This window comes from Bufo gargarizans, chromosome 5 (genome assembly GCF_014858855.1).
Source record: "Bufo gargarizans isolate SCDJY-AF-19 chromosome 5, ASM1485885v1, whole genome shotgun sequence".
Lineage (NCBI taxonomy): Eukaryota > Metazoa > Chordata > Amphibia > Anura > Bufonidae > Bufo > Bufo gargarizans.
The window spans coordinates 134,940,576-135,083,792 of record NC_058084.1 but is presented as its reverse complement, the minus strand read 5'-3'; the positions used below and the strand labels follow the sequence as shown (position 1 = coordinate 135,083,792).

At 44.4% G+C, this 143,217-nt stretch overlaps 1 protein-coding gene across 5 annotated transcripts; it reads left to right on the top strand.

Annotated features, from left to right (window-relative positions):
- Nucleotides 1–49,696: 49,696 nt before the first annotated feature.
- Nucleotides 49,697–110,357, top strand: RBBP8 (RB binding protein 8, endonuclease). Of its 5 annotated transcripts, none has more exons than XM_044295236.1 (19): nucleotides 49,697–49,854; nucleotides 64,107–64,307; nucleotides 68,727–68,769; nucleotides 70,315–70,410; nucleotides 70,887–70,999; nucleotides 74,013–74,088; nucleotides 80,816–81,000; nucleotides 85,889–85,990; nucleotides 91,948–92,048; nucleotides 92,250–92,335; nucleotides 93,938–94,676; nucleotides 95,739–95,853; nucleotides 101,953–102,044; nucleotides 102,125–102,227; nucleotides 102,319–102,483; nucleotides 103,467–103,539; nucleotides 105,854–105,950; nucleotides 107,236–107,377; nucleotides 108,591–110,357. In XM_044295236.1, the coding sequence occupies exons 2-19, from the start codon at nucleotides 64,190–64,192 to the stop codon at nucleotides 108,686–108,688; spliced, it is 2,544 nt and encodes an 847-aa protein (XP_044151171.1). In that variant the 5' UTR covers nucleotides 49,697–49,854; nucleotides 64,107–64,189; the 3' UTR covers nucleotides 108,689–110,357. The 5 variants fall into 5 exon arrangements, with proteins under 5 accessions (XP_044151171.1, XP_044151174.1, XP_044151173.1 ...); XM_044295239.1 differs by having other exon boundaries at nucleotides 49,701–49,854; nucleotides 64,110–64,307; XM_044295238.1 differs by lacking the exon at nucleotides 49,697–49,854 and adding an exon at nucleotides 59,157–59,229.
- The last annotated feature ends 32,860 nt before the right edge of the window (nucleotides 110,358–143,217 follow it).

Sequence of the window (143,217 nt, the reverse complement as noted above, 5' to 3'; positions counted from 1 at the left end):
AGAGTTTAAGCATGCATGGGATAGGCATAAGGCCATCCTTCATATAAGATAGGGCCAGGGGCTATCCATAGTATTCAGTATATTGGGCAGACTAGATGGGCCAAATGGTTCTTATTTGCCGACACATTCTATGTTTCTATGTAAGTATCACTTTCTGTCCTTATATAAGATGCAGACCAAGTGGGGTGTGATAAGACCCCTCTGTCTGTTAAGAACCAGATGCATTATAGTAAATGTTATGCAGAGGGTTTATTAGCTGTGCGGTTTGTTTGGGTGAAACATGGTACTAAACATGTATTTCACCTATAAAAATCATGCATCCAATAACTCCATGACATAATTGCAGCAATTCACAGTAAAGGTCGTATGTTTTTTCAGCACTATTACTAGTACATTATTGCTCCAGAATTGTAGCACTATTTTGCCGCAAAATGTATTGTGGACCACGTCCCACTTCCTGCTAAGGCACACCATATTCGCAAGCTAGGCATAATGGATTTTTCTAAAACTAGATGTGCTCAATTGCCCCAAATTTTTTCGCAATTTATGACTATGTACATGTGCCACTGTATCAGTGTTTCCCTCCAAGGGACCCAGTAGAACATCTAGGGCTTGAGCTGTAGAAGGGGAGGAAGAGCATCATGCAGTCACATCTTTTCATGGTCATTAGGTACAGCAAAACGGAAAAAGCATAGGCATCAGATGTCTGTCCAAATTACAATTTAAAATGATAAAAAAAATTCACATTTTCTAAATGTCATATATGGCCATACAACGCGGCAGGTTCAAGCGCAGAAAATGAAATCACAGGGACTAGACACAATTTTTTTTAAAGGGGTTGTATCACTTCAGCAAATGGTATTTATCATGTAGATAAAGTTAATACAAGGCACTTACTAATGTATTGCGATTGTCCATATTGCTTCCTTTGCTGGCTTGATTCATTTTTCCATCACATTATACACTGCTCATTTCCAGGGGTTATGACCACCCTGCAATCCAGTAGTGGTGGTCGTACTTGCAGACTATAGTAAAAAGCATCGGCCTCTCTGCAGGCCGGGAGCAAGCACAGGCACGCATGTGTAGCAGCTCCTTTCCCTGCCACCTTGTATCTTAGCTGCAGCAGTGGCCGTAACCCCTGGATATAAGAAGTGTATAATGTGATGAAAAAATGACTCCAGCAGCAAAGGAGGCAATATGGATAATCACAATACATTAGTAAGTGCCTTGTATTAACTTTCTCTACATGATAAATGCCATTTGCTGAATTGAGAAGACATCTTTAAATGGTGTCAGCCAACCCTTTACAAGTGGTGGCCTATCCTCAGGATAAGGGTACTTTCACACTTGCGTTTTTCCTTTTCTGGCATAGAGTTCCGTCCTAGGGGCTCTATACCGGAAAAGAACTGATCAGCCATATCCCCATGCATTCTGAATGGAGAGTAATCCGTTCAGGATGCATCAGGATGTCTTCAGTTCAGTCTTTTTAACTGATCAGGCAAAAGAGAAAACCGCAGCAAAATGTTAAAAAAAATAAATGCCGGATCTGTTTTTCCAGATGACACCGTAAAGACGGATCCGGCATTTCAATGCATTTGTAAGACGGATCAGGATCCTGATCCGTCTAAGGCCTCTTTCACACTTGCGTTGTCCGGATCCGGCGTGTACTCCACTTGCCGGAATTACACGCCGGATCCAAAAAAACGTAAGTGAACTGAAAACATTTGAAGACGGATCCTGGGGCGCCCTGACGTCACTCTGAAGCGCCCCGGGAGCCGCACGGACGGTAAGTATACTGCTCCCCCGCTCCCCACTACACTTTACCATGGCTGCCAGGACTTTAGCGTCCCGGCAGCCATGGTAACAATTCAGAAAAAGCTAAACGTCGGATCCGGCAATGCGCCGAAACGACATTTAGCTTAAGGCCGGATCCGGATCAATGCCTTTCAATGGCCATTAATTCCGGATCCGGCCTTGCGGCAAGTGTTCAGGGTTTTTGGCCGGAGCAAAAAGCGCAGCATGCTGCGGTATTTTCTTTGGCCGAAAAACGTTCCGGTCCTGAACTGAAGACATCCTGATTAGGGATGAGCGAACTCGAACTGTATAGTTCGGGTTCGTACCGAATTTTGGGGTGTCCGTGACACGGACCCGAACCCGGACATTTTCGTAAAAGTCCGGGTTCGGGTTCGGTGTTCGTCGCTTTCTTGGCGCTTTTGTGACGCTTTCTTGGCGCTTTTTGAAAGGCTGCAAAGCAGCCAATCAACAAGCGTCATACTACTTGCCCCAAGAGGCCATCACAGCCATGCCTACTATTGGCATGGCTGTGATTGGCCAGAGCACCATGTGACCCAGCCTCTATTTAAGCTGGAGTCACATAGCGCCGCCCGTCACTCTGCTCTGATTAGCGTAGGGAGAGGTTGCGGCTGCGACAGTAGGGCGAGATTAGGCAGATTAACTCCTCCAAAGGACTTGATTAACTGATCGATCTGCAGCTGTGGATCATTGAGCTGCTGATCCTCAATTGCTCACTGTTTTTAGGCTGCCCAGACCGTTTGTCAGTCACATTTTTCTGGGGTGATCGGCGGCCATTTTGTGTCTTGTGGTGCGCCAGCACAAGCTGCGACCAAGTGCATTTAACCCTCAATGGTGTGGTTGTTTTTTGGCTAAAGCCTACATCAGGGTGAAGCTGTCACACCAAGTGCATTTAACCAGCAATAGTCTGTTTATTTTTTGGCCATATACTACATCAGGGGCAAGCTGCGCCTGTCACCAAGTGCATTTAACCCTCAATGGTGTGGTTGTTTTTTGGCTAAAGCCTACATCAGGGTGAAGCTGTCACACCAAGTGCATTTAACCAGCAATAGTCTGTTCATTTTTTGGCCATATACTACATCAGGGGCAAGCTGCGCCCGTCACCAAGTGCATTTAACCCTCAGTAGTGTGGTTGGTCAAGCTATCACACCAAGTGCATTTAACCAGCAATAGTCTGTTCATTTTTTGGCCATATACTAAATCAGGGGCAAGCTGCGCCCGTCACCAAGTGCATTTAACCAGCAATAGTCTGTTCATTTTTTGGCCATATACTACATCAGGGGCAAGCTGCGCCCGTCACCAAGTGCATTTAACCCTCAGTAGTGTGGTTGGTCAAGCTATCACACCAAGTGCATTTAACCAGCAATAGTCTGTTCATTTTTTGGCCATATACTACATCAGGGGCAAGCTGCGCCCGTCACCAAGTGCATTTAACCCTCAGTAGTGTGGTTGGTCAAGCTGTGACACCAAGTGCATTTAACCAGCAATAGTCTGTTCATTTTTTGGCCATATACTACATCAGGGGCAAGCTGCGCCCGTCACCAAGTGCATTTAACCCTCAGTAGTGTGGTTGGTCAAGCTGTCACACCAAGTGCATTTAACCAGCAATAGTGTGGTTATTTTTTGGCCATATCCCAGTCTAATTCTGTCATTAAATCCATACCGGTCACCCAGCGCCTAAATACTAGGCCTCAAATTTATATCCCGCTAAATCTCTCGTTACCGCTGTCCTGTTGTGGCTGGGAAAGTTATTTAGTGTCCGTCAAAGCACATTTTTTGTTCTGGGTTGAAATACAATTCCCAATTTAGCAATTTCATAATTTAGTGGTTTCTGCTATATCAGAGCTATTTGAAATCTATCCCTAAAAGGGTATATAATATTCAAGGTGCACATAGGGTCATTCAGAATAACTTCACACACACGCTACTGTGCATTTCCAAGTCCAATTCTGTTAGTAAATCCATACCGGTCACCCAGCGCCTAAATACTAGGCCTCAAATTTATATCCCGCTAAATCTCTCGTTACCGCTGTCCTGTTGTGGCTGGGAAAGTTATTTAGTGTCCGTCAAAGCACATTTTTTGTTCTGGGTTGAAATACAATTCCCAATTTAGCAATTTCATAATTTAGTGGTTTCTGCTATATCAGAGCTATTTGAAATCTATCCCTAAAAGGGTATATAATATTCAAGGTGCACATAGGGTCATTCAGAATAACTTCACACACATGCTACTGTGCATTTCCAAGTCCAATTCTGTTAGTAAATCCATACCGGTCACCCAGCGCCTAAATACTAGGCCTCAAATTTATATCCTGCTAAATCTCTCGTTACCGCTGTCCTGTTGTGGCTGGGAAAGTTATTTAGTGTCTGTCAAAGCACATTTTTTGTTCTGGGTTGAAATACAATTCCCAATTTAGCAATTTCATAATTTAGTGGTTTCTGCTATATCAGAGCTATTTGAAATCTATCCCTAAAAGGGTATATAATATTCAAGGTGCACATAGGGTCATTCAGAATAACTTCACACACACGCTACTGTGCATTTCCCAGTCTAATTCTGTCACTAAATCCATACCGGTCACCCAGCGCCTAAATACTAGGCCTCAAATTTATATCCCGCTAAATCTCTCGTTACCGCTGTCCTGTTGTGGCTGGGAAAGTTATTTAGTGTCCGTCAAAGCACATTTTTTGTTCTGGGTTGAAATACAATTCCCAATTTAGCAATTTCATAATTTAGTGGTTTCTGCTATATCAGAGCTATTTGAAATCTATCCCTAAAAGGGTATATAATATTCAAGGTGCACATAGGGTCATTCAGAATAACTTCACACACACGCTACTGTGCATTTCCAAGTCTAATTCTGTCACTAAATCCATACCGGTCACCCAGCGCCTAAATACTAGGCCTCAAATTTATATCCCGCTGAATTTGAATACAATACATTGGGCCAAATAATATTTTTGTTGTTGTGGTGAACCATAACAATGAGGAAAACATCTAGTAAGGGACGCGGACGTGGACATGGTCGTGGTGGTGTTAGTGGACCCTCTGGTGCTGGGAGAGGACGTGGCCGTTCTGCCACATCCACACGTCCTAGTGTACCAACTACCTCAGGTCCCAGTAGCCGCCAGAATTTACAGCGATATATGGTGGGGCCCAATGCCGTTCTAAGGATGGTAAGGCCTGAGCAGGTACAGGCATTAGTCAATTGGGTGGCCGACAGTGGATCCAGCACGTTCACATTATCTCCCACCCAGTCTTCTGCAGAAAGCGCACAGATGGCGCCTGAAAACCAACCCCATCAGTCTGTCACATCACCCCCATGCATACCAGGGAAACTGTCTCAGCCTCAAGTTATGCAGCAGTCTCTTATGCTGTTTGAAGACTCCGCTGGCAGGGTTTCCCAAGGGCATCCACCTAGCCCTTCCCCAGCGGTGAAAGACATAGAATGCACTGACGCACAACCACTTATGTTTCCTGATGATGAGGACATGGGAATACCACCTCAGCATGTCTCTGATGATGACGAAACACAGGTGCCAACTGCTGCGTCTTTCTGCAGTGTGCAGACTGAACAGGAGGTCAGGGATCAAGACTGGGTGGAAGACGATGCAGGGGACGATGAGGTCCTAGACCCCACATGGAATGAAGGTCGTGCCACTGACTTTCACAGTTCGGAGGAAGAGGCAGTGGTGAGACCGAGCCAACAGCGTAGCAAAAGAGGGAGCAGTGGGCAAAAGCAGAACACCCGCCGCCAAGAGACTCCGCCTGCTACTGACCGCCGCCATCTGGGACCGAGCACCCCAAAGGCAGCTTCAAGGAGTTCCCTGGCATGGCACTTCTTCAAACAATGTGCTGACGACAAGACCCGAGTGGTTTGCACGCTGTGCCATCAGAGCCTGAAGCGAGGCATTAACGTTCTGAACCTGAGCACAACCTGCATGACCAGGCACCTGCATGCAAAGCATGAACTGCAGTGGAGTAAACACCTTAAAACCAAGGAAGTCACTCAGGCTCCCCCTGCTACCTCTTCTGCTGCTGCCGCCTCGGCCTCTTCCTCCGCCTCTGGAGGAACGTTGGCACCTGCCGCCCAGCAAACAGGGGATGTACCACCAACACCACCACCACCACCTCCGTCACCAAGCGTCTCAACCATGTCACACGCCAGCGTTCAGCTCTCCATCTCACAAACATTTGAGAGAAAGCGTAAATTCCCACCTAGCCACCCTCGATCCCTGGCCCTGAATGCCAGCATTTCTAAACTACTGGCCTATGAAATGCTGTCATTTAGGCTGGTGGACACAGACAGCTTCAAACAGCTCATGTCGCTTGCTGTCCCACAGTATGTTGTTCCCAGCCGCCACTACTTCTCCAAGAAAGCCGTGCCTTCCCTGCACAACCAAGTATCCGATAAAATCAAGTGTGCACTGCGCAACGCCATCTGTAGCAAGGTCCACCTAACCACAGATACGTGGACCAGTAAGCACGGCCAGGGACGCTATATCTCCCTAACTGCACACTGGGTAAATGTAGTGGCAGCTGGGCCCCAGGCGGAGAGCTGTTTGGCGCACGTCCTTCCGCCGCCAAGGATCGCAGGGCAACATTCTTTGCCTCCTGTTGCCACCTCCTCCTTCTCGGCTTCCTCCTCCTCTTCTTCCACCTGCTCATCCAGTCAGCCACACACCTTCACCACCAACTTCAGCACAGCCCGGGGTAAACGTCAGCAGGCCATTCTGAAACTCATATGTTTGGGGGACAGGCCCCACACCGCACAGGAGTTGTGGCGGGGTATAGAACAACAGACCAACGAGTGGTTGCTGCCGGTGAGCCTCAAGCCCGGCCTGGTGGTGTGTGATAATGGGCGAAATCTCGTTGCAGCTCTGGGACTAGCCAATTTGACGCACATCCCTTGCTTGGCGCATGCGCTGAATTTGGTGGTGCAGAAGTTCATACACAACTACCCCGACATGTCAGAGCTGCTGCATAAAGTGCGGGCCGTCTGTTCGCGCTTCCGGCGTTCACATCCTGCTGCTGCTCGCCTGTCTGCGCTACAGCGTAACTTCGGCCTTCCCGCTCACCGCCTCATATGCGACGTGCCCACCAGGTGGAACTCCACCTTGCACATGCTGGACAGACTGTGCGAGCAGCAGCAGGCCATAGTGGAGTTTCAGCTGCAGCACGCACGGGTCAGTCGCACTACAGAACAGCACCACGTCACCACCAATGACTGGGCCTCCATGCGAGACCTGTGTGCCCTGTTGCGCTGTTTCGAGTACTCCACCAACATGGCCAGTGGCGATGACACCGTTATCAGCGTTACAATACCACTTCTATGTCTCCTTGAGAAAACACTTAGGGCGATGATGGAAGAGGAGGTGGCCCAGGAGGAGGAGGAGGAGGAGGAAGAGGGGTCATTTTTAGCACTTTCAGGCCAGTCTCTTCGAAGTGACTCAGAGGGAGGTTTTTGGCAACAGCAGAGGCCAGGTACAAATGTGGCCAGCCAGGGCCCACTACTGGAGGACGAGGATGAGGAGGAGGTGGAGGAGGATGAGGATGAAGCATGGTCACAGCGGGGTGGCACCCAACGCAGCTCGGGTCCATCACTGGTGCGTGGCTGGGGGGAAAGGCAGGACGATGACGATACGCCTCCCACAGAGGACAGCTTGTCCTTACCCCTGGGCAGCCTGGCACACATAAGCGACTACATGCTGCAGTGCCTGCGCAACGACAGCAGAGTTGCCCACATTTTAACCTGTGCGGACTACTGGGTTGCCACCCTGCTGGATCCACGCTACAAAGACAATGTGCCCACCTTACTTCCTGCACTGGAGCGTGATAGGAAGATGCGCGAGTACAAGCGCACGTTGGTAGACGCGCTACTGAGAGCATTGCCAAATGTCACAGGGGAACAAGTGGAAGCCCAAGGCCAAGGCAGAGGAGGAGCAAGAGGTCGCCAAGGCAGCTGTGTCAATGCCAGCTCCTTTGAGGGCAGGGTTAGCATGGCAGAGATGTGGAAAACTTTTGTCAACACGCCACAGCTAACTGCACCACCACCTGATATGCAACGTGTTAGCAGGAGGCAACATTTCACTAACATGGTGGAACAGTACATGTGCACACCCCTCCACGTACTGACTGATGGTTCGGCCCCATTCAACTTCTGGGTCTCTAAATTGTCCACGTGGCCAGAGCTAGCCTTTTATGCCTTGGAGGTGCTGGCCTGCCCGGCGGCCAGCGTTTTGTCTGAACGTGTATTCAGCACGGCAGGGGGCGTCATTACAGACAAACGCAGCCGCCTGTCTACAGCCAATGTGGACAAGCTGACGTTCATAAAAATGAACCAGGCATGGATCCCACAGGATCTGTCCGTCCCTTGTCCAGATTAGACATTAACTACCTCCCCTTAACCATATATTATTTGACTCCAGGGCACTTCCTCATTCAATCCTATTTTTATTTTCATTTTACCATTATATTGCGAGGCTACCCAAAGTTGAATGAACCTCTCCTCTGTCTGGGTGCCGGGGCCTAAATATATGCCAATGGACTGTTCCAATGTTGGGTGACGTGAAGCCTGATTCTCTGCTATGACATGCAGAATGATTCTCTGCTGACATGAAGCCAGATCCTCTGTTACGGGACCTCTCTCCTCTGCCTGGGTGCTGGGCCTAAATTTATGAAAATGGACTCTTACAGTGGTGGGTGACGTGAAGCCTGATTCTCTGCTATGATATGAAGACTGATTCTCTGCTGACATGAAGCCAGATTGTCTGTTACGGGACCTCTCTCCTCTGCCTGGGTGCTGGGCCTAAATATATGCCAATGGACTGTTGCAGTGGTGGCTGACGTGAAGCCTCATTCTCTGCTATGACATGCAGACTAATTCTCTGCTGACATGAAGCCAGATTGTCTGCTACGGGACCTCTCTCCTCTGCCTGGGTGCTGGGCCTAAATTTATGACAATGGACTGTTGCAGTGGTGGGTGACGTGAAGCCTGATTCTCTGCTATGACATGCAGACTGATTCTCTACTGACATGAAGCCAGATTGTCTGTTACGGGACCTCTCTCCTCTGCCTGGGTGCTGGGCCTAAATATATGCCAATGGACTGTTGCAGTGGTGGCTGACGTGAAGCCTCATTCTCTGCTATGACATGCAGACTGATTCTCTGCTGACATGAAGTCAGATCCTCTGTTACGGGACCTCTCTCCTCTGCCTGGGTGCTGGGCCTAAATATATGCCAATGGACTGTTGCAGTGGTGGCTGACATGAAGCCTCATTCTCTGCTATGACATGCAGACTAATTCTCTGCTGACATGAAGCCAGATTGTCTGTTACGGGACCTCTCTCCTCTGCCTGGGTGCTGGGCCTAAATATATGCCAATGGACTGTTGCAGTGGTGGCTGACGTGAAGCCTCATTCTCTGCTATGACATGCAGACTAATTCTCTGCTGACATGAAGCCAGATTCTCTGTTACGGGACCTCTCTCCTCTGCCTGGGTTCCGGGGCCTAAATATCTGAGAATGGACTGTTCCAGTGGTGGGTGACGGGAAGCCAGATTCTCTGCTATGACATGCAGACTGATTCTCTGCTGACATGAAGCCAGATTGTCTGTTACGGGACCTCTCTCCTCTGCCTGTGTGCTGGGCCTAAATATATGCCAATGGACTGTTGCAGTGGTGGCTGACGTGAAGCCTCATTCTCTGCTATGACATGCAGACTAATTCTCTGCTGACATGAAGCCAGATTGTCTGTTACGGGACCTCTCTCCTCTGCCTGGGTGCTGGGCCTAAATATATGCCAATGGACTGTTGCAGTGGTGGCTGACGTGAAGCCTGATTCTCTGCTATGACATGAAGACTGATTCTCTGCTGACATGAAGCCAGATTGTCTGTTACGGGACCTCTCTCCTCTGCCTGGGTGCTGGGCCTAAATATATGCCAATGGACTGTTGCAGTGGTGGCTGACGTGAAGCCTCATTCTCTGCTATGACATGCAGACTAATTCTCTGCTGACATGAAGCCAGATTCTCTGTTACGGGACCTCTCTCCTCTGCCTGGGTTCCGGGGCCTAAATATCTGAGAATGGACTGTTCCAGTGGTGGGTGACGGGAAGCCAGATTCTCTGCTATGGGACCTCTCTCCAATTGATTTTGGTTAATTTTTATTTATTTAATTTTTATTTTAATTCATTTCCCTATCCACATTTGTTTGCAGGGGATTTACCTACATGTTGCTGCCTTTTGCAGCCCTCTAGCCCTTTTCCTGGGCTGTTTTACAGCCGTTTTAGTGCCGAAAAGTTCGGGTCCCCATTGACTTCAATGGGGTTCGGGTTCGGGATGAAGTTCGGATCGGGTTCGGATCCCGAACCCGAACATTTCCGGGAAGTTCGGCCGAACTTCTCGAACCCGAACATCCAGGTGTTCGCTCAACTCTAATCCTGATGCATCCTGAACGGATTTCTCTCCATTCAGAATGCATTAGGATAAAACTGATCAGGATTCTTCCGGCATAGAGCCCCGACGACAGGAACTCTATGCCGGAAGAAAAGAACGCAGGTGTGAAAGAGCCCTTACAAATGCCATCAGTTGGCATACGTTTTGCCGGTTTTGCCGGATCCAGCGATAGAACTGCTTGCCGGATCACTCTGCCACAAGTGAAAGTGTCTGATTGGTAGGGGTTCGACTCCCCGCTGATAAGTTTTTCCGCAGTAGCTCAGTTGCCAGAACTCAGTGTTGGAACTTCAATGCATCCTCAGAATAGGCCATCACTTTTAAATGGTTGAACAACCCCCTTATAGGAAAACTTCTGTAAAATGTTTTTATTACCTATTAATGAATTATATTTGACTACGCTGTGTAAAAAAAAAAAAAAATAGATGGATAGCTTTCAGGATACCATTTAATGAAGACAGTCCAGATCATTTTTAAAGGGTTGTGCCATCTTTATAAGTTATTTCCTCTCAACAGGATATGGGCAAAGTATCTGATCAGTGGAGGTCCCATTCTTCATCTGAATGGAGCAGCAGGTCAAGCATCTGTGCTGCTGCATTTGTCCATATTGCCTCCTCTGTGCTGCCAAGAACGGTGCTGTGTATAGGGGATAACTTTTAACTACCCACCCTTATTTATTTCTCCTGCCAGTAGTTTTAATTCTACCGCTGATCATTGTAAATTGTATGAACAGCAAACATAGCACAACTGCAAACACAATGCCAACTAGATAGAAACTCAATATGCTTAAAGGGGTTCTGCAGTTTTTTTTAACTGATGATCTATCCTTTGGATAGATCATCAGCATCTGCTCGGCGGGGGTCCGACACCCGGGACCCCTGCCGATCAGCTATTTGAGAAGGCAGCAGTGCTGGCAGTAGTGACGCGGCCTTCTCGCTGTTTACTGCAGGCCCAGTGACGTCACGACTAGTATCAATGGCCTGGGCGGGGCTAAGCTCTGCTCACTTGAATAGAGCTTAGCCCTGCTCAGACCACTGATACTAGTCGTGACGTCACTGGGCCTGCGATAAACAGCGAGAAGGCCGCGACACTACTGCCAGCGCCGCTGCCTTCTCGAACAGCTGATCGGCAGGAAACCTAGGTGACAGACCCCCGCCGATCAGATGCTGATGATCTATCCAGAGGATAGATCATCAGTTTTAAAAAACTGCAGAACTCCTTTAATGATTATTTCATGTAGGGACTATATTTATTTGGGGAACTATTTAAATATTATTCAATTAAAACGGCATAGGACAGCTTCCTGCTATGATGCATGCTCTCATTAACCTTATTATAACAGCTATTACTACAGGCCTTATGCCGCACCTTCTATTATTAAAGCTCTTTCCCTTATTAGTTTAACTTCTCATTGACCTTCCATTTAGAGATTAAACAATTCAGTGGAGCAATCAAACAAAGGGGCTATTTGTCATTTATGTGTTGGGTCTATGCTTGAAGCCGTTTATTACAAATGTGTATAAAACCTTATGCCTTATGACCCTTCTTTTAGCTTACGTCCAGCTGGCACATTTTCAGGATGGTGGACAAACAAAACCTACTGAAATTTCCAAATATGAAAGGGTATTTGGTGACCTAAAGAATCGGCATAAAATAAAAAATACTTTCACTGCAAACAATAGATGGGCATGTCTGTACAAAGTAAAACACAAATTAGAAAGGAAAGAAAAAGTGAGTGAAATTACTAAAATGTAAAATATTACTGTAACGGATCTCCTGGCATGCCGACTGGGTAGCTCCGTTAATGGATGCTCCTAGTGCTTCCCAAGGACTCCAAGCACTCCACTCGACACCATAACCACCACATGGAACAGGAACAGCTCTTACAAGAGCTAGTAGTTATAGCCAGGGGAGTATAGCAAATCTTCAGCGTATAGCAATCCCCAGTGTCGATCAGTTACCCAAACACCAGCCTCAACATGATGAAGGGTAAAACAGGAACTCTTTATTGAACACACAAATATTGACTTATTTACACATTTTCCAACAAGGGTACCAACCCCGTGGACCTGGTTGGGAACTGAGGACATAACATAGCAGCCAATCCTTTACAGTTTTACAGTTTAAACACAAAAACTATACATTCAACAAACACAATGGCATTGTCTGCGACGCACTCAATAACAGAATAGGCATTGTCTTTGACGCAATCAACAAAATACAATTACCAAAACACAATGGGCTCTGCCTGTGATACAATTACCAAACATAATGGGCTAACTTAATCACTCACAGGCAGAAAACACACATTTTTCCCCAAAACACAAAAAAACACCTCAAAACCCCATATATCCCCATAATTTATACATCCATGGATAGCTCTGATCTGGGTGAACAACATATCCACAAATCACCCAGATCCGAGCAGGGGTTTCTGAATTCCATGGAAGTCACATTTGGCCGACCGCAAGCATGGCTTTCCTGCCCAAAACAGTTCCACAGATTTAGGCTGTGCGACCGGTCTGTCTTCTCCTTCAAAGTTAGTATATCAGTCAAAATCCTGAGGGAAGAGGCTGGCAAACAGGCCGCTCCAAAACCCAGTGGCGAGGTTAGTTTTGCCACAATTACTATAACTTTTAAAGTGCCATTAATTCTAGGGCACTGCATATATCTACTGTGGGGTTTCACCCTGGTAGACAGGATTAGCGGACGCAATATAGAGGCAACAGCAAGTTCTTTGGATCAAGCAGTTCAGTGTTTTATTCACACTTTAGGCAAGTGACAAAACAAGCAGTCATAATCAAGCAAAAAGTCACCTTGTGGTGTTGGTGGTAATTCACACCATGAGGCAATTCTGCCTCAAAGAGTCCTTGACCATAGCAGGACCAACCTGTTTTCAAGCCAAACAGGTAGCAAGCCTTCATCCAGACACAAGGCTCCCAGATCCCAACACAGAGACCTGGCTTCTGAGCCCAGCTGCCTTTTTAAGGACAGCCAGGTGCTATCAAAATCCAGACTGGCACTTAAAATCCGATCTGGTATTCCACCTCACCTGGCTGTAAATCAGCCCAGCAGCACATGCTGGGAGGAAAATACCTGTTTTCCCAGACCAAACCTCTCACTGTGTCACACTACATAACATAAAACAAGTAAAATAAGCATGAACTAAATGAGTGCCAGTCTGGTACAGAGAAAGATAGGACTTGTACAGCCCAGACTACCCCATTATCACATATACTCACTGACAAAAAAATAAAGCGCCAAGAAGGAGTTGTTGGCATTGAATTAAACTTTCTAGGTGTGAACGTAATAATGTAAGTGATTACAATATTAGAGCGAAAAGATACGTTTGTTGGGGAAAACTGTACAGAAGGCGCTAGTGCCCTGTTGGGCCAGCCCTAGCCTCCTTGTGCTAAGCGACTGGTGTGTAATGCCACCTGTGTCTGGATGGTCGACAACAAAACTGTGGGAGCTGCTTGGGCTTGCAGTTGGTTTAAACAATCCTGTCTACTGATTTCTGTCTTTAGCAATGTGTGACCTCATGCAACCACTGCTCCCAAACCCTCCTAACTGCTAGGTCAGAACAGCTAGAATGGAGGCAACATGTCGAAACATTCATCCTGCTTCTCTCATGCATCCCCTCTGAAAGTCTGTCAGCTGGGCAGTAAGTATCACGGATCAGTGGGTGTGAATCCACTGTGCCACTGACTGGCTATACTCTGGAGGGGCATGTCTAAGCAACTACCTGGTTTTCACTAGAGCCTCAGATGGTGAGGATAGACTTGAGCTGTTAGGGTAGTTGCCAGGGGCTACTCCAGAGCAATCCCCGAGTCAGCGGCAGCTGGTCAAGGTGGACCAGGAGATACATGGGTAGGTATCAGAAGTACACGCTTAGTCAGGCAGGCAGGGTCATTACCAGGAGCAACAGTGAGGTACCGAAGGATGAGGCAGAGGCGTAGACAGGGCAGGCGGCACAGGTACAGGTCAGGCAATCTGGGGCGGCAACAGGAGAGACAAGGCAAAGGGATCAGACGATAAGCAGAGTCCAAGAACGAAGTATAAATCAGAAGCACACGAGAATATCAGGATTGGCAAACTCAAGGACCTTGACACTGAGGCATCTGGGAAGAGTGTTGAGGCACTTAAAGGGAACCTGTCACCAGTTTTATGGTGTCCTAACTAAGGGCAGCATAAATAAGTGACTGATTCTCTTCAAAATGCTGGGTCACTTTCTTTAATTGACCCAGTCAATCTGCCAACATCTTGTATTGAAAAGCTCCAGCTGATAATGATGAGTCATGAATATTCATGAGCTCCTGACTCTCCCTGCCCACCTGCTGCTGAGTGACAGTTTGTTTCCATATGAATCAGCAGCAGGTGGGCAGGGGAGTGGCTATAGCTCTGAATTAAATATACGCTGGACTCAATGACATCACGCCGGACTCGAATCAGCTCATTAGCATGTGGAATGCGGCATCTTTGTGTGTATATTATGAGGTAACCATCTGTCACACCAGTAAGTGAATACATCTAAGGTACTTTTTAGTTAATGATTGTATATAATTAGTTAGATTATAATCAAATATCCACATGACAGGTTCCCTTTAAGTACCTGCAGGAGAGCCATGATTGGTCGGCGAGGTCATCTGACCTGACCCACACAGCCCAGGGAGTCATGCGCTCCATCCTCAGAGCAGTGTAACAGGAATAAGCCGAATTTATGCTGTGTCCGGGGCTGAGTGGAAGCTGTGGAGCGGAATCCTCAAAAGCAATACCAGCTACAGAAACGGAGCCTAGGACCACAGTGGTGAAATGGGAAGCACCGACCACAGGTCACCGCTGACCGCGGCGCCCGGGACTGCGGCAATAAGCGGAGGAACATTGGCGTACAGTAGCCGCTGTTACAGTAAGTCGTAGAGGCATGTCTAGCAATCAGTGATCTCTCACCAAGAGGTACACTACCCAAAAGTAGCCTCAAAAAGCCTTTTTTATAGTGCAGTGGGGGAAGTAATTTTACTTCCTCTTGAGGCAACACCCAGTGCCGAATCAGACCACACCTGTAATCATTTACATATCTGCCTGAGACATAACTGCATGCAGAGTTTTGAAGAAATCCAACATTTTATATCTGGGTGCCTTATTTTCTTTGGTAGTGAAGATAAATATGTATGCTCTTTCAATAAGAATTAGAGTGAACACATCTGACTTCAATTACTGTATACCGTATCTCAGCACAATTATAATTTTACAGTGCAGGAGTCCAGGAGATCACGATTATATCACCGAGACCTCCTGCGCCGGGTCTCGCGAGATGACGTGATGACGCGGCGCAGGAGGGCAGGGACACCCAAGCAAAGACTACAGGAGGTGATGAAGAGAGGTGAGTATTATATATTTTTTTTTTATGTAAGTACTGGGGGCACTATGGAGGTGGGCAGAAGAGATACAAAGAAGGCCAGTATATTTAGAAAGAATGGGCACCGTTTTATATTATACAGAGGGGCAATGATATATTATACAGGGGGCCATTATATATTATAGTTATACAGTGGGGCCATAATATATAATAATTATACAGGGGGGCATTATATATTATAGTTATACAGTGGGGCCATAATATATAATAATTATACAGGGGGGCATTATATATTATAGTTATACAGTGGGGCCATAATATATACCGTATTTTTCGCCCTATAGGACGCACCGGCCCATAAGACGCACCTAGGTTTTTGGGGAGGAAAATAATAAAAAAAATATTTTTAACCAAAAGGTGTGCTTTTGGTGGGTTTGGAACTAATGGTGGTCTGTGGGTGGCACTATTACTGGGGATCTGTGAAGGACACTGTTATGGGGGGATCTGTGGATGACGGACACTGTTATGGGGGGATCTGTGGATGACGGACACTGTTATGGGGGGGATCTGTGGATGACGGACACTGTTATGGGGGGATCTGTGGATGACGGACACTGTTATGGGGGGATCTGTGGATGACGGACACTGTTATGGGGGGATCTGTGGATGACGGACACTGTTATGGGGGGATCTGTGGATGACGGACACTGTTATGGGGGATCTGTGGATGACGGACACTGTTATGGGGGGATCTGTGGATGACGGACACTGTTATGGGGGGGATCTGTGGATGACTGACACACTGTTACAGGGGGGGATCTGTGGATGGCACTGTTACAGGGGGGGATCTGTGGATAGCACTGTTACAGGGGGGATCTGTGGATGGCACTGTTACAGGGGGGGATCTGTGGGTGGCTCTGTTACAGTAGGGATCTGTGGGTGGCACTGTTATATATGTGCCATCCACAGACCCCCCACCCCATAACAGTGCCATCCACAGCCCCCCAGCCCATAACAGTGCCATCCACAGCCCCCCAGCCCATAACAGTGCCATCCACAGACCCCCCCCCCTTAACTCTGCCATCCACGGATCAGCTCGATCAACCACCCGCCCCCCCCCCCCGCCGCCGCCGCCGCCGCCCCGCCGCCCCCGCCCCCAGTATACTAATATTAAATGTCTTATTCAATTAAATTGTATTATATATGCCCCCTCACTCCTATATTGCTAATCGAACCTTAAATCCTATTCCTAGGTGCTGTAATGCAGGCCGGGCGGCCGGCGCGTCACTCGCTGACGTCACTTGCCTGCGCCGCCTGCTTCATTCATAAAGTAGGCGGCGCAGGCACGTGACATCAAGGAGTTACGCTGCCGCCCGCCCAGCCTGCATTACAGCACCTAGGAATAGGATTTAAGGTACAATTAGCAATATAGGAGTGAGGGGGCATATACAGTCATGTGAAAAAATTAGGACACCCTTTGAAAGCATGTAGTTTTTTGTAACATTTTTAATAAAAGGTTATTTCATCTCCGTTTCAACAATACAGAGAGATTAAAGTAATCCGACTAAACAAAGAAAACTGAAGAAAAGTCTTTTCAAGATCTTCTGTAAATGTCATTCTACAAAAATGCCTATTCTAACTGAGGAAAAAGATAGGACACCCTTGCCCCTAATAGCGAGTGTTACCTCCTTTGGCTGAAATAACTGCAGTGAGACGGTTCTTGTAGCCATCTACCAGTCTTCGACATCGGTCTGAGGAAATTTTACCCCACTCCTCAATGCAGAACTTTTTCAGCTGTGAGATGTTTGAGGGGTTTCTTGCACGTACAGCCCTTTTCAAGTCACCCCACAGCATCTCAATGGGATTCAAATCTGGACTTTGACTTGGCCATTCCAGGACTCTCCATTTCTTCTTTTTCAGCCAATCTTTGGTTGATTTACTAGTATGTTTTGGGTCATTGTCATGTTGCATGGTCCAGTTCCGCTTCAGCTTTAATTTTCTAACTGATGGTCTCACATGTTCTTCAAGCACCTTCTGATACACAGTAGAATTCATCGTGGATTCTATGATGGTGAGCTGACCAGGTCCTGCTGCAGCAAAGCAGCCCCAAACCATGACACTTCCACCTCCATGCTTCACAGTTGGTATGAGGTTCTTTTCTTGGAATGCTGTGTTTGGTTTACGCCAAACATGTCCTCTGCTGTTGTGTCCAAATAATTCAATTTTGGACTCATCTGTCCAAAGAACATTATTCCAGAAGTCCTGGTCTTTGTCAACTTTATCTCTGGCAAATGTCAGTCTGGCCTCGATGTTTCTCTTGGAAAGCAAAGGTTTCCTCCTTGCACACCTCCCATGCAAGTTAAACTTGTACAGTCTCTTTCTGATTGTAGAGGCATGTACTTCTACATCAACAGTAGCCAGAGCCTGCTGTAGTTCTCGAGATGACACTTTAGGGTTTTTGGAGACCTCTTTTAGCATCTTGCGGTCTGCTCTTGGGGTGAACTTGCTGGGGCGACCAGTCCTGGGCATGTTGGCAGTTGTTTTGAAAGCCCTCCACTTGTAGACTATCTTCCGGACAGTGGAATGGCTGATTTCAAAATCTTTTGAGATCTTTTTAAATCCCTTCCCAGACTCATAGGCTGCTACAATCTTTTTTCTGAAGTCCTCTGACAGCTCTTTTGCTCTCACCATGGTGCTCACTCTCACTTCAACAGTCAGGAGCACACCAAACTAAATGTCTGAGGTTTAAATAGGGCAAGCCTCATTCAACATGCAGAGTAACGATCTACTAATTATGTGCACCTGGTGTGATATACCTGTGTGAGATCTGAGCCAATTTAAGAGGGAATACATGTGAGGGTGTCCTATCTTTTTCCTCAGTTAGAATAGGCATTTTTGTAGAATGACATTTACAGAAGATCTTGAAAAGACTTTTCTTCAGTTTTCTTTGTTTAGTTGGATTACTTTAATCTCTCTGTATTGTTGAAACGGAGATGAAATAACCTTTTATTAAAAATGTTACAAAAAACCACATGCTTTCAAAGGGTGTCCTAATTTTTTCACATGACTGTATAATACAATTTAATTGAATAAGACATTTAATATTAGTATACCGGAGCGGCGGGGCGGGGCTATAGTACATTGATTGCACCGCCCCGCCGCTATTCCCGGCCCCCAGCTCCTCCTCCCAGTCCCTCCCCCGGCCCCAGCTCACGCTACATCGCATCCAGCGATGTAAAATTGTCAGCATTCGCCCCATAAGACGCAGGGGCATTTCCCCCCGATTTTTTTGGGGGGGAAAGTGCGTCTTATGGGGCGAAAAATACGGTAATAATTATACAGGGGGGCCATTATATATATAATAATTATACAGGGGGCCATTATATATAATAATTATACAGGGGGGCCATTATATATTAGAATTATACAGAGACAGAGGGCCCATTATTAATAGCCTCTCTGTATAATTATAATATATAATGGCCCCTATGGATAATATATAATGGCCCCTTTGTATAATTATTATTTATTATGGCCCCTCTGTATAACTATAATATATAATGGCCCCCTGTATAATATATAATGGCCCCTTGTATAATTATTATATATTATGGCCCCTCTGTGTAACTATAATATATAATGCCCCCCCCCCTGTATATTATATATAGTGACCCCCTCTGTAATATTAGGATATGTAATGCCCCCCTCTGTATAATTATTATATATAATGACCCCTCTGTAGTATTAGGATATATAATGGACCATCTGTATAATTACTATATATAATGACCCCCCCTGTATTATTATAATATATAATGGCCCCCTCTGTATTATTAGGATATATAATAGCCCATTATATATCCTAATATTACAGAGGGGCCATTATATATTATACAGAGGGGTCCATTATATATAATAATAACTAATAATAATAATAAAACTCTGCAGAGATGAGACGCGGCTGAAAGAAGGTGTCATGGCGGTCTTATCTCCGAATGAAGACGCTGAGGAAACTCTACATTACAGGAGATGTCACTGGATGGATGAGGTATGTGGTGCTGTATTCTCCTGTATATTTTGAAGTGATGTATGTAATGTCAAAACACATATTTGTTTCACGGTAGGGTTGGGGGGTGGATTGAGAATTTGGCCCATCCTGCCGCATCCTGGCCCCAGACTTCAGGTCACACTGTGCGTGTTCTGAATTCTGGGGCCTTATACCCATCTACTACATCATCTGTACTTAGAGAGTTACCACCATGTTATCTGTGGTGTTACATAGGACTACTACATTATCTGTAAAAGGGGCGTGGCCACAGGTTGGAAGGGGGCGCAAAACATGGCTCACCCCGGATGCTGGCAACCCACGCTACGCCACTGCATATGGTACTAGATCTCGCACATAACCACGTATTGGGGGTCATTTGGGTGTTAGCAAAACACAGGAGCGGGTACTACAAAGATTTTTCTGGCCTGGAGCATACAAGGAAGTGGAAATATACTGCGAGTCCTGCCCAACCTGCCAGATAAGTGCCCCGACCTCACATTTCCAGAGTCCCTTGGTGCCTCTTCCCATCATTGAGGTACCTTTTGAAAGAATTGCCATGGACTTGGTAGGTCCCATTGTTAAGTCAACTAGGGGCACCAATATATCTTGGTTGTGTTGGACCAGGGTACCCCCTTTATGTCGAAGGTCATGAAAGAGTTGTGCAAGTTGTTCAAAATCGCCCAGATACGTAACTCGGTGTACCACCCACAGACAGATGGGTTGGTCGAGAGGTTTAACAAGAAACAGATGTTAAAAAATAGAAAAGGATGGTCGGCACTGGGACTGCCTCCTATCATACCATATGTTCTCTTTTAGGGAGGTGCCTCAGGCTTCTACAGGGTTCTCACCATTTGAGTTACTATATGGCCGTCACCAGAGGGGTTTACTCGATGTAGCTAAAGAAACCTGGGAGGAATGGGAATGATGCCCATTGTTAAAGAACATCTGCAAGGAGCTCAGGAGGCTCAAAACAGAATTTATAACAGGTCTGCCACGGTAAGGGACTTTAATCCCGGAGACAGGGTCCTGATTCTAGTTCCCACTGTAGAAAGTAAGTTTCTGGCAAAGTGGCAGGGTCCCTACGAGGTTGTGGAAAAAGTGGGCAAGGTGAACTATAAGGTGCACCAACCAGGAAGAAGAAGACCCTACCAGATTTACCATGTAAATCTGATCAAGCATTGGATAGATTGGGAGTCATTGGTGGCCGCACAGACCATGTGTAAGGAGGTGTCACCACCAATTCCTCCGGTAAAAATGAGTGAGGCATTGTCAGTACCCCAGAAACAAGAAGTAAAGGAGTTTCTACAGAAAAATAGATGAAGGTTTTCTGACCTACCAGGCCATACCCACCTGATAAAACATTCCGTGAGAACTGAGCCCCACAGTAAGGTGAATCTAAAGCCCTACAGGATACCAGAAGCACGCAGAAAAGTGGTATCCTCTGAGGTCAGGCGCATGCTTGAGTTAGGGGTCATTGAGGAGTCTACCAGTGAGTGGTCAAGCCCTATTGTCTTAATCCCGAAGCCTAATGGGACTTGGAGATTTTGTAATGATTTCCGGTAGCTAAATGAGGTATCAAAATTTGATGCATACCCCATGCCCAGAGTAGATTAACTAATTGAGAGGCTTGGGAAAGCAAGGTACATCACGACCCTTGACCTTACAAAAGGGTATTGGCAGATACCATTATCAGATGATGCAAAAGAAAAGACAGTATTCTCGACTCCAGAGGGGCTGTTCCAGTACACAGTGATGCCGTTCGGGTTACATTGAGCCCCTGCTACTATTAAGAGGTTGATGGACCTGATCTTGAAGCCACATCGTGACTATGCTGCCGCTTACCTTGATGATGTGGTAATTTTTTCATCTGATTGGAGAAGTCACCTCTGGAAGGTACAGGCCGTTATAGACTCCATTAGTGATGCGGGCCTAACCATAAACCCTGAGAAGTGTGCAGTGGGTTTAGAGGAAGCAAAATATCTGGGCTACATTATTGGTAAATGGCTGGTTAAACCCCAGATAAATAAAGTAGAGGCGATACAAGACTGGCCTAGGCCCTTAACAAAGAAACAAGTCAGGGCCTTCCTTGGTATGACAGGGTACTACCGCCGGTTCGGACCGAATTTTGCCTCAATTGCAGCACCATTGACTGACCTAACGAAAGGCCCTAAGTCAGTAATGGTGAAGTGGACCCCAGAGGCAGAAAAGGCCTTTCAAAGCCTAAAGTCCGCTCTCTGTCAACAACAAGTGCTGATTTCCCCGGATTTCAGAAAAGAGTTTCTGGTCCAGACTGATGCGTCTGAGACAGGCTTGGGAGCGGTCTTGTCACAGGTGATAAATGGGGAGGAGCACCCAGTGATGTACCTAAGTAGGAAGTTGACCCCAGCATAAAAATATTATGCCATAGTGGAACGAGAGTGTCTAGCCATTAAATGGGCTCTGGAGTCACTTAAATATTACCTGCTGGGTAGGAAATTTCAGTTGGTAACACAGACATCCCAACCTGCAAAAACTAATTTCAGGGAGGTGCACTTCTCATTTCAGGGAGGTTTTCTTTTTTTTTTTTTTTTTTAACAAACTTTTTATTACATTTTCCAAACATATGCAGAACATAACATATAACAAGGTTACTGTGCTGATGCAGCAGTTGTAACAGTTAAAGGCAAGTATAACATGAACAAAACATATATGGGAACATAGTGAAACATTATATAATGTATGACCAAAAAGAAACAAGAACAGTAACATCTCAAGGTGTAGATTACACCGCACCAGGTCTGGCCATGTGTTATAACAATCTACAAAATCCAGTTACGACACAGGAAGAAATAGCTTTTTAAATTTTTTTTGCAAACTTTCATTGTACTGTGTGGTAGCTTGTTTGGCAGATTTCCGCATTTTGCTGGAAGTCTCAACCTCGTCGCAGTCTGTGTCAATAAATTTGTTAATTTTTCAAGACATCAGATTCACAAGAGTTTTGTGAGACAGCTGACTTCTGAATTCCGTCTTAATGTGACGCACAATGCTGAATGCCTTTTCCACATCACAATTAGAATTTGGAAGCACCAAAAGCAACTTCATCAGCTGGCAGAGCTCTTTAAACCTCAACTGCCCTGTGCTCACAGATTTTACTTTGGACAGCTTCCCCCAGAATTCATCTACTGGTAAACATTTGTAGTTTGGCACCAGTCCCTCAAGATTTCTTGAGGCATAATCCAGGACCTCCAAGTGGAGCTGTTCTCTGGCATCTGCCTTGATCACATTTGGAAATCTCTCTGCCAAAATAAAAATTTGCTCTGGTTTCACCTCATCTTTGTTTTCCATATTAACCACTGACAGATTCTTCAAGACTTGGTTTCCCATTGGGAACGTCTCCAAGATTTTTTTAATGCTCCTGACATAGAATGCTCTGACATCTTTAAAGAACTGCTTTGTCTTATAAGGGGGCATCTCTTGTCCTTCCTCACTTAGCAACTGCATCCTGGCCAGGTACCCAACAAATAGCTCTTCATCTGGAAGGTAAATTTCAGTGTTGCTTACATCAATTTCCCGAATGTTGTTTTCTCTCAATAGCTTCGACTTAATAAATCTGCTTGCCATGTCATGCAAGAGCTCTTATACGCTCTGATTCAACTTGAAGAGGATAGGTGCCTTATTTTGAAATATCAAATTGAATTTGTCAAAGCACTGTGTGACATTATGTAAAAAGCATGCATATAGTTTCATTTGGGGATCTTTCAGCCTTTTCAGAATATTAGATGACTTCAGATTCTCACTTTTTGATTCAAAATATGATAGAAAAGCTGGCCATTGGTGGAGCAGATGGTCCAAACCTTTTCCTAAAGAAAGCCAGCGTGTAGGACAATGCTTTTGTACTCTCTGCTGGGCAACATTGCAGAACTCTTGAAACTGTTTTAGGTCCTCTCTTCTCTTAGAACTTTTCTCAATGTAGTAATAGATGTCAATGAGCAGTTCTTCAGGTGACATTGAAAGCTCCTTAGCCGCAGTTTTGGCACAAATGTTGACCAGGTGACTTGGACAGCCAACACTGTAAATATGAGGGGCCTGTGCTTTCACTCTTGACAATACAGAGTTGTTTTTGCCAATCATAACATTGCAGTTATCGCTGCTAAATCCTACACAATTCGACCATTCAAGGCCTTTGTCATGCATGGATGATGCAATGGAGTTGAATACATTTGCAGCTGTGGCATCATTGCACACTGGCATGTCTACAAATCTCCCTACATATCCTCAGATTACGTGGAGGCGGTCACGTAATTTACGTGACATCCTCACTAAGAGCCATTACGTCCCCTCATCTAAGGGGAGTATTTTTGGCAGTAAAGGTCCCAAATGGGGGTCTTTTTCTTGTGGAGCATGTGCTGCCTGTAGGTTTATGATTTGTTCTACCGCCTTCAGTGACTCTTCTGGTCGAAAAGATTTTAAGATCGTACACTACATTAATTGTAACACTGTGGCTGTGATATACCTCCTCACATGTCCGTGTAACCTCTCTTATGTCGGTATGACAAAGAGAGCTCTGAAGATACGGATCTTGGAACATGTCTGTAAGATCCGAGCAGCGGCAGAAATTCCTGAGAAGGATTGGGAGTCACTGCAGGCGGTTCCACGACATTTCCGCAGGTTTCACGGGTCCGATCCTGGGGGGTTGACGGTGAGGGGTATTGACAGAATCCACCTAGGGTCTAGAGGTGGTAACATTAAAATGGCTCTACTTCGTAGAGAGACCCGGTGGATTGTCAACCTCGATACCGTCACCCCATACGGCCTCAATGAATTCATCAGTTTTTCTTCCTTTCTATGAATATTGCGCGAATTTTATTGCAGGGTATATATTATTGTTTTGTTTTTCTATTATATTGTATTGTTTATAACATTGTTATTTTTCTTTTCGAGATCATGTTATTCATTCCTGTGTGGCACTGATGACGATGGATAGAACTACCTATTAGGATGACATGACCACCACAGGAGAGGACGTCTGTCAAGATCTCCTAGCAACATACTTATACGACACCTATTACCATTTCTGTGGGGCACTATACAGTACCCCAAGCATGAGATCCTTGCTGCGATATGTTCTAATCTTTGGGGAGGCCCTGTCCGACATTGGAATTGTCGTTGACATACGAGTAGGGCTCCGTTCTTCTCTTGTGGGGTCGTGGGGGTTTCGTCAGACCCCGTACACGGCCTTAATGATATCTGCGGTGCCGTCTTGGCTGCCTTGTTCCTCTATTGCCATTGTCTATATTGTTCCGGTCGTTGCCCTTTGCCTTGGCGGAGGGGGGGTGCCTCGGTCGACCCCGCCGGCGGCCTTTTGCCGCCGGTGGTGCCACCCCAGTCACCCCTTCCCGACTTAGGACTTTTTTATGCACCTCTTGTTATTATTTTTGCTGGGTGGTTGGTTGGGTGCGCCCGTGGCGACCCCGCGGGCTACCGGTTGTTGCCCGGGGTGTCGCCCCGCGCGCCCCCACCACCATCACAGCGGGTTCACACTATAGAGTCTCATTTTAGGAATATCAGTGGACGACTGCCTTTTATTGTAATAATTGTCCTATTGCACCTACTGTGCAGATTTATATGTTTATTTGTGGTCTACTTTTATGTTAATTGAGAGATCATACCATTGTGTACATTGGGTGCACTACGGCTCCATTGGTGCTGTTAGTGTACATCACCACTTTCTGACTATGTACACTAATGGCTGTATGTATCTCAGTAACCAAAATAGTTTTATCCGATAAGATTCTTCTCCTTTTTGATACACAGTATTATAGATTAATTGTATGACCACGATATTGGTCACCTATGTGGTCTTATTGTCACGAATTTCTAGTACACAATATGGTTGTTAACATCACTACGATGTATGAATTATAAGGGCAATCTACAGCCCACACCATTATGGTCCTATTTATATGGATCCTTATATGTTTTTTCACCGATACACTATTTTAGTGTATACTAGTATACACGTATAGTTACACTAATGATAACGCTATTAGTTACTATTCCTCGATCTATTTTATGCTTTTTGTTAATGTATTATGTTTTGTATTCTTTGTTACTCATATATAAGTCCTTTCGTGCATGGGGCCTGGTGACGACACGACAGGCGTACTTCCAACTATATTATGGCAATCGCGCGATCAAGCTTCATCCTCTTACCTCTGTGGGAGACACAGATTGCGGTCCATCTGCGTTCCACGGGGGTCGCGGGGCGCGCATGCGCTGGGTGACGCCATCACGATGCGCTCCGATACGTCCGCTATTTTCGCTGCGCATGCGCGGTGTGTAGATGTGGATGCGCAGAGTGATGACGCCGCCTACCATGGAGCCTCCCGCGCCCGTTTGTGTGGTTCTCAGATGCGCCGAATGTAGGTAATTGCGGTTCATTGCCCTTTTCCCCATCATGCCCTATATATACCCTGCTTACACATTGTCTAGTACCTCCTGACGAAGCCGTGAGGTGAAACGCGCGTCGAGGTCCCGCGCCCAGGGTCTGTCATTCAACTTTCACCATGTCTTCAGGTACGGTCTGCATTTAGCTTGACTTAGATTGTGTGTATGGTTCCCCTGTACGTGTCCTTGTTGGGCCCCATGCACTTAGGCGCATACCTATGGTACTATTTATGTATACCTACTGTATTATTCACATCCACCTCCACCCCAGCCCAGTCACTATTCATGATTATATGGGGTTGATGGTGATGCTAACATCATTAGTGTATGCAGCTACGACTCTGGGTTTATTTTCTGTTTGTGGTACTGGGTGTACCATACCCTTAATTGGGTGAACAGCATACGTAATATCTTACTGGTTTCCCAGAGCCCTAGCTTTGCCCTACACTTGACCGTACCTAATTGCGCATAATTTTGCGTATCTTCATGGTGTCTTTTTGTATTGACTCACCCTGTGCTTCTCCGTGTACTGTATTACAACATTCCGTTGTACCCCATTTTTTATATTTTATAATAAATGATATTTTTTGATACAATATTCCACTTGTTTTGTTTTTTGGTTTACTCTGGATGTGGTACAAGTGGTCACTATAGCTGTCTCAATTGACAGAGCTGCCTTGTTGTAGGTTAATAATGTCTACAAATCCAACTGTTACCTTATCCTGTGTTTCATTTTAGTACCTGACTAAAATGGCACATTCCTTCTCACACATGATATCATTGTTTTCGTCAACCAAAATACTATATGGTCTTTTTTCGATCCTAATGAACTTGTACAGTTCCTCTGAACATTCAGGTTCCAGTGCCATGTTCACGATAGCTGCTGTCTTTGTTGATGAACAGGCATAGTTTTTTGCTATTTCTGAATCAGGAAACATTTTCCTAAATAGCTTGCCTGTGTGCTTACACACCTGGAATGACACGTTATGCTCCACAACGAAAGATGTAAAGTATACCTCAGCTCTAGTGACCTTCTCTGTCAGACTTTGGTTTTCTGCTGAAAAGAACTGTGAAATACTTGAGCAGCCTTCCCTGTGCTTAGCTTTCCTAATATGCTAAAGTCCCTAAAAGAAACAAAAGCATAAGGTGTACCCTTTTTATATTGTGTTATGTAATGGACTTTTTGGGGGTATTGAATTTTGTCGCAGTTTCACGGACGCACACAATTTTTAACCTGTGCATTTTGGGTATCTATTTACTCATTATAACCTCATCTTTTATATTTTTATATCTTGTAAAAACAATTGGTATTTTATTGTGTGTTGGGCACTACATTTAACCACCTCCGGACCGCCTAACACAGAAGTGCGGTCCGGAGGTGGCGGCCCTGCGCAGAGTCACGCATATATACGTCATCTCGCGAGGGCCGGGATTTCCTGTGAACGCGCGCACACAGGCGCGCGCGCTCACAGGAACGGAAGGTAAGCGAGTGGATCTCCAGCCTGCCAGCGGCGATCGCTCGCTGGCAGGCTGGAGATCCGAATTTTTTAACCCCTAACAGGTATATTAGACGCTGTTTTCATAACAGCGTCTAATATACCTCCTACCTGGTCCTCTGGTGGTCCCTTTTGTTAGGATCGACCACCAGAGGACTCAGGTAGGTCAGTACAGTCGCACCAAACACCACACTACACTACACCCCCCCCCCGTCACTTATTAACACCTTATAAACCCCTGATCACCCATGATCTCCCCATATAAACTCCCTGATCACCCCCCTGTCATTGATCACCCCCCTGTCAGGCTCCGTTCAGACGTCCGTATGATTTTTACGGATCCACGGATACATGGATCGGATCCGCAAAACGCATACGGACGTCTAAATGGAGCCTTACAGGGGGGTGATCAATGACAGGCGGGTGATCACCCATATACACTCCCTGATCACCCCCTGTCATTGATCACCCCCCTGTAAGGCTCCATTCAGACGTCCGCATGATTTTTACGGATCCATGGATACATGGATCGGATCCGCAAAACACATGCGGACGTCTGAATGGAGCCTTACAGTGGGTGATCAATGACAGGCGGGTGATCACCCATATACACTCCCTGATCACCCCCCTGTCATTGATCACCCCCCTGTAAGGCTCCATTCAGACGTCCGCATGTGTTTTGTGGATCCGATCCATGTATCCATGGATCCGTAAAAAATCATGCGGATGTCTGAATGGAGCCTTACAGGGGGGGTGATCAGTGACAGGGGGGTGATCACCCTGATCACCCCCAGTCATTGATAACCCCCCTGTAAGGCTCCATTCAGATGTCCGCATGTGTTTTGTGGATCCGATCCATGTATCCATGGATCCGTAAAAAATCATGCGGATGTCTGAATGGAGCCTTACAGGGGGGGTGATCAGTGACAGGGGGTGATCACCCATATACACTCCCTGATCACCCTGATCACCCCCTGTCATTGATAACCCCCCTGTAAGGCTCCATTCAGACGTCCGCATGTGTTTTGTAGATCCGATCCATGTATCCATGGATCCGTAAAAAATCATGCGGATGTCTGAATGGAGACTTACAGGGGGGTGATCACCCTGATCACCCCCTGTCATTGATAACCCCCCTGTAAGGCTCCATTCAGACGTCCGCATGTGTTTTGTGGATCCGATCCATGTATCCATGGATCCGTAAAAAATCATGCGGCTGTCTGAATGGAGACTTACAGGGGGGGTGATCAGTGACAGGGGGGTGATCACCCTGATCACCCCCTGTCATTGATAACCCCCCTGTAAGGCTCCATTCAGACGTCCGCATGTGTTTTGTGGATCCGATCCATGTATCCATGGATCCGTAAAAAATCATGCGGATGTCTGAATGGAGCCTTACAGGGGGGGTGATCAGTGACAGGGGGGTGATCACCCTGATCACCCCCTGTCATTGATAACCCCCCTGTAAGGCTCCATTCAGACGTCCGCATGTGTTTTGCGGATCCGATCCATGGATCCGTAAAAATTATACGGACGTCTGAATGGAGCCTTACCAGGGGGGTGATCAATGACAGGGGGGTGATCCGGGAGTCTATATGGGTGATTACCCCCCTGTCATTGATCACCCCCCTGTCATTGATCACCCCCCCCCCCCCCCTGTAAGGCTCCATTCAGACATTTTTTTTTGGCACAAGTTAGCGAAAAAATTTTGTTTGTTTTTGTTTTTTCTTACTAAGTCTCATATTCTACTAACTTGTGTCAAAAAATAAAATCTCACATGAACTCACCATACCCCTCACGGAATCCAAATGCGTAAACATTTTTAGACATTTATATTCCAGACTTCTTCTCACGCTTTAGGGCCCCTAAAAAGCCAGGGCAGTATAAATACCCCACATGTGACCCCATTTCGGAAAGAAGACACCCCAAGGTATTCGCTGAGGGGCATATTGAGTCCATGAAAGATTGAAATTTTTGTCCTAAGTTAACGGAAAGTGAGACTTTGTGAGAAAAAAAACAAAAAAATCAATTTCCGCTAACGTATGCAAAAAATAAAAAATTTCTAGGAACTCGCCAGGCCCCTCATTGAATACCTTGGGGTGTCTTCTTTCCAAAGTGGGGTCACATGTGGGGTATTTATACTGCCCTGGATTTTTAGGGGCCCGAAAGTGTGAGAAGAAGTCTGGGATCCAAATGTCTAAAAATGCCCTCCTAAAAGGAATTTGGGCCCCTTTGCGCATCTAGGCTGCAAAAAAGTGTCACACATCTGGTATCGCCGTACTCAGGAGAAGTTGGGGAATGTGTTTTGGGGTGTCATTTTACATATACCCATGCTGGGTGAGAGAAATATCTTGGTCAAATGCCAACTTTGTATAAAAAAATGGGAAAAGTTGTCTTTTGCCAAGATATTTCTCTCATCCAGCATGGGTATATGTAAAATGACACCCCAAAACACATTCCCCAACTTCTCCTGAGTATGGCGATACCAGATGTGTCACACTTTTTTGCTGCCAAGGTGGGCAAAGGGGCACATATTCCAAAGTGCACCTTTCGGATTTCACAGGCCATTTTTTACAGATTTTGATTGCAAGGTACTTCTTACACATTTGGGCCCCTAAATTGCCAGGGCAGTATAACTACGCCACAAGTGACCCCATTTTGGAAAGAAGACACCCCAAGGTATTTCGTGAGGGGCACGGTGAGTTCCTAGAATTTTTTATTTTTTGTCACAAGTTAGCGGAAAATGATGATTTTTCTTTTTTTCCTTACAAAGTCTCATATTCCACTAACTTGCGACAAAAAATAAAAGATTCTAGGAACTCGCCATGCCCCTCACGGAATACCTTGGGGTGTCTTCTTTCCAAAATGGGGTCACTTGTGGCGTAGTTATACTGCCCTGGCAATTTAGGGGCCCAAATATGTGAGAAGAACTTTGCAATCAAAATGTGTAAAAAATGACCGGTGAAATCCAAAAGGTGCACTTTGGAATATGTGCCCCTTTGCCCACCTTGGCAGCAAAAAAGTGTGACACATCTGGTATCGCCGTACTCAGGAGAAGTTGGGGAATGTGTTTTGGGGTGTCATTTTACATATACCCATGCTGGATGAGAGAAATATCTTGGCAAAAGACAACTTTTCCATTTTTTTATACAAAGTTGGCATTTGACCAAGATATTTTTCTCACCCAGCATGGGTATATGTAAAATGACACCCCAAAACACATTCCCCAACTTCTCCTGAGTACGGCGATACCAGATGTGTCACACTTTTTTGCAGCCTAGGTGGGCAAAGGGGCACATATTCCAAAGTGCACCTTTTGGATTTCACCGGTCATTTTTTACACATTTTGATTGCAAAGTTCTTCTCACACATTTGGGCCCCTAAATTGCCAGGGCAGTATAACTACGCCACAAATGACCCCATTTTGGAAAGAAGACACCCCAAGGTATTCCGTGAGGGGCATGGCGAGTTCCTAGAATTTTTTATTTTTTGTCGCAAGTTAGTGGAATATGAGACTTTGTAAGAAAAAAAATAAAAAATAAAATCATCATCATTTTCCGCTAACTTGTGACAAAAAATAAAAAGTTCTATGAACTCACTATGCCCATCAGCGAATACCTTAGGGTGTCTACTTTCCGAAATGGGGTCATTTGTGGGGGTTTTCTACTGTTTGGGCATTGTAGAACCTCAGGAATCATGACAGGTGCTCAGAAAGTCAGAGCTTTTTCAAAAAGCGGAAATTCAAATTTTTGTACCATAGTTTGTAAATGCTATAACTTTTACCCAAACCATTTTTTTTTTTTGCCCAAACATTTTTTTTTTATCAAAGACATGTAGAACAATAAATTTGGCGAAAAATTTATATATGGATGTCGTTTTTTTTGCAAAATTTTACAGCTGAAAGTGAAAAATGTCATTTTTTTGCAAAAAAATCGTTACATTTTGATTAATAACAAAAAAAGTAAAAATGTCAGCAGCAATAAAATACCACCAAATGAAAGCTCCATTAGTGAGAAGAAAAGGAGGTAAAATTCATTTGGGTGGTAAGTTGCATGACCGAGCGATAAACGGTGAAAGGAGTGTAGTGCCGAAGTGTAAAAAGTGCTCTGGTCATGAAGGGGGTTTCACCTAGCGGGGCTGAAGTGGTTAACTTAAGTGCATTTTTCACAAACGTTTTGGGTTTGATAATACGTTGTGCTAATATCGTGCAACATACAAATTTGCAACTGCCACTATTTTATTCTAAAGGGTCTTGGCTTTCAGAAAATATGCAATGTTTTGGGGTTTGAACTAATTTTCAGGCCTAAAATGGATTATAACATGGGTGCAAAAAAGGAAAAAGAGTCCTTGGTAATTCAGGGGTTAACTGTAAAGTGTCACACATATTAAAGTTACTCACCTCAACATGTCTCTTACAGTCATTTAACCCACCATGGGAAATTGAAAAGTCACTGCTGCAAACAGTGCAGCGAGCTACACGTTCATTATTTTTTACCCCTATTAGACAAGGGTACACTTTAGTGTAGTCAGGGGTGAAGTGCGTTTTGTACTTCTTTTTTTTACTTGCACATGATTCTGCCATGGTGCTGAGTGATCGTCACACACACTCTCTCTCCCTCCCGATTGAGATCCCGCGCGTGCGCACAGGCTCAGATGCGCCATTGCGGACTGCTGGCATCGGCTTCTTCTTGAGTGTGCGCACGCGCCGAGATACTGCTACAGGTGCCGGAAAGGTTTACTGCGAGTAAACCTTTCCGAGATATACTGTTTCACATGCGGGCATCAGGGAGCCGCTATCTAATAGCGGGAGACTCCCTGAAAATCTGGGAGACTTGAGATTCCTGGTAACAGATCACGTTCCTTTAACTTGGATGAAACAAAACAGGGAGAAAAACGCAAAAGTGACCAGGTGATTTCTCTCTGCAAAATTTACATTTCAAGGTTGAACATAGGGAAATTACAGGGAAAAAGCAGATGCTTTGTCCAGGACACACTGCTTGTTGGCTTAAAATATCCAGACCTCCAATCTGGAGAAGATGGGGGGGGGGGGGGGGGGATATGTGGTAAGGTGAACAGAAAAGTGTATGGTAAAGTCCTGGAAGGATCCTCCACTGGGTCAGGTAAATAAAATCCAGAAGGTTAAAATGGTCTCAGCAATGTCTAGGTTGCTGAGACAGTTTTGTTAAGTTTATGGGTTAGATTTTATTGGACTGGCAGAAGGTAGGATTGGTAGAGAGACCTCCCCAGTCCACCCCATTCCGGGACAGGTTTTCCCCTAGCCTGATGGATCCCCAGCTGAAGCCAGCTGGGATCGTCAAGGTGAAATAAATCACAGTCCAGGCTGTCAGTCTGGAGAGAGTGATGCCTGGAGAAAGTCTGGGAAGCTGGCTGCCCTGCTGGCTAGAGAAGCCGAATTCTCTGTGTGAACTGTGTTCAATAGGTGAGTTAGGAACTTCACTGTTTTAGCCAGAGCCCAGACGGGCAGGTGTTTATTTTGCTTTGGTTTATGTTTTGTGGTGGTGGACCTTCACCTTCCCCAGTGAATTATTGCCGGAGTGTGATAAATAAAGCAGCATTTGGACTTTAACCCTGTGGTCTGCAAGAGAATCTGTCATCGCCGCCCAGCCTGAGAGTGTAACCCCTTACAATATATATATAATTATTGCTATTATTATTATTATTTTTATTTTCTTAAGGGGGTTATCCCGTTATCTCAGGATAGGTCATCATCAGAACGGCAGGGGTCTGACACCCGGCACCCCTACCAATAAGCTGTTACGAGGAGGCACTGTGCTCACCGGAGCTCTTCCAAGCACAGCATTGGTTGGTATTGCAGCCCAGCCCCATACACTTCAATGGGGCTGAGCTGCAACTAGGCCATGTGACTTCACATGGCTTAGGAAGAGGCCGATCTGATATTGATGACCAATTTTGAGGATAGGTCATCAATATGTATTACCAGATAATCCCTTTAATTGTGTCCACTTTCTATTATGGTTGTTTTTAAATAGAGGATATATACTGTATTTTTTTGTTCCATAAGATGCCATTTTTCCCCAAAAAACACATGGGGGAAATGGCAGTGCATGTTATGTAGCGAATACTAGTAAATGCTTACATTATGGACCGAAAGTGATGAATACAGCACTCATGCTGCTGGCTGCACTCGCCACTCTGTGAGGGCAGGAAGAGCCGCTGGACCTGCAGAGTGACGACGCTGTCCGGAGCTGGAGAGGTAAGTTATTTATTTTACTGTCTGATCTGAGGTTTGATGGGGGTTGATCTGAGGTCTAATGTGGAATGGGGGTCTGATCCGAGATCTAATGAGGAATATGGTGGCTGTCCTGAGTTCTCATGGGGTTCTGATCTGAGATCTAATGAAGAATGGGTGTTTAATGAGGAATGTGGGTTTGATCTGGGGTTTGATTGTCGAGGGCTGCATTGTGGGCTAGCGGTGGCGTTTTTTTTTTAACTTTTTTATTTTATTTTGTCTGCATTTACTTACTTTATTTTACAAATTGTGCCTCATAAAGTTATAGAAAACCATTGGCTGTATTTTAACATTACATTCTTTTTTTTTTTGTATAGCTGATTTCTCCTGTAACTGGGGCTGACATATTAGCCCCAGTTACACAGAAACACAAAAGGGGGGTCAGCACATCCCAATGCGCAGGTGCACGTCGCAGTGTGGCTGCAAATATACATCTAACAAACACATAGTGCAACAGCACTCTACAAACCAAAGGTAGAGTACAAAAGTATATTACATTGTAAATGCTATGCTAATAACTTAGAGATGCTCAGCAAATACATTTTGTACAAAATAATTTGAGCCCGTCTGCCGCACGCCAAGGCGATCTCTATAAGACGGGTCCTAACACTAAAGCTCACCTGTTGGGTGCCATAACAGCGACCATGAAATCCAGGAAGTGCGGGTCCCACATGCATGCTGGGCCCCTGTTGATCCATATCTTTGTGGATCCAAAAAGGCCTTCATGGAATCCAGGGACTATAAATACCAGCATGCATGCTGAGCTGACTATATACTCATGCTAATTAAAATCAGCCTGTGAGGCAGAAGAGGCTAAGGGAGTGCATGACCCAGCATATAGGAGTCAGCCACTACTCCTATATATGTATTAAGCAATGTATTGCTGCATTTGTGGGAGGGGTGGCTGATTACAAGGCTAATTATACGCACCTGTGGGCCAGGCTGGCTGATTACTAGGCTATTTACAGGCACCTGTGGGCCCAGGCTAACGCTGATTCAGCTGATTTCACCCACCCACCCACACCTTCTTACAGTCACTTCTCATTAGGGTGGCCCCCTTTAGGCTGCCCTACCACAGCAGTTATGGCATAACTCTACTGCTTGTTGTAGATAGGGTTAGATAGGTTAGGTTCACCTTTCTGATAGCCGATCCGACCACAAATAATACTAGAAACACAAAAGGAGGGTCAGCACATCCCAATGCGCAGGTGCACGTCGCAGTGTGGCTGCAAACATACATGTGGGACCTGCACTTCCTGGATTTCATGGTCGCTGTTATGGCACCCAACAGGTGAGCTTTAGTGTTAGGACCCGTCTTAGGCTACTTTCACACTTGCGTTCAGAGCGGATCCGTCTGGTGTCTGCACAGACGGATCCGCTCCTATAATGCAGACGATGGTATCCGTTCAGAACGGATCCGTCTGCATTATAGTTAAGAAAAAATTTCTAAGTGTGAAAGTTGCTCAGACGGATCCGTCCAGACTTTACATTGAAAGTCAATGGGGGACGGATCCGTTTGAAATTGAGCCATATTGTGTCAACTTCAAACGGATCCGTCCCCATTGACTTACATTGTAAGTTTTAACGGATCCGTTTGCCTCCGCACGGCCAGGCGGACACCCGAACGTTCGGGTGTCCGCCTGCTGAGCGGAGCGGAGGACAAACGGTGCCAGACTGGTGCATTCTGAGCGGATCCGCATCCACTCAGAATGCATTAGGGCAGTACGGATGCGTTCGGGGCTGCTTGTGAGAGCCTTCAAACGGAACTTACAAGCGGAGCCCCGAACGCTAGTGTGAAAGTAGCCTAATAGAGATCGCCTTGGCGTGCGGCAGACGGGCTCAAATGATTTTGTACAAAATGTATTTGCTAAGCATCTCTAAGTTATTAGCATAGCATTTACAATGTAATATACTTTTGTACTCTACCTTTGGTTTGTAGAGTGCTGTTGCACTATGTGTTTGTTAGCCCCAGTTACACAGGGAATATAGCCCTTGGGACCTTACTCTAGAACTTATCTGGGTCTGCTAAAACCTAGCAGCACCAGTAGATACAGTACAGACCAAAAGTTTGGACACACCTTCTCATTCAAAGAGTTTTCTTTATTTTCATGACTATGAAAATTGTAGATTCACACTGAAGGCATCAAAACTATGAATTAACACATGTGGAATTATATACATAACAAAAAAGTGTGAAACAACTGAAAATATGTCACCTGAAATGGTCTTCCAACAGTCTTAAAGGAGTTCCCAGAGATGCTTAGCACTTGTTGGCCCTTTTGCCTTCACTCTGCGGTCCAGCTCACCCCAAACCATCTCGATTGGGTTCAGGTCCGGTGACTGTGGAGGCCAGGTCATCTGGCACAGCACCCCATCACTCTCCTTCATGGTCAAATAGCCCTTACACAGCCTGGAGGTGTGTTTAGGGTCATTGTCCTGTTGAAAAATAAATGATGGTCCAACTAAACGCAAACCGGATGGAATAGCATGCCGCTGCAAGATGCTGTGGTAATAAATCCCCAACAGTGTCACCAGCAAAGCACCCCCACACCATCACACCTCCTCCTCCATGCTTCACGGTGGGAACCAGGCATGTAGAGTCCATCCGTTCACCTTTTCTGCGTCGCACAAAGACACGGTGGTTCCCAATTTTTCGGACTGACTGACCTTCATTTCTTCAAGTAATGATGGCCACTCGTTTTTCTTTACTTAGCTGCTTTTTTCTTGCCATAATACAAATTCTAACAGTCTATTCAGTAGGACTATCAGCTGTGTATCCACCTGACTTCTCCACAACACAACTGATGGTCCCAACCCCATTTATAAGGCAAGAAATCCCACTTATTAAACCTGACAGGGCACACCTGTGAAGTGAAAACCATTTCAGGTGACTACTTCTTGAAGCTCATCAAGAGAATGCCAAGAGTGTGCAAAGCAGTAATCAAAGCAAAAGGTGGCTACTTTGAAGAACCTAGAATATGACATATTGTCAGTTGTTTCACACTTTTTTGTTATGTATATAATTCCACATGTGTTAATTCATAGTTTTGATGCCTTCAGTGTGAATCTACATATTTCATAGTCATGAAAATAAAGAAAACTCTTTGAATGAGAAGGTGTGTCCAAACTTTTGGTCTGTACTGTACATGGCACCATCATATGATCCCCAAAACAATAGCAAGAAACATAATCTCCCCTTACTAAACTGTCTACAACGTGCACAGTGAGTGCTGTGCATACAGGGATGGGGACGGCAGGGGCGGTAATAAACTGCTAGGGACAAAAACCTCTTCCACTTGTGTCACGAATTGACGTCAAAGATGGGCACTGAGCAGTAAGAGTTGTCACCAATGAAGCTCTTTATTTCCATCAGATGGTCAGGAAGATAGAACGCTGCAGCTTGTTCTCACAACTGACTACTACCCCCAATCTCAGAGATATCTAGAAACACACCTGTCCTCCCATGTCTGTACTATCACTAGCAGGGGGCAGGTGTTTACTACCCAAGCAGAGAGGAATGCTTTGAGGCATGGCCAGACCACTAAGATCCCTGTAAGAGTGTAGAGTTCCCAAACCTAACATTTCGTGAAGATCACAGAGGTCATCAGCATACCTTGCTGTCACCAGGGATATGTAAAGAGTCAGACCATCATTACAACCCCCAATATCTAATACAATTCCCTAGATCTAATACAGCACACACACTGACTAATAGAAGAAGCACATGGACCAGATATCTACAAGGTAACTTATAGGAACATGACACAACTGTGACAACTTGTTCTGACAGTCAGACACAAAGCATCTTAAAAACTGCTCCAGTACCTGGTTAACCCTTTCAGTTTGTCCATTTGTCTAAGAATGGGACGCAGATGAGAAGGACAGTTTGATCCCTTGTCTCTTACTAAATTTTCTCCAGAATATCAAGACGAACTGGAATCCTGTATCTGAGACAATTGACTTTCATGGTATCCCATGGTATCTCATGTAATTTGAGAATGCTGTCAGCAAACGAGGTAGCTAATCTTTTAGCGTCAGAAAGTTTATTTAACAGAATTAGGTGACACATTTTAGAGAACCTATCACTGACCACCCAGACCACTGTCTTCCCCTAAGAGAGCAGAAGGTCAGTAATGAAATCCATTGAGATGTGGGTCCAAGGTCTCTGTGGAATGGGCAAGGGGCAAAGTAGACCCACAGGACATCTCCTGGGTACCTTGGCCCTTGCGTAAACATCACATGCCGAGACAAAGGCAACCACATCTCATGACCAAGTAGACCACCAGTATGCTCTGGAGACAAGATGTTTATTCCCCGATGACCTGCAAGTACACAGCAATGAGATTCCTCCAAAACCTTAAGACAAATATTTGGAGGAACAAACAATTTATCAGAGGGAAGATTACTGGGAGCCATATCCTGATATCGTATTTCAGAGGCAAAATCAGGATTAACGGCGGCACTGACAATATCTGGAGGAAGAATATTACCAGGTTCAGTACTGATAAAATCACAAGTACCAAAACTACATGATAAAGCATCCACTTTTACATTACCCGACTCGATAAGTAACAATAAAATTAAACCAGGTGAAGAACAAGGCCAAGTGTGCTTGTCTAGGATTCAAGCGCTTACCAGTTTCCAGATATATCAGGTTCTTGTGATACAATGATCTGGTGGTAAGATCCTTCTAAAAAATATCACCATTCCTTATAGGCCCATTTGATAGCCAGCAGTTCCTGATTGCCAATACCATAATCCCTTTCGGCGGAGGAAAATTTTCTTGAGAAAAATGTACATGGCTGAAGATTAGTTAAGGAACATGACCCTTGAGACAGTACTGCACTCACCCTACCTCAGAAGCATCCACCTCAACAATGAATGGTTTAGTGACATCAGGTTGAATAAGTATGAGTGTATGAATGAACCCTTCTTTCAGTGTTTCCAAGGAGGACAGAACATCAGGGGACCAATGGAGAAGATCCGCCTCCTTCCTGGTTAGGTCAGTCAAAGACTTTGCAATAACTGAAAAGTTTGTAATGAATTTTCTATAATAGTTGCAAAACTGAAAAATCGTTGAAGAGCCTTAAGAGAAGTAAGCCTAGCCGAATCAACTACGCGAAGGCCATGCGGAAACTTTGGGATGACAGGATATAACCCAGGAAGCAAACTTCTCTTACACCAAATTCAAATTTACCTAGCTTAGCAAACAGTTTATGGTCCCTCAATTTTTGGAGGACCTTTCTAAAATGTATAATATCAGAAGACCAGTCAGGAGAAAAAAAAACAAAGTATCTTCGAGATACACAACAACAAACTGACCCAGGAACTCTCGGAAAATATAATTTACGAGATTTTGAAACACAGCTGGGGCATTACACAGCTCAAAGGGCTCAGAAGGTATTTAAAATGCCCTTCAGGGGTATTGAACGCCATTTTCCACTCATCCCCCTGTATTCTAATCAAATTGTATCTCTAAGGTCAATTTTTGTGAACCACTGAGCCCCAACAATTTGATTGAACAGATCAGAAATGAGAGGAAGGGGGTACTGGTTTCTGACATCGTTTTTGCTCACAAAGAATCAAGCTCCCACAGGAGATACATACGGTCGAATGTGCCTATTCTTCAGACTATCCTGAATATAATCATTCATAGCTTGCCTTTCAGGCCCAGAAATATTTAAATATTTGACCTTTGGGAAGTTTAGCACCAATCATACTCTCGATGAGAGGGCAAGACTTCAGCGCCTTCTTTAGAAAATACATCCTGAAAGTCCTTAATAAACTCAGGTAGTGGTCCTTCCTCTAGTTCAATACCAGAGAGTTGGATAGATAAGCAATGATTAGAGCACTGAGTCCTCAGAACTCCAATTAAAGACAGGACTATGCGCCTTTAACCAAGGTAATTCCAAGATGACATAAGCAGACAATTTTTTTTTATGATAAATAAAGAACACTTTTCAGAATGAGTAGACCTGATCTTTATAACCAATTCAGGGGTTTTATACTCAATTAAGAGTTCTGGCTAAAGCCTCTTGCACATGACCGCATGCCCTCCAAGATATACGCTCCATGAGCGGGTCATATGTCCCAGGGCGGCATTTATCGTATGCACGGGAGCACACAGCATCATAGATTACAATGATGCTGTGGACGTTGGACCGCCCACGGGGCTATTGTCCTGCACTCATATGATCTTATGAGTCCACAGCATCATTGTAATCTATGATGCTGTGTGCTCCCGTGCGCACGATCAATGCCGCCCTGGGACATATGGCCCGCTCACGGACCATATATCTCGGAGGGCATACGGTCGTGTGCAAGAGGCATAAGGGAGTAGTATCCACCCCAGGAACCAGACGGGTTCAGGTAGTTTACATACCATGAGATCCAAGGCTGACTTAAAATTAACAAAGTTAGCTGCAGCCCCCAAATCCACAAAAGCTAAACCAGAAACAGACCTTGCTTGTGAAGACAGATTAACAGGCAGTAGAACACTATTAGATGGTAAAAGTCGGTCTTCTCTGTAGGAAATCTGTCTGTCACTGAAAACCAGCTTCTGCAGCGGCACAATCTCCATGCAGCTGCAAACTCTGAAAAAATGTTCAGAAACTAACTAAAGTAGTTTACCTCTCTCTTTCTTTTGATATCTTTCCATCCTCTTTTATTTCTCCATTACTGAAAAAAATATCTCTTTATCTGTAGTGTGCTGCTAACTACCGATCTTCTCTAAATGGAACGCTTAGTCATCTCTTCTCCACCCTTTATAATATTGTATCCCTTGCCCTCTAAAGTCTCAAATAATCTCCTGACTGCTAAATGTAATAGCACATATTCTCTACGGATTCTTCTGGGTCTTGCTGAGGCGATTGACACCAACTCCTACTCAGAATACTACAAACTATTGGCCTTAAAGGCTATGGACACCTTCAACATGGAAAAATTATAATTTGTACATATGTTAGTAAAACTTCCACTAAGTTTTAGTTTGCACTCATCACTTCTTCATTCCTTTTCAGACCTCTCCCATTCAGTTTGCAACCTGCTTGTATCTTCAGACTATTCTCATGTGGGTATGTCAATGGGTGTGCCTAGCCTTCCTGCAGCCTGAGACAGTATGCTTGTCCCGTTCTGCCAGACACAATAGAGGATTAAAAAAAACACCAGTTTTTGTGAACAGTGGACAGTTTGTGGACAGTTGGCAGCCATGTTGCTCAGTGCACTTATGACACTGAGAATTACACCCAGTATACAGGACAAGAGAAATGGTACTGTACAGTGTCCGTATATACAGAATAAGGCTACTCTCACACTAGCGTTTCTTTTTTACGGTATTGAGATCAGTCATAGGGTCTCAATACCGGGAAAAAACGCTTCAGTTTTGTCCCCATTCATTGTTAATAGGGACAAAACGCAACTGAACAGAACGGAATGCTCCAAAATGCATTCCGTTCCGTTCTTATATCGGAGAGCATGCTGCAGTTTGCTTTCCGTCCTGGGATGCGGAGCAAGACGAATCCGGAGTTTGGTGTGACATTATGTCCAATTAGCTTTTTTTACTCCCTTTTTTTGTTTTGTTCCAATACACACAAAGGGAATAAACATGTGTATAGCAAAGCAAAGCATGTGTTACTGCAATACTTTTCTGTGAGAAATACTGCATTTTCTTCAAAAATTTCAGGGGTGCCAACATTTACGGCCATGACTGTGTATATATAATCTGTTCAGCACCTCCTGCTCTATAGCAGGCTGCCTGCAGACTGCACTATATTTTGTAGTGACAGGACCTCTTTAATTTGAGTATCTCCTGCAAAACCAGACAAGAAGCACACAGGAAGAACATCCTGTATTACCTATACATAAAAACATTACATTTTTGGAACAGAGATGAAATGCAGTTGGCATCATAACTGAAGATACATGTTCATGCTTGTTGCATAACTGGTAAGGGATTTCCAAACACAATGAATGATGAGGAAAAAATAAAACAAATGCAAATTGTCAGATAACATACAAAAACAAAGCGCACCGACTGCTTGCCATGGAAGAATATAGAATTTCAAAAGGGATTACAGAAGAAGAATATTAAAACCTGTCTCTATTATATGTGTGTGGTTTCCACTGAACTAGTCCCTACACTTACACTTGCCATGTGAGCATATGTTCTCAATAGGGACAGGGGAGTAAGCTGCTACCAGACACCTTTGGTGGTCACTTACCTTGCATGAGAACAAAGTATTGGGCATCTTGAAATCGAACAAGCCTCACCCTTTGTTCCCTCTATATTGGGACAACCTCTCCCACCTATACACATTATATGGTCTTCTGGTCTTACCAAAACCGTCAGGTTCAGCTGACATCTATTTAATGGTGCAATCTGCAGGCAGCAGGTTATAGAGCAGAAGGACCTGAGCAGATTGATAGGTTTGTGAGAAAAGATGTGATAAAACTTATAATTTACCATACTTTTCATCCAATAAAATGCATTGTGCGAATATTAATGATCGCTTGCATTATGGAAGTGCTCATTAGTACAGTAGGACTGGAGAGCAATGAATACAGGGCTCCTTATGCTGGCTCTGTATTAACCGATCCCTGGTCTTCTGCCGGCACCGCAGGCTCTGCTGTGACCTGCGCACAGCCTGAGGACGTGGGCGCACTCTGTGACCTCACACTGTGTGATGTCAATCACAGCACAGCGCGACAGGAAGAGTGTTGGATCTCAGGAGCAGACAAGGTGGTTTTTGATCAGTGGTGTGATTAACCCTGGGGGTCTGATCTGAGGTCTAATTAACATTGGGGGTCTGAGTTGAAGTCTAATTCATATTAGTAGTCTGATCGGAGTCTGATTAAAATATCAACAAGAATTGTAATCACTGGCGCTATTCCGCAATGCAAACTGATAGTGCTGCAGGAAACCCTGATAGGACTTGTATAGCGGAGCAGTAAAGGGAGAATGGTTTCCCTGAAGAAGAGAAGCGTTAGTTCTTGAAACAAGTTGAATTTTTTTCCCCATTTCAGCTCCCGTAGCCGGCAGGGGTACATTTCCATCTGAAATGAAAGAACTAAACTGACTCTGGAGGTCGGATTAACATTGGGGGTGTCATCTGCGGTGTGAAAAAATGTTCTTTCTTATTTTCTTTTTCTAAACCCTAGCTGCATCTAGGTGCGTCTTATAGGGAACAAAATATGGTATACATTTATATCTCTGCTCTTTCTGACTTTAGTTGTACACGAGGGAAGGTTATCAATGATTGACAGCATTCTCTATATATACAGAGATGGCTGTCAGTCACTGAAAACTGTACATGGAGGAAGTCTTAAGCATAGAAAATAAGCAGTTTTACTGAATCTTTTTCCAGAATAGTATACATTAATCTGCTCAGCTCCTCCTGCTCTATAACACTTTCTACAGATTGCATTGCGTTTTGTGGTTATCAGTTTCTCTTTAGAATAGGCAGACAAGCAAACTGACCCTTCCAAAAAGTCCAAAAAGCAGCTTCAAACATTGATGGGAATTTACATTTGTATGGTCCCCGCATTGTATTACTATGGACCCTGTAGAGGTACTATGCTTCATATTTGGTAGAATCAAACTAAAAATTAGAATCTTTTGTGGAAGACTTTTGGACTTTTATCATGAGCTCTGTAATACTAATATTCTGTTTTCTTCTAAATTTTCCTTCCTCTCCATTTTTACCCTTTTATTCAATATTCTTCTTTTAAAGTATGTGCTCATTGTGAGTTTGATTATTAATATAAATGTTGCTGTTATTCTTACTGATCCTTGAATTATAGACAGTGGCCCACATTAACTATTGTGGCTGCACAGGAGTGGACTGGCCATATACCCTAAAGGGAAATTTACCAGCGGACCGATGTCCAGGGGGCCGCCCGGGCTGTCCTCACGGCTGCTGGCCAGATACATAACAATCTGATGCTCCTAGCATTAATTAATGCTAGAAGCATCAGGTACTTATGCACCTTGCCAGCAACCAGGTGTCCTCCTAAATTCAACTGTGTCGCCATCCTCAGTATGGGCGGTATTTTGTGATGCACTGTGGTATTTTGTTTTGATGGGGTAGTATTTTGTGCTGCGCCACGGTATTGCTGGCACTGCCTACTTGTGTTGCTCTGCTTTCTGTTTGGACTCGCCTACAATAAGTCTTTTGTGCTGTCCATACAGAGGTCCTGTCCATAAGATGGCCACTGATGGTGGGTCATGCGACCAGACAAATCACCTCCATGTGATGTCTACCCCATTCAAACACACTGCATCTGCACTAAACTCCCAAGAGAACAAGTACAGATGTTATTGCAGTGTATTTGAATGGAGGAGACATCACATGTTGGTGATTTGTCTGGTCACATGACCCACCATCAGCAGCCATTTTATGGACAGGACCTCTGTGTGAACAGCACAAAAGACTTTGCAAACAAGGGGAAAAACCTTATAAAATATAGAAATGGTGCAGAAGTTCAACAAGGGCTATATTAGTAAGTGACATATAATCATCTAACAAACACATTGGTCTACAACAGGCATGCTCAACCTGCGGCCCTCCAGCTGTTGCAAAACTACTCCCAGCATGCCCGAACATCCTACAGCTATCAGCCTACAGCAGGGCATTGTGGGAGTTGTAGTTTTTCAACAGCTGAAGGGCCGCAGGTTGAGCATGCCTGGTCTACAATAGCGAACTGAAGTGACTTTGTGAAATTATGTAATATGATGCAGCAATGAAACAATGAGCAAAAGATTAAACCCTGAAATTTGTAAGAAAAATGGGAGGATAATAGGATGTTTTGAGCTTTCTTTTGACTTCCTTTTTTTTTTTTTTTTTTTGCATTTGACAAATATTTTCCCACAAAATTCATAACCCATACATCATTTAAGAGGTCTTTTGGTTTAAAAGGGATGGTAATTACTTCAGATGACAGTGCTACTTCAGATATTGTGCCCTGTGGCCTAATGCTAATTATCGTGACTTGCAAGATTGCTTGAAAAGATTCTACAAATCCATTTTTTCTTTCATCGTTGAGCTTTTTAAGCAGGAGAAGAACTGCTGAAACAAGAATAATAAAATCATGTATGAATCTGTAGTATTTTAGCCAAGCTGAAGCAGACAGGGTGTGTTTGCTTAACAGCTTACTCATTCAGGACCAATTAGACAAGCAGTCCCTATGCTGCAACCTGTAAAGCACTGCACAGCAAAGTTAGAACTGGTGGAGACGCAAAAACATTCTGAACTTTACTAAAGAGTATGTTCAGGTAAACCCACTGAAACACGGATGCAGAATCCAGATTATGATTCTTATTTTAATAAGGTATTAAAGGGATTATCTCAAGAAGACAATCCCTTTAAAAAAAGAAAGAAATTGGTCCGGCTTCTCCGACCTTTGGTGTTCGGCTGTTCTCACCAGTGGAAGCTGCATCAGACTATAGATTTCACTTGCAGCAGCTGCAGAAATGTAGTATTGCTTGGTGGCCACTCAAAGGAATGACCTACCAAGTAATTTCATGGACAGGGAGGGTCCTCCAGAGTTGCTCAAGTCCGACGTAATAAACTACCACTTTAATTTCAGTAAGGCCAAATAGGTCATATGGACAGAGTCTGTCTTCATGAGGTGTAAAAGCGGATCCTAGCTTATGCCTGTCAATAACAACTTGGACTTGGCTTCCAGTTCAACATGGGTTGTCTCCTTCTTTCCAGGAACACTGATACCCTTTGGGTCCTATTTACTCATTACACATAATGGTTGAGTACAAAATGTTTATGAATCTTAAAGGGCATCTGTCAGCAGATTTGTACCTATGAAGCTGGCTGACCTGTTGCATGTGCACTTTGCACCTGAATGCATCTGTGTTGGTCCCATGTTGCTATGTGCCGTCATTGCTTAGAAAAATGAGGTTTTAATATATGGAAATGAGCCACTAGGAGCAATGGGGGCGAGCTGAGCCTCTAGGTTTAACTGCTACGCCCTCTTCACTTTACTGACAGGACCAGGCAGGTGTAATGACATGTCAGTCAAAGTGTAGAGGATACCGCAGTTGTAGAGACAGGAGAGCCTCTAGGAGTAATGTCAACGCCTCCATTGCTCCTAGAGGTGCATTTGCATATATATATTTTTTTTTTTTCCAGCAATGCAGGCACGTATGAACATGGGACCAACACAGATACCTTCAGCTGCCAATCGCACATGGAACAGGTCAGCCAGTGTCATAGATACAAACCTGCTGACAGATGCCCTTTAAAGCAACGATCTACCCAAAATGTGACTATATGTGGCTTTACTTTCTCAGAAAATCATTCAGAAATATATAAACTGACGAGTAGCTTTGTCCTTACAATGTTCTTTGCTGTCACAGGGTAGCATTGCAGCTGGAACTGTGCAGCACATCAAGGATCATGCTCTACCAACATTCTACCAGTGTTGGCTGTTTTAACTAAATAAAATTGAAAAACTATGGGAAAATGGAGTTCAAATCCGAACAAGGACAACATCTGCAAGGAGTTTGTATGTTCTCCCCGTGTTTGCGTGGGTTTCCTCCCACACTCCAAAGACATACTGATAGGAAACTTAGATTGTGAGCCCCATTGGGGACAGCCTGCTAATGTCTGTAAAGCGCTGCTGAATATAGGAGCGCTATATAAATGCATAGAATAAATCAAACCGTAATTAAAGTTTCACTCTCGCCAAAGGCTGAAAATCCTGCAGAGTGTATTTCCCAGGCGGATTATGACAACATAGGACCTGAGTCTTGTTTTGCTGAGCAGCCAGCAAGCAGATATACAAGAACCTCAACTGGTAACTGGTGTGTTGTCTGTGAGTCGGACCTCAAGCTCCTGTAATTCGCCCACTGGTCCCTGGTGTTGCCCATATGGCTCAGGTAAATGAGTGTTAGGACCTGAGCTACTTGAGAAACCTTGGCGCAGTGCTTAGGCTCAGACATGTCCTCCACAGTAGGATATGTTGGCTAATCTCTCGATTTTAACATCAGTTTAAAGGTTAGTAAGTATGCAGAGTGCACCTGTCTTTGCTATTATTATCCAAGAACCTCACACTTATCCCGTTTGTTAAAAGGAAAAATGTAGGATAGCGAAAGACAGGGCAAAAAAGAACTTTTTTGAGATTATACAGTACATGCTCTACAAAATGCAACAGAGGATCTTTAAAGGTGTCACTCTCACTGCATTAAAAAGGATATCTACATTACTCTAAATGATATGCCTTCAGATTATGGATTTCTTCCTAACAGTTATTGTGGACCCTACCAGGGGACATGCTGTTTCTGCAACCTGTACATCTAACTGCACCTGGGTTCTACAGGACAGGAGCCTCACTGCTGACTTAAAAATTATATATAACAACAAAAATAATATACAGTAATAAATGTATATTAGATCAGATTTAAGGGGTTACACTCCTTCCTATCCATATCTCACAATTACTGGTTGGATTCTTTGGAAAGACATGAATGATGTGGTCTATAGCTCCATCATAATTATTATTTTTTTTTTTAAATCAATGCACCCATATACTGGTCTTGCATTCTGTTATTGGTATCTGCTATTATAACACAAGAGTGTTTCAGTCAGCTAGGCCAATATTTCTCAACTCCAATCCTCAGGTTGCACCTGCTCGTCATGTTTTCAGGATTTCCTTACTATTGTGCAGGTGATATAATTAGTGTCAATGTAATAGGAACACAGGTATTTATTCTGGTGGATATTCTCAAATCAAGACCGGCAGGTGGGCCCTGAGGACTGGAGTTGAGGAACACTGAGCTAGGCGACCGTGACATCACAAATGTACTTCTCTAAGACAAACTGATGTGACATCATGAGTGTGTTTCAGCTAGGTGAACTGATGTGACATCACATGGAGATTTCAATCTGGTAAACTGCTGTGAATAGAAAAGTGTTTTGGTCAAGTCATTTGATGTGACATCACAAGAGGGTTTTAGTCAGGTAAGCTGCAGTGCATTTGGAAAGTCTTCAAACCCTTTCATTTTTTATCAAATTTTGTTAAGTTGTAGCCTTGTCACCTCTCTTACCAAGACCACTCTCCCCAGATTACTTAGTTTGGTGGGGCAGTCAGCTCTACAAAGAGTCCTGGTTGTTTCAAACTACTTCCATTTAAGAATTAAGATGACCACTGTGATCTTGGAAACTTTCAATGTAGTAGAAATGTTTGCACCCTTCTCCAGATCTGTGCCTCCACACACTCGTGCCTCTGGTCTCTACAGGCAGTTCTTTCCTCCTCATGACTTGGTTTTTGTTCTGATATGCATTGTCAGCTGTGTGACCTTATATAGACAGGGCTGTGTCTTTCCAAATAATGTCCAATCAACTGAATTTACTACAGGTGGACTACAATGAAGGTTTAGAAACATCTCAAAGATGATCAAGAATGATGGGAGGCCTCCAGAGCTACATTTCAAGTTTCATAGCAAAGGGTCTGAATACTTATATCCACATGAAATTTTAGGTTTTCCTTTTTAACAAATTTGCAAACATTTCCAAAATCCTGTTTTCAGTTTCTCTTTAATAGGGATCAAGAGTGAATTTGGAAAACTTTTTCTGAAGACTTTCCGAATGCATTTTATCATGACATCACAAGTCAGTTTTAGTGTGGTGTCTTATGTAAACCACTATGACATCATCACCTTCCAGTACCTTGGACATATTCTATGATGTATGACACTGGATATGTATAGAGTAGCAAATGTTGCTAATTGCCCTCAGTTTAAAAAAGAAAAAAGTGCGCTGCACATTTTTCTTTTTCTTTGGTAGCCCAATATATAGGAAAACGTCATTCACTGTGCTTTCATATACAGTAAAAGGAGGTATGCCAACACATACAAGGCTGATGGAGGTCAAAAGGAATGGGGGCCTATTGATATCTTCAGCGTATGCCCTGGAGGCTTTACCGGTACATATGCTGAATATAAAAAAAGAGATGAGAATACAGCTAGTTTTAGTCAGTTAAGCTACTTAAAGAGCATCTGTCAGCAGTTTTGTACTTATGACACTGGCTGACCTGTTACATGTGCGCTTGGCATTTGTGTTGGTCCCATGTTCGTATGTGCCCGCATTGCTGAGAACAATGGTTTTAATATATGCACATGAGCCTCTATGGGTGTGGCCCTGCTTCTTCTGCAACTGCCGCACCCTTTCCTCTTTAATTGACAGGGCCTGCTGACAGCTGCCCTTTAAAATGTGACATCGCAATGCTCTTTCTGTCAGGTATGCTGCTATGACATCACAAATGTGTTTCAGCCAGGTCCACTACTGTCATATCACAACTGGTTTTAGCCAGGTAATCTCAGAATCGGACATCATATTAGCAGTTGGTAATCAAGGAACCCAAATACTGTTCTTGCACAAGGGTCCTATTGTCTTCTGCCTCTGGACCTTAACTAGATAATAAGATCTTTTTGCTTGGAATCATTTTTACTATAGCCCTATTTCAATCTGCGCCACCACATACATCTGTAAAATGAATCTGTAGGATCTTTCTGTACTTGACACGGATGCTTGCCACTCCCACAGGAGTCTTCTAAATTATTTAGCTGGAGGCTACAACATTTTCTTTCCATTTGTTAGGAGTTGACGAGGGAATGAATCATTCACAGAAGTGGATGGAGCTTAGTGGTGCTGAGCCACAGCATGTTGCCCTAGCCTTTGATGCAGACTGGTTGGACTTGTTTCTGGATGACTGAGGAACTGGTTTGACTAGCTTCTCATGCCAGCAAATTCTGGTATCATTCCATGTTACACAGAATGTAAAAACCTGCCCAGCGAGTTGAATGAAAGGCATATTAGGATATCCTTTGCACATTGTATATATTCGAGGTATATCTTCACACACATTCACACCAGCAGCAGTTGCCCCAGGATGGTCCAGGCTACATCCCACATGGAGTACCTTAGCTAAGAGTGAAGTCACCACTGATACTGATCATTCATTCAACATACTAAAAGAAGCAGGTAGGTGTATGGTTTTCTGTCTCCTTTCTTTTTTTGTTTTTAAGTCACATTTTTCCACTGTCAATGAATGCAGACTTATCCAGAGAGCAATTACGGATGTAGATTACTAGATGTAATCCTGGGACTGAGGTTTAACGCTGTGATCTTCATGGTATTCTTATGTTGCCTTTTAAAATGACAGTTACTACAAATCATAGTTTACATGCAATGTGTGATGACCTTCCGCACTTAAGTTGTGTTTTATGAGGACTGGCGGACGATGCAGCACAACTAGCTAATAGCTAGAACAGCAAATAAGACAGGTCCACAGCTGGGTAACCTATTAACCCCAGGACTCTTGTATTATGCCTGACATGAACTACATAGAACGGAATGAAGACAGGTTTTATCATGCTTGTGTGTCCTGGAACACTCTTCACAATATGCCTATCATGTTTCTAAGTAGTAGATTGTATAGATTTATCGATGGTCAACTTTTGATCACTCTAGAAGCTGCTGTGTGACAATGAAATCAGGTAAAGTAGAGATCTCTTATAGAAGAAGCAAGTACAATACATAGAAGTGAAGAAAGATCTCAAATACTGTACTGAAGTATAAATAAATGGTTACACAAATATCTTACCTTTATTACACAATCTTATGAAATGTAGTCAATAGTCATACATCTCAGCTTTAGTTCATTTTTAATGTACGGTATATCATTTGAATATTTAATACCAGCCCACCCTTTCCATTTTGCTACTGCTTTATATTTTTACCATGAAAAAAATATTACAAAATGCTAAACGTAATGAACGACAGACTAAGGGCTCACACACACACGACAGTATTTTGCGTTCCATATACGGACCGCATTTTGAGTCCGTATACGGTCTGTATTCTGAACCACTCATTTCAATGGTCCGCAAAAGATGCAGACAGCACTCTGTTTTGAGGACAACAATAGGCATCTCTATAATGGGCCTCCTGTTCCGTTCCGCAAATAGCAGAAGGCACACGGGCGGCATCCGCAATTTGCGGACCGCCAAAAACGACACGTTCGTGTGCATGAACCCTAAGTATATGGTACAAAAGACCAAAATGCATGTTAATGAACAAGTACTGCTTTAATGTTATCTCAAAGAACTAAATGAGATCACAATGTAATTGTACAGGTTACTCATTATGATGTCTTAGGCTCCATTCACCCATCCACACTTTGGGTCTGGATCCGTTCCTCAATTATGTGAAACTGGTGCGGACCCATTCATTTTCAATGGGGACGGAAAAGATTTGGACAGCACCCCAAAAACATAGAACATGTCCTATTCTTGTTCGCAGCTGCAGACAAGAATAGGCATTTCCTTTAGGGTGCCGGCCAGGTGTATTGAGGAAAATTTCTTAAAAAATGCTGAGAATCTTACTTAAAGTTGTACAAAGCGTGTTTTAATGTGCAGCAGATGTGAAAATGCATTCTGTACACAAGTAAAAAGTTGAAATGATTTAAGCCTCATTCACAATTCCGTGTCCGTGCTTAAATCCGTGAAAAGGTGGTTAGTGATGCCTCCGTGAAGATGTCCATAATGGATCCGTGTTCTGTCCGTGTGTCATCCGTGTTTCACTGACACTGAACAGCTCAATTTTTTTTTTCAAAGCATCTCTTCCTAACGATCCGTGAAAAACGGATGGCATCTGTGGTTTTCACGGACCCATAGACTATAATGGCCCGTGATGGATCCGTGAACACTGCCAAAATAAAGAATGCATCCGTGCTAAAAAAAAAAAAAAAAAATTACCCACAGACCGTGCTTAAACACTGATATGTCAATACACACATTAAAATGAATGGGGATGTATGCAGTCCGCGGAGAACACGTACAGCACAGTGACGTGTGAATGAGGCTTTATACTGCATTCAGTGCATTTAATGGTATGACCAAAACGTATCTGTACCAGTTTCCACATATTGTCAGGGATGGTTGGAGGATTCGGTCACTAATTCATGTCTTTCCAGTAACTCTAGTGGGTGTACAGTCTTCAGATTATAGAAGTCATATATTCAAAGAAAACTGTTGACACTGGCAAAAATAACTGAAATTTTAGCATTTCAAAACTTAGGGCCACATTGCGTAAATGCAATTTTTCCTCTGGCCTCGCCACTTTTACAAAAAGGGAGCGTGGTGAGGATGGGGAGGCAGCGGCGCCATGTTTATCATCCTCTACGCCAGCCCCAATTCAGGCACACAGACTGGGAAGGACAGTTGCTGCGCCTAATTTATGAAGATGCATGCGCTTCGTCGTAAATCCGGCGCAGCCTCCAGCAGTGTGTCTGATTGTCATAGCCCGGTGTACGCTTCGATAAATCTGCCCAATAGCATGCAACTGTATGCATGTGTTTCATCTTAGGTTGACATCTAAGTGAAGCATCTTTATATAATTTGCAAAATGGGTTAATAATAGTTGCAACATTGCAGTTTTTTTATTTGCATTTCCTTTAAGGCCCCTTGCAGACGAGCGAGTGTCTCGATGCGGACGCAGCGCAGCACACTGTCTGAACTCCCAGTACTGCCGGGGTCACATAGCATTATATTGATTTATGATGCTGTGTAACCCTTACAGTTCTGGAATGTATTAGATGACACTGACATAATGCTGTCACTGTTATCCAATACATTCCAGAACTGTAAGGGTTACATAGCATCATAAATCAAAGGGGCCTAAGAGAAAAGGAAAATGTCAGCTCTTGGTAAAATATATAAAAACATATTCCAACAAAGCAAGCAGGAAGAGCAAAAGTGCACAGAGTTGCTTGGGCCTGCCCTCGGTGCACTTAAATGCTCATTTGCATATGGATTATATGTACTTTCTCTCTATAGTGACACAATGGATCGCAAAGTGAAAGGTATCTTTACATTCAGCTGAGCTAGTCCTACAAGGTAGTGTGCCTGGTTTCACAATGATTTTCCTGGAGACAGACTGCCTTTAAAGGGGTTGTCTCACCTCAAATATTGGTGGCGTATTATTATTATATGCCTTTAATGTCAGATTGGACCCCCCATAGGTGGGACCTGCACCTATGTCTAGAACAGAGCGCCCAAAGTGAAGGAAGACACACCGCGCATGTGCGTTCATCCTTTATTCATTTCTATGGGAGTGCCGAAAATAGCCGAGAGCGCACTGCGCAAGGGCGGCCACTGCTCCACTGGAACTGCCAGAAATAGCCGAGCCCAAGCTCAGCGCTTCACTTTTGGCGCTGCGTTCTAGAGATAGGTGGGGGTCCCAGAGGTGGGACTCGCACCTATCTGACATTGGTGGCATATACTAGCGACAAATACGATGAATTCATACTTCGTGAAAGATTTTTGTTAGCCTGTTGTAGTAAGGGTCCATTCACACGTCCGTAGTGCATCCGGCTGGCACCCCAATAGAAATGCCTATTCTTGTCCGCGCTCTGGAAATGTGGATGCGGAGGCTGACACCTCACTCCAATTAGCTCTTGGAGATGTCATTAGTCTAGGGGTTCACATACTTTTTCCACCTGCACTGTGAATGTTTACATGGTGTGTTCAATAAAAACATGGTAACATTTAATTCTTTGTGTGTTATTAGTTTAAGCAGACTGTGATTGTCTATTGTTGTGACTTAGATGAAGATTAGATCACATTTTATGACCAATTTGTGCAGAAATCCATATCATTCCAAAGGGTTCACATACTTTTTCTTGCAACTGTATGTCCTATCTTTTGCGGTGCGGAGGCACAGACCCAAAAGCACACAGAAGCGCCTCCGCACCGCAAAACAGAGGACATAACTTTTGACGTATATATTGCGGATTGCAGACCTATTCAAGTCAAGTCATTGACCTGGCTTCAGAAACCACCAGCAATCAGCTGCTATCACTGGGGAGGTGGTCTCTGCAGTATTACATGCTGGCCAATCAATTATTGGCTGGTCATCACCTCTTTACTTTCAGCTCTTTAATCCTGCTGATAGAAGGGGGACCTGAGAATGGGGGCCATTTATGACATCTAAAAAACAACGCCATTAAATACAAAACATAACTGTTTCACATTATATTTGGGAGATCTAATCTATCCAATATCTTTTTTAAATAAAAAAATAAATATTTGTCCTTCTAGGAAACGTATCCCCACCTGCTGTTCTATACTTAAATGGAATCTGTCAGCAGTTTTGACCATGCTAAACTGCTGACAGCACTATGTAGGGGCTGGGGGGAGCAGTATATATATACCTTTTGTGGTGCTTTCATTATCATAAGTAGTGGAGATATGAACTTTTATTCTGCCAGATTCTGCTCTTGCAAGTTATTAAATACATGTGTTACAGTTCCTATGTGATGCTGTGCAAAACAACAAAAAAAAAACATGGGGGTGGGGGGCAGATCTTAACTGATGGGACATTGCATTAATGGAGCCTTTACTATCTGTGGTGAGAAAATAATTTTAAAAGGAGTCTGACAGCAGTTTTGACAGTATTAGGTACAGCTGGGGAGAGCAGTACAAGTAAACTTTTTCTTATCAGTAGTAGTATGAATATGAACTTTATTCTGCCAGATTCTGCTCCTGTAAGTTCACAGGAGTTAGAGCTGTTCTGTGAAGTGCTCTCTGCATTGAGCTGCTTAATAAGCCCTCCCCACTGCTTGGAGTGACAGATGTAGCATTCCGCCGATAGACCACCGCAGCTGTCACTCAGAACTGAGGGGAAGTGAAGAAGCTCAATGTAGAGAGCACTTCACAGAACAGCTCTAACTCCTGGGCCCTTACAGGAGCAGAAGCTGGCAGAATAAAAGTTCATATTCATGCTACTACTGATAAGAAAAAGTTTACTTGTACTGCTCTCCCTAGCTGTACCTAAGGCTGGGTTCACACGGGCGTGACAGATTTGTTCAGGATGCGTCCCGGGTGTATTGCGGCAAACCCACGCGATAAGGTACACAATTGTAGTCAGTTTTGACTGCGAATGCGTTCCGTAGTTCAGTCTTAATCGCGCAGGTGCAATGCATTTTGCACGCACGTGATAAAAAACTGAATGTGGTACCCAGACCCGAACTTCTTCACAGAAGTTCGGGTTTGGGTTTAATGTTGTGAAGATTGTATTATTTTCCCTTATAACATGGTTATAAGGGAAAATAATAGCATTCTTAATACAGAATGCTTAATACAAGGTCAATTGAGGGTTAAAAAATGTAAAAAAATTAACCCGCCTCCTCCTCTTGATCGCGTAGTTGCCGATCTCTTCTTACTTCTTTAATCATGAGCTGCCGGCTAAAGGACCTGTGGTGACGTCACATCACATGGTCCATCACCGTGGTGATGGACCATGTGATTGGACCATGTGATGAGCTCAGTGGCGTCACCACAGGTCCTTTGACAGGTCCTGAAGAAAGAACAGGAGACCGGCAGCTACGCGATCAATTGGAGGAGGTGAGTTAATTTTTATTTATTTTTTAACCCTCAATTGACCTTGTACTAAGCATTCTGTATTAAAGAATGCTATTATTTTCCCTTATAACCATGTTATAAGGGAAAATAATTACATCTACACAACACCGAACCCAAACCTGAACTTTAGTGAAGGAGTTCGAGTCTGGGTACCACGTTCAGTTTTTTATCACGCGCGTGCAAAACGCATTGCACCCGCGCAATAAAAACTGAATAACGGAACGCAATCGCAGTCAAAACTGACTGCAATTGGGTACCTACTCGCTCTGGTTTGCCGCAATGCACCCGGGATGCATCCTGAGCCAAAACGCGACACCCGTGTGAACCCAGCCTAAAGGCTCCATTAATGCAATGTCCCATCAGTTAAGATCTGACCTCTGAGCCCCACATCCCATGTTTTTTTTTGCACAGCCTCACATAGCAACTGTAACACAACTTATATTTAATAAGTTAGTGAAAAGCTGGGACTAGCGTTGTATAGATACAGTTTATTATTCCTAAAAGTATGTCATCCCAGTAACTACCCTGCAGTATACATGTATGATGCAGCTTGTATGGCCGCCTATGTCCTTGATTTTTCCCACACTTTTACTGTCTAGGTGTGTTTTGTGCTTTACCTGTACTCAAGATGTCGTTCCAGTTTGTCCAGTAATCTTCATTATGCAGACTAGGTGCTTCCTGCAGCTGACATATAACACTGAGAACTATGTATACCTTCAGATATTTAGAAGAAAGGAGAAGTATTTGTGGTTTCAGGAGAGCTGAAGGTCCTGAATGTCACTTTGGACAATGCCTCTCAGCAAATCCTGTTCACATTTCTATAACTCCGAAGTTGTAACTTAATATTTGAAAAGGGTTCAAATATTCCAAAAATGTATGTTTTCACCGGTGAGAAGGCAAGCGTGTCATTCTATCTGCTTATCTTGAAGTACAGGAGATAGTTCTCTGGTTACAGCAGAAGCCAGTCATGCTGAACAGCAACTCTAACCACACATTAAAGGGGGTTTCCGAGATTTTGAGACTGATGACCTACCCTCAGGATAGGTCATCAGTACCTGATATGTGGGGGTCCGACACTTGGGACCCCAGTGATCAGCTTTTTGAGAAGACACTGGTGTCTCTGTGAGTGTCACGACCTTCTCTCAGCTCGCCAAGCACAGCACCGTACACTGTATAGCGGAAGTGAATGGGGCTGAGGGCGATACCACGACAGCTGCTATACTGTGTAAGGCACTGTGGTTGGTAAGCACCGAGAGGGCCACAGCGCTCATAGGAGAATCGGTGCCTTCCCAAACAGCTGATCGGCAGGGGTCCCGGGTGTCACATAGCCCACCAGATACTGATGACCTATCCTAATGATAGGTCATCAGTATAAAAATCTGGAAAACCCCCTTAGGGTCCATTAACACGTCTGCAAAATGGGTCTGGATCCGTTCCACAACTGATCCAGACCCTTTCATTTTCAATGGGGCCGCAAAAGATCCGTTCCGCATCCGCACTTCTGTTCCGCAAATACACTCACCAAAATAATTATTAGGAACACCATATTAATACGGTGTTGGACCCCTTTTGCCTTCAGAACTGCCTCAATTCTACGTGGCAGATTCAACAAGGTGCTGATAGCATTCTTTAGAAATGTTGGCCCATACTGATAGGATAGCATCTTGCAGTTGATGGAGATTTGAGGGATGCACATCCAGGGCCCTTTCCACCACATCCCAAAGATGCTCTATTGGGTTGAGATCTGGTGACTGTGGGGGCCATTTTAGTACAGTGAACTCATTGTAATGTTCAAGAAACCAATTTGAAATGATTCAAGGGATGGACATGGTCAGAAACAATGTTTAGGTAGACCGCGGCATTTAAACAATGGCCAATTGGCACTAAGGGGCCTAAAGTGTGCCCAGAAAACACCCCCCACACCATTACACCACCAGCCTGCATAGTGGTAACAAGGCATGATGGATACATGTTCTCATTCTGTTTACGCCAAATTCGGACTCTACCATTTGAATGTCTCAACAGAAATCGAGACTCATCAGACCAGGCAACATTTTTCCAGTCTTCAACAGTCCAATTTTGCTGAGCTCGTGCAAATTGTAGCCTCTTTTTCCTATTTGTAGTGGAGATGAGTGGTACCCGGTGGGGTCTTCTGCTGTTGTAGCCCATCCGCCTCAAGGTTGTGCATGTTGTGGCTTCACAAATGCTTTGCTGCATACCTCGGTTGTAACGAGTGGTTATTTCAGTCAACGTTGCTCTTCTATGAGCTTGAATCAGTCGGCCCATTCTCCTCTGACCTCTAGCATCAACAAGGCATTTTCGCCCACAGGACTGCCGCATACTGGATGTTTTTCCCTTTTCACACCGTTCTTTGTAAACGCTAGAAATGGTTGTGCGTGAAAATCCCAGTAACTGAGCAGATTGTGAAATACTCAGACCGGCCCGTCTGGCACCAACAACCATGCCACACTCAAAATTGCTTAAATCACCTTTCTTTCCCATTTTGACATTCAGTTTGGAGTTCAGGAGATTGTCTTGACCAGGACCACAACCCTACAAGCATTGAAGCAACTGCCATGTGATTGGTTGACTAGATAATCGCATTAATGAGAAATAGAACAGGTGTTCCTAATAATTCTTTAGGTGAGTGTAAATAGAACATGTCCTATTCTTGTCCGCAGACACGGACTAGAAAAGGCATTTCTATTTAAAGTGCCGGCCATGTGCGGTCCGCAAAATGCGGAACGCACATGGGTGGTGTCCGTGTTTTGCAGATCCACAATTTGCGGACCGCAAAACACTTGCGGACGTGTGAATAGACCCTTAATGTCAACAGAACCCATGAATTTCAGTGGGACCTGACCAGAAAATATGTCTCTACTTTCCCCCAAAGGCAGATGCTGGGGGGAAAGAATGATCAAGTATGTTGGGTTTCAACATGAGACGCCTGGCAGCATTCAGAACGCAGGCACCAGCGCGAATGTGTATGGGGGACTGGGAGGAACAGTTGTCAGCCGACGAGTATCTAAAGTATGGCCCAGCTTTCAAGTATTTCTTTTAAACAACCTACCCAGTGGGACCTGTGAAGGAAAGCATACCCACCAGTCACCAGAATGCTGCAGAAGGCTTTGTACGCTGTGGTTCCAGAAGACTGATGTTATATACCCTTCCCCACAGTCATCAGTCTATGCAGGACTTTTCTCTCCGATATTTCTGACAATTTCAGTGACAGAAGCCCCGAACGCAGCTTCTGACGCAGACGTGAAAGGAGTATAAGGAACCTAATGGCAGATTTATAGCATTAATACATTATAAATACATCGAATGCCTTGGGACATACACCAGACTTTTTGGTATAAATGTCTGCCACTATAAGTAACACGTTTTTGGGGGAAAAAGGCACATTTTTACAGATTTTTTTTCTTAGCGTTTTTCAAAAACAGACAAACTTCTGAGGCGTTTTTCTTCCTTTTTGGTGCATTTTTAAGGCAGTGGAATGTCTTTTTTCCAAAACACAGTGTGCTATAGGTGCAAAAGGCTAAGGAATCGTGGCTCTAGGTTCACAGTAGTGTTAGGAGATCCGGCAGCCTGCCCCAGTATGAATGCCGGCTGTCAGGCAGACAAAAAGCGCTGCGGCAGCCGCACTCATCCGACAGAAAGTGGACGGACCACCGCGGGATCCTATTATAGTCTATGGGAATCTGCTGGGTAACAATGACACATGAGGGAAGGGAACCCTTAGAAATGTGACAGGAAAGGAATCTGTTGGGAAGAAACCGTGTGAGTCCTGACTGAGGTCACAGGATCCCAGCAGGGAGGCGGGGGCGCGCACGCAGTGACGTAAGAGCGGCGGGTCTCGTGCGCGTTTCCTGAGTTTTGGATTTCCCGCCCGGCGCAGTCAGCTGGAGATGGAGTGCTGCCGTATATGTGTGAGGTACTGGCAGGGGGCTGCTTTATGCTTCCTTCATCTTGAGGAGAGTGTGTGCATAGACTATAGATGGTGGGGTCGTGGTGTTATTACCAGTTACTATATGTGTGACGTCATGTATCCCCTCACAGCCGTGTACAATATGACGTCACGTGACCCCTGCCCCGAGCACTCCTCTTTACACCCTTATGCACACAGGGCGTCCTCAGTTTGACATGTTTGCTCACTGAGAACAGTGCGGTCTTTGGTGCCTTCCTGTACATATAAGGGTGAATGCACACGTTCAGGATCTATGTGCGGGTGTTCACATCAATCGGTGCGGATTTTCCTCTCCCCATTGAAGTGAATGGAGGAAATCCGGTCAGGAAAAATAAATGGACGTGAAATCGGCACTGTAGGTTAAAATCCGAACTGAAAAAAAAAAATCTGCATTGTGTGCATGAGCGTTTCAAGTTCTCATAGAACACAACGTGTATGACCTACAGTGCGGATTTTCCGCTGGCAATCCTGATCGTGTGCATTTAGCCTAAAGCTCTGTACCGTCCTTTCAGCGTCGCCGTGAGTTCCCGCTGGCTTCACTTTATGGGCATCGCTTGTGAAATGTTCTGCCAGTCACATGATGTCTTTACTGTGGGCAACGCAGATGTAAGAGCGTAAACCGAAAGTGACGGGATGTTGTGTCATTCCTTTATTCTTGGGGACAGATGGGTGTTACCAGTTGTGGGGGAGGTGTCCTGCACACTCTGGCAGCACTGATTAGATGGTGTCACTGTGTAGGAACACCCCCCTTCCCCAGCTGGTAACACCCATCTGTACCTATGTCCATAAACCTCCAGCAAGAATAGAAATAAGGCCTCATGCACACGACAGTTTTTTTTCACGATCCGCAAAAACGGGGTCCGTGATCCGTGACCGTTTTTTCGTCCGTGGGTCTTCCTTGATTTTTGGAGGATCCACGGACATGAAAAAAAAGTCGTTTTGGCGTCCGCCTGGCCGTGCGGAGCCAAACGGATCCGTCCTGAATTACAATGCAAGTCAATGGGGACGGATCCGTTTGAAAATTGAGCCACAGTGTGTCATCTTCAAACGGATCCGTCCCCATTGACTTACATTATAAGTCTGGACGAATCCGCTTGCCTCCGCACGGCCAGGCGGACACCCGAACATAACTTGAAGCGTCCCCATCACCATGGGAACGCCTCTACGTTAGAATATACTGTCGGATATGAGCTACATCGTGAAACTCATTTCCGACAGTATATTCTAACACAGAGGCGTTCCCATGGTGATGGGGACGCTTCAGGTTAGAATATACTGAAAAACTGTGTACATGACTGCCCCCTGCTGCCTGGCAGCACCCGATCTCTTACAGGGGGCCGTGATCAGCACAATTAACTCCTCAGGTGCCGCACCTGAAGGGGTTAATTGTACTATCATATCCCCCTGTAAGAGATCAGGGCTGCCAGGCAGCAGGGGGCAGACCCCCCCCCCCCCCCCCCCCAGTTTGAATATCGTTGGTGGCCCCCTCCTCTATAGTAGTAACAACCATTGGTGGCAGTGTGCGGCCTCCCATTCATCCCCCCCCCCCCTATCATTTGTGGCAGCGGAGTTCCGATCGGGTGTCCCAGTTTAATCGCTGGGGCTCCGATCGGTAACCATGGCAACCAGGAAGCTACTGCATCCCTGGTTGCCATGGTTACTTAGCAATAGTACAATTGTAGAAGATTCATACTTACCTGCTTGCTGCTGCGATGTCTGTGACCGGCCGGGAGCTCCACCTACTGGTAAGTGACAGGTCTGTGCGGCGCATTGCTAAAGAACTGTCACTTACCAGTAGGAGGAGCTCCCGGCCGATCACAGACATCGCAGCAGCAAGCAGGCAAGTATGAATCTTGTACTATTGCTAAGTAACCATGGCAACCAGGGCTGCAGTAGCTTCCTGGTTGCCATGGTTACCGATCGGAGCCCCAGCAATTAAACTGGGACTCCGATCGGAACTCCGCTGCCACCAATGATCGGGGGGGGGGGGGGGGGAGATGGGAGGCCGCACACTGCCACCAATGGTTGTTACTACTATAGAGAGAGGGGGGGCCGATGGTGGGCGCACACTGTGCCACCAACGATTTTTAACTATAGAGGGAGGAAGGGGGGGCGATGGTGGGCGCACACTGTGCCACCAACGATTTTTAACTATAGAGGGAGGAAGGGGGGGGGGCGATGGTGGGCGCACACTGTGCCACCAACGATATTCAAACTGGGGAGGGGGGGGTCTGCCCCCTGCTGCCTGGCAGCCCTGATCTCTTACAGGAGAATATGATAGTACAATTAACCCCTTTAGGTGCCGCACCTGAAGGGGTTAATTGTGCTATCATATCCCCCTGTAAGAGATCGGGTGGTGCCAGGCAGCAGGGGGCAGTCTTGTACCAAGTTTGCAGTGTATTCTAACTAGAAGCGTCCCCATCACCATGGGAACGCTTCTGTGTTAGAATATGCTGTCGGAAATGAGTTTTCACGAAGTGAAAACTTAGATCAGAAAAAGCTTTTATGCAGACGGATCTTCGGATCCGTCTGTATGAAAGCAACCTACGGACACGGATGCCAATCTTGTGTTCATCCGTGTTCTTTCACGGACCCATTGACTTGAATGGGTCCGTGAACCGTTGTCCGTCAAAAAAATAGGACAGGTCATATTTTTTGGACGGACAGGATACACGGATCACGGCCTCGGCTGCAAAACGGTGCATTTTCCGATTTTTCCATGGACCCATTGAAAGTCAACGGGTCCGCGAAAAAAAACGGAAAACGGCACAACGGCCACGGATGCACACAACGGTCGTGTGCATGAGGCCTAAGGCACAGCACAGTCATGAGAATGCACACGAACGATACGGATTAGGTCGGGGAAAACTCGCACCATTTCACAAGCAAGTTCAGTTTTTTCGGGCGCGGGTGCAATGCGTTTTTCACATGCGTAATAGAAAAATGAAGGTTTACAAACAACATCTATTCGCAACCATTGGTGAAAAACTCATTCTATCCGCACTTGCTTCCCGATGCAATGCGTTTTTCAGTGAAGCTCAATTTACTTCTATGGGGCTAGGGCTGCGTAAAAAACGCAGAATATAGAACATGCTGCGATTTTCATGCAACGCAGAAGTGATGCCTGAAAACCAACGCTCATGTACACAGACCCATTGAAATGAATAGGTCAGGATTCAGTGCGGGTGCTATGCGTTCACTTCACGCATTGCATCCACGCGGAAAACTTGCTCGTCTGGAAGGGGCCTAAGGCCTCATGCACACGACCATGTCCGTTTTGTGGTCCACAAACCACGGATCCATAAAATACAGATGCCGTCCTTGTGCCATTGACTTTGTTGAGTCCGTGGTTTGCATTTTGCACGGACACATGGATGACTCTGCTTTCCTCATCTGTATGTCCGTTCAGAGTCCTATTCTCTTCTGTATTGTGGACGAGGATAGCCTTTCTATTGATGGGAATGAGAAGAATACGGATTGCTTATGAAAGGAGTCTGTTTTTTTTTCGGATCCGTTGTTTGCAGACTGAAATAGGGACACGGCCGTGTACATAAATCCTTAAAGGGTTTGTCTTGTACTAGAAAAACTCACACTGCCCATGGGTTGTGTCTGTGGGGCAGAGCTGCAAAACCACATACAGCCTGTGGGTAGGTGTGGTTCTGTTTTTGGGGAAAAACAGCAGTTTTTTTCTAAACCTGGACAACCCGATTTTAAAGCGAATTATTACTGATGCTGGTGAAGTATTAATTTATCCATTGATATGGTTTTCCTTCAGTTACTTCTCTAGAAGAAATGAATGTAATAATGCATCCATATGTGACGCAGTGTACATATAGGGATCCTTAGTGCCGGCCTTGTGACGACAGCGGAGTCCGTCTCTAGAGTACAGTGTGGGTATTGTGCAGAAGGGGAGGACAGCAATCATCTCCAGTGCATGGAGAGCGATCTATCAGCTAAAATGGAAGAAGACACCCACCTCTGCTGGAGGAAGGTGGACATGTTTATTAATATCTGTATATATAGAACATGTTTTGGGGTATAAGACCCCTTCATCTTGCAGATCACCTTCTTCCGTTATACATGATTTATGGGTAGTGATAGACATTACAGTCAGCTGTTACTCTCCATAGACTTCAGTGGATGTGGATGGCAGAATCTCGGGTCTCCTCCGTTTTCAGTCTATCTGGGTACACAACATCACTCTTCTCCAGATGGGTGTGCATCCAACTGGTAGAACCCCCACCTATTAGATGTTATATGTGCTATGAATGATCGCTGAAATATCCCCTGGCCGATTTTCTGCCATGATGTTTCTTGTGTATTAATGGACAAGCATGCAGAGTGGATGATATTGTATCTAATCTCATACATGTAGATTTTGTAGTGGAAGTGCAGGAAGAATCACCCTATGTGGTCATATGCTTAAAGGGGTTGTCCACCACTGCCATCTTTTTTACATACCGCTCCCACCCTACTGGGCCCGTGAAGGCTGCTTTTTTCTGGCTCAGTTCTGTGATCATCCAATCCCTGCATGTAAACTTCCAGTATGGATGGGGGTTCACATATACCGTTGCAGCTAATGACTGGCCTCAAGCAGCTTACCACCGCCGGGTCAAGGGCCATTTGGAAACTCGTCACTGCTGAGGCCAGTCATTGACTGCAGTGGCGCAAGTTTACTTGGGGGTGATCCACAGCATTGGAACCGATAGGGAGCAGGTAAGCATGTTTCCAGATCCATCAGAATGGGGGTGTAATGAAAAAAAATAATAGGTCTGTTGGCAACCCTTTTTAGGTTAGGTGTGATTTGAAAAATGTTATTTACTAATGTATTAAAATATCACCAGCAGGTCGTCTGCATTATTTGCAGCAGAGGACAGAGCTATGTGATTGGAACTGTGTAGAAGCAAGTGATCAACACTGTCCTAAGATGAATATTTCAGGAAGCAGTTGTGGAAGTCCAAGCTCCGCTGAGAGTATTGCTCCTGGTGACTTATTTAAGGAACTGTGGACAAAGCTGAAAGACTGTCATGACAAAGAGCTGCAAGGTAACAACATTATTACATTACACTTCCCTCAAAGGGGTTGTCCGAGATAATGGAAACTCCTTTAAATAAGTCCTACTCCCCAGTCATGCTCCAGTCCTCCCCACCGGTGTTTGATTTCCTGGCTGCAGTGGTGACGTCCTATACACACCAGTCAACACTGCAGACAATTACTGGCCTCAGCAGTAACGTCCAATATACTGTTGAGCGCGGTGAACTGGTGTGTACGAGATCTCACAACTGTAGTCAGGAAGCTGACATCAGACTGCATGATCGGAGCCCGACGTTGGAAACAGTAGAGGAGAAAAAGAATGAGACTGTTTACTGCTGCTGTCGCCCCAGTTTTTATTTCTCAGACATCCTCTTTAATACTTTGCTGAAATTTTGAACATGTAGTGTACAGTTAATAAATGGACTGTGTCATCGGACAAAGACTTATTGTTTAAATCACGTTTCTTAAGAAGTTTTGGTGATATTTCTAATTTTCTGTGTTCCTATGTATATTTAAAAATCCTGCCGTTTTCTCATGGGCCACTAGGCCTAATAATGGGCACCTCTTCTTGATCTGAACATTCCTCTCGCTGTGATTCCAGGCAGGACTGCATTGGCACCTTTTCTATGGGTGCACAAAAAAAACAGACAGCAAACCGTGTGTTGTCCGCATGCGTATGTCCACTCCGCTGTCCCGCAAATAGATCCAACATTTCCTATCCGTGTCTGTTTTGCGTACAAGAATAGACATTGTTACAATGGGGTCCGCAAAAAAACGGATGTCACACAGACGTCATCCATATTTTTTGGCTACTGTAAGGCATGTCTCGAAGTGCTGTTAAGAACAGCACAGGCAAGATGGCCGCCCCCATAATCTTGTTCAGGAAATAGAATAACACAATCTAGAATCAGAAAATAATAATAAAAAGTCACTATCTGCTTTTAACTTGCAGAAACAGTATAGGTGCATTACTGAGACCAGTGATTGGGGCTTCACTGAAGTGCTGTCTGTATTGAGCTGCTTTTGGCTGGACAAAAAATGCTCCTTGTAATACTTTTTTGTCCCTCTGAAAGCCGGCATATATACCAGACAGAGCACAGCGCAGATGTGAACCCAGCCTTAGGCTACTTTCACATCAGCGTTTTCCTTTCCGCTATTGTGAGCCGTCATTGGAGGAAAACTCTTCAGTTTTGTCCTCATTCATTGTCAATGGAGACAAAATGGAACTGAGCGTTGTAGCGGTGTTTTTGAGTGCGTCATGGGATTCTGATAAAAACGGACACACAAAAAATGGATCAGAAACCCATTGACTTACAATGGATTTAGCGCCGGATCAGTCTTGTTCATTTGGGATATAATACAACCAGGTCCGTTCTGAACGGATGCAGACGGTTGTATTATCTACTGGATGCGTTTTTCTGAACCCATGATGGATCCAACAAAAACGCAGATGTGAAAGTATTTTTAGCATATTCACATACCATTGGAAAGTTTTAAGCAGGAGGAAAAATGTGTGACCTTGTTCCTCCACTGAGGCCTCATGCAGGTGCACACTTTGCTGCACTCTTGTTTTACATTTTCCCATGACTTTAACAGTATGTGTAACCTAATACTGCATGCATTGACACCTCATTACATTCTGAGTACTGCAGAGCGTATTTAGTTTACGGTACATCTCTACAGTTTGTTTTTCGGATGTGGTCGCCAGTTTCTTTTGGTGCAATGTTAATACTTTATATTAATCATATTATCTAAAATACCATCACTAGAGCCAACCTTGTGCTACTCCTTTCAAATAATTGCTGGTAGTTTTATAAGATCTGTATGTAACCTCTTCTTGACCCAGCCAGTTTCCTTTCTCATAATTTCCTCCATGCTTTCCAAGAGCTATAATCTTTATATTTCTCCTTCGATACAGAGGTCGATACAGAGGTATGAGGGTGTATTTCGCAGAATGAGTTGTACTTTAAAGGTTTACATGTACTCTGCGATTTTTGGCCGCGACACGCCTCGCGCCCAAGTATTGCAGTATAGCAGGGCTGCCATAGGAATGAATGAGGTTGCAGTGTGACTCGCAAGTTTTTCTGAAGTCGTGACACGCGAATCGCAAAAAATCCAGATGTTGCAGCCAAAATCGCCATTTCGATGTACCCTGAATGGCACCATTGAATGTCCAGTTTCAATACATGTAATGTATTGAGAAATGGCTAAATTATTTGTGGGGTGGAATGGGGAAAAAAACACACTTCTCCCATTGCTTTTTGGGGTTTTATTTTTGAGCCCTATACTGTGCAGTAAAAATAACTTCTTTTCCTGGGTCTGTCCGATTTTGTGTTAATACCAAATTTATATAGTTTTTATGTTTTAGTACTTAGTACAGTCCTGATCAAAAGTTTAAGACCACTTGAAAAATGGCAAATCATATTTAGCATGGCTGGATCTTAACAAGGTTCCAAGTAGAGCTTCAACATGCAACAAGAAGAAATGGGAGTGAGACAAAACATTTTTTTTGAGCATTCAATTAATTGAAAATAACGATTAAACTGAAACAGGCTGTTTTTCAGCTGATCAAAAGTTTAGGACCACATGCCTTTAAAAGGCCAAATCTGTGCAAAGATGTGGATTCATTGTCATTTTCTGTCAGGTAGTCACACGTTGTGATGGCAAAGGCAGAAAATCTCTCCCTTTTTGAACGTGGTCGGGTTGTTGAACTGCATAAGCATGGTCTCTCACAGCGCGCCGTCGCTGCTGAGGTGGGACGCAGTAAGACAGTCATTTGGAATTTCTTAAATGATCCTGAGGGTTATGGAACAAAAAAAGTCAAGTGGAAGACCCAAAAAAATTTCATCGGCACTGAGCCTGAGGATCCAATTGGCTGTCTGTCAAGACACTGGACGATCCTCAACCCAAATTAAGGCCCTTACTGGTGCTGACTGCAGCCCCATAACCATCAGAGACTGAAGGGCTTCAAAAACAAAAACGTCTTCAAAGACCTCGTCTCCTTGAACGCCACAGAACTGCTCGTTTGGACTTTGCAAGAGAGCACCAAACATAGGACATTCAAAGGTGGAAGAAAGTTTTATTCTCTGAAGAGAAAAAACGTAACCTTGATGGTCCTGATGGTTTCCAACGTTACTGGCATGACAAGCAGATCCCACCTGAGATGTTTCCTACGCGCCACAGTGGAGGGGGCACCATAATGGTCGGGGTTCCTTCAGTGGAACAATGGAGCTTCAGGAAGTCCAGGGGCCATTTTTCAAGTGGTCTTAAACTTTTGATCAGGACTGTATTAGTATTTTATTGGATTATTTATTTTAATTTTTTTGTATATTTTTATGGCCTTCCCGGACAATTTAACCTTTATACTGATGGCATGGGGGTGTACAGTGGCACGTGTTGTGACTTTAGGTTCGGCATAATGTCATCAAAGGGGTAGGTTTATCAAAACTGTCTTAAAGGGATTTGTCACCTCCAGAAACACCTATTAAAGGGGTTGTCTCGCTTCAGAAAGTGGCATTTATCATGTAGAGAAAGTTATTACAATCCACTTACTAATGTATTGTTATCCATATTGCTTCCATTGCTGGCTGGATTCCTTTTTCCATCACATTATACACTGCTCATTTCCATGGTTACAGACCACCCTGTAATCCAGTAGTGGTGGTTGTGCTTGCACACTATAGGTAAAAGCACCAGCCTATATGCCCTCCCATGGTCACAGCCACAAGAGAGTCTGGTGCATTTTCCTATATTGTGCAAGTACGACCACTACTAATGGATTGCAGGGTGGTCTGTAACCATGGAAACGAGCAGTGTATAATGTGATAGAAAAATGAATCCAGACAGCATAGGAAGCAAAATGGATAATAACAATACATTAGTAAGTGCCTTCTATTAACTTTCTCTACATGATAAATGCCACTTACTGAAGTGAGACAACCCCTTTTAAGAACACCTAGTGCTGACTCCAGATCAGTAATTTGTATTTCGATACTAACCCCTATTCCTTGGAAAGCATAGGGAGGACTTTTCCTGGAGTCCTCTCCATCACATACACAGGAGTCCTCTCGGTGCACTCCATGGCTGGTTTGCTGACACAGAGGGGAATGGAGGTGCATATCAACATTCCCTTGCCGGAGGTGAAAGATCTCTTCTAAAGAAGGCTGTGTTTTTGGTCGCTAGGCAACCAATCACAGCTTTCATTTTTCTAAAGCAAAATATGAAATGAAAGCTGAGCTCTGGTTGCTATGGGCAACAAAGACTGCTTTTCTTTAAGGCGGTCTGGATAAATGAGGCCCGGTGTCTCAGGTTGTTTTTCTTCTCCTTGGCCTGCATGTTTTCTTGCTCACATCCTTGTAATAGTCATCCTGCATCTTGAGTCGCGTTCTTCCTTGCCTCTAACAGTAATTATACTTTTGCTTTTGCTTTAGAGCTTCTAATGAAAATTAACAAGTTGAAGACACAAAGATGTTTGTAAGTCTGAACAGCATGAAATGTTTTTATACGTTTGTAACTTGTCACTTGTTGTGACCCTTTTTATACTCCATCCATAGTATTTTCTTATGTACAATTTACAGGTCCAGATCCACCTCTGAACTGGGCAGTCTTGGCAGGCAACAAGACCACATGGTTTCCTGCTGGACTACAGGTCCCAGCAATCTGCTGTCCTGTGGATCTATTAGCAGCTATTTATTAAGTGCAGATCATATGACTCTCCAGAAGTTTTAAGTAATCAGCAGTATGTCTATCTTGTGATGTGTCCTATAATTAGACTATGGGTACAAACAAAAAGTTGTGTAGACTGGCAAAAAATATTATAATGTAATAAGCCACATTTATATAAATCTAGTGATTTATAAATGGTTTCCTGTGAATAAGTCAGTCCTACTTCTGCAGATGAGTCATTTGTGACTTAATGCATACCACACAAATTCCTGCAGACTCTCGACAAGCACCCCATTGTAGATACAATAGCTGTATATAGGCATTCTTGTTCTCACTGACCCCTACTGAATACCTGAGGTTTAATATTTCAGCGCTGATAACCAGTGCGACAATGAACGCCTTATGTTTTTTCAAGCTTTCCCATTGAATCTAATGATCTCTGAGACTGGGTCACAAGCCACGGTTGCCAACGCAGTTCTTTGCCAAATTGTCACTCACTTTACATGCAGCAACATTCAAATGTATGAGCTGTAATATTTTTTTATTAAAATATGATATGCTATTCATTCTGATAAGTGATTTAAAGTATTGATGCAATCCGTCAGGGGACATATTAGGTCCTCTTTAAACATACCTTCACCTCAGGAGTGCTTAGCTGATATACCGTATATTTGTGTATTGCTTATATTTCCATTCCCCATTACAATTAACAGTATTACTATAGCAGCAGGCGGCGTACTGCGGTTCATTTATCAGGTCTAGAGTAGATTCTCCCATAGCCCACCTTCCTCCTAATCAAATCTAATCTGCTAATAATTTTGGCAAAGTAGATGTAACAGTGGATCTGTACTTCAGAGGGCACCTTTTTATTTCCAAATCAGAGTGATATTGTACCAATATATAGGATTGCCCTTACTGTTGACTTCATATAGCAAGCAAGTTTAATAAAGTGTGTGTGCATTCTGTAGATTATATCGTGTCCTTTTACACAGTCCGACAATCTGGCCAACTCTCAAGGATGAGTTTTTGTGGAAACACTCGTTCCCGATAATTGCCCTGTGTATAAGGTGCCTGCAGATCATCCTGTGTAAAAGGGGATCTGCTGCCCAGAAACAATGAACCTATATGGGACAAGCGGTCGCTGTATCAGTGGCTCGCCCCCTTACACAGGAGACGATTGCGTCATGTAAATGCAGCTGTCATGTCCTTGTTTTGTATGCTCCTGATAATTGCCTGCTAAATCAGTCTGTTTATTTTGTCAGTAGCTCTCATTCCTATCACTTTTTACTTTTCACTCAATAAGAATTATGGTATCATTTGAGAAGTAAAATAAAAATGTTTTTGTCTAAACAGGGATGCTCAGAGACTTGAAGAGTTTTACACTAAAAACCAACAGCTAAGGGAGCAGCAGAAGGCACTTCATGACACTATTAAAGTCCTTGAAGACCGGTAAGGAGTATTGTTTTTTACTAATATTTAGAATGTATTTTATTTTTCTAAAGATATGCACACAGAGGACTTCTTTTTACAAGTTGGTTTAACCCCTTCCCGACCAGCGCCGTAATAGTACGGCGCAGTGGGATGTGACTTGCCGCCCAGCGCCGTACTATTACTGCGTGCTGATCGGGCAGGAGCTGCGCCCGCCCCATCAGCGGCGGGGTCCGGCATTCACTGATAGCCGGACCCCTGATGTATGTGCCAGCATCGGTGAAAACACAGATGCCGACACATTAACCCTTGATGAGCTGCAGTCAGCGCGGAGCAGCCATTGGGTCCCTGCGCTGCTGTGACGGGGACCCCGATGGCAGGGAAGGTAGCCCCAGTCTTAACTGTCTAATTGCCGCAGTCTATGAAAGTGGCATTTCTTAATCTTATATGTGTAGCTTCTGTGCTGATGATATAATTATTTTACCTCTTTGAACCAGGTTACGTGCTGGGCTTTGTGACCGGTGTGCGGTAACAGAGGAGCACATGCGGAAGAAGCAACTGGAATTTGAAAATATCAGACAACAGAACCTGAAACTTATCACAGAACTTAGTAAGAATATGATTTCCTTGTTTGGTATATTATTTTATATAGTGTAATATGCACCCTAAACCCTTCAAGACCCTGCGATTTTTCTGGTTTATTTGCATTTTTGTTTTTTACTCCCTGCCATCCTGGAGCCATAACTTCTAAAAATATTTCCATTCACATAGCTGTATGAGGGCTTTTGAAGTTGGGAAAAAAATTGCAAATGGAGTGCAATTGGAAAAAAATGGCAATTCTGTTTTGAGTTTTGTTTTTCTGTTTCCTATATGGTAAAACTGACCTGTTCCCTTCATTCTCCGGGTCAGTACGATCACAGCCATATCACATTTATATAGTTTATCTTGTATACTAATACCAAAAAATAAAAACTTGAAAAAATGTTTTCTTTTGCATTGCCACACTCTGACCCCCCCCCCCATAAAACTTTTATATATTGCGTTTACATTGCTGTTTGAGGGCTGATTTTTTTGTGGGAAAATTTAGTTTTTATTGATACCATTTTGGAGTGCATATGAATTTTTGATCACTTTTTATTCCATATTTTTTGGGAGGTGAAATAACAAAAATGCGGATTTGCTATTTAGATTTTTTTTTTCCTGTTACTGCGTAGCTCAGAGGAGCTGTGTCAGGGCTCAGCTTCTGGGCAGGTGCCATGTTTAAAGACCCAACTTGTGCCATACCTGTACAGCAGAGATCAAAAAGGGGTTAAAGCTAGGGATCGACCGATATTGATTTTTTAGGGCCGATACCGATAATTTGTGAACTTTCAGGCCGATAGCCGATAATTTATACCGATATTCTGGGAATTTTCATTTTTGAAAAAAAAAAAAAAAATTCCCACAAATCTGCTGAAAATTAATGTTTATTGTTAATGTGTGTTTTTTTTGTAAATCTTTCTTTTTCATTTATATTTAATATTTTGGTGTTTTTATTATTTTTTTTGTAACTTTTTTTTTTAAACTAACTTTTAGCCCCCTTAGGGACTAGAACCCTTGTCCTATTCACCCTGATAGAGATCTATCAGGGTGAATAGGAGCTCACACTGTCCCTGCTGCTCTGTGCTTTGTGCACACAGCAGCATGGAGCTTATCATGGCAGCCAGGGCTTCAATAGCGTCCTGGCTGCCATGGTAACCGATCGGAGCCCCAGCATTACACTGCTGGGGCTCCGATCGGAGGAGCAAGGGAGAGGGAATCCTGTGGGGGGGGCGCACTGCGACTGGGGTGGGGGGGCCCTATGCGCCACCACTGGGGGGGGGGCGCACTGCGCCACCAATGTCTGATACTGGGGGGCTTGGCGGGGCGCACTGCGCCACCAATGTCTGATACTGGGGGGCTTGGGTGGGCGCACTGTGCCACCAATGAAGCTTAATCCCACATTTATTCATATGCAGGAGGCGGGAGCTGGCTGCAGGATCACATAGCCGGCTCCCGACCTCTATGAGCAGTAGCTGTGATCCGCGGCACCTGAGGAGTTAACTACCGCAGATCGCAGCTACAGCTCATAGAGGCCGGGAGCCGGCAATGTGATCCTGCAGCTCCCGCCTCCTGTATATGAATGAATGATAGATTAATCTTCATTGGTGGAGCAGTGGCCATAGCTCCTCCCCTCCTCCTGTCCCCTGTCCTTACATTGGCGGCAGCAGCAGCACAGGGGGAGGAGACACTGCTCCTTCTCCCCTGTGCTGCTAAGGGGAACACGGAGAGCGCTGTCAGCAGCGCGATCTGTGTTCCCCATACACTATCGGAATATCGGCAAAATAGATGCCGATAGTGTTCAAAATCCTGAATATCGGCCGATAATATCGGTAAATCCGATAATCGGTCGATCCCTAGTTAAAGCTACAGGATGCATTTTACAGGTTAAGGCCGAATGCACACGGTCGTGTTCCGCGGCCGAAAGCAGTCCGTGGTATGCCGGGCTGGATTCCTGTTCAGAGCAGGAGCGCACGGCGTCATTGGTTGCTATGACCCTGTGCGCTTCATGCCGCCGCTGTACTACAGTAATGCACTCATATAGTGTATTACTGTAGTACAGCGGCGGCATGAAGCGCACAGAGTCATAGCAACCAATGACGCCATGCGCTCCTGCTCTGAACAGGAATCCAGCACTGCATACCGTGGAACACGGCCGTGTGCATTCGGCCTAGTGTGTGTTGTGTTGTTGTGTGTGTTTTTTTTTTTTTTTTTTTTAAAGGCTGAGTTGCATAAAAAAGGTCATACTCTCCTCTGCCGATTTGCCTCCATCTTCAGTTCCTACTCTCAATGTTCTCGCTGTTGACACACCGGAAATGCTTCTTAGTACCTGTCAACGACCAGGGAATGCCCACTGAGTTAGGCACTGGTTGCAGTGGTGACCTTCCACAGCCATTGATTTGGCATCTCCTGTCTGTCCAGTCTAACTTTATTTCATAGGGATTTGCAAGAATCCACAGAACTTATACCTGCCATTTTACCAATATGCTGTAAAGCCACACCAGTGATATCCGCATGGGAGAAAAGGGCATTAAGTGCAGTACGTCACTTTCCAGGAGTAAGACTAGGTCTACACGACGACATTTGTCGCGCGACATTTTGTTTCACTAATGTTGCGCAACAATTTTTAATTTTTATAATGGCAGTCTATGGTGTCGCGCTGCGACTGCGACGCGACAGTCGCATAAAATTCCATCTTGAATGGATTTTCTGCGACTGTCGCGTTGCAGTCGCAGCATGTCGCATGTTGCAGTGCAACACCATAGACTGCCATTATAAAAATTGTCACGCGACATTGGTGCAACAAAATGTCGCGCGACAAATGTCGTCGTGTAGACCTAGCCTAAAACAAAATAAAGATGGCTTTTGAACTACGATATTATTGTAATATTTTAAATAATATACTGTCCTCATCTGTCAGATTGGAAGTGATTTTTATTGCGGTTCAGGATGCCTTCTCTCCTTAACTAATGTTTATAAGCGTCCATGCAATGACTGAATAATCCAGATTGTGCTGCAACATGTTCTTTAATGTCTTGCTACAGTGGATGAGAAGAACACACTGCAGGATGAGAACAAGAGGCTTTCCGAGCAACTTAAGCACTTGCAGAAGGCGGCTCAGTGAGTATTCCGGTCAAGTGTTACACTTCAGGCATACATACAGAACCTTGTTTTCTAGAGATTGTATCAGATCAGATATAATGTTATCCAAACTCCTCAATTCAAATTTTTTATAATCTTCACTGCCAAAGGAAAATTTCACACATTTGACATCCACAAATGAAATTTGAATGATAAAAAAAAAAAATCATTATTTACGCCACACAATTAGCACTTTATTATCTTAGGGGCCTTTATGTAACTTTGCATTAATTCTGAGATTGGGTTCACACCTTTTATCATTCTACTGCTCTGCTCCATTAAAGGGAACCTGTCACTGGGATTTTGTGTATAGAGCTGAGGACATGGGTTGCTAGATGGCCGCTAAGCACATCCGCAATACCCAGTCCCCATAGCTCTGTGTGCTTTTATTGTGTAAAAAAACCGATTTGATACATATGCAAATTACCCTGAGATGAGTCCAGCGTGAAGGAGCCCAGCACCGCCCTGCATCCTCAGAATCTCCTCCTTGCTCCCCGACGTCAGAAAGCCAGAGCGCCGTAATCTCGTGATACGCAAGCTAGCTCATTTTAGTTTTTTCACTCCCTGCCTTTCCAGGACCATAACATTTTTTTTCTGTTCATATAGCCATATGAGGGCTTGGTTTTACGGGTCAAGTTGCACTTTCTAATTCCACCATTTAATATTGCATACAATATAGTGGGGAGCTGGAAAAAATGGCGGAGGGAGCGGAAGAAACGCAATTCCGCAACAGTTTTATGCGTTTTGCTATTGCGGTGCTCCCTATACGGTAAAACTGAACTGTTATTTTCATTCTCCAGGTCAGTACAAGGACGACAATACCACATATGTATAGACTTTTTGTGTTTTAATACTGAAAAAAACAACAACTTTTTTTGTAGTTATGTATACAGAGTTTTTTTGAGGGCTCATTTTTTGCAGGGTGATCTATCCTTTCTTGTGCATGGCATTGGGGGACACAGCACCATGGGTATATGCGGAGGCTGACACTAGAAACAAAAAAAATGTTGGCTCCACCCAGGTGGGCTATACCCCTCTGCCAGAGCCAAAAGAACTTAGTCTAGTTCTAGTGTCCGTAGGAGGCAGAAATGACCTGCTATTCTTTTTTCGCAGTCATCCTGCTAATTTTTTTTCTTCTTTTTTTTTTTTTTTTCTCTACAGGTGGCAGGGGTGGCCCCATCGTGCTCCACCTTAGTTGCCCCCCTGCGGGCGCGTACTCAGGTACCCGGCAACCACCCAGTCCCCACGTGACCTGCTTCCGCAGTGGAATTCCGGCGCACCCACGGCTTCCGTGTTGAGTCCGGCCGAGGGGGTGGTCATGCTGCGCCTGAAGACGTCAGAGGGTGAGTATGGCGCTCTCCCTACTCCCTTCCCCTCTCCTTATTTCCTGTGGCCTGGCCCTTTGTTAGGCACTGCATGGTCCTGGAGCCTCTGTTCAAGCTCTCCGGGGGTCATCTTTGGGCAGGGACTCCTGCATGGGGGCGCGTTTTTTCATGGCGCCTGGCCCTTTAAGACGGCCGTTTTTATTTTCAGCCTTCTCCTGCTCCTCCTACCTGGCCTTTCCGGGCTCCCCGCAAATCGGCTCTGTGTCCCCTCTTCTGCTGCTGCCGCCGGACATCACCGCGATCGCAGACGCCCGCCTCCAGCAGGGTTTTTTGTTCACTCTGGGCCCCGGCTTTGTTCCGGCCTATCAACACTCCCCGGTTAGGTCTGAGTCGGGCGAAATTTCTTCTTCAGCCGCTTCCACCGCTCCTGGGGACTCCTCCGCTTCGGATTCTGAATCTGAGCGGTGCTCGGCGATGTCAGCAGCCATACAGAATCTCATCAAGGCCGTTCGGGACGCGCTCCATGTGCAGGACGTTCCTTCTTCCTCCTCCCTGAAGTCGGTGTGCTTCTGCCGTTCTAAACGGTCCACGGTGGTCCTCCCGAATCATGAGGATCTGGACGCGCTTCTCGCTAAGGAGTGGCGTCACCCTGATCGGCGCCTTCATCTTCCATCCGCCCCGCGTTTGCCGCCTCCTGGGTGGCTAAGGCCTGCGCTATCTGGGCAAAACAGCTTATCCGTGCTTTACCTCCAGACTCTGGCCAGGGGGCTTTGGCAGTGCTTGCCTCTCAAATTTACCAGGCGTCCAAGTTTCTATCCGCCGCACCATCTGGCTTCGTTCTTGGGCGGCGGATTCCGCCTCCAAGAAAGCTCTAATTTCTCGTCCCTTTCTTGGTGGGAAGCGCTTTGGGAAGCGCATGGAGGAGCTCATTTCGGAGGCCACTGGCGGTAAGAGTTCCCTTCTTCCCCAGAATCAGCCTCGCCGCCGTCGCTTCCCTGGGTCGTCCTCTCGGGCACAGTCCTTTCAGGCCCCCCCCCGCCCGATCTGATAAGGAGTCCTCCAGGCCTTCCTTTAAGGCCAAGCCCTCCTGGCATGCCAAGCCCAAACCTGCTCGCCCCCCAGTCCACTAAGCCTCCTTCCGCATGACTCGAACTCTGTCAAGGTGGGAGGGCGCCTGCTCGCCTTTCGGGATGTCTGGCAAGCAAGTGTAGAAGACGCTTGGGTTCTCGAGGTGGTCTCCTCTGGATACAGAATCAAATTCACCGATCTTCCGCCCGGTCGGTTCTTCCTGACGTCGCCCCCCATGTCTCCCGCCTGGGCAGACGTTTTTTTTCAGGCCATTCGTTTCATGCGCTCTAGGGGTCATCGTTCCGGTTCTGGAGTCAGAACGTTTTCGGGGTTTCTACTCTAACCTGTTCACTGTTCCCAAGAAGGACGGTTCGCTCCGTCCTATCCTGGATCTGAAGGCGCTGACTCACTTCATCCGGGTCCGTCATTTTCGCATGGAGTCCCTCCGGTCCGTGATCGCCTCCTTGGAGTTGGACGAGTTCCTGTCGTCCATCGACATTCAGGACGCCTATCTCCACGTCCCCATCGCCCTCTCCCATCAAAAGTTCCTTCGCTTCGCGGTAGGTTCTCTTCATTTCCAATTTGTAGCCCTGCCCTTCGGCCTGGCCTCCGCTCCGAGGGTTTTCACCAAGGTGTTAGCTCCCCTTGTGGCCCTTCTCCGTGCCAGGGTGGTCGCCTTGGTACCTTACCTGGACGACCTTCTGATTCGGGCCCCGTCTTTGGAGGACAACCTGTCCGGCCTGAGCATCACCCTCTCAGCTCTTGCCCAGTTCGGGTGGCTCATCAACCACTCCAAGTCCTCCCTCATCCCACATCAGAGGATGCCTTTTCTGGGCATGATCTTCGACACTCGCCTCGGGCGGGTGTTCCTTCCCCCAGAGAAGGTCTCTTCTCTTTAGGCGGGGGTGCATCTTCTCCGCGGCCCGTCCTCTCTGACTATCAGGACATGTATGCGCGTCCTGGGGAGGATGGTGGCCTCATTCGAAGCCATTCCCAATTCCACTCCCGGGACCTTCAGTTGTTCATCCTATCCAGGTGGGACAAGTCCCCCGGCAGGTCTCGATCGCCTTGCCCGTCTCCCCCCTCAGATTCGCCAGGATCTCTCCTGGTGGCTACTTCCTCGGACGTGTCCCCGGGCCGGTCCTTTCTGCCCCCCAGTTGGCGGGTGATCACAGCGGACAACAGTCTCTCGGGTTGGGGAGCGGTCTTCCAGTCTCTCACGGTCCAGGGTCTTTGGTTTGTTCACGAGTCTTCCCTGCAGATCAATGTTCTCAAGCTCAGGGCAATTTTCCTGGCACTGTCTCACTGGACCTCACGTCTCCGTGGGCTCCCGATCCGGATTCAGACGGACAATTCCACCGCCGTGGCTTATCTGACCCATCAAGGGGGCACCAGGAGTGTGATGGCCCTGCGGGAAGCCTCCCAGATCCTGCGGTGGGCGGAGAAACACGTTCCCGTCCTCTTCGCTGTTTACATTCCCGGGGTCGACAACTGGGCGGCAGACTTCCTCAGTCGTCAGCTCGTCGACCCGAGCGAATGGTCTCTCCACCCAGGGGTGTTCCTTCAATTTTGTCACCGATGGGGAACTCCGGATGTGGATCTCTTCGCGTCTCGCCTCAATCACAGGCTTCCGCGCTATGCCGCGCGGTCCAGGGACCCTCAGGCTCTTGCGGTCGATGCCCTAGTTCTGCCTTGGTCTCAGTTCGACCTTCTGTATCTTTTTCCACCCATTCCTCTCCTGCCTCGAGTGCTCAAGCGTCTCAAGGCAGCCCGGGTGCCGGCGATCCTGGTGGCTCCAGATTGGCCCCGCAGAGCGTGGTACGCAGATCTAATGTTTCTGCTCGCCGACGTTCCGTGGCGTCTTCCTCTGTGCCGCGATCTCCTTTCGCAGGGCACTCTGTTCCACCCGAATTTACCTCAGCTTCGTTTGACGGCGTGGCTGTTGAGACCACGGTCATGAAGGCCCGTGGCCTCTCGGACTCGGTCATTCAGACGATGCTTCACGTTCGCAAACCCCAGTCGGCCCGTATTTACTACTAGACCTGGAGAGCGTATTTTGCCTGGTGCGAGTCTGGGCGTTGTCGTCCCCTCTGTTTCTCTGTCCCTAACATTCTGGCCTTCCTTCAGGCTGGTTTTGAGAAGGGTCTTCGCCTGGCTTCCCTCAGAGGGCAGATTTCAGCCCTCTCGGTCCTCTTTCAGCGTCTTGTGGCCTTGCGGGCTCAGGTTTGGACCTTCTTACAGGGTGTCGCTCGTCGAGCCCCTCCCTTTCGTTTTCCGGTGGGACCTGAATCTCGTCCTTGATGCCCTTCAGTCTTCTCCTTTTGAGCCTTTGGCAGAGATCTCTCTGTCATTTGTCTCGTTTAAGGTGGCTTTCCTTGTGGCAGTCACCTCCATCCGCCGGGTCTCTGAACTTGCGGCGCTTTCTTGCCGGTCGCATTTCCTGGTGTTCCATCAGGACAAGGTAGTGTTGCGTCCCGTTCCTTCTTTTCTTCCTAAGGTTGTCTCCTCTTTTCACATCAATGAGGAGATTGTCCTTCCTTCCTTCTGCCCTAATACTTCGCACCCTAGGAAGAAATCTCTCCATTGCCTTGATGTTGTTCAGGCCCTCCGCTGGTACCTTCGCATCACGGGACCTTTCCGTCGTTCGGACTCTTTTTTTCGTGGTCCCGGCGGGCCCTCGTAAGGGTTTGCCTGCCTCTAAGGCCACCATCTCTCTCGCTGGGTTCGGTCGGCTGTCAAAGAGGCCTATGTCGCTAAGGGCCATGCTCCCCCTTCCAGGTTGACTGCTCATTCGACTAGGGCAGTTGGGGCTTCCTGGGCGGTGCGTCATCAGGCTTCTGCTGCCCAGGTTTGCCGGGCCGCCACCTGGTCGTCAGTTCACACTTTTTCTAAGTTTTACCATATTCATTCCCTGGCCTCTGCTGATGCCAGCCTGGGGCGTAAGGTTCTACAGGCAGCTGTGCTTTAGGTTGGCAACATGGCGTTCTTCTTCCCTCCCTCAGGGACTGCTTTGGGACGTCCCATGGTGCTGTGTCCCCCAATGCCATGCACGAGAAAAATAGATTTTTTGTACTCACCGTAAAATCCTTTTCTCATAGTAGGCATTGGGGGACACAGATCCCACCCTTTCTGTGCTTTTCTTATTGGTGGTCCCGGCGTTTTGTTGTGGTTGTCGGGCCCCCCAGTTTGAGACTTGTTGGCGTTCAGTTTCCTTTTTAGTTCAGGTGTGGCGTTCCTACTGCTTTTGTACTGACTGAGTTCTTTTGGCTCTGGCAGAGGGGTATAGCCCACCTGGGTGGAGCCAACACTTTTTTGTTTCTAGTGTCAGCTTCCTAGTGGCAGCTGGGCATATACCCATGGTGCTGTGTCCCCCAATGCCTACTACGAGAAAAGGATTTTACGGTGAGTACAAAAAATCTATTTTTTTCATTTATGCCATTTTGGAGTTTGTGACTTCAGCAATTTTTATAGAATTATTATTTTTTTTGTGGAAGTTCAAGCGATAAAAAAATGGTGAATCTATTTGCTGTACAGGATAAATGTTATTATATGTTTAATAGTATGCACATGGCGAGGCCCATGATGGTTTTTTTTTTTTTTTTTTTTGTCATTTTGGAGAAAGGGGCATGATTCAAATTTTTGTATTTAAAAAATAAAATAAAAAAATTGTGACCCTTTTTTTTTTTTTTTTTTTTTTTTTTTTTTTGTAGTTCCCCATAGAGAACTATAACCAGCAATCGTCAAATTGCTTCTCTCATTAGCATTGGAGTCTGAGAAATACACTGTATTCCTATTAGCGCCTCCATATGCAGTCACGGCATCTGAGCGTTTATAAGTCTGCGATCGGCATTACCGCTGATCGCGGACTTAAGGCCCGGGTGTCTGCTGTGTCTTTAAAGACCCGATGTGACGTACTGTCACGTCACATGTAGGGAAGGTGATGAAGGAAACCTTTTGCATGTGTTTTGTGCTGATAGGAGTGTGACACCATGAGTCTACAATATTGAACTTTTTCACAATTTTCAAATTTTCTGAGATACTGACTTTTGGGTTTTCATTGGAAGTAAGCCATTCAGGAAGCTGCTGAATTATGTATTCTAAGAAAACTGGACATGGGTGTGACTTCTAATGATGAGCCATCAGTGATTTTTGATTGAGATGATATCTGGCAAGTTGACAATATCCATTAAAGATAGTAATCCCAATGTGATGCATACTATTCTTATATCATTAATAGTTTAAACATAAAATATATTAATCATCATTCAAATTTTACTTGTAACGCTTTGACTGAAATATTCTTTAATATTTAGGTCAATGAGAAAGATGCCTGAAGAGGTTGTAGAAGGCGATGTTGATGATGGCATTATCCCTGATTCACCAGTGAATTCCTTTCCGCTAAATGTGGTCAGCAGGATGCGCAGGAAAAAGTCAAACAAACATGTGCGGTATACAGAGCACTCCCAGGATGAATCCAATACATCGGAATGTGCAAATGGTAAGCGAGAGATCAAAAGGTATGACAAAGGATATGTCGTAAAGTACATCTGGAGATAGAACAGGAAACCTCTCAACTGAAATCCTTAATTGACTCTCATTGTTTGAAGGGAAAAAAATCATTAATGCAGTGTACCATTTTGCATGGGTTTGATCAATAGAAGTCTATGGGTGTTTGAGTGCAACCACCCTTAAAGGGGTTGTCCGAGTTATGGAAAAAAAAGATGTAGCACTGTAAATCCGATGGTCAGCGATATATAACTAAGCTAAGCAAGTTTTAGGCAAAAAAAATATCTATTTCCTCATTTCCCTGGTTCTCTTCTGGCCCTTTGTTTACTTGCAATAAAAACAATCTGCCCCTTCCCCTGCACTGCTAAGGGGGTGAATACAAGAGCTGCCCTAAGTGACACGTCTGCCTGCTGGGAGACTCAGCAGCATGTTGTATGTGTAGAACTACAAGTCCCAGCTGTATAATGACACTGCTAAGGGAGTGAATAAAAGTGCTGCCCTGAGTGACATTTCTGCCTGTTGTATGTATTAGCCGTACAATGACACTGCTAATACACACAGGATCTTCCCCCTACCTGCAATGCTCTGCAGAACTTTTTTCAGCTCCTGTGCCCAGCATTTGTATCCTCACTGCCTGCAGCTACACAGTAAACACTTCAGCCCGGAGTCTGTGCAGCTGAAGGGGTTAAGAATCCTGGGAGAGCGCAATAAGCAGCAGCTGGCAGTGCAGGGGGGCGTGGCCAGCACAGTGACCTCTGGTGTACAGATCTCTCAGGCTTGTGCACCAACATTATCAGAGCAGGGAGAGAAGCTGACATCACAGGTCAGGTTCAGCCACTGGAGATAAAGGGAGTTAATTGGAAAGCTGGAGGGAGGGGTTTTCCAATGACTAATGTAAAAAATACAAATCCATCATCATATAGTACATGACAGTCAATTTCTAACAAACTTGGAACCAGCCCTGTATCTCGCATGGATTGAGAGATGTCCCCATTCATTGCTCTACTAGATCTATTTCAAGCTGGCAGCTTAGGGCCTGTGCACTCTCCATAGGCATGTCCTTTCTGCTGCAGCTGGTGGCAGTTAAAGGATGAAACTGAGCATGTACTTCCATCTTGGTGAGCAGGACAGAGAAATTAGAAAAAAGAGCAAACAGCAGGTGGTGCTATACAGACAGATTTCGATGAATAACTCGGTGGCTATACTAAATTTTTAATCACATGCAATTACAAAACAATTCAGAACCAGGTGCTGGTTTGAAAAATGTAGATTATTTTTTATGGGACAACCCCTTTAAATGGAGGGGATTGATGTTAACCAACAGAACAATAAAAAGTTCCATGGAGAACTAGATACAACTCACTCCCAAGTTTCACAAATATACTGTAATGTCCTAACAGTTTGCGTTAAAAAAAAAAAAAGAACTGTAGCGGACTTCATTGGGAGCAATGCTGCAGTAACCAGTTCTGTCCACTACGTAATGAAAGGACCTGTCTGCGCCGGAGTTACACTGAAACTGCTGATAGGCTGGGGTGCAGGTTGTCGGACCTCACTGATCAGATATTGATCACTATACCTATCGATGATAAAATCCTGGAATACCCTGTTAAAGGGTTATGGACATTTTGATGACCTCAGGGACTTGATCTATGCCCTGCAAAATCCTTTTACGATAACTGTTTTGCCGAACAGCTATTGTTCCCTACTCCACCATAAACACACTTACTGAGCTTGGCTAAATGTGCATGGTTTTTGTTTCACCGGTGAGAGGGAATAAATAGCCGGCGGTTACCGCTCATGGGGGACCAACAGTGCTAGATTCAACTGAGAGAGTGCACATCTCCCATGTCAACTGGAGAAGCATGTGGTGGCAAGATTCCAGCAGGGCTGTGGAGTCGGGGCTATTTTGAAAAGGTTCCAACTCCAGCTCAAAAAAAATAATCTATATTGTATAGTGAAACTTTCTTAGGAAGCTTAGTTAATATTTCTGTTCTATCAATCGAAGGCTCTTTTATTGTCAGAGATCTTGCCCGTGTGGTCATTGCTTTTCCACCAACAGAGTAGTAGAGAGTGTGTTCGGGGCATCCATGAAGGAGGATCTGACTAAGGCAATACATTTTTCTGAGGACAAATCCATTCATTTCTTATTAAAAGCATAACAATCTTTTCCAGTTATTGCATATTTACTTACAAGAATTTAAAGAGAAACTGTCACTTAGAAAGCGTGTACAAAGCTGGTGACATGGCTACCTTTACTGTACTTGTCTATGGCTGCAACCTTCTAAAAAATGCTTTGTATGGTCACTGTAAAGGGTCAAAGAAGTGTGAATGAGGCACTGAAGTGCCCCTTCCTGCACAGTCTCTCGCAGCCCTTCTAAAAACCCACGCATATGCCACTCTGGACCCGCACTTAGCGCACAGTCGCTGACAAGTAAACTGTATAGATCTGTCTATTAGCATGAAGGCTGAGAGAAGCGTTGGGCTGGGACACTTAAAGGGGTATTCCCATTTTGAAAAAATAAAAAAACATTTCTGCTGGGCTCTCTGGCTTTCTTGTCCTGACCCAGGGACACCAGGAGGCCTTTGAGAGTTATGTAAACAGCATAGCTTCTTGGGCTATGAGAGTTACCAAATTGCGTAACTCCGCCGCTTTGGTTTTCTCCAGCCTCCCAGTGTCCCAATGGTTGAGGCCGAAGAGCCCTGCGGCCATGTTTTTCAATATGGGAATACCCTTTTAAGTGCCTTATTCACGCCTCTTTGCCCTGTTACAGTGGCAATAACAAGCATTTTTTTACATAATTCCAGCCACTGACCAGTACAGAGGTTTATTTAGTCTCACTGCTTTCATCCATATGCAGCCATGTCACCAGTTTGCTTTGTGTTTTTTAGGTGACACTTTACCTTTTTAAGTTATTTGTTTGTTTGTTTGTTTTTTCAGAAAATGGGAAGACTTAGTTTTGATTGAGAGCTATATATCTATTTATTTTTTATTTTTTTTATATTTTTTTTACAACATAGAATCTACATTCAAGTGGTACCGTATTTATTTTCCCTAAATCAGACTTCAGATCACAGTCCCAATGTGAATAAGAACCCCTGGAATTTAAATGACCCCCAAGCAGACCTCAGATCAGACCCCCAGGATTAGAGCAAATATAAAAAAACATTTAACAATGAATTAGCATCATCATCTTCTAGTTTAGCCTGCCGCACAGTGCTGTGACACGACACGCACAGCATGAGGTTGCAGAGCGGCCGAGGACTAGACACCGGTGAGTACAGAGCCTGGGGAGCACTATATTCACTGCTTCCCGGTTCTCCTGTACTAGTAATTGCTTCCATAATGGATTAGTATTCGCCCCATAAGACCCACTGACACTTTTGGGGGGGGGGGGGGGGAAGTAGGTCTTATAGTGTGAAAAATACTGTATTTTATTAAATCGAGTGGGGGGGGGATGTGGGCCATGCTGTATAGATGCTGTTAAAGGGATTCTGTCACCTCCCCTAACCCAAAAAACGATTTTAAAGCAGCCATGAAGCACAGCTTACCTTGATTAGACTGTGCTCTTTTATCTTGTAATCCGTCCAGCAGTTTCTGCAAAAAACAACTTTTATTGATATGCAAATGAGTCCTGAATGTGCCCAGAGGGGTGTTTTGTTCCTCTTAGAGAGCCCAGTACCGCCCCTCTTACAGTGCCCAGCCCGCCTTCCTTGCACTGTCTATCCGCCCCCAGCCTGCCACAGCCTCTCCTCCCCTTCCCTCACGCCGAACGAACTTTCGCACAGGCGCAGTACCCACTGAGGGCTGCGCCTGTGCGATCAGCAGGAGACTGAGGGCAGGAGCTTCATCCTCGTCACTGGGCATGCGCCGAGCCCAGTGACGTCCGATGCTCGCTCTTCCCTGCTGACTGAGGGAAGAGCGAGCATCGGACGTCACTGGGCTCGGCGCATGCCCAGTGACGAGGATGAAGCTCCTGCCCTCAGTCTCCTGCTGATCGCACAGGCGCAGCCCTCAGTGGGTACTGCGCCTGTGCGAAAGTTTGTTCGGCGTGAGGGAGGGGGAGGAGAGGGAGGGGAGGCTGTGGCAGGCTGGGGGCGGATAGACAGTGCAAGGAAGGCGGGCTGGGCACTATAAGAGGGGCGGTACTGGGCTCTCTAAGAGGAACAAAACGCCCCTCTGGGCACATTCAGGACTCATTTGCATATCAATAAAAGTCGTTTTTTGCAGAAACTGCTGGACGGATTACAAGATAAAAGAGCACAGTCTAATCAAGGTAAGCTGTGCTTCATGGCTGCTTTAAAATCGTTTTTTGGGTTAGGGGAGGTGACAGAATCCCTTTAAACTGAAGAGACACAAGCTCATTGAACTTGTACAGAACAGCTTCAACACACAATGCAAATTGTCAAGTGGAAACATTTAGATGAGTGTGAATGTGATAGCTCTGCTCAATGCAAATAAAATCTAAAAATACTGAAAGCATTTGACTGTAATAAAATAAGTGAAAGTTTTGGGAGCCAAGTTAAAAGCAAACATGAAATATGGTGCAAATGGCGAAAGTCATAAGGTTACCACCGTGACTGATGAAAAACCAATGCATTAAAATATCTGGTACGTCTAGTGTTTGTACTCTTTTATTTCACTCAGAAACAACTATAGCCATCCTTCATAGGACTGATTGGTGCTGGTCAGGCCTCTATATCCCTGTGGTCAATTGTTACCGGCAGCAGAAGCTGCTCAGAGGAAATGTACAGCAAGATGCAACAGTTTACTCTAAATGGACATTGTTGTCCTTGTGAGGCATCCCCTCTAATGAACTTGTCATTGCGATAGGTATAATCTATATGTAATAAACCACTGATGCCGTTCATTTGTTTTTCAGGCTCTGGAGCAAGAATATTTGCATCCACACAAGTAAATACAGGAAAACGAGAGGCCATCTTGGTTGCTGACACCTGTGCATTAGAGTTATCCCCTCTTCCTAGTAAGTATTCAGCAGCATAGTATATTATAGCTAACGGTAGGTGGTAGTGATTAATGGAACCAGATTCAACCTTTTTGTACTGATTTAGGTGTACTCCCTGGATCATACTTTATCTGGTTTCCCTATCATGGCACTTTTAACGGGGCTGTCCTTCCTTTTTTTTTTTTTTTGTGCCCCAGCTGTACTTGTGGAGAAAGTCTAACTCTATTCTTGCCACTCTTTTCTCTCTCTCTTCTAGCCCCTCTCTGTCAACTTTGCACAGATGAGGTCACATGCGGCGGCATATCCAATGACTGCTCTCAGTGGCGACGTGTCCCCAAGCAGCACTTGACCCGGCTGTAATATGCCACTTGGGGACAGGTCAGTGCTGAAGCCAGTCATTGATTGCAGTGGCCCCTTTCAGGGTCATGCAGATAGGGACTGGAAGCCAGTCAGAACAGGGAGAACGGTGAGTATAGATTTCTCGTGCATGGCATTGGGGGACACAGCACCATGGGTATATGTCCAACTACCACTAGGAGGTGACACTAGACATAAAAAAGTGTTGGCTCCTCTCCGTTGGGCTAAACCCTCTACACAGGCACTAGGCAGATCAGTCTTGTTCTAGTGTCTGTAGGAGGCAGACCTGACCTGCTTTTTGTGCAGGTCATCCTGCTACTTTTTTATTTTTATTTTTTCTTCAATCATTTTTTCTTTCTCTTCTCTGCAGGTTCCGGCCTGCTGCAGGGGTGGCTCCATCGTGTTCCACTTTAGTTGCCCCCCCCCCTGCGGGCACGTACTCGGGTGCCTGGCAGCCACCCAGTCCCTAAATCTGCTTCCGCAGTGGAATTCCGGCAGTCCCACGGTTCCCGTGTTGAGTCCGCCGAGGGGGTGGTTACTGCTGCGTCTGAGGGTGAGTATGTTAGATTAGGGTCTCCTCCCCGGGCCTGGGCGCGTTCCCCCCTCTACCTTCCCGGATACCTACATCTCTCAGCTGTTCCCTGGCCCCAGAAGCCCCCTGGCCTCCCATTTTCCCTCTCTGGGGGTTGCTTCTTAAGTTCTCTCCCCCACCTGGCCCCCGTTCGTCGCGGCAGCTCTGGGGCTCCCCGCCCACTTTCTCTCCTTCATGGGGGGAGTCTGGGAGGGGCCTCTCCTGCCTGCCAATCCAGCCCCAGGTTCCCTGCTCTCTCTGAGGGGCGGCCCTTCCTCTGGCTGTCGGCTCCTGCTCTCTCCGGGTCGCCATTTCTGGTCTCTGCTTGGGGTGCGCTGCACAGCTCCTGGGGTCCGGCAGGCAGCCTCTGGCTGAATTGCTCTGCAGGCTCCTTTCCCCCCCCTCCCCTCTCGATTGCTGCATTCTCCTGCAGCCCTGCCACCTGCTCTATAGCTGCTGCAGCACCTCCTGGGACCTTCGTATCTGGGGACAGATAGGACAGCCCTGCTGCTCTATGAGGGCCTCCTCTCTCAGCCTCTTGCCCTCCCCGGTACAATGTATGCGGTTTGCTAGCCACTATTCTTAGAATGGCTTGTTGTCCGTGGCCAATTCTTTCACATATGGTGGTTCTTTACATTTTTTTTTCTTGGATATTCAGTTTTTTTGTTGTCCTATGGTGGTTCAGTTCCTGGTTCCTTGTGAGCCCATACCGGGTACTCCTTTCTGGATTCCTTGTCCCTGTTCATTTGACCAGGGACTTCCTCCTGCTTGTAGAACCTTCCTCCTTAGACTGTTAGGAGTACTCTCCTTCTCCTCCTATGTCCCTCAGTCCAGTGTGTACCTGCCGAGCCTTCCTGGGCCTGCACCTCCCTGATATTTTATTTGGCCGGAGTTCCTCCGGGCTTGCACTTCTCAGCGATATTTTGTTTTAAGAGGCTCGTTCCTCGTCTCCTGGTTTTGGGATGCAGGGCTTATCTTTTCTTTTTTCCTGGCCTTTACTTACAACCCCCTCTCTTTCCTAGGGTTGGTGGTTTCTCTTAGCGCCTTTGGAGTTTTCTCCTTTCAATAGGACGCTTAACTTCATCACCTGCTTCGCGGTGGGGGGAGACCTGCTCCCTTCATATGTGAGCCTTGCTATGGCTTCCCTCACTTCAGTGTGTCCCTGCTGTGATTTCCTGGGCCTGCATCTGGTCCCCTTTTTTCCCTGATACTTCGTTTGGCCAGAGTTTCTCCGGTCTTGCGCTTCTCAGCGATATTTTGTTTTCAGAGGCTCGTTCCTCATCTCCTGTTTTGGGGATGCAGGTCTTATCTTTTCTCTTTTTCTTCGGTTTTCCTTAGCGCCTTTGGGATTTTTTCCTTTCAATAGGGCGCTTAACTTCTTCACCTGCTTTACGGTGAGGGGAGACTTGCTTCCTTCACAGTGAGCCTTGCTATGGCTTCCCTCACTCGTTTGGCCTTCAGTGATTCCATGTTCCCTTGCTCCCCTGGCCCGTCAGGGGTTGGCCTCAGGGTGTTTGTGCTTTCGCCTGAGACAATTAGAATGTTAGGTAGCTCCTATACGCAATGCTGTCCTACTTTTTCTCCAGCCTTCAGCTGAGCTGGGTGTTCCCCTTTGCCTTCTTCTTGCATTTGGGTCGTTCTCCCAGGCATTTTGTCCTGGGGTGCTGGCAGTCATCACGGTGGCTTCCTTGGGGTTTTCTCCCTTGTTATGAGGCTTCCTGCCTATTCCGTGTTTTTCTCCTGTTGGGTCACATGGTTCTCCCGCACCTGTATGCCCAACAGGTGGCATGGCTGTTCTTTTCCCACCCTCGGGGACTGCTTTGGGATGTCCCATGGTGCTGTGTCCCCCAATGCCATGCACAAGAAAATTGGATTTTTTGTACTCGCCGTAAAATCCTTTTCTCGTAGTAGGCATTGGGGGACACAGATCCCACTTTTATTTTTTTTATTTTTTACTTCCGCTTCTCCTGGCTGGTCTCTTGATCTTTCCTGGTATGGGAGTTGTTGGTTCCTTGCCTTTCTTCTCTCTCCTACTGCTTTTGGTACAAACTGATCTGCCTAGTGCCTGTGGAGAGGGTATAGCCCAACAGGGAGGAGCCAACACTTTTTTATGTCTAGTGGTAGTTGGACACATACCCATGGTGCTGTGTCCCCCAATGCCTACTACGAGAAAAGGATTTTGCGGTGAGTACAGGTACAGGTACAGCTACCTGGGGGCAGTAAATAAAAAAATTAAAAAACTTTAAAGAAGCAAAATGTTCAGTTATCTGTGAGCTTTCAGAATACAGAATTTGCAATGTGTTGTCTTAATATATACAGTTAACTTGTCTTCTGAACTTTGTCCTAGGTAATATATATGCCCTAAAAGGAAGTATTTTCCAAGATGATGGCATAGTTTTTTCTCTATTTGTTTAAAAGAGCAGTCAAGAGAAAACTGATTTAGTTAAAATTGACATTGACATGACTGAATTCTTCATAGTGCTATCCAGTGGGGCTATTCACACATCCGTTTAACTGATCTTTGTGCCCAATGTGGTAAACTCGCTGCAGGTGCTGTTCTGGTCTATTTCTGTGGATCATATCCACCCATTTAGTTAAAGAACATATAGCACATAGAAGCCATTTGTGCGCTATCTGTTTTTAACAGACTTTTAGTCCTAGTCATGTGAATGAGCTCTCTAACGCTGCTGTGCCTACTGCAGAGGTGAATTCAAACATGAACACCAAAGGCAAACTTTCTGTCATGCCATGCACCTTAAAGCTGCCCATACTTTTTAAGCAGTTACGTCTCCCAGCTGCCCCATACACCTGCATGCCTGCCCAAGTGTGCCTGTATTCTTAATGGAGAGGAGGGGGGAGTAGCCGCTGCTAGACAACTGATGACAGCTTATCTCCCCAAGAACAAAAGGATTGGACATGTTGAAATCCAACTGCCCTGCCATAATCTCCCCTAACTTCTGCCTTTGTGGAAAAGGTGGGAGGCCTCCATACACATAGAAGTATTGCCCACTTCCTCCCAAATCGGCCAACAATAATGTGTCTGGCCAGCTTAAGGCCCCTTTCACACGAGCGTGTCCAGATGCATTGCGGCAAACCCGCGCGAGTAGGTAAGCAATTGCAGTCAGTTTTGACTGCGATTGCGTTCCGTTTAGTTTTTATCGCGCGGGTGCTATGTGTTTTGCACGCGCGTGATAAAAAACTGAATGTGGTACCCATTGTGTAGATTGTATTATTTCCCCTTATAACATGGTTATAAGGGAAAATAATAGCATTCTGAATACAGAATGCATAGTACAATAGGGATGAAGGGGGTTAAAAAAATAAGAATTTAACTCCCCTTAATCCACTTGTTCGCGCAGCCGGCTTCTCTTCTGTCTTCTTTGAGGAATAGGACCTTTGACGACGTCACTGCGCTCATCACATGGCCCATCACATGATCTTTTTACCATGGTGATGGATCATGTGACGGACCATGTGATGAGTGCAGTGACGTCATCAAAGGTTTTTTTTCCTGTGCACAGCAAAGAAGACAGAAGAGAAGCCGGTCTGCGAGATCAAGTGGATTAAGGTGAGTTATATTATTTTTTTATATATTTTTTATATATTTATTTTTTTAACCCCTCCATCCCTATTGTAGTATGCATTCTGTATTAAGAACGCTATTATTTTCCCTTTATAACCATGTTATAAGGGAAAATAATAATGAATCGGGTCCCGATCGTCTCCTAGCAACCGTGCGAGAAAATCGCACCACATCCGCACTAGTTTGCGGATGCTTCCGATTTTCACGCAGCCCCATTCAATTCTATGGGGCCTGCGTTGCGTGAAAAACGCAGAATATAGAACATGCTGCGATTTTCACACAACGCGCAAGTGATGCGTGAAAATCACTGCTCATGTGCACAGCCCCATAGAAATGAATGCGTCCGGCTTCAGTGCGGGTGCAATGCGTTCACGTCACGCGTTGCACCCGCGGAGAAAACAGGCTCGTGTGAAAGGGGCCTAAGTCTGTTTTCACACGTCACTGAATCATGAACATGTACTGTCCATGTTCTCCATAGACAGCACATACACCCTTTAATTTTAATATATGTATTTACTCATGAGCGATATTCCACTGACCTCGTTTTCACGAATGTCATCACAGATGTGTGAAAGAGGCCTGCACTAAACAATATCCACACCTGTAAGTAATCACCTTTACTGATAATCCAGGCTCAGGTTAGATGTTTCAGCAACTGTGGACCTTCCTCGTTCTTGGTGTCCGGACATAAAGATTTTTACTAACTGTAAGCCATTTGGGAATGCTGTGCATGCTCTTTCATATCATCAATGACCGACAAATTAACCTTGTGGAATATTAATTTGGTTCCAGATTGTTTGCAAATATAAAAGTTCTGTTACCTTTTGACAATTTATTGTTGTACCTCTGACACTAAAACATGGTTGAAACCGTACAGTGTTCCATTAGCAGTTTCTCTAATATTTGCCTCTATTAGGAGGAGTTTCCAGGTCTAATGCAGGTTATAGAATTACACATGATTATGTCAGTATGTTTTTTGTCTCCAATTGCGGACAAGAATAGAACATGTTCTATTTTTTCCGGAGTCGCGGACCGGAAGATCGGGGGCGCGCTCCGGAAATGCGGACAGGACACTATGTGCTGTCCGCATCCATTCCTGACCCATAGAGAATGAATGGGTCCGCACACGTTCCGCAGAATTGCGTAACGAGTGCAGACACATTCACGGACGTGTGAATGGACCCTAACAGGGCTAGAACCAGCCCTGTACCTCACATGGATCCAGAGATCTCCCCATTCATTGCTCCAACTGCTCTGCTGGATTCTAGGCCCTTTCTACAGTAGCTCTTTCCCTGTTACTGCCAGTTTCTTAAAGAAGATATGGTGGTAGTTGAAGATTTAAACTGAGCGTTTGCGACCACCTCATTGAGGTGGATGCAGAAATAATTTTTCTGTTAACATTATACAGCTAGTGGGTTAGAATGTAATTTTATGTTAACTTACCGAATATTTGTGTTTTAACAGCAAAGCAGGAAGGGGGTGATTGCACCACTGAGAAACCAGTCTTTAATTTAGCTGCTGTGGTAGCTGAAACCCTTGGCCTTGAAGCTCCTGTTGAAGAATCTGTAAGTCCTCAACCAAAGTGTACTTTCTGTTAGAGCGAGTTAAGTTGGCCATACGCTTTAAACCTATTACTTTTCCACCCCCACAGCATACCTGTCCACACAGCTGTACCAAAGAACATCCCCTCCAAAGTGTTTTGTTCTTGCTTATAATGTGGAATTCGGCAGAGTCATTAATACTGTTTTTTTATTCATTTATTATAGCAATCCCAGAGTGTACTGACCAATGCAGGGGTTGTTCAAGCACTTGCTAAGCACGAGGAGCACTCCCAAAGACTCAGTGAGTCAGAGTAAGTCCTGTAAACTGATACAATATACTAACTCAGAAATCTTCTCCTCATGTAATTCCATGCATTTTCTCCTCTCTGCAGCTACACTGCTCATCACTTTCACAGCCAGGATCTTTGTAGTAGTTATTGCTCAGTCTCTGTTTTCTGCTGTGTTTGGAAAATTGATATTTGGTTGATGGCTTCCACATTGTGTTCATATGTTAACTTACATGGCTGAGAACTGCTTTGCTGTGCATGAGGTTTGAAAAGTGCCTGACGTTGAAACGTTATAGCTCTGTTGTGTTTTTGCTGCAGCCAGATGTAACATTGCAGTGAGCAGGATTTAGGGTCCATTCACACGTCCGCAAAATGGGTCCGCATCCGTTCGACAATTTTGCGGAACAGGCGCGGACCCATTTTTTTTCAATGGGGCCGGAATGTGCCGTCCGGATCCACATTTGCGGATCCGCACTTCCTTTCTGCAAAAGAATAGAACATCGTCCCCAATTGCGAAATGTACATTGCTGGTGTCCGTGTTTTGCAGATCCGCAAAACACATATGGATGTGTGAATGGACCCTAACAGAGCAAGAAAGCAGCTATAATTTCAGGATCACACCATAATTTCTTCAACTACAGTATGACCTTATTGTTTTCCCACGAGCTCAACAGAGAAGGAAAATGTCCCTTCCTAATCTTAAAACATACTTCTTGTTCTGTTATCCAATATATGAGGCTTAAAGGGGTTGTGTCACTTCAGCAAATGGCATTTATTATGTAGAGAAAGTTATAACAAGCAACTTACTAATGTATTGTGATTATTCAAATTGCTTCCTTTGCTGGCTGGATTAATTTTTTCCTTAATGTTATACACCTCTCGTTTCCATGGTTACGACCACCCTGTAATCCAGCAGCTGTGGCTGTGCTTGCATACTATAGAAAAAAAAGCACCAGCCTATGTGAGTTCCCACAGTCCTGGCCATCAGAGAGGCTGGTACTTTATCCTATAGTGTACAAGTACAACCACCGCTGCTGGATTGCAGGGTGGCCGTAACCATGGAATGTGCAGTGTATAATGTGATGAAAAATGAATCCAGCCAGCAAATGAAGCAATATGGACAATCGCAGTACATTAGTATACTGGAGAATAAGTGTAGTATTCTGTGCGAATCCAAATTATTAAATACAAATCCAAAATAATACATGCTCCATGACACCAGGTCAGCCAGAGCCTGATCTACTGCCCTTGCTAATGGGAAGGAAGTTCATGTGGAACCCTCTTCAGGCATATGGATGGTGATTATGCAGTTAGGATAGCCTCTTTAATCAGCATAAACGTTTGGACTTGTAATTAAAAAAAAAAAACACTCAAAACAGGTGCACTTTACAGTTTTGATGCTATTTTATTCTTGCGTTTTGCTGTTGCTTTTCCCCCCCAAATAGATTTATTTTTAAAAGCCATCCATTAATCAGAACTGAAATATATTGTTGCTTGTGTATTGAATGTGAGTTTGTGGATATATATATATATATATATATATATATATATATATATATATATATATATATATGTTTCTGTACATAAATGCCACTTAGACCTATTTTTGTTTTTTTCTTGGCACAGATTTGCAGACAATATGCAGAGTGAGCCCCATGAACTGGAATGGGACACACAACGGGTTTCTCCAGTGTTTGGGATGGCCACTTCCAAAATTGAAACCACTGGCAAAGCAGATGGTAGCACTTCTCTCCGGCCTCATGGAGTCGACCTAAAGTCCTCCTATTCTAACAGGTCTTCTGTTCACCTACTGTCAAAGGCTGAAGAGGCTTCCCTGGTGACAGCACTGCGCCACAGGACAGAAACAAACTCTGTAATTAGCCAATGCTTAGGCGGTAAACAGGACAGGAACCCAAGTGACTCTGTAATTAGTGGGGTGAACACAAATGACCACGTGGACCGTGAGATCTATAAGCAAACCACAAGCAGAGGTGGCAAGCGGAAAAAGGGAGAAAGTGAAGGAGAAGCAAACTGTGAAATTGCATCTGTTAATAAAGAGAATGATTTTCCCTTAAAAAATGACAATGGCATTGGTGGTATTTCTCTTGACAAGCCGCTGGATCTTTCAGATAGGTTCTCAGGATTTTGCCCTCGTGAGAAAGGGCAAGAAAATCCTAGAAGCAAAATGAAGCAACCTACCATACAGGAAACCTTAAAATCTGGTCCCAGGAGCAAGTCCTCTGTGGGGAGTTATCAATCCAGGGAGGAATCCTCACATCAAACAGCAGATCATAAAAAAGCACGAAGAGGAGACGGAGCTGAGCTCCGAGCACAAGATAATAGCCCACTCTTTGAAGAGATGGAGGTATTCTCATCTCTTTTATATGGTGTATAGCCTTAAGAACCTGTCACCACAAAAAGCAGTGCAATCTACAGACAGTATGTTATAGAGCAGGAGGCGCTGAGTAGATTGATATATGGTTTTGTGGGAAAAGATTTCAGTAAAGCTTGTAATTTATACATTTATATCTCTCCTCTTTTTGTGTTCAGTTGTACCGGGGAGGTGTTATCAGTGATTGCCAGCTATCTGTATAGACAGTTAATCACTGATGAGACAGCCCCTATGTACAGCTGAGCAGAGATATGAATGTAAAAATTGCAAGTTTTACTGAATCTTTTCCCACAAAACTATACATCAATCTGCTCAGCTCCTCCTGCTCCATAACATACTACCTGCAGATAGCACTGCATTTAGTGGTGACAAGTCCTCTCTTAACAAAGCATCTGCCACAAAAGTGCTGTTTTTCCTTTTGTCTTTGGAGCAATCATTCCAGTCAAGTGATAAATACGGTATATTCTGCACTGTATGACTTTCTTCCAGCAATTTACACTGCACTTTGTCTTAACAAAATGGCTACTTATGGAATATTCATGAGGGGTTAAACCCTCTTTTTAAGCAGCTCATTTGTATATCCTATAACCTGACTTAAACTGGCTATACACATTTTATGTATTTTGACCAAACCCACCAATTTCAGCAGGATCGGTCAATCATCTAATGTGCGTGTGTGGCCTCCTGGCTCCACTGACGGCAGATTTTGAGCGAGATAATGATTAGTCATGCTTGATTTAAATTGCCAAATTAATTTGCTCTTTGGGAGATAAGCCGCTGCCAGAGCAGTCTGACAGCAGCTTCCTCCCCCTCTTCATACTGAGAACACATGCATGCTCAGCCAAACACTAGTGTTTGGCCAACCATTATTTCTGTGTATGGCCTGCCAAACTTTGCTGAATCAGATTGGTCAGAATAGATATATTCTTTGTGGACATTCAGGTAAATTATAGCAGATCTACTTTTAAATAATGTTTTCTATTAGACATTAGATTGTCTTGTATGGTTCTTTAATCTGTGCACGATCCCTTACAGGAAACTGGAGTCTATATGCCAAAGAGGCTAAATAGATCAATGGTCAGAGGGTGCAAACACGCCTCCGTACTGCAGCCGAATCCTCACGTTCTACAGCCCGGAGACACAGAGAAAGGTATATCATGGCTAGATTTTCTCCTAATCTAAACCTCTGAGCCATCTGTGTGTCCTCATTGCAACCATGTGCAAAGGATTTTCATTTTTTTTGCCGAGTTTTGTTGCACTTTTCAGTGTAGATGGTATGAGCGGAAACTGTTGTCAGATCGCATCCTTTTCAAGAGGATCCACTCTCCTAGCTGTCTGAGGGACTGCAAAGCTCGGACTCGCCATACCTATACCAAGCACAACGCTGAACATTATATAGCCTACACTAATCAGCATATCACAGCTAAGAAGTGGGGGTCTTATTGTTAGCACCCCCTGCTGATCGGCTGTCTGAAGGGGCTTCAACACTGAGACTTATACTATTCCAAGCACAGTGGTGTTGCAGCCCAATCCAATTGGCTTGAATGGGACTGAGCTGCACAAAAGGACATGTGACTGATGGATGTGATGTCACAGGCTAAGAAAGAGGGTGCAGTACGTGCCATAGCCCCTTCCAAAAGCTAACCGGGAGAGGGTGCTGAAGATAGGTCATCAATATTTAAAGAGAACCTGACACTTTGAACATGGTGTCTGAGCTGTAGACAGCATGATATAGAGCAGGAGGAGATGAGCAGACTGATGTATAGACTGATCAGACTGATATATAGTTTTATGGGGAAAAGTTCAGCAGAACCTGTATTTCATTAATTTAAATGTTTGTTCTGGGCTTTGAAGTCAAGGAGACGGTCCTATCAGTGATTGACATCCTGCCCTCTGACTCTGTGTGTGTGTGTGTGTGTGTGTGTGTATACACTCACCTAAGGAATTATTAGGAACACTATACTAATAAGGTGTTGGACCCCCTTTGCCTTCAGAACTGTCTTAATTCTACGTGGCATTCATTCAACAAGGTGCTGATAGCATTCTTTAGAAATGTTGGCCCATATTGATAGGATAGCATCTTGCAGTTGATGGAGATTTGAGGGATGCACATCCAGGGCACGAAGCTCCCGTTCCACCACATCCCAAATATGCTCTATTGGGTTGAGATCTGGTGACTGTGGGGGCCATTTTAGTACAGTGAACTCATTGTCATGTTTAAGAAACCAATTTGAAATTTTTCGAGCTTTGTGACATGGTGCATTATCCTGCTGGAAGTAGCCATCAGAGGATGGGTACATGGTGGTCATGAAGGGATGGACATGGCCAGAAACAATGCTCAGGTAGCCCGTGGCATTTAAACGATGGCCAATTAGCACTAAGGGGCCTAAAGTGTGCCCAGAAAACATCCCCCACACCATTACACCACCACCACCAGCCTGCACAGTGGTAACAAGGCATGATGGATACATGTTCTCATTCTGTTTACGCCAAATTCGGACTCTACCATTTAAATGTCTCAACAGAAATCGAGACTCCTCAGACCAGGCAACATTTTTCCAGTTTTCAACAGTCCAATTTTGGTGAGCTCGTGCAAATTGTAGCCTCTTTTTCCTATTTGTAGTGGAGATGAGTGGTACCTGGTGGGGTCTTCTGCTGTTGTAGCCCATCCGCCTCAAGGTTGTGCGTGTTGTGGCTTCACAAATGCTTTGCTGCATACCTTGGTTGTAACGAGTGGTTATTTCAGTCAACGTTGCTCTTCTATCAGCTTGAATCAGTCGGCCCATTCTCCTCTGACCTCTAGCATCAACAAGGCATTTTCGCCCACAGGACTGCCGCATACTGGATGTTTTTCCCTTTTCACACCATTCTTTGTAAACGCTAGAAATGGTTGTGCGTGAAAATCCCAGTAACTGAGCAGATTGTGAAATACTCAGACCGGCCCATCTGGCACCAACAACCATGCCACGCTTAAAATTGCTTAAATCACCTTTCTTTCCCATTCTGACATTCAGTTTGGCGTTCGGGAGATTGTCTTGACCAGGACCACAACCCTACATGTATTGAAGCAACTGCCATGTGATTGGTTGACTAGATAATCGCATTAATGAGAAATAGAACAGGTGTTCCTAATAATTCTTTAGGTGTGTGTGTATGTATGTATGTGTGTGTATGTATATGTGTGTGTGTATATATATATATATATATATATATATATATATATATATATATATATATATATATATATATAGTCAATCACTGATAGGACCGCCTCCTTGACTTCAAAGCCCAGAACGAACACTAATTTAAATGAATGAAATACAGGTTCTGCTGAACTTTTCCCCATAAAACGATATATCAGTCTGCTCAGCTCTTCCTGCTCTATAACATGCTGTCTGCAGCTTGCATTGCGTTTTCATGGTGACAGGTTCCCTTTAACTTCTGGAAAACCACTTTCAATGCCAAAATTTATTAACAGAAATAGAAAATTAAAAATGAATAATATAAAAGAAAAAAAAGTTCTGGTTTAAGGGAATGTATCAGCACAATCTTGGTCTATTGTCTGCTGTAGTAGATGAGTAGTACTGCATACAAGGAGTCAGCATTAAAGCTGTACTGCAATACATGGTACACAGGAGTCCTCACCTTCATGTTGGCACAGCAGTTCAGACTTGACTTCAGTGCAGCTTTAAGTGCCGATGAAGGGGGAGGGGGATAGGAAAATAAAAAAAATAGTAACTCCTTATGTTCAGAACTAGTCATGTATTACTGCAGATAATAGTCTGGAATCATGGTGACAGATTATCTTTTAAAGAAATTCATGAAAAGCAAGATAACATTTTAAAATGTATTTAATGTAGATACTACTATCTTAGGTACTAGGTATTTGTGACACCATAAGAAACCAAATGGAAGAATACATTGAAATGTAAGAATATATACGGTAGATAGGGGCCTCCCTGAGTACCTAGTGATATACCACAGCCACAATACCGGAGTATAAAGTCCTTACACGTATCGCTTCCCTCTGCCGCGGCTTTGTCAGGCTAATACAGCTGGGCCAATATTCTCTATTGAGGCTGACAACCCCTACAGATCTAACAGCGAACATCTGCTCCAATTATATACACCAATTTATTGTAACCAACTATTCTAGAGGGGAGAGATGGATACGTCTAATGTATGGTAAGTGGTAGTCTTGGAGTCAGTCAATTAATGTTCCTCCAGTGAAGACTAGCTGCTTATTTCTAGCCTATTTCATTATACTAGTAATATACCATTGATATACCCAGCGCTGTTAACACAGTCAAGTTTTGATGTATCACCGGTGTCTAAAAAAACATGTCACAGAAAATGAATAGTGGCGACTGTAACAAAATAGGGGAAGTGGTGCATGGGAAAGATATAACTTTGCTAATGGTCCGTGACCGATGCGCGTCGCACAAGTATTGTGTTATGCCGAGTATGTACTTGATATGGTTGAAAAAAGGGCTAATTCCTATCACAGTGCTGGTTCTGTGTTCATGCTCATCTTCCGCAGTAAATGCACTCACGGATTGTTTTGGTATTTACATGATACAGAAAACACATTACTTCCAAGACAATACATGAAGGCTAAACAAGGTACCAACCACTACTTAGTCACTCCTCAAGTGTCAGCGACAGTCTGCAACATCAGAACGGGTCTATGTGTCCCCAAGCTGTCTGTTAGCACTGATTGGACAGTGTCAGGCTGTAGGGACTAGTGATGATCGCGATTAGAATATTCTAATCGCAAATTTTTATTGCGAATATTGGCACTTTGAGAATTCGCGAAGATGTAGAATATACTGCTATATCTTTGGAATTGCGAATATACTAGATTTTTATTTTATTTATTTTTTGGTCCCTTCACTGCTTCTTGCTGGTGGGCCAATGAGAAGGCTGCAATGTCTTTGTCTGAGCTTAGCAACATTCCTAGCAACGAATAGGAAGTTGTCTACCTCTTACTATGTAAGAAACTCCCCAGCAGTTGTTTTTTGCAGTTCTGAGAGAGAGAGAGCCGTGACATTGCTGTGCTCTGTGCTATGCGGAGTCATCTGGATCCTTATTTAATTACATTAGATAGTTAGTTAGCTCATATATAATACAGATAGTTAGTGGGAGATGGTCAGTCAGTGTAGGTTAGATAGTGATATAACGAAGGAAAGAAAAGGAGCTCAGAGTACCAAAATAAATATTTTATTGTATCAAAAACAGGATTAAAAACACACATACAAATGATGCCATGGACAGGGTAGAGGGAGCAGGGGAAAGAAGAAAAGCGCCACCCTGGATGAACACACAGGTCACACAGTGTATAGTACAAAATTGGTAAGGTCATGAGAAAGAGATACGGGTACAATGACCAACTCATAGACCAGATGTAACAAGAAAATAAAAAGAGATATAAGGCAAGTGAAAGGTCAGTGAGAAAACTGACTACAGCTGTGATGCATGGTGTGCTGACCAAAAAAGTAATACAAAAATTGTATAGGATCAGCAGAACAGTGAGATAGGCCCAGTGAGGAATCTCAACATCGGCAGCACACAGCCGTAGGGGGGGAGACTATGGCCTAAAACTTACCAAAAGTGGACCAAGTGTGGACAAGAAAACCAGGATGGCGCTACCCCAACGCGCGTTTCGGCCTTTCTCATGACCTTACCAATTTTGTACTATACACTGTGTGACCTGTGTGTTCATCCAGGGTGGCGCTTTTCTTTTCTTGCCCCTGCTCCCTCTACCCTGTCCATGGCATCATTTGTATGTGTGTTTTTAATCATGTTTTGATACAATAAAATATTTATTTTGGTACTCTGAGCTCCTTTTCTTTCCTTCATTATTATACTCGGAGCTTGTACCGAGTCACCTCTTTTCAGGTATCCCATTACAATTATATTGTGTAGGCACCGTCCTCCATTTGCTTTTGGGATACCCGGGGTCTTCTCCTTTTCTTTAGATAGTGATATAGTGTAGCTGTGTGATGTAGCGTAGTTCCAGTGCAGGGTGTTAGGTAGTGTGATAGGAGTTACTGTACTGTGCGTTTTCTCAAGTCTCAGGAAACTTCTAGCAGCTTGAAAAATGTAGTAAAAGTGAGCCACGCCTGTATTGCGTGTGCATATTACATTGCCGATTTTCGCAATCAAGACAATGACTGGAGATCACAAATTCTACAATTTTAAAAATATCGTGAAAATGAATATTGCCCATGCTGCTCATCACTAGAAGGGACACATTTTTTTGACCTGTGGACTTTTTCTGTCAAGGCTCCCAACCGCTTTGTGAGCCACATGTAACTTTCAGTGGTGGTTAGCAGAAGAGGGCTCTATAATGCTTGTACAGGAGTCATTTTGGTCCTTAGCAGCGTCCCAGCACATTCTGCCCATCCTGGTACGAGCCCAGACAGGCTGCACTGATGCATCACTACGGTTCATCATGGGAATCCAGCACTGGCCGAAGCCAGGCTCCCACTGTAAAGGCCCGGAATGGAGAACTCCAATCTCAGCTGCTTCACCTCTGGGATGCGTAGGTCAATAGTGACCGTTGTATCTAGGCAGTTAGAGGGAGAGGGCTACCTCTGTCCCTATCCACCCCAAACACAATTGTGGGGTGCCGATGGGCTGTCATGGCAGCCAGGGGCCTAACATGACTGTATGCCTATTAGACTGTGCCACAAGCATGGCCTAGTATACAGCCCGTCACTGTTGGTGATGGACTGTCATACATTGGCATATCAAGTGATGCCCCAAGTGGGCCTAAAAATATAATAATTAGAGGATAAAGTTTATTTTAAAAAAAATGTACCATAAAAAGTTTTTATTTTGTTAGTGTCTAAAATAACGTACACACCCTCATTAATGCAAACACCTGTTCCCAATAATTGCCAGTGACCAGACAAGAAACTAGCAAAATGTTTGTCTTCCATCTGAAAAAAAATTTGTTAGCAGCACATCACCCTGTGTAAACTGGGTTGTGCTGCCGTCAAACTGTATGGGGACGAATGATCGTAGTAATGATCATTATACCCAATCCATACAGCAGTGATGACAGCTGACGAGAGGCATTGATCGGAATGAATGTTTATATAAATGTTTGTTCCCAATCGTTTCCCGCCCTATTGGCCTGGGTGTTAGGACTCCGACCTCTTGTATGTCTAACTTTAACTTGGCTGCTGGAAATCTTTTTAATGGTGATTTTAGAATCCAATCACAGCAATGTTTTCTCATTCAGACATCGCTTCTGTAGAGAATGTGCAGTGGAGCATTGACCCCGGAGCAGACCTTTCTCAGTATAAACTGGACAACACTGTTGTAGATGACAAGGTAAGTGAAAAAACTGTAGATTAAGCAATCTCTTATTTAGTCAATATGAATAATGGGCTTAACGTATTGTCTTTAACAAGGATGGGTTCCACGTCAATCCAGAGTTTGAAGACATGGATTACACCTATGTCAGCGAAAGTATGCTGTTAAAAGCAAAACAGGAGAACGCAGATGACAGTCCATGTAAGTCATTCCTGTCTGCAGACAACGTACTGTAGTAGCCAAAGGTATCTGACGCAAGAGCTGATTAGTTTGGTCATGTCTCATCTTGCAGATGAGGAAAATAAAGGACACGACAGTTTTGCAGAAATGTTTGACAAGACTGATTGTGATGAGTATGTGTCATTTGCCCGAGAACAAAGCCCTTCGCAGAGATTGGACTTTGAGGAAGAAGCTGATGGACCTGCTCTGTGCAAGAAAGTATCCCTAAATGGAAGAGGTCAGAGATTCTCCAGCTACGAATATGGTTATGACTGAATCTGCAGTTATTGTGAGCCTTCAGTAATGGCTAATTTAGTGTAGATTTAAGCGCGGGGGGTCATATTGCCACAGATATAGGATAAAAGTCATGGCACATATATCTTTGTGTATTGGAATGTAGAGGCACACTATGTATGTCGCCCAGTGTGTGACTGACTGCCTCTTTTGCTCAGCAATCTAATTCTCTTCAATGCATATGGGAAAGCATGAGTGAGCTCCCTATACACTGCAGGATCTGAGAATAAGGTTGCTTCACTGCCTTGTGTCAGAGACCAGGTATACAATAAATGCTGATTTACTCAGCTTTCAACAGCATAAAGTAAAAAAAAAAAAAAGACATGAAGTTACTGAAAGCAAAAAAAAAAAAAAATTCCAGTCTGCACAGAGCCTCCCCCCCCCCTTTGTTAATGGGTTTTGTAAGTTCACAAAATTGATGGCCTAGGCCATCAGTATCAGATTGGTGGGGGTCCGACACTCAACACCCCTGACAGTTAGCTGTTTGAAGGGTCATGGCTGCAGCCTCTTCATTGTACACTGCACACTGTCTACATACTAACAGCTGTGTAGGGTACATCGCTTCAGTACATCGCTGTGCCACTACTTATATTATAAATATGGCATTCAGCAGATGTGCCCCCCTTCAAATAGATTATCGGTTGGCTTGCCTAGAGTCGGGCCCCATCCTCTGATGTTGATGCCCTATCATAAGGATTGGGAACTTGGAAAACGTTAACCATTGACCACTACATAACACGGTTCATGGCCATTACCAGCAATAAATTCACAACTTGGGCCCTTTTCCAGAAATTCTTTGAAAAATGGAAGCAGTAAACTGCAGTATTTTCTGAATGTCGGCACATAATGTCTTACCCCAACATCCTCCTGTGAAGCATTTCTTGGTGGGCATTATTTCTTAGCTGGTTTACAATGGTGTTTCTTTAGGGCACCAAGGAAAAGGAGAAGCTTACCAGAAGCAGAAGGCATACGTAGAGCCCTATGTACAGGACGCCGAAATGTAAGTCTATAACTGTAGACATAAGCCACTGGAATTTAAAGATGACACGTCTCCTTGTGAATCCTCTTTTGTAATTAGTGCAGTACTGTGTATAGTGTGTCTTCCCAGCCATGGGACAGTTGATCCACAAAGCCCAACAGTAATCAAATTAATTAATGTTCCCTCTTACTAAATATATTCCTTTTTCCAACCTGAGTAACCAGTTGACTGTATTTATCAATTCTGACAAGGTTGGTATCTTGTCATATATACAATGTTCCGCTATAGTTTTTTTTTAAGCCATGCATTACGGTACTTTCACACTAGCATTTTTCTTTTCCAGTGTTGTGTTCTGTCATAGGAGCTCAATACCAGGAAAAAACCTGATCAGTTTTATCCTAATGCATTCTGAATGGAGAGCATTCCGTTCAGTATGCATCAGGAAGCATTAGCTCAGTCCCTCTTACATTTTTTGGACGGAGAAAATACTGCAGCATGCTGCAGTTTTCTCTCTGGCCCAAAATCCGGAACACATGCCAGATCCGGCATTCATTTCCATTGAAATCTATTAGTGCCGCATCTGGCATTAAATGTTCCGGCAAAACGGATCAGGTTTTCCAGTCTGCGCATGCGCAGAGCTTTAAAAATGCAAAAAATAAATACTGGATCCGTTGTTTCGGATGACACCGGAGAGACTGAGCCGGTATTTCAATGCATTTGTCAGACGGATCCGTCTGACAAATGCCATCCGTTTGCGTCAGGATTGCGACGGAACTGCCTGCCGGAATCCTCTGCCGCAAGTGTGAAAGTACCCTAACATGTGCTGCTTGTCAGGGTCAGTAACTGTGAGATGTCCACGTATACAGACAAATTTTGCTTTATAAGATGTGCCTAGGTTTTAGAGGAGGAAAATCTGAAAAAAAAATATATATTCCATATCATCACCATAATGGCCACAAGGAATTTGACCCTTGACCTCTGTAGGGGCAGGAACAGAGAAGGGTTAAAACGCTCTGGTTGATCAGGAGCTTGCTCCCGGGGTAGCGTCCTTCTCTTGGCCCTGGTGGCTTAAGCTGGAGAGAGTGCCCGGCGCATTAGTGTATTGGATGACATCACTTCCAGTGCGTCCAGGAAGTGACGTAGGAGGCGGGTGACGCGCAGTGTTCAAATGCTGGGCGGCAAAACGAGGAGCTGCGTGTGACCCATCTGAGGTCTGGTGTTCAGAGATGTCCGTCCCGGAACCACAATCGCCCAGAGAGCTTGATGTTCCTACTCAGCCTCCTGTAAGTTCCCTGTGGGAATTGTTAATTTTCTATGGCACTCATTTGGGGTTGGGGTTCACCCTTCATATTATTCAGGGTTCCCTCTGATTATTGCGCACAGTGGTGGTGCACCTATTTTGCAATACGTATGTCCATCCGTCAAAGTTTTTGGGTCTGTTCTCGCCTCATAGGTATCTAAGGGTACTTTCCGGCATTGAGTTCCGTCCTAGGTGCACAATACCGTAAAATAACTAATCAGTTTTATCCTAATGCATTCTGAATGGAGAGTAATCCGTTCAGGATGCATCAGGATGTCTTCAGTTCAGTCTTTTTGCCTTTTCAGGATGGAGATAATACCGCAGCATGCCGCGGTTTTATCTCAGTCAAAAATTCCGAAACGCTTGCCGGATCCGGCATTTTTCCCATTAAAATGCATACATATCGTATCCGGCCCCGAGTGTTCCGGCAAAACAGATACGGCATTGCAGTCTGCGCATGCTCAGACCGTAAAAAATTTGAAAAAAATGCCGGATCCGGTATCTTTTCCCACAAAACTATATAACAATCAGCTCCTCCTGCTCGATAACCTGCTGCCTGCAGATTGCACGACATTTTTTTGGTGACTGGTCCTTTTTAACCGATGAAACTGCAGAGAACAGGGGTTTTCTATCATTTTAAAACTGATAGCTCATCCTCATGATAGGCCATCTATATCTGATCGGGGGGTCAGACACCCCTGTGGATCAGCTCTTCTGCAGTAGCTCTGGCGTTGGAACTATAAAGCTTTGCTCATTGTGTAGTGAACAGAGCTGATAACTGCCAATCAATTATTGCTGGCCTATACGGAGAGTGAGCCACTAATATTTAAAATGCTGAAAAACCTCATTAAACAGGAGGTTTGGCAACCAAACCTACACATGACCCACGAAAAACATAAAGCAGGTGACAGCATACACAGCATGTATGCCTGTTTTCAGCAGGTAAAAGATTTTCTCAGTGAATAACAAAAAATTGCTTAAAACAATCTCATTGTGTAATCTCATATGATTATTTTTTTTTTTAAATATAAATAGGAAAAAGTCTGTAGTGGATTTCCCCCATATTGAGGTTGTGCGAAACAAGGAAGAGAGGAGGAAATTGCTGGGGCACACTTGTAAAGAATGTGAATTGGTAAGTTAATAAGACTCTGTCTTTGTTATAAATAACGTAAACTTGTAGTATATCACATTTTTATCTCAAAATATTTACATCACAATAAAAAACTGTGATGCCAGTGGTAGAACAAAGATTTAAAGGGGTTGTCTGGCGGTATACTTTTTTAAACATAAGGGTCAGAATGGTGATAATAAAAAAAAAAAAAAATCAGTACACTCCTCATCAGGCCTCTGCTTTCTGTTGCTTACCAGGCCCCTACTGGTCTCCATTTCCTGGTTCCAGCCTGACACACAGAAGGAAATACCAAGAGATGCCTGCTTAGCCTGTCGCTGGCCTCAGCCATTGAGCAGGCATTTCTTGTGTGTCAGTCCCGGACCTTGAAGCTAAGACCAGCATAGACCTGGTAAGTGTTATAATGGCAGCTGTGAAGGATTGTTCAAATGAGTAATGCTGCTTTTATTTTTTTAGTTTTTTTGAGTGCTGCAACCCTCTCTTGGCATGCCAAGCACAGTGCTATTGATTCTGCTTCTTGTCTAAAAAGTACTATCCCGCAGGGCAACCCTGTTAACTCCTTCCGGCACTCCGGCATACATTTTCAGTGCATCAAGAATACTCTGCAACGTAAATGTACCATCCAGTGATAGGGTTGAGCCTGATCAGCCAGCTAGCTCTGATCCTGGCAATTTAACGGGCTGCCTGTTAGCATTTTGTGGGATCAATAGTGATGCAGTGTCATGTGATCCTAGAAACCAATTGCTGCACCCCTCTGACATTTAAAAAATGTATAATGTTTAAAAATGTATTAATATATGAAAACAGATGTTTGGGAACATTGCTGTTTCACTACTTGCAGACACGACTTTAGTGGAGGTTCTCAGACCAATTGTGTGAACATTAAATATTCTACTGTCTCTTACAATCTATGTATTATAGAAATATCCCATTATTTTTTTATTTTATTTTTTGCTGGCAGATAGTAGCAGATCTTTTAAAGGGGTTATCTAAAGTCTAACACATGCCTGGCCCCCTTATATAGATTATAGTTAGTTCCCCCGCTCTCTGGCACCTGCGTCTCTCCTGATCGCCGTGATGCTAGGAGGCTCATCCCTGTCGCAGCCTGCTATTGGCTGCTCCCCCTGTCGCCGGTTGTTTTGATGCAGGGAGATGCAGCGTCAACCGTGCGGGGATCAGAAGCGATATGGGGGTTATGTATAATCTATATGAGGGGCCTGGGCATTGGGCAACATGTTTGGATAACCCCTTTCACTGTTAAATTAATTTACCTGTACACTTTTACCAGTACTATGCAGACCTTCCAGAAGAAGAGAGAGCCAAAAAATTGGCAGCCTGCTCCAGGCACAGATTCCGTTACATCCCACCTAGTACTCCAGAAAACTTCTGGGAGGTGGGCTTTCCTTCTACCCAGACTTGCAAAGAAAGAGGTGAGTTGTTATTTATTTTGTTTCCTTTTTGTTAGCAAATATTAATCCACACTCGAAGTGAAAAGAGAGCCGCCACACATATGTGACAACCCTTTATTCACCGCTATGGGAGTTGCAAAAGTAGCCGAGTGTTGGCTCAGCTATTTCCAGCAGTCTTATAGCAGTGAATGGAGAGTTGGCTGTGCTTACACGGTGTGCTTTCCATTCACCACTATGGAACTATTTTTGTAACTCCCATAGCAATGAATTGAGAGCATGCCACTCATGTGTGGATCCCACCTCTGAGACCCACTCCTATCTAGAAAATGGGGCCCCCTATATGACATTGATGGCAAATCCTAGTGATAACAAGCATTGGCTCTAGGCTATGGCCCACTAAGGCACAGCAATTTATAATATGGCTGCATTTCATAGTAATAGACTTTGTGTTAGCGTGGAACTCATTTTCTTGTTTCCCTAATTTAGCAGCAGACACAATAAATATAGTGAAATGGCACTAAAAGAAATTGTCCTTTCCAAACCCACACAGAAGGGGCATGGGTGCACAACCTTTACTGGTCCGAGGGGCAACAATCTCAAGGGCTGCAGTAAAATTTAAAGGGCTATCGCTATTTGAGACATTTTATGGCACATGGACTGAATATACTATGAATGTGAAATAGGTGACTGGTCCACATCCAAGACTCTCGCCTATCTGGAGAATGGGGGTTCCCATTCATCTGTTTGCCCCTTAGAAAAAGAAGCAACCCTGATCCATATGGCTCTCTCCATATGAGTAGTGGAATAGGGTTCTTCTGAACTCTAGAATGCTAGAAAGGAGTAGATCAGGTGGAGAAGTGGTCACACATGTACAGGTATGCACCTCTGTTATTCTAGTTTGAGTTCCTAAAACTACCTATATAAACTTCAGTGAACATAGCCACAAGTCTGCATGACCATCTCAATACCTAATCTGATCCATTCTAGAGTGTCACCCTGGGTTCACGCCACCCCCATTCTGCTAATATATGGGGGTTCCTCAAATGGCTACACAGATAATTATCAGTACTTGCACTTCCCTGCTCCCACATTATATGCCATTCCTTTCATTTCTGACATGTGAGCAAACAAGCATGTCCAGATTATGGGCCACACGTATTTGCATCATGGACAGCAGGTGCAAATCTGCTTTTGAGCTAAATGATTAACTATGCTTTGCTTTCCCACCCTAAAGGTTACCTAAAAGAGCAGATGTCCCCTTGTCAGAGACCACGGAGAAGACAACCATACAATGCAATTTTTTCTACAAAAGGCAAGGAACAGAAGACTTAGTTAACTCACGTTACTTTTTCTTTAAATGTGTAGTCTCAGACTAAAGCCGTCAAGCGTGTTTTTTATACTTGGTTTCTAGCGCTTACTAGGCACAGCAAATAAGGCAGTATATGTTTAACTGATATTTACACCTAAGTGCCTGAGTAGTTGTAAACCTATTAAAGCCTGGATACTGTACGTGCTGCAGTGCACTGGATGGTCTGTGAAATTTAGATATAAAGCTTCACTACTGTTATGTCATCCAGTTCCTGCTAAGCACACTATTTGATAGTGAAAAAATTATATAGGGTTTAAAAAGGACCTGTCGCCACAAAATGCAGTGCAGACTGCAGGCAGCACGTTGTACAGCAGGAGGAGCTGAGCAGATTGATGTATAGTATTGTGGAAAATTATTCAGTAAGACTTGTAATTTATATGTTTAACCCTTTAGTGACCACTAATATGCTTTTTTACAGCAGTCACTAATGGGCCAAAAGCTAGGCGCCGCCTCTTTACAGCAGCCTATATGAAGTGCTGCATGGGCTTAGCTTTCACATGAGTCAGTCTTCAGCTGTAATGGCCTGGACTGGCAGAAGCACCGATCCGGGCCGCATAATCTCAATTGCAACTTCAGAATCAAAGGGGTCTCCCATCAGCACCCTGTGAATAAGATTGTGGGGTGCCGATGTCTTTGCGTGGTAGCCTGGTGCCTAATGAAGGCCTCAGGCCTGCCTGCAGTGTATGCCTATCAGGCTGCTCCTCTACTGGTGCTTGACAGTATAGTACGCTGTATTGCATAAGCTTATAAGTAGTCAAAAGATCGCCTGTTAAAGTCTCCTTATGGAACTAGTAAATGGTTAAAAAAAAAAGTTAAATTAATGTTTTATAAAATAAAAAAAAATCAGTTAAAAAAATACTTTTTTTCCCATTAAAAAAAAAAGCTTTTCAATGGAAGTAAATTGCAAAAATCCACATATTTGGTATTGCCTCATGTGTAACTACCCATACTACACATTTATCATGGAGGACACCATAACAAATAAAAAACTTTGGGGAAATTGCTGTTCGTGTATTTGTCACACAAAAATGGAATTAAAGTGAACAAAAAGTGTTGCGAATTAAAAACTACAAGTTGTCCCTCAAAAAAGTCCCCACACAGCTCCATAGAACAGAAAAATAAAAAGTATTGGGTCTTGGGATGTGGTGATGCAAAAACCTAATGTCAAAAATTGCTTGGTCACTAAGGGCCAAAACAGACTGATCATGAAGGGGTTAAACCTCTACTCTTGTATACATCACAGTCCTATGGGTGGTCCTACTCCGTGACTGACAGCCTTCCCTGTATACTCAGTCACGCAGAGTTATGGCACCACCCATTTGACTGACTCATAAAAAGGGCAGAGGTTTAACAAATAAATTACTGAATCTTTTCCCATAAAACTATACATCAATCTGCTCAGCTCCTCCTGCTCCATAACATACTGCCTGCAGATTGCACAGCGTTGTTGTGGCGATGGATTCCTTTTAATGTTTGACTGAAAAAAATGAAAAATTAAAAAATATTTAATTATGTATATTTTTACTTTTATAAATATGGACGTTCTTTGTACTTTTGCACCTTTGATGAGTAGGGTGCCCTGTTTGCACTGGAAGAATGAATGCATATAGTTATATAAATGATCTGGAAGTAATAAAACTGCCTTGTGTCTTTTTTTTATTTATTTTTTTGTTCTATTTTTATTTATATTTTTTTCTTTAACAAACTTGAGTTTATTAAAATGTCTCCTAAATACAAAATCAGTTATTAGATGCATTTAATCAACAACATTAAAGGGGTTGGCCATTTTCAGGTTACTGTTGACCAATGTGTCTGAGATGATTATACATTACGTACTAATATAGCCTTTATTGAATTTCTGCACCATTTTCTATATTTTATAAGTTTGCTCCCTTGTTTACAAAGTCTTTTGTCCTGTCCATAAAATGGCCGCTGATGGACGGTCATGTGACCAGGCAAATCTTCTTCTCCATATGATGTCTCGTCCATACAAATTCACTTGTTTTCCTTGGGAGTTTAGTGCAGGTGCACTGTGTTTGATTGGAGGAAAATCACATGGAGGTGACCTGCCTGGTCACATGACCCACCATCAGCGGCCATTTTATGGACAGGACCTCTGTGTGGACAGCACAGAAGACTTTGTAAACAAGGGGATACCTCATGAAATATAGAAAATAGTGCAGAATTTCAACAAAGGCTATATTAGTAATTGCCGTATAATCATCTCACAAACACATCAGTCACTTGTACTCAGAAAGTGGCAGACCTCTTAATATAACAACTTTTCCCCAGGTGTCAGTCCAGACCTCATTCCTATTAACCATATAGCTAAGGGAGAGTTCATATCACCGCTATTTTTCCATTCTCCTGATCAGTCAGAAAAACAGGATCCTGTAAAAAGAAAAAAAAAAAACTGATCCTGTGCATCAGTTTTGCACATTTGGCATCCGTTTGAGCCTTTTCCATCTAAGATCCATTTATTTATTTTTTTTGTAAAAAAAATAATAAATTGATCTCAGATGGAAATGGCTCAAACAAATGTGAATGAATCTGAACTCTCCCTAAGGCCTCATGCACACGGCCATTGCCAACTGTGGCCCTTATTGCGGCCCGCAAACAGCGGGTCAGCGGTATGCGGGCCCCGGACGTGTGCTCCCCGCATCACGGATGCGGACCCCTTCACTTGAATGGGTCTGGATCTGTCGCAGCAGCAGCATGGATTGCGCCCGTGCATTAAGGACCGCACATTTTGATCCCCAATGCACGGAACAGTTGCACAACAACCATGTGCAAGAGAACTAACATTTATTTTTTTATGACTACAGATCCTTTTTCTCCATTTAAGGGCTCATGCACACGACCGTATGTGTTGTCCATAAATGGATCTGCAAAAAAAATGACATCCATGTGCATTCCGTATTTTGCCGAACTGAACAGCTGGCCCCTAATAGAATAGTCCTATCCTTGTCTGTAATGTGGACAATAATAGGACATTATATTAGATTTATTTATTTTTTTGCAGAACGTACATATGGAAACCGATTGCACATGTAGTAACTTCCATGTTTTGCGGACCCATTGAATTGAAATGAATGGTTCTGTATACAGTCTGCAAAAGAGACACCAAAAGAAAATACATTTGTGTGCATGAGCCCTAAGTCAGCACCTTCTCAATATAAAAACCTCAGCGGGCATTATATTTCCCAACCATGAACTTGCGTTGTGTCCAATTTTTCAGAAAGCCTCAGCTTCTCCATCCTTTCCACGAACATTGGCAATATTGGTCATTGTAGTGCAACCAATTGTAGTTAAATCATGTTGCGCCAAAATTATGGCGTAAAATGTGCCTCAACTAATGGCGAACTGACTTGCACCAAATATCAACTTTTTTTCTTTTTCTCAGCATAAATACCTCATTTATCAACGTATGTTTGGCTTAAAAGGCACAACATTTTAGAGATTAAATGTCACAAATCGGCCTTAAAGAAATCACACATTCAAAATCAGTTGAGCATGGATGCATTGTCGCAAATACAATTAAATGTCACATTTTAACACTTTGGCGTAAAAAAAAAAGGTTGCATTTATTTATAAAATGAGGGATTATTGGCCTACAATTACAAAAGACATTTTAAAATAGGATGCGCGTTTTGATAAATGAGGTGAAGCAAATTACCACTTTTGATTTGTAATGTGAGGAATTTTCTGGTGGGAAATACGCCATTATCGATAAATGTCCCCCATTATTTCAAAACTTTCCCAAAGTGCGGGCAGGCAAAAATAGCTTGCTGTCACAATGCCGACCTGTCCTCTGATGCATTAAGCAACAGATTAGTCACCCACTAATATTTAGTCGGGAAATAGATCATCAATTGCCCACTTCTCCAGCTTTGCCATAAAAGCTTCTGGTGATACATTTGGGCCATATATATTATATCCTCATATCATTTTTATAAGAAACGACAATATCCATCGTCCCGTCTCCACTTCCATTCATCTGCATTTCTTATGCAATAGAACCACCACTCCAGCTTTTTTATTAATAGATGGACACCCAACCCAAGAGCGCTTAAGTTTTACAAGCTCCTTTGCTGCAAGGTGTGTCTCCAGCAACATGGCTGTATGGGATCCTAACTTCTTAAAGGGAACCTGTCACATGGTGTTTGAGCTGCAGACAGCATGTTATAGAGCAGGAGGAGCTGAGCAGACAGATATACAGTTTTGTGGGAAAAGATTCAGTATAACTGGTAATTTACACATTTTATATCTGTACTCATTCAGTGATTTGAAGTCCAGGAGGCGGTCCTGTCAGTGACAGCCTTCCCTCTATGACTCTGTATACAGAGATAGCTGTCAGTAATTGATAGGACCGCCTCCTGGACTTCAAAGGCCAGAATGAGCAGGAATATAAATTAATAACTTACAAGTTTTACAAAAAAAAAAATCCCCAGAAAACACTCTTAATCTGCTCAGCTCCTCCTGCACTATAACATGCTGCCTGCAACTTACATTGCATTTTCATGGTGACAGGTTCCCTTTAAGATGTATTATTTTCTCCCTCTTAGCCATAGTGGATATTCCATTCACATTCCAAGTGAATACAGAAAGCTTTGTCATGGTACTGAAAGACCTACGTAACTATGCTTCAAGAATGGTAGTCTGGATACTGACACGCAAGGTTCCTCTCCACCCTCTCCTAAGATCAACCACAAGTAAACATAGAAAACGCAGATAAACCCCATGCTTTCTTATATATGAATTCCTTTTTTCCTGGATAAGACATGTGAAGCCTGACATTACCGCTCTTCATATATAATCCACTGTTTTATTGAGGCCACAAGCCCAAAAGGCACAACCCCATCATAAACAATCCACACAATTCACAAACTTACAGCAGCCTCCTATCCCTGCCCCTTAAATCCACTGCCCGCTCTTTGTCCTTTATTAACACAGTATGACATCAGAAAGTTTCCATTCCCTGACAATTTGGTGGTTAGAAAACAGTGGTAATAATCAAGATTAGTTGTGTAGGGCTAATTTCAAATGAGCGTGTCAATGTGTGATTTACCATCATGGACGTTTCACCTGTGACAGAATGATTTATAATGCGGTGCGTCTCTGCCCGATATCCACTGTACTGATTTGTACTCACATAATGCCATCATACAGTCTTCTAAATCATTATGGCCACGTCACAGGAGAAATGTTCATAATGGGAATTCACACTGGCCCAAGGAAATGTTGCCTAGATTTTTATTACAAATTGGGACCAGATACTAACATTGTCTGTCTGTTTTTATTTTCTGACTGCAGACTTTTTTTTTTTTTTAACTTAATTTCTATACATGATTATTGAGACCACAAAAAATGGCGTGGTGTCAAAAGGTAGGAAGTGCTCAACCCCATATGCGGTTGTGCATCTATACCCAGGGGAGCAGATCCTGCACTTGTGGCCCAATGCTAATGGCGATCCCCAGAAAAAATACATACAGTGGAGGATGCCTGCAGTGGACCACAAGTACCACAAGAAGACAACCTACACAAGATAGAAAAATGTGTGGATGTAAATAGCTATATGAAATAAACATAAATAAGGAAGGTGCACTACTGTGGATGCAAACAAACAAGTGGGGGTTGAGCACTTCCTGCCTTTTGACACCATGCCATTTTTTATAGTTTGTATATAGATATGTTTGGAGGTATATAAATTCCATATTTAAATGTGCCTGATTTTCATCCACAGGCAACATTTAGGTGCACCTGTGAGGCCTGGGCCTTATCAGCCAGTCTTGGGTGGGACTCACAGCCTCCTCCTCTCCTCCCATTGCAAGCATGGCTGCATGCTGGAGGTAACTGGGAGTTTGCTGTGAGTTGGACCTTATGCTCCTGTAATTCGCCCACTGGCTCCTAGTATTGCCCATATGGCACAGGTAGGTTTAGCGTTAGGTCCCGATCTACTTGAGATACCTTGGCGCGGTACCCGGGCTCAGATATGTCCTTTATATAAGGATATATTGGCTAAATTCTCAATTTTAACACCAGTTTGAGGGTTTAGTCAGACTTGTTTGTTTGCATCCACAGTAGTGCACCTTCCTTATTAATGTTTATTACATGATTATTGAGGTGGTCATCTTGACGGCATTCAGGTATATGCTTTCAGCAGCCACACAGTCATTGGGGCCTATAGTTTGGAGCTGACTCATTGACCTCTATTATTGGAGAGTGTTCTGGGCATGCTCTGTGACCACTGCAGGAAGGGGAGGAGAGCAGTTTTAAGAGCCTTTTCTATGGGGAAGTCATCGCCTAAATGATCATTCAGTCATTGCTCACCTTTTTTATTTTTATTTATTATTCTCCTTTAACACTTGATGTAACACTGTGACTATGGGCAATGCCTAGGTTTCAGTATGGGCCATGTTGGTACTACTGAATGGAAGCAGATGAGGAACTCTTCATGGCCATACTGGATCTTCAGGCTAGATAGTTGGCCACCACCACACACTCTTGAGGTCTGTGCAAAACTCACAATGGACAGTCTCTCAGTTGCTAGCCAATTCTTAAAATGGACAGATAATTTCTAAATCAGTTCGGCTTCACTTTTTTTACTAAATGGGAAACATGCATCAGAACTGGTTCAAAGGAAAAGAGTTAGATTCCACCTTTAATTATCGGTTGTGACCATTGAGTTATTGGTCAATCCCTAGACCAAGGTCTTTGTCCCCCTATTCTGCAGTTTGACCCTGCAGGGTTTATAAGGGCTATGTAACCTCTTATTATTTCTGTCAGTAGGATTATTTAAATTTTTATTGTAGGCGGTGTAAGGATTAGTCACATACAGGGTATTTCCATAACACAAATATTCCCACACTGCATCTGGTATATTTGTTCATGCTCGATCCTTTTGTGCACTAAGCACTATCCAGATGCTTCATGCCTTACTGTTTCATTAAATGTTTTATTAAAGCAAAATTGAAAGAATTCATATTAGAAACCCTATAAAGCCTGGCCTACATATTTCAGATGGAGTCCTTGAAGTGTTTCTTCAGCTTTGGATTTGGTTGCAGCAGCAGTGTGTTGTATCATATTCACCTACTCCCCACCACTCCCACTAGTCTTCTGGTCCCCATTCTGTAAACTTCGAGATGGATCGGGCCATGTGAGTCACTGCAGCCTATCTTTTTTTGGACCAATGTAGATTGCCAATATTTTCATTTACTCGTTGTGTACAGGGTTTTGGGTACCCAATGGCATTGTGCTCTTGTATCCAGTTTAGATCAGTGGAAGTCACACTTCTGGGATGGTAGAATGGGGGCCCCTTCAATTCCATTTAGCAATGTAGAGAGAAGATGAGGTGGCTGCATATCAGCATTTTCCAACTCCATAGGCTACCGTACAAAGAGCTGCAGACATCCACGGCCAACTGCCCACAAATTTCCTTCTCCCTGGGCTGTTGAACAGAGGGCCTAAGTAGAGGATTCATGAAATAATAACCAAAAGATAAAATTGTATTTATGCAGCACTAGACATAACACAGTAACAGTTTTCCCTTAATTACTCTCATCCCTCTCCTCCCCCTCCCTGACGGCCGAGCGAAGTCTCGCGCAGACGCAGTACCCACTGAGGGCTGCGCCAGTGCGATTTGCTGGAGACTGAGGGAAGAGTGAGCATCGGATGTCAGTGGGCTCGGCGCATGCCCAGTGACGACTATGAAGCTCCTGCCCTCAGTCTCCAGCAAATCGCACTGGCGCAGCCCTCAGTGGGTACTGCGTCTGCGCGAGACTTCGCTCAGCCGTCAGGGAGGGGGAGGAGAGGGATGAGACGCTGTGGGCGGTTAGGGATTCAGGAGGAAGGCGTTTTGGGCATTGCAGGGGGGCGTTACTGGGCACCCAAAGTGGAACATAACGCCCCTCTGGGCACCTTCAGGATTAATTAGCATAATTATAAAATTGAAACTGGACTTCACCTCTTATGGACACAGGGCGTACAGGTACGCCCTGATGTCCTGGTACTTGAGGACACAGGGCGTACCTGTACGCCCTGTGTAGTTCCTATCACCACCGCGCGGCGGGCAAGGATCGGAACTGGGTGCCTGCTGAAATCAATCAGCAGGCACCCTGGGACAATGCCGAGGGGGGTCCTGTGACCCCACCGTATCGGCGATCGCTGCAAACCGCAGGTCAATTCAGACCTGCGGTTTTCAGCACTTTCGGAAGTTTCTGATCCCCGTCATCGCAGGGATCAGAAGCTTCAAAATTGCCTAAATAAATTTTCCCAAAAACAAAAATAATAAATATATCAGGGGAGAAAACAGAACTGGATAGCACATCCACAATGCTATGCTTTGATCTAATTAAACTCGCTACTCAGCGCCATATTGAAGTGTACAGCCCCCCCATACTACGTGCTGTACAAGAGGCATTAGTGTACATTTTGATCAAAAAGCATAAGCCCACTCACCACGCCAAGGTCACCTCTTTGAGTGGGAACTACTCTAACAAAAAGGCGCAGCACAATGCGGTGACAAAGTGGCACTTCTCTAGTAGGTGGCGGGACCCAGGAGTCAAACAAAGAAATGTGTCAGCCTCTATGGTGGTTGGGATCACCATGGGAATACTTACAGAAACACTTAAGAAAATATGAAAACAGACTATTTTTTTCTTTCTTCATTTTTCCAAAAACTTAAAATGATAAGTCAGACATTTTATGTCATTTTTATCACAAAAAAAACAGACATTTTCTAAATGACCAAATAGGAAAAGAAAAGTTATGGCATTTGATGACACATGTACTAAATACCGGTAATTGGAAGATTTGGAAGATGTGTCTGTTAGGGAAGGCCGGGGGGGGGGGGGGGGGGAGGTAAATGGTCTTGAATGGGTCAATAGTTATTGTCATTTGCTTAGAGAAGATTAAAAACTAAAGAAAATGGCATTTCTCTGTAAGCAGAAGGAGCTGTTCCCTGACTATAAACTTCAAGCACATTTGGCCACAGGACAGCAGAACCATCGTTCTACCAATAGTTTTCAATGCTGATTTGTGTAGTAACATTCCTAGAGAGGCGTGTCCAGTGGCGTCTCTAGCTTTCAAATCTTGGGGGGCACACTGGGGGCCAGGACAAAAGTAGGGGGGGGCAGCTATAACAACGATACATTTACACAAGTACACTTAGAAATGCTGCAATACTTTACCCAATACCTAAAACCGCAACAGGGAAGAAAAGTCCTGCTGTCTGTGGTTTAAAAAAATAAATAAAAAATCCTCCCCCTCCATAACAGTGTCATCCACAGATCTCCCTCCCCACCTCTCACAGGACTGTACATTTGACATTTCTAAACTGTGGCGGATCCAGAGCCTGGTCTCAGGAGGGGCACTTCCAGATTATTTTCTGTCCGCCGCCACAGAAAAAGGGTGCTTATAGAACAGACTACACAGTGTAGAGGTACACTGTACATTGTGTGGCACAGTGTAGAGGTATACTGTACATTGTGTGGCACAGTGTAGGCTATATGTGTATAACATAAACATATTTCAAATGAAAACTTACAATTACTTGGCTTGGCCCTTGGGGATCTCGGACGCCACTTCAACACTTTGGTCGGGGGGCTCGGCGGAGCTTTATCCTAATGAGAAAGATTTCATAATAAGGATTTGGAGAAGAGGCAGAGGGATAGCAGAGCAGGGAGAGCTGGTGCTGCTACTAGGGGGTCATACCATGGGGGAGTAATAAAGCCCACCATAATCCCCCTCTGGTAGAAATAATTCTCCTTACAATGTGACAATGCAAAAAATACCCCCTTGAAATGCCCCCAGTTGAGCTAATGTCCCCATAGTGCCCCCATAATGTGCCAGTATAAAATACCCCTATATAGTGCCCCCAGTAAATTCCCCCATAGTGCTCCTCTCCCCCTTCCTCCTAGTACCCCCATAATGTACCAGTATAAAATGCCCCATATATCGTGCCCCAGTAGATGCCCTCAGTGTCCCCCATAATTTGCAAGTATAAAATACCCCTTCTTAGTGTCCCTCGTAGATGACTCCATAGTACTCCTCTCCCCCTTCTCCATAGTACCCACCATGTGTCCCAGTATAAAATGCTACTGTACAGATGCCCTTATAGTGCCCACCAATAATGTGCCAGTAATAAGTGCCCCCAATAACGTGCCAGTAATAAGTGCCCCCATCACGTGCCAGTAATAAGTGCCCCCATCACGTGCCAGTAACAAGAGCCCCCATCACGTGCCAGTAATAAGAGCCCAGCCCCCCATCACGTGCCAGTAATAAGAGCCCAGCCCCCATCATGTGCCAGTAATAAGAGCCCAGCCCCCCATCACGTGCCAGTAATAAGAGCCCAGCCCCCACCACGTGCCAGTAACAAGAGCGCCCCCAATGTTCCAGTAACAAGAGCCCCCATCATGTGCCAGTAATAAGGCCCCCATCATGTGCCAGTAATAACCCCCCCATCATGTGCCAGTAATAAGCCCCCCCATCATGTGCCAGTAATAAGCCCCCCATCATGTGCCAATATTGTAATAAGCCCCCATCATGTGACAGTATTGTAATAAGCCCCCTATCATGTGCCAGTATTGTAATAAGCCCCCTATCATGTGCCAGTAATAAGCCCCCCCCCCCCAATGTGCCAGTAACAAGAGCCCCCCTTATTGTGCCTGTAAAAATATAGTAAAAAAAAAAATTTTTGCGATGCGATGCAGGCCTCTTCCGGCCTGTGTCCCGCGCGTTATTTGGCTCAGGCGGAGTGATGGGATCATCGCGCCGCCTGCCCCGGCCTCTGATATGCTGCCGGCCTAGCGCCTGCAGCCTATCAGAGGAAAGGGAAGGGACACGCCTCTCCCTCCCCTGCACTTCCGCAGCACAGGCAGATTACTATGGAGATGAGCGCAATGGAAGCGCTCATCTCCCTGTGCCTGACTGCGGCAGCTCACTTGCGGGGGGCATTTTAGTTGGGGAGGCACAGCGTGTCTGCCCTGTCGCCCTTATTCAAGACTCCAGAATCATAATTAGGCTTTCCTTCACAAAGATTCAGTTCACTGCATAGCCCCGTACTTGGGGCCCAACCTTGGCACCTAACACAGGGGCCCACTCCCTGCCAGCATTCCATCCTCTCACTCAGTGTCTCACAACTGATAGGGGTTACACACTGCAGTTCGTTCTTCCTGACTAGCAAAAAAACTGGCATCAGAACGTTGTATTTGAGCCTGGAATTCCCGTTCTTCTGGAGTAGCAAGGAAACCTGGCATAAGGACATTGTCTTAGGGCTTGGGACTCCCCTCTAAGAGCTAAAACTGAGAGCTGCTTTGTATGAGCATCCCTGACTCAGTCAGACTTAGGCCACCCTTCTATTACAGGGACAGCCATTCATGAAATGCCTGGCTGGATGTGGATGGTCGAGGCGTCCCCCAGCAAAATCAGCTGTTTTCTGGAGATGTTGAGAGAACATCAGCTGATGACTCCAGCGGCCACATTTTCAGTGAACAAGGAGTGAAGGAGTGACAGCTCATTTAACTTAGGGGTTTGCTACGAGGTCTGAATTAATTTAGGGTTCTGGTCAGAGGTTAGAATACATTTTTTGGCCTGGTTTGGGTCTGAATTAATTCAGAGGTCAGGTCTGGGGTCTCAATTACATATACAACAAACTGTAATGCACAATGTGCTCTGAATCCTTTTTCCTACTTCTAGTACATCAACTTCATGAACTGAATGTTCACTTGTCACCTTATATGTATAATCCACAATTGATATTGACACAATATACTGTTATTCAGTTCACCTACAGTATGTGGTTCCAATGTTATGGCTGATCGGGGTGTAATGTACTGTGCACCGCAGTTGAGCAGCCATATATGAGCAGCCATATAGCAGATCAAGTTTTTATTGCAACTTTAATTCTCATGCCCTTTGCTTAGGTTAGGCCATCAGTGTTTGATTTATTGGAGTCTGCCATGTCCCCTTCATAGTATTGTCACGGCTGAGGATGGGGAAAACCCTCAGCCGTGCGATGCCAGAGGATGGTAGGTCGCTATACTTCGCCAGGACCACAGAAATAGGGAGCAGGTCACCACCTAATCTCATCCCTAATCTGACCCTGACTCCTAGCTGTATGAGCCGACCCTGATGGTAGGAGGGCTCATACTCCGGAACCTTGAAGTCCCTGCTAGCCCTCAGGGTGGCCCTAAACTAGGAGCAGGGTAAGACGACCTGTTCCTTCTGGATACGGAGGAACAGGAGTCTCACTGGCCAAGCTGCAAGGAAAAGGGGAACACAAACAGACCTATGGATATGACAGGTGAACTGCACTAGTTCCACCTACCTGCCACAGCCTTGCTGACTGGATCCCTGTGCTGACAAGCTGATGTCCACACAATACTAAATGAACACAGCAAACACACATCCACACACAGGAACCCAGATCCATAGCTGCACCATATAACAAAAGGAAAACATCAACTGCACATCACATATAACATAAACCTATGACCACAAGGGTGGCCCCCACTGGCAGATGGTGAATTACCAGGAGGATGTCTCCAGCAAAGCATGGCTGAAGAACCCCTCAGCTTCAGGTCTCCAAAGAGGCTTTATAGCCCAAAGTCAACACCCACACAGACACACACAGGAAAGGGAATTAACCCTTCCAACACCAACCAGGGAAGTGAAACCACTTAAAGGGGAATGTGCACACATAACATATAACACCCCGTGCAAAACGATAAAAGGCACACCTATAAAGAGAGGTTGCCAGGTGCAACTGCATGCACATTGCAGCAAGCTGCCTAGCACCAGCTCAGGCTGCTATACTATACAATAACATGTTGCCAGCGGCAACCACAAGTGAGGCAACATACTAGCGGCCCTCACCTAAGGTTGAACAACGAAACCAAACCGCCGGCAACACCATGGTCGTGACAAGTATACACAGGCACAATGCACAGCCCCTTTCTGCAGACCATGCCCAATTCTAATAGGCCACACGTCCTTTTCATGACATGGCACTGCCCCCTCGGTGTACATTTGGGTGCCAGAGCTGCATCTGATCCCACACACAGGTTCATGGAGGACTGTAGTACGGGAAGTGCCAGAATGCTTCCGTGATGCCCAGGAGATTTGCCTACTCATGCAATAGATCTCTCCATTTTTCAGGAGCCTCCTGTATATTCTTCTTTTCTTTCTGCTTTTTATCTCAAATACAGAATTAAATTAACCCTTTCATGACCAAGGGTCATGGATGCCCTAGTGTCCAGGTCAAAATTTACAAATCTGACATGCGTCACTATGTGGTAATAGCTTTGGAACACTTTTACTTATCCAAGCCATTCTGAGATTGTTTTCTCGTGACACATTCTACTTCATGAAAGTCATATATTTGAGTCAATATACTTCACCTTTATTTATGAAAAAATCCAAACTGTACCCAAAATTTTGAAAAATTCTCTATTATCCAAATTTCATTTTCTTTGCTTCTAAAACAGAAAGTGATACCTAATAAAATATTTATTACTTAACATTCCCCATATGTCTATTTTATGTTGGCATCATTTTGGAAATGTCATTTTATTTTTTTAGGACGTTAGAAGGCTTAGAAGTTTAGAAGCAATTCTTAAAATTTTTACGAAAATTTCCAAACCCCATTTTTTAAGGACCAGTTCAGGTCTGAAGTCACTTTGTGGGGCCTACATAGTGGATACCCCCATAAATGACCCCATTGTAGAAACTACACCCCTCAAGTTACTCAAAACTGATTTTACAAACTTTGTTAACCCATTAGGTGTTCTACAAGAATTAAAGGAAAATGGAGATGAAATTTCAAAATTTCACTTTTTTGGCAGATTTTCCATTTTATTCCATTTTTTTCTTTAACACATTGAGAGTTAACAGCCAAACAAAACTCAATATTTATTACCCTGATTCCGCAGTTTACAGAAACACCCCACATGTGGTCGTAAACTGCTGTACGGGCACACGGCAGGGCGCAGAAGGAAAGGAATGCCATACGGTTTTTGGAAGGCAGATTTTGCTGGATTGGTTTTCTGAACGCCATATGTTTTTTATTTTTCTGCCGATCGTCTTGTGCAGGGGCTCGTTTTTTGCAGAAATTGTTGAGGTTTTTATTGGTATCATTTTTGGGGGTACATAGGATTTTTTGATCATTCATTATTACACTTTATGGGGCAAGATGACCCAAAAATTGGCTGTTTTGGAACAGTTTTCATTTATTTATTTTTACAGCGTTCATCTGAGGCGTTAGATCGTTACGGACGTGACAATACCTAATATGTATACTTTTTATTATTTCTTTAAGTTTTACACAATAATAGCATTTCTGAAACCCAAAAAATTATGTTTTAGTGTCTCCATAGTCTGAGAGCCATAGCTTTTTTTTTTTTTTGGGGGGGGCGATTGTCTTAACCACTTCAGCCCCGCTAGGTGAAACCCCCTTCATGACCAGAGCACTTTTTACACTTCGGCACTACACTCCTTTCACCGTTTATCGCTCGGTCATGCAACTTACCACCCAAATGAATTTTACCTCCTTTTATTCTCACTAATGGAGCTTTCATTTGGTGGTATTTTATTGCTGCTGACATTTTTACTTTTTTTGTTATTAATCAAAATGTAACGATTTTTTTGCAAAAAAATGACATTTTTCACTTTCAGCTGTAAAATTTTGCAAAAAAAACGACATCCATATATAAATTTTTCGCCAAATTTATTGTTCTACATGTCTTTGATAAAAAAAAAATGTTTGGGCAAAAAAAAAATGGTTTGGGTAAAAGTTATAGCATTTACAAACTATGGTACAAAAATGTGAATTTCCGCTTTTTGAAACAGCTCTGACTTTCTGAGCACCTGTCATGATTCCTGAGGTTCTACAATGCCCAAACAGTAGAAAACCCCCACAAATGACCCCATTTCGGAAAGTAGACACCCTAAGGTATTCGCTGATGGGCATAGTGAGTTCATAGAACTTTTTATTTTTTGTCACAAGTTAGCGGAAAATGATGATGATTTTATTTTTTCTTTTTTTTCTTACAAAGTCTCATATTCCACTAACTTGCGACAAAAAATAAAAAATTCTAGGAACTCGCCATGCCCCTCACGGAATACCTTGGGGTGTCTTCTTTCCAAAATGGGGTCACTTGTGGCGTAGTTATACTGCCCTGGCAATTTAGGGGCCCAAATGTGTGAGAAGAACTTTGCAATCAAAATGTGTAAAAAATGACCGGTGAAATCCAAAAGGTGCACTTTGGAATATGTGCCCCTTTGCCCACCTTGGCAGCAAAAAAGTGTCACACATCTGGTATCGCCGTACTCAGGAGAAGTTGGGGAATGTGTTTTGGGGTGTCATTTTACATATACCCATGCTGGGTGAGAAAAATATCTTGGTCAAATGCCAACTTTGTATAAAAAAATGGGAAAAGTTGTCTTTTGCCAAGATATTTCTCTCATCCAGCATGGGTATATGTAAAATGACACCCCAAAACACATTCCCCAACTTCTCCTGAGTACGGCGATACCAGATGTGTCACACCTTTTTGCTGCCAAGGTGGGCAAAGGGGCACATATTCCAAAGTGCACCTTTTGGATTTCACCGGTCATTTTTTACACATTTTGATTGCAAAGTTCTTCTCACACATTTGGGCCCCTAAATTGCCAGGGCAGTATAACTACGCCACAAGTGACCCCATTTTGGAAAGAAGACACCCCAAGGTATTCCGTGAGGGGCATGGCGAGTTCCTAGAATATTTTATTTTTTGTCACAAGCTAGCGGAAAATGATGATTTTTTTTTTCTCTTTTTTCCTTACAAAGTCTCATATTCCACTAACTTGCGACAAAAAATAAAAAATTCTAGGAACTCGCCATGCCCCTCACGGAATACCTTGGGGTGTCTTCTTTCCAAAATGGGGTCACTTGTGGCGTAGTTATACTGCCCTGGCAATTTAGGGGCCCAAATGTGTGAGAAGTACCTTGCAATCAAAATGTGTAAAAAATGGCCTGCAAAATCTGAAAGGTGCACTTTGGAATATGTGCCCCTTTGCCCACCTTGGCAGCAAAAAAGTGTGACACATCTGGTATCGCCGTACTCAGGAGAAGTTGGGGAATGTGTTTTGGGGTGTCATTTTACATATACCCATGCTGGGTGAGAGAAATATCTTGGCAAAAGACAACTTTTCCCATTTTTTTATACAAAGTTGGCATTTGACCAAGATATTTTTCTCACCCAGCATGGGTATATGTAAAATGACACCCCAAAACACATTCCCCAACTTCTCCTGAGTACGGCGATACCAGATGTGTGACACTTTTTTGCTGCCAAGGTGGGCAAAGGGGCACATATTCCAAAGTGCACCTTTTGGATTTCACCGGTCATTTTTTACACATTTTGATTGCAAAGTTCTTCTCACACATTTGGGCCCCTAAATTGCCAGGGCAGTATAACTACGCCACAAGTGACCCCATTTTGGAAAGAAGACACCCCAAGGTATTCCGTGAGGGGCATGGCGAGTTCCTAGAATCTTTTATTTTTTTGTCGCAAGTTAGTGGAATATGAGACTTTGTAAGGAAAAAAGAAAAAAAAAAGAAAAATCATCATTTTCCGCTAACTTGTGACAAAAAATAAAAAATTCTAGGAACTCGCCGTGCCCCTCACGGAATACCTTGGGGTGTCTTCTTTCCAAAATGGGGTCACTTGTGGCGTAGTTATACTGCCCTGGCAATTTAGGGGCCCAAATGTGTAAGAAGTACCTTGCAATCAAAATCTGTAAAAAATGGCCTGTGAAATCCGAAAGGTGCACTTTGGAATATGTGCCCCTTTGCCCACCTTGGCAGCAAAAAAGTGTGACACATCTGGTATCGCGGTACTCAGGAGAAGTTGGGGAATGTGTTTTGGGGTGTCATTTTACATATACCCATGCTGGATGAGAGAAATATCTTGGCAAAAGACAACTTTTCCCATTTTTTTATACAAAGTTGGCATTTGACCAAGATATTTTTCTCACCCAGCATGGGTATATGTAAAATGACACCCCAAAACACATTCCCCAACTTCTCCTGAGTACGGCGATACCAGATGTGTGACACTTTTTTGCAGCCTAGATGCGCAAAGGGGCCCAAATTCCTTTTAGGAGGGCATTTTTAGACATTTGGATCCCAGACTTCTTCTCACACTTTCGGGCCCCTAAAAAGCCAGGGCAGTATAAATACCCCACATGTGACCCCACTTTGGAAAGAAGACACCCCAAGGTATTCAATGAGGGGCCTGGCGAGTTCCTAGAAATTTTTTATTTTTTGCATAAGTTAGCGGAAATTGATTTTTTGGGTTTTTTTCTCACAAAGTCTCACTTTCCGCTAACTTAGGACAAAAATTTCAATCTTTCATGGACTCAATATGCCCCTCAGCGAATACCTTGGGGTGTCTTCTTTCCGAAATGGGGTCACATGTGGGGTATTTATACTGCCCTGGCTTTTTAGGGGCCCTAAAGCGTGAGAAGAAGTCTGGAATATAAATGTCTAAAAATGTTTACGCATTTGGATTCCGTGAGGGGTATGGTGAGTTCATGTCAGATTTTATTTTTTGACACAAGTTAGTAGAATATGAGACTTTGTAAGAAAAAACAAACAAAAACAAACAAAAAATTTCCGCTAACTTGTGCCAAAAAAAATGTCTGAATGGAGCCTTACAGGGGGGGTGATCAATGACAGGGGGGTGATCAATGACAGGGGGGTGATCAATGACAGGGGGGTAATCACCCATATAGACTCCCGGATCACCCCCCTGTCATTGATCACCCCCCTGGTAAGGCTCCATTCAGACGTCCGTATAATTTTTACGGATCCATGGATCGGATCCACAAAACACATGCGGACGTCTGAATGGAGCCTTACAGGGGGGTTATCAATGACAGGGGGTGATCAGGGTGATCACCCCCCTGTCACTGATCACCCCCCCTGTAAGGCTCCATTCAGACATCCGCATGATTTTTTACGGATCCATGGATACATGGATCGGATCCACAAAACACATGCGGACGTCTGAATGGAGCCTTACAAGGGGGTTATCAATGACAGGGGGTGATCAGGGTGATCACCCCCCTGTCACTGATCACCCCCCTGTAAGGCTCCATTCAGACATCCGCATGATTTTTTACGGATCCATGGATACATGGATCGGATCCACAAAACACATGCGGACGTCTGAATGGAGCCTTACAGGGGGGTTATCAATGACAGGGGGTGATCAGGGTGGTCAGGGTGATCACCCCCCTGTCACTGATCACCCCCCCTGTAAGGCTCCATTCAGACATCCGCATGATTTTTTACGGATCCATGGATACATGGATCGGATCCACAAAACACATGCGGACGTCTGAATGGAGCCTTACAGGGGGGTTATCAATGACAGGGGGTGATCAGGGTGATCACCCCCCTGTCACTGATCACCCCCCCTGTAAGGCTCCATTCAGACATCCGCATGATTTTTTACGGATCCATGGATACATGGATCGGATCCACAAAACACATGCGGACGTCTGAATGGAGCCTTACAAGGGGGTTATCAATGACAGGGGGTGATCAGGGTGATCAGGGTGATCACCCCCCTGTCACTGATCACCCCCCTGTAAGGCTCCATTCAGACATCCGCATGATTTTTTACGGATCCATGGATACATGGATCGGATCCACAAAACACATGCGGACGTCTGAATGGAGCCTTACAGGGGGGTTATCAATGACAGGGGGTGATCAGGGTGGTCAGGGTGATCACCCCCCTGTCACTGATCACCCCCCCTGTAAGGCTCCATTCAGACATCCGCATGATTTTTTACGGATCCATGGATACATGGATCGGATCCACAAAACACATGCGGACGTCTGAATGGAGCCTTACAGGGGGGTTATCAATGACAGGGGGTGATCAGGGTGATCACCCCCCTGTCACTGATCACCCCCCCTGTAAGGCTCCATTCAGACATCCGCATGATTTTTTACGGATCCATGGATACATGGATCGGATCCACAAAACACATGCGGACGTCTGAATGGAGCCTTACAGGGGGGTTATCAATGACAGGGGGTGATCAGGGTGATCACCCCCCTGTCACTGATCACCCCCCCTGTAAGGCTCCATTCAGACATCCGCATGATTTTTTACGGATCCATGGATACATGGATCGGATCCACAAAACACATGCGGACGTCTGAATGGAGCCTTACAGGGGGGTTATCAATGACAGGGGTGATCAGGGTGATCACCCCCCTGTCACTGATCACCCCCCCTGTAAGGCTCCATTCAGACATCCGCATGATTTTTACGGATCCATGGATACATGGATCGGATCCACAAAACACATGCGGACGTCTGAATGGAGCCTTACAGGGGGGTGATCAATGACAGGGGGGTGATCAGGGAGTGTTTATGGGTGATCACCCGCCTGTCATTGATCACCCCCTGTAGGGCTCCATTCAGACGTCCGCATGTGTTTTGCGGATCCGATCCATGTATCCATGGATCCGTAAAAATCATGCGGACGTCTGAATGGAGCCTTACAGGGGGGTGATCAATGACAGAGGGTGATCAGGGAGTGTATATGGGTGATCACCCGCCTGTCATTGATCACCCCCCTGTAAGGCTCCATTTAGACGTCCGTATGCGTTTTGCGGATCCGATCCATGTATCCGTGGATCCGTAAAAATCATACGGACGTCTGAACGGAGCCTGACAGGGGGGTGATCAGTGACAGGGGGGTGATCAATGACAGGGCGGTGATCAATGACAGGGGGGTGATCAGGGAGTTTATATGGGGTGATCATGGGTGATCAGGGGTTTATAAGGGGTTAATAAGTGACGGGGGGGGGTGTAGTGTAGTGTGGTGTTTGGTGCGACTGTACTGACCTACCTGAGTCCTCTGGTGGTCGATCCTAACAAAAGGGACCACCAGAGGACCAGGTAGGAGGTATATTAGACGCTGTTATGAAAAACAGCGTCTAATATACCTGTTAGGGGTTAAAAAATTCGGATCTCCAGCCTGCCAGCGAGCGATCGCCGCTGGCAGGCTGGAGATCCACTCGCTTACCTTCCGTTCCTGTGAGCGCGCGCGCCTGTGTGCGCGCGTTCACAGGAAATCCCGGCCCTCGCGGGATGACGCATATATGCGTGACTCTGCGCAGGGCCGCCACCTCCGGACCGCACATCTGCGTTAGGCGGTCCAGAGGTGGTTAAATAGGGTATCATGTTTTGCGGGATCAGGTGACAGTTTGATTGGTACTATTTTGGGGGTCATAAGCCTTTTTGATCGCTTGCTGTTGCACTTTTTGTGATGTAAGGTGACAAAAATAGCTTTTTTGGCATAGTTTTTTAGTTTTTTTATGGTGTTTATCAGACGGGGTCTATCGTGATATATTTATAGAGACGGTCGTTACGGACACGGTGACACCTAATATGTGTATTTTATTTTATTTTTTAATTTTTTTTATAGGAAAAGGCAATTTCTTTTTTTAATTTACATTTTTATAAATTTCCCTCTTGGATCATGAAGATACAGTGGGGCTGATGGCTGTACTATACTTTGCAATTCTCTTGCATTGCACAGTATAATACTATTAGATGCCCTGTAGGTGGCAACAGCGGACGCTTTTGCAAAGCGTCCGGTTGCCATGGCAACCATTGGGTGCTGCCATCGCAGCGGGGCAGCCCCGATGGTTGCGGCATCTATGGGGTTACAGCAGAGTGTCAGCATAGAGCTGACACTTGCTGCTGATGGCGGCGGCTCAGGAATGGAGCCGCCGCCATCACACACAGCAGGGGGATCGGGGACAGCGCTGGAAAGGGGGGGCAGGGCGGGGGGGATGTACAGCCACCAAAATTGAGGGAGGCTGGGGCAGGAGGGGTGGGGAGAATGCATGGAGTGGGGAGGGGGCGGACTGCATCAGGGCAGGAGGCAAGAGATGAGCGCAGGAGATGAGCTGCAGGAGGCCACAAGGGGGGCTTGGAGAGGCACAGATCCGGGGGGGCACGAGGACAATATCTGATTTCAGGCTCTGATCTGCAGAGCGCAGATCAGAGCCTGAAACCGGCATTTTTTCACTGCCACGATCCGATTGGTTAGTCTGCACAGACTAACCAATCGGATCGATTGCCGGCAAGGGGCCACTCTGATTGGTCCCTTGCTGACATTACTGCACTGTATGCTGTCCGTGACAGCAGCAGGGCAGCGGCAGAAGCTTTAATCCAAGCGCTTTGCAGCGCTTGGATTAAAGAGCTGGTTTGACGTTTATAGACTTGATAGCTGCACATGTGCAAATATCACGTATATAAACGTATTGCAGTCGTGAAGGGGTTAAACATATCGCAAAAAAAGTTACATACAAAAGCAGAGAAATAAAAATTTTGAAAATTTTGAAAAAGAGTCTCTTAATGGCTTGGATAATTAAAGCATCCCAAAGTTACAGATTTTTTAAACTAGTCAGGAAAGTGAAAAATAACAGGAATGGGATAAAATTCATCTAGTGGGATTAATAATAATAATAATGCTTATTTACAGCATAGTGAAATGAAAAAAAAAGTTTTTCTTTAACCATATGTACCCTGCTATAAACAAAAAAGTTGAAATATTTCAGGGGAAAAAGAGCAAAAGTATGGACACTAATGGGGAATTTAAATTTGCATCAGCCCTACCAACACTTTGCTATGGGGGTAATAATTGGTCCTTTAATCAAGAAAATGCCGTCCACCTCACAGTCACACACATCAGTTGTACTGCACTCAGGGCTCGCGCTGTTGTGTGCTCCTCCAGTCCCAGGCTGTAGAGAACAGAGAGCTGCTGATTGGTGGATTAGAATCTGATCAACCAATCAGCACTTGCCCTCAGAGACATGAATAAATGCTGTTACAAACTGTCATTCCTGGTTGCCGGCTGCAGGAGGAAGAAGATGTCTCCCAGCTTTGCTGCATCTCACCCCCCTCTGTCTGCAAGAGAGAAGCATCCGCGTGTCTGTAGTGACGTCTGCGACCCCTCTTTAGATCATGGTAAGTTCTCAGTCAGACATTGCAGGAGGGGGATCATTACTGGACCAGGGAACTGTATGGGATGATTTATGTGTATGAAGAGGTTCATCTAAACCACTGCATAAGACGAGTGGAGCTTGTTCATAGCAGCCAATAAGGTTCCAGCTTTCAGACCATTTAGAAAGTGCCTTTGGTTCATCTATTCACTGCCCCCTTTATTGTACTGGTCACTTCCCACCCTAATTTACAGATCACTGCCTTCTTACAATTCACTTCCATATATTACTGGTCACTGTCCTAACTTACTGGTTATTACCCTACCTTACTGGTCTCTATCCACCCCATTTTACTGCTAACTGTCCTATCTTCAATTCACTGACATTGATGATATAGAACACCAAAGAAGATATGTTGGGAATTATGGGTTATCTCAATGTCCTGTTTTTGGGTATGGTCACGATTCAGTAAAATCCTGTTTTTTGATACTACAATTGGTGTTATGGATGATATTTATTGTGGGTGACTCTCACAACTTACCCATTATTAATTATTGTATCGCCCATTAGCGTATGTATCAGTGGTCTTAATAGTCTGATATTTCTACTGTCCTGTCTTACTGGTCATTACCCTATCTTACTGGTTATTATTCATCCTATCTTACTGGTCTCTGTCCTATCTTACTGCTTACCATCTCACCTATCTTCCTGGATGCTGCTCTATCTTACTGGTCAATGTTCCCCCTATTTCACTGGTCACTGTCATTGGTCACACAAACAACAGCAACCATGATAACACCAAGGTAAGGAGAGGCGATGATTAAGGCTACTTTCAAACTGGCGTTTTGGCTTTCGGTTTGTGAGACCTGTTTAGGGCTCTCACAAGCGGCCCAAAACTGATCAGTTGTTCCCCAATGCATTCTGAATGGAAAAGGATCCGATCAGAATGCATCAGTATGCCTCAGCTTGCCTTCGTTCCGTCTCCATTCCGCTTTGGTGTCCGTCTGACTAAACTGAGCCAAACGGATCCATTCTGACACACAATGTAAGTCAATGGGGACGGATCAGTTTTCTATGACACAATCTGGCACAATAGAAAACAGATCCGTCCTCCATTGACTTTCAATAGTGTTCAAGACAGATCCGTCTTGGCTATGTTAAAGATAATACAAACGGATCCGTTCAGAGCGGATGCAAACGGTTGTATTATCTGAACAGATCTATCTGTGCAGATCCATGACGAATCCACACCAAACGCGAGTGTGAAAGTAGCCTAATTTTTATGTCCACTGCTCTTGGTAGTTCACAGCACAAGGAGAGATTTATCATTCCTGTACACCACAAAACTGATAAACAAAAGTTGCAAATTCTGTTTAAAATGTTTGTTAACGGCGTTTTACTGCCAGCCTCTCCATTTTTTGAAAGGGGTGGGCTTGGACATCATAGTATTTTCAAAAGACCATTAAACCTACAAAACGCCTCTCTGTCTAACCTAGACAGCAACACACACCACCTGTATATCATCCAATCTATAAGCAACAAAATTCAAGTGGGAAAGATATGTCAAAAATATCACTTTATTCTCAGATATAATAAATACGGGAAAAGACAGGATGGAAAACAGTATACAGAGAGCCGTAGGGCAGTATACACAATGCGGGATCATGTATGTTCACACAAATAAGCATGAATAACCTACAGGTAAAAATAATTATGGTGCATGAATAATCAATCCTGTATAGAAGATAAAGAAAAAATGGATAAATATAGGACCCACCAAGGGGATATATCCCATACAGCATTTATATCCCAATAAAATTCCTGATTATTCATGGACCTCACATCAACAGAAGTTATGAATACATATATGGACTTCCACGACTCCAGTATGTATAATACAATGAATACGGTCACTGGATGTCAGATAATAACAATATCCCACAAATGGTATCATGGGCCTAATGTGGATGTGAAATGAAACCAAGTATAGATACACCATAGTACTATAGTACTATACATGGAACGTACCTGAGGACATGATAACCGCAAGTATAAGCCCGAGAGCGCAGACCTCGACGCACGTTTCACTTTCTATACAGGATTGATTATTCATGCACCATAATTATTTTTACCTGTAGGTTATTCATGCTTATTTATGTGAACATACATGATCCCGCATTGTGTATACTGCCCTACGGCTCTCTGTATACTGTTTTCCATCCTGTCTTTTCCCGTATTTATTATATCTGAGAATAAAATGATATTTTTTATATATCTTTCCCACTTGAATTTTGTTATTTTCAAAAGACCCACTGGACCCAGGAGGTCAAAATATGCAGTTCCAATAGTCAAACGACTATATTTCCTGTTTCTGGTCGTATTAAAATCTAACTTTTATTTTTACTTTATTAAACGGACATTGCCAACAAAGACAAAAACATAAAGTAAAAATTAAAAAAATACATATGGAGGGCAACAAAGTTTTTGGGGGCTAAGGGTACAGGTGTCTCTACTTTACAATAGGTCAGGTGATATTACTGCATATCTCTCTGACGATGAGGTACAGGTAGTGTATAGTATCCTGTGTCTGTAGTGTCAACCGACACCAGGCACTCTGTAAATGTACTGCCCTCTATTAGTTTGTTACCCTGCCTAAAGTGCTATCAATATAGTGTCTAGTCCGTGCTAGAACACTATTAATGGCTACCGCCAACCGCACTTCAGTTTATTTTCACTGCCCCTATAGTGTACTCTTATATGCGGCGTCTGCAGTTCGCCTTGCGTCTATGAGTGCCTTTGCCCTGCCATAATTTTTAAAAGAACTAAAGATGCAGCTCCCCCGACATGTTTCACCGCGAGATGTGGCATCTTCAGGGGAAAAGGAGCTACTATCAGCTCCAAAAGATTTACTTGATGTATGCCAGTTTTCTGCAGCTGTGAGCTGGTCAAGTATTCATTCAGGGCGCATAGACTGTCAGAGGATGCACTTAATTTTTAATCAGGCATGAACTTCATGATAAAACCCCCCTGCTCTTGATAAATCTCCCCTGAGATGTTTGGTGAGTGGAAAACAACTCCAAACATGTTCTGACAGTTGCAGGCTATTATGGGATGATGGGAGTTGTATTTCTACAGCAGCACTTGCTGAGCCAGAGGTTGGAGACCATTGTTCTAGAAGTTGAAATAATTTCTTGTATCAATCGTTATCAGGGTTTTGGCTTATTTCTAGTTTATATCAAGTTTTATATTTCTCCTCTATTGCCTCCACAATTGCCTGAAAATGATTTATATGTTGTATTCTTCCTTACAGGTGTGCACATGTCCATTTTGTAGGAAGGATGACATCACAACTACAGAGTTGACCGTCTGATAGCCTAGCTCGACTACCTACCTCTCCTGAAGACCCCTCAGTCGAGTGGAGGACATCATCTCTGAAAGAGGGTCCCACAGATGCATCCTAGCAGTTTGAGCACCACTCCAACAAAAAGAGTCAATGCCCTGAGTTATTTCACTGGGGAATTACTCCAGGGTGGTACTTGTGTTGGGATGCACCTCTGGCTGATTATCATCATTCTATAAGATAATGATGTAGGTGTGTGCTGTCAATAACCCCAAAATGATTTGTGAATGTTTAGATGAAATGGCTACTATCAGACAACCAGGAATGGATGTCTAACATCCCATGATCTATGCAGCTTATCTGGATACTTCATGCAGTACGGGAAGTCTAAGTGGCCATTTATTGACAGGTAGGAAAGATAGTTAGCTAACAAATGAGAAATGCATATATGAGTGATAATGTAATTATCAAAAGAGGAGAAAATGTGGCAGGAAAGAATTAACTCTGATTTCTTATATCAATCATTATCAGAGTTTTGGTTAATGTCTGGTTTCTTTCCACTTTCCTGCTTCTCCTCTATTGATATAACATTCAATTATTGCCTGGAAATGATTAATATGTTATATTCCTAGTTGAGGGTGCGGATATGTCCATTTTGTAGGAAGGATGACATCACAGCTACAGAGTTGACCGTCTGATAGCCCAGCTCGACTGCCCACCGCTCCTGAAGACCCCTCAGCTTTTTGAGAGTTGGGTGGAGGACATCATCTCTGAAAGAGGGTCCCACAGATGCACCCTAGCAGTTTGAGCACCACTCTTACAAGAAGAGTCAATGCCCTAAAAGCGTGATTTCACCGGGGATTACTCCGGGGTGGTCCTTGTGTTGGGATGCACCTCTGGCTGGCTGTCGTCATCCTTTTAGGTAGATAATAAAGTGAGCGCTGTCAATAACCCCATAAAGAAGCGGGAATGTTCAGATGACATGGCTACTATGAGGTGGTCAGGAAGGAATATCTAACATCCCATGATGTATACAGCTTACCTAAATACTTCATGCAGTACATGCAGTTTAAGGGGCGTTTTCTAGACAGCTAGGACAGACAGTTAGCTAGCCAATCAATGAGAAATGCATATATGAGTGATAATGTAATGATCAAAAGAAGAGAAAATGTGAAAGGAAAGAATTAACTCTGATTTCTTGTATCAATCATTATCAGGGTTTTGGTTCATGTCTGGTTTCTTTCCACTTTCCTGTTTCTCCTCTATTGATATAACATTCAATTATTGCCTGGAAATGATTAATATGTTGTATTCCTAGTTGAGGGTGTGGATATGTCCATTTTGTAGGAAGGATGACATCACAGCTACAGAGTTGACCGTCTGATAGCCCAGCTCGACTGCCCACCTCTCCTGAAGACCCCTCAGCTTTTTGAGAGTTGGGTGGAGGACATCATCTCTGAAAGAGGGTCCCACAGATGCACCCTAGCAGTTTGAGCACCACTCTTACAAGAAGAGTCAATGCCCTAAAAGCGTGATTTCACCGGGGATTACTCCGGGGTGGTCCTTGTGTTGGGATGCACCTCTGGCTGGCTGTCGTCATCCTTTTAGGTAGATAATAAAGTGAGTGCTGTCAATAACCCCATAAAAAAGCGGGAATGTTCAGATGACATGGCTACTATGAGGTGGTCAGGAAGGAATATCTAACATCCCATGATGTATACAGCTTACCTAAATACTTCATGCAGTACATGCAGTTTAAGGGGCATTTTCTAGACAGCTAGGACAGACAGTTAGCTAGCCAATCAATGAGAAATGCATATATGAGTGATAATGTAATGATCAAAAGAAGAGAAAATGTGAAAGGAAAGAATTAACTCTGATTTCTTGTATCAATCATTATCAGGGTTTTGGTTCATGTCTGGTTTCTTTCCACTTTCCTGCTTCTCCTCTATTGATATAACTTTCAATTATTGCCTGGAAATGATTAATATGTTGTATTCCTAGTTGAGGGTGTGGATATGTCCATTTTGTAGGAAGGATGACATCACAGCTACAGAGTTGACCGTCTGATAGCCCAGCTCGACTGCCCACCTCTCCTGAAGACCCCTCAGCTTTTTGAGAGTTGGGTGGAGGACATCATCTCTGAAAGAGGGTCCCACAGATGCACCCTAGCAGTTTGAGCACCACTCTTACAAGAAGAGTCAATGCCCTAAAAGCGTGATTTCACCGGGGATTACTCCGGGGTGGTCCTTGTGTTGGGATGCACCTCTGGCTGGCTGTCGTCATCCTTATAGGTAGATAATGATGTGTGTGTGTGTGTGTGTGTGTGTGTTGTTAACAACTCCATAAAGATTTGTGAATGTTCAGATGAAATGGCTACTATGAGGCGGCCAGGAATGGATGTCTAACATCCCATGATCTATGCAGCTTATCTGTATACTTCATGCAGTACAGGCAGTCTAAGGGGCCTTTTCTAGATAGGTAGGATAGATAGTTAACTAATAAATCAATGAGAAATACATATGTGTGATAATGTAATGATCAAAATGGTGAAAAACTTTAAATAAATAAATTATTTCTGATACCCTGCCTGCCTGTAATCTAATTTTATTCATATTACAAATATATTCTGTTGTGCTTGAGAAAATTATACTTATATACGCATAAAATCTTTTTTAACAAGAAGACCTCATATCTTGAGGACCCGTCGAGCCTACCATCAACACCCCCACATTCCAAGAAGACAGAAGACAAGGACACATATCTCTGGAATATAACTGCTCGCATTCTAATTAGTTGTTTACCATGTTCAATACTACATGCTCTTTGCATGCTGTATGTGACTATATTGTAATCTTACAATATATTGTCATATTACTTTTTGTAAACCCCATGCGGGGACCCTTAAAATGAGTGGAGAGGCAATTCTTCTTGAACTAGATGATCGCGTTAATTATCTTATGAAGAATGCCTTCATTAAAGTGGGCAATGTTAACCAGTTGTTGACTGCCCATTTATATACATCTGGGGGGGGGGGGGTTGCATTTAACTCCACAAGGACATTTCTGAGTGTCCTTGCAGAGTTAGGATACTCTCACACTTGCGCTTTCACTTTCAGCTATTGATATCCGTCATAGGATCTCAAAAGTGGGGAAAACGCTTCAGTTTTGTCCCCATTTTTTTTGTCAACGGGGACCAAACTGAACTGAAGGGAACAGAGTGCACCAAAATGCATTCCGTTCCATTTCATTGTGTTCCAGTGACGCACAAAAAAACGCTGCAAGCAGAGCTTTTGAGTGCGTCCTGGGATGCAGAGCAAGACGGATCCGTCATGACTCACAATTGTGACAGATTCATTTTCTCTGACACTAAAAAAATATTCTGTCATGGCTATTTTGGAGATAATACAATCGGATCAGTTCGTAATGGATGCAGAAGGTTGTATTGTCATTACGGAAGCGTTTTTCCTGATCCATGACGGATCCAGAAAAAGTGCAGATGTGAAAGTAGCCTTAGCAGTTGCAAGGACATCATGCAGCTGCAGAAGCAGTATTCCCCCTTAGCTGGGGCTAATAGGTTGGCCTCTGTTACAGGAGAAATCGGCAATTAAAAGAAATGTTAAAAAATAAATGTAAAAATGTATAAAAATTATAAAACACCACCAATCAGGGGCATTGCAGGGGTCCCAAAAGATCCAGGGTCCAAGCCCCAATGCATATGGCTCTAGTCGACACCCTAACGCTCGCACTAGCACTAAAGACATTTTAGGCTACTTTCACACTTACGTTAGCAGGGTCCAGCAGGCATTATAGTGATTGGGGTCGGAGCAGACTTCCGATGGCATGGTGGGCTAGCGTTAGCACGGATCTGGCAGGCTGTTCCCCCGCTGGTTTGGCTTTACCTAACCCCTTATTATATTTTGTTTCAGCTCAGCTACAACACTTTAAGGGATGGAATATGGCGGGGGAGTGGGGAGAGGTAGGCTAGTTGCATGGGCAGCATGTTGTTATTCACCATTAGCAGTCCTGGAGGAATATGTAGTCCCTAAGTTTAAATCCGCTCCAATTTTGGAGCTTATGAGGAAGGTGTGGACTGCTAATCTGAATTATCTCAATCAAAGGGGTTCATGCAATGGGAAAGGAATGGGATTTGTATTATTGGCCAGTTACACTCCCGGGGAATTCTAAAGCAGTTTCGGCAGCTGTGTTCTGGGTTTGGCCTACCCTCCACGCATTTCTATAAATATTTGCAGCTGAGGCATGCATTGTATGCGCAGTCCAAACTCTCCTCACAACAGTACACGACTAATCAGACGCTTGATGCTGTGGTGGCAACAGGGTCTGTAAAAGGAGCAATCTCAAAAGTTTATCTTTCATTGTATGATGTATACTTGAAGAAATTCACGATTCAGATTAAAGCACAATGGTAAAAAGATGTGGGAACGATTACTGACACCCAGTGGGAAGACACGCTTGCATTAACCCCAAATTTATCTCCTAGTGAAGGAGCTAGGCTATCGCAGCTGCTTATGTTACATAGAGTTATATAAAACCCAGACATTCCTCTTTAAAATTGGGTATAGAACTGACTCCTGTTGTCCGAAGTGTGGGGAGGCAGGGGCTGACTTACTATATATGCTGTGGAGCTGTGATAGTCCGAGAGTATACTAGCATGATATTGTACAATTAATAAATAGAGTATATAGCGCTAACTTTTCCCCTGATCCCAAAATGTGTCTGCTTGGTATCTTTAAAGTGGATAGCTTACAGCCTCTGATTATTACAGGTATTAACAGAATGTTATACCAGGCATGTAAAACTTTGGCAGCAAAGTGGATCCAGCTGCTTCCTACAACCATAGCAGAGTTCATTGCTAGGCTAAACGTAGTGATTCGATTGGAAAGGGGGGTGTATCTTAAACGAAATTGTATTTCAAAATTTGAGAGTATTTGGGGTCTCTGGATAGATAGATAGATAGATAGATAAATAGATCTAGAGTATGTAGTCCTTGGCTGGCTCTTAATAAAGGCATAATACGCATTATGGGATAACAATGCTCAAAAGGTTAGGTGGATGAAAGCTACTGATAGAATGCTGCCGTTGCCCCTGGGCAGTGCCACCGCCCGTGTTTTTTTCATTAACTGATAAAGAAATGTATGTTATTTCTATTTTTTTTACAGTAGAAATTAAAGGGGTTGTCTGGGTTCAGAGCTGAAGCACGCCCATCAGAGTCGGTGACGTCACTGAACACACTGCCCGGCAGTGTGTTATTGTAAGTAAAAGAGTCCTTGCCCTGTGTGATCTAGCGCAAGGCAAAGGAGCGCATCGGAGCAAAAGGAGCGCATCGGAGCATGAGACGCTCCAATGCTAACATCAGAGGGGCTGCCTGGGTGACAATATGGGTATGTCCGGGTTCAGCTCTGAACCCAGTTAACTCCATTAATTTCTGAAGTTATTGCCCAAAGTCTCGCGCTTGCTCCGTACAGTATTCTAATTAAGTTTTATGCGAATTGACTTTGGATGTTTCATCCGAAGTCGATTCGTTCATCCCTACTCTTAATCATTGAATGCAGGTGTTTCATTCAGTACCATTTCCTCTGTGAGTGTTTAGCAACCACAGCAACTGAGCCATGAAGTGGAGACCACGGAGCAGGATCAGTGAGTGCTGAGGTGTAAAAGTACCAACACACGGCGCAGTCGTTGGGTGGTCAAGTAACGCATAGGTCCATTAGGTTGCATCTATCTCTTATTTAACTAATGAAGACCACACTGTATAGCAGCTCATTGTTACAGCTCACGACTGCGCCGTATGGTCTTACCCATAACTGCATAAAAATCGCCAACTCTGCCGACTCAGTAACTGCAAAGTTCCAAACCTCCCCAGACATTAACATCAGGAACTTCATGAATCTGGAATAGTTAAAGAATGTTCTGTGGAGAGACAACTGATGCCTCTCTATCTGGCAGTCTCAAGGACAAGTCTGGGTTTGCTGATTACCAGGAGAATGTTACTTGCCTGACTGCATTGTGCCAACAAGTTTGGTGGAGGAGGGATAATGTTATGGGGTTGTTTTTCAGGGGTTGGCCTAGATCATTTAGTTTCAGTGAAGTGAAATCCTAATACTTCAGCTTAGAAAGACATTTTAGACAATTGTATGCTTCCAACAGTTTGGGGAACGCCCTTTTCATTTCTAGCATAACTGTGCCCCAGTGCACAAAGCAAGGTCCATAAAGGCATGGTTGAGTGAGTTTGGTGCAGAAGAACCTGACTGGCCTGCAGAAAGCCCTGACCACAACCCCATTTAACACTTCTGGGATGAACTAGAACGGAGATTGTGAGCCAGGCCCTCTCATCCAACATCAGCGGCAGACCTCACGAATGCTCTTCTGGATAAATGGCCAAACAGTCCCAGACACACTCCAAAATCTTGTAAAAAGCCTTTTCAGAATAGTTGAAGCTATTTTAGCTACAAAGGGGAAGACCAACGCCATATTAATGCCTATGGATTTAGAACGGGATGTCATAAAAGCTTTTGTAGGTATAATGTGTAGGTGGCCCAATACTTTTGACCATATAGTGTATTTTCCAGGCAGGGAAGAGAGAACACATCTGCTAACAAATGTCCACCGCACAGAATAGTATCACAGGCAGTGGACTGTACAACTCCGGTTATACATATGGGGAAAACCACTCTAAGGTTGGAATTACAAATGCAATTTTCATGGAACCAAACCCATTAGTGAATTAAAAGGAAAGAATGGGTCAGTGTGGTATCTTCAAAAAAAATGGATTGCACACTAAAAAAGAATAGGGTCATGTGCAAAACTGCATACGTTTCCAGCCTAAAAGCTGCCATCATCAGTATGTCCAGCAGATGGAGCCAAATATCTACCAAATCATCATTTGCTTCCCGCTGTTCTCTGTCTGCAAGGTCATGAAGTCTGCACTTTGTTCACTTGAGCATATTACTTGTCAAATATCCTTGGTGAGGTAAAATTTTCCAAGGCATGTACAAAGGTCAAATGAAATCAAATCTACCTGGATATTTGAAATTGTTGGATCTTTTTCAGGTAGAAAATTCTTGTCAGCTAACAAAGATACTATTTTATTTTTATTAATACACCGATCAGCCAAAACATTAAAACTACCTGCCTAATATTGTGTAACCTAGTGTTGCCAAAACAGCTTTGAACTGAAGCATGGACTTCACAACACCACTGAAGGTGTCTCATGGTATGTACACCAAGACCAAGAATACCAGTGCCATGAAGGGGTCTACTTGGTCTGAAACTACTGTTGGTACATGTCAAAGTAACATCCACATGAATGCCAGGAGGTTTACCAACAGAAGACTGTCTAGAGCAGGGGTACTCAAGTACTTTTGGTAAAGGTCCACATACCTGAGTCTGCTATAGGATGAAGGTCCGACCTGCAAAACAAAAAAATATATAAAAAGGGACAACAGCATTGGCGTGTAGCACTGCTTTATTATTATCATTATTTTTACAATAATTCACACCTGCAAGCCCACCTAATCTCCTTTCTGCTGACCAAACTGTAAGAATGTCCTTTCAGTGGCCCCCTAACAATAATGATGCCCCTCAGACAGTATGATAACCCTTTAGTGCTCCACAGAGAATGATACCCCTAAGTGCACCCTCACAGCAGGGTGATCCCTTGTTGCCCCCAAACAGTATGATGCTCCTTAGTGCCCCTGACACATTGTGATGCCTCCTTAGTACCTCCCCACAGAATATGAATACCCCAAGTGCCCCCTCACAGTAGTAATGCCCTATCTGTGCCCCCTAACAGTTTTAATGCCCTCTTTGTACCCCCTTCATAGTAATAATCCCCATTGTGCCCCCTTCATAGTAATAATCCCCATTGTACCCCCTTCACAGTAATAATGGCCATTGTGTCCTCTTAATAGTAATAATGCCCACTGTGCCGCCTTAATAGTAGTAATGCCTATTGTGCCCCCTTCACAGTAATAATCCCCCTGTGCCCCCTCCATAGTAGAAATCCCCATTGTGCCCCCTTCACAGTAATAATGCCCTGTGTCCCCCTTCATAGTAGTAATGCCCTCTGTGCACTGTGCCTCCTTCAGAGTAGTAATGCCCTCTGTGCACTGCGCCCCCTCCATAGTATAAATGCCCATTGTGCCCCCTTCACATTAGCAATGATCTCTGTGCCCCTCCAGAGTAGAAATGCCCATTGTGCCCCCTCCAGAGTAGAAATGCCCATTGTGCCCCCTTTACATTAGCAATGCCCATTGTGCCCCCTCCATAGTAGAAATGCCCATTGTGCTACTTCACATTAGCAATGCCCTCTGTGCCCACTCCATAGTAGAAATGCCCACTGTGCCCCCTCCAGAGTAGAAATGCCCATTGTGCCCCTTCCATAGTAGAAATGCCCATGGTCCCCCCTCTATAGTAGAAATGTCAATTGTACCCCCTACATAGTAGAAATGCTCATTGTGCCCCCTCCATAGTAGAAATGCCCATTGTGCCTGTGACGGATACCATGCCTCGTGCCTGCTCGACGTCACCTACGTCGAGCTCACGAGACGCGGTATGGTCCCTGGTTACCAAGGCATGACTTACGCCCTCCCAGAGGAGCATGTAAGGTCAGCTTGGTACAGTTGACACAGACACCTCCTGTCCACGCGGGCACAGAGAGGGAACAAGCTGAGAGAGCCTTTTCACTGCCGCCATGAAACAGCGCTTTCTCAGCCCGGGTAATCTGCCACCAGCTTCTCGTTTGATAGAAGCCCGGTCCACTAAAGGGATTATATAAGGTGAGAAACCAACCAGCGGTAGCTTATAACTAGGCCGAAACAAGGACGTGGGGATTTGTGATCGAGATACAAGACAGCACAAGAGTAAATTATATATTTAATCGCCTTAAGGGCACACTAGATAACACAATATACACAAAGAATATATACAGTGGTATGAGGTTACAAATACAGGTAATATGGTACAAACAGGATTACACAGAGCACAAGTCAGTTACCGGGTAGATGAATGTTCCCTTGGGTTATGGTTAGTCCTTTGCTATATTCACATGGAGGGCAGTGATGTCAGCTGGTTGCATGTCCCTCTAAACACATGGCACAATGTGACCCTCCTTCAGAG

Excerpts from the sequence above, each read along its gene's own strand:
- RBBP8 (XM_044295236.1), top strand. The coding sequence starts at position 64,190 with ATGAATATTTCAGGAAGCAGTTGTGGAAGTCCAAGCTCCGCTGAGAGT. Across the intron at positions 74,089-80,815 it reads CACTTGCAGAAGGCGGCTCA|GTCAATGAGAAAGATGCCTG; the intron begins GTGAGTATTCCG and ends TTTAATATTTAG. Across the intron at positions 95,854-101,952 it reads GCCCGGAGACACAGAGAAAG|ACATCGCTTCTGTAGAGAAT; the intron begins GTATATCATGGC and ends TTTCTCATTCAG.